This window comes from Lissotriton vulgaris, chromosome 8 (genome assembly GCF_964263255.1).
Source record: "Lissotriton vulgaris chromosome 8, aLisVul1.2, whole genome shotgun sequence".
NCBI classification, from domain to species: Eukaryota; Metazoa; Chordata; class Amphibia; order Caudata; family Salamandridae; genus Lissotriton; species Lissotriton vulgaris.
The window spans coordinates 73769554-73913732 of record NC_141696.1 but is presented as its reverse complement, the minus strand read 5'-3'; positions in this window follow the sequence as shown (position 1 = coordinate 73913732).

The window sequence follows — 144179 nt, the reverse complement described above, 5'->3', positions numbered from 1 at the left end:
TTAAATAAAATTAATTAAATTAACTTAATTACATTTTTTGAAAAAAGTTATACTTACCTATACTTACGATGTAATGGTATGCGTTGTAATACCATCTGCTATGTAATATCCTGCGTTGTAATGGTATCCGATGTAATGGAACCTGCGTTGTAAAAGTTGCGATGTTACAGCATGCGTTGTAAAATAACGCGTTGTAACATCATAGATCCATCCAACACTAATCCCAGAATCTCCTTACGGCGAACTGCGAGAAACGAAACACCAGGACAATTTGACGGCGATTGTTGTTTATTTTCTCCTCAATCTAAAAATATATATTCACTGAAAAAACAATTGGTTTAGTTAGTTGGACATTTTACTCATACAAAACCATAGAAATTCTGGCGTTATAGTTAGTTGAGCTAACTATGACTCGCACGCCAGCAAAGTACTGCTGGTGACGTCACATATTACATAATTCATGACATGGTCAGTGACATCACTGATGACATCACTGATGACATCTCAAATGACATCACTGATTACATCACTGCTGACATCAGCCACGTGAAAATTTGATGCACCTCCTCATACCCTGATAGAACTTTTGATGCACCCACTCTAAAATAAAGACTAGCATTTTCGAAACCATAGACACACCAATACCAGTTACTACATACCCACTCACTGATTCTTGGGCCTATACACACATCCACTCATTCACCCATACAATCACTTATACATGCAGTCACTCATCAATACAACACTATCATATGCACTCATACACCTATTGAGACACTCACATACCACCAATCATCCATGGCGTTACTTACAGACCTAGATATTCAGTTACTAAAGTTTTTTCAGTGAATTTCCATGGTTTTTTTAATGCTAATTTCTAACTATAACGTGCCTGAAACCTATGGTTTTTCCAGTGAATTTCAATAGTTTTTTAAATGCTAATTTCTAACTATAACATGCCTGAAACCTATGTTTTTTCAGGGAATTTCTATGTTTTTTTAAATGCTAATTTCTAACTATAATGTGCCTCAAATCTATGTTTTTTTCAGTGAATTTCAATGTTTTTTTAAGCTATAATTTCTAGCTATATTTTAGCTGTTTCCTTTAGTTTTTTCTGTAATGTTCATACTTTTAAAAACATGCTAATATGTAACTATAATCTGCAAGAAATGGTTCAAAACATTTTTTAATTAAAAAAATAATTCTTTGTTAAATTAAATTAACCTTTTAAAAAAAAAGTAAAAACATTTTTCCACCTATTGTGAGCCTGTCTCGGTCGCTGCGAGAATTCAAGTGATTTGCCGACATATTGGTTAAGTCGTGCACGTTCCGTGTTACGTTAGCGAGTGGTGCGTGGTTTCGGCCCCACGCTGGGTCACGGTGCGAGAATCGATCGCATATTTTTAACCTTTAAAAGTATTTTTATACAAGTTTATTATATATATTACATCAAGAGATGTTTTAAGAGAATATATAAGTTATATATTTGTAACCGCTTTAAAGATATATTATTTTTTTATGTATTTTTGTGGAACCGCGCTGGGTGCGGGAACGTTCTGCCGCACGCCCTTCATGAAGCCCATGTAACTTGAAAAGAAAGTTTATGAATGTTTTACAGGCTTTTTATTCTAGAAGTAGTAAGATCCCACCCTATTTTCTTTCATTCTTCCAGGACCATCTTTAGAGACAGACCTCTTCTCCAGTAGGTGTGTTTATATCTTTTTGTGTTTATTTTTCTTCATCTCAAAATGACTGCTGCATCTCCACCTCAGCAACTTCCACCAGAGGAAGAAGAAGATTTGGAAGAAGATCAGAAAAAGAAATATGAGAGTGTGGTATGAGCATTTTTTATTTTTCCTCCAGGACAAAAGAAGGTTAATTCAATGAAAGTCACTTGCTCAATTTGTGAATGTGTGCTTTCACGTGAATCACCCAAAAAATATTCATGTGGCACATCGTCGATGTTAAAACATCTTCAAACAATTCATCCAAAATGACTTGCCCGAGAACAACTAAGATGGCAGCAGGAGAAAGAAAGACATGATGGGCCCAATACCTCTTTAAGTGGCACAACACCTGCCACCATTCATCGAGATTTAGTTTGTGCAGAGCAGGTCTGCATTAACTGCAGAAAGGCACTTTGTGTTGGAGAGCAGTTGATGGAAGCAATCCTGATTGCGATCCAGAATCATCATTGTAAATTGTTTTAATTTTCTTTCATGCAATGCTGTTAAATTGGCTCTGTTGTTTTCAGTTTTTGAATAAAATAAACATCAACCAAGTTTAAAAAATCATTAAAAAAATACAAAAAAACAAGAAAAGAACAAAAGAAATAAAATATGTTTTTTTAGAACTGCCTATTTGGTGTAAAGAAGAAATATATTCTGAGTGTTGTATGAATTTATCCATGATTGCTTGAAGAATTAGATGGATAGAATCTGAGTGATTTTGTAAGTGCTTTATTAATGTGTGGCTGCTTGTATTAATGCAAGAATAGTACCTGGGTGATCGAAAGACTGCATGGGTAGAGGAGTAAAAACATATTTTATACATAGTGTTTGGATATATCCAAGAGTGTATCAGTAGCGCATGGGTGAATAGAGTAATGTATAAGTAGCACCTGCGTGATTTCATATGTACATGGGTCGTACCAGGGAATTTGAAGGAGCAAATAAGAAGTGTGTAAGTGGTTAGAGTACTGCATGAGTAGTACATAGACAATTGCTGCAGTGCATGTGTTTCTGACTGGGTCTTTGCATGAGTACATCGGTACTGAGTAGATGATTAAAGTACTCCAAAGAGAGTGTGTATTGGCAAAGTGATTACATAAGAACATTCTATTAGATGGGTGATTGGAGAAGTGCACGGGGACTGACAGGGATTGCTAGACTGCATGGGTACTAACTGAGTAATTACAGGAGTGTATCAATAGTATGTACCTGATTAGAGGTCTGCATGGATAGTGCACAGAGGATTGTAGATGATTAGAGTACTGCAAGGAGACTGCATGGTGAATTTAAGTGTTTGGGTATTGGGAGTGTTTAGATTACTACATGGTAGTGGCTGGGTGAGTGGAGGAGTGCATGGGAAGTGAGAGGGTGTTTGCTGGGCTGTAAGAGTAATAACAGGGGATTTGAAGGAGCAAATGAGAAGTGTATAAGTGTTTAGAGGACTGTATGAGTAGTGCATAGACGATTGCAGCAGTGCATGTGTTTGTGACTGGGTCTTTGCACGAGTACATGGTAGATGATTAGAGTACTGCAAAGAGAGTGTGCATTGGCAAAGTGATTACATAAGTGCATACTACTAGATGGGTGATTGGAGAAGTGCATGGAGACTGACAGGGGGATTGCTATACTGCATGGGTACTAACTGAGTAATTACAGGAGAGTATAAATAGTATGTACCTGGTTAGAGGTCTGCATGGATAGTGCACGTAGGATTGTGGCAGTGCTTCTCATAATGCCTGGGCCATTGTATGAGTAAGTAACCAGTGACTGGATGACTACGTGCTGTAAAGAGAGTGCATGGTGTATAAATAAGTGCTTGAGTATTGGTGGAGTGATTTAATAAGTGTTAGGGCTGAATGGGTGATTGGAGAAGTGCATGGAGACTGACAGGAGGGTTGCTAGAGTGCATGGGTACTACCAGATATTTAGAGGAGTGTTTCAGTAGTATATAGCTGGTTAGAGGTCTGCATCAGTAGTGCTCAGGGTATTGTAGCAGTGCTTGTTTTAGTACTTGGGCCATTGTATGAGTATATGAGCAGTGACTGGATGATTACAGTACTGCAAGGAGAGTGTATGGTGAATTCATAAGTGTTTGGGTATTAGCAGAGTTTGGATTAGTATATAGTAATAGCTGGGTAACTGGAGTTGTGCACGGGTAGTGACAGTGTCTTTGATAGACTGCATGAGTAGTAGCTAGTGGAATTAATCTTACCTGTTTTCAAGTAGATATGAAAACAATAGTAAAAATGTTTTACTTCTTTTTTTTGTAATGTAAATTTAAAATATTTTAAACTTTAGTAGTAGGGTCTGTAAAAGAGAAGAAATAAATTCAGTTATTACATACAATTTTACAGCATTTGCAACACAACATAAGTATACAATTACATCAAATATTCAATTTGCCTTTTTTTGTTGCCTTCAGATTCTATTGAATTTCACCATATACAGTGATTTCAATGTTGATCATCAAATGACGGCGGGCAAAAAATACAAACAATAAGATTGTTAAAAAAATTAAATGAAAATCCCTAGTAACATAGTATATAATACAAAGATCAAATATATGACCACCTTCTTTCGAACACAATTTTCCAAATGCAATATGAAAGAACAGAATCAATAATTGAAACCGTAATTATCGACATCTTCCCAATTGGCCGAATGATGTCTCAGAAAATATTTCCATTGAGTATATCCAAAATAAACTTTTGAATTCATATTCTTTTTTTTTTTTTCAAGTCAACAAGACTTTATTTGGTTTTGATTCAAACCATAAAAGTGCATTTACAGTGTTAACAAATTTAAAACATATTAGAACACACAATAATTAAAATACATGAGCAATTAGTGCAAAAGTGCAGGGTACAAAACATTTCATAAAAAGTAAGTTCATTTAGTACAGATAGTCAAATCAACAGAGATACCATCATTGGTCCAAACAATTTCTCATCTTAATGGACAATTTTAAAAATTCAGTAACTTGAAGAATACTGTCAGTGTGCAAAAGCTGCAAGTGCAATAATGCTGGTCTGACTTGATTAAAATTGAGTTTCTTTAAAAGACTGACAAGATAGCGTTTACGGGGATATTCATAAAATTTACATAAAAATATAAAATGCAGCATATCCTGTGGAGACATACCGTCGCAGCCACAGGGAGCTGTAGGTTTAATAAAAGCAGCATTTTTAGGTCTAAACAGAAGATGATGAAAAAGGTTTAATCTGAACCTCGTTAGCAGGAACTTCTCATGAGAAATTAGCGATCCCATCAAATAGGGCTCCATCATATCACCTATTTTTAACATGGCATATCTTCTTACACTTAGTTTCAGGAGCTCAACACCTTCCCTTTCAAGTTTTCTATCCATAAAGAAGGCTCGCTTAACTGCATCCACATCGCCCTTCACTATCCCACTCGGGTGCTCGAACAAATCCAAGCGACCAAGCATTAAAAAATGTAGTTTCAAATATTTTAACCAGGGTGTCCCCGTTGCCTTATCCCGAGACAAGTAATCCTTCATAATCAGGTGGGTCAATGGTATGTCTTGGTTCAGCCACAGTTTTAAACAGCAGGACAGCGGTCGTAATGAGAGAATATCACAAAGATGTTGCGACCCCAGCTCTTCGTGTACTACTAGATTAGATGTAGCTGCTGGAACACACAAAAGGCGTTCCATAAAAAAGTTTTCAGCAGTCTGTAGCTGTTCACCGACCACATAACCTCATATTTTGCTGCCATAAATGGCAGTTGCCACAGATTTTGCATTGTAAAGTTTCATCATGGTATTATTAGGTTTTTTCCCTAGTTTTGATGCGAAGTTAAAAATAGTGGCATTTGCCCTTACCAATTCCTTTTTATTTTTATCAAGGTATGGGCCCCAACTCAGTTTGGAGTCAAAAGAGACCCCAAGATACGTAAATGTTTTTGTGATAGGGATTACTACATTATCTAATTTAAATAAGAAGTTCCTTTTTGGCTGTTGGCCAACATGCATAATAAAGTACTTAGAGTTGTTGACCAAGAGGTCTCTTTCTGTCATAAAATTCTTAAAAGCATTTAGTAGAGCTTGCAGACCTCTCTCTGTTCTGGAGATTAAAACTACATCATCTGCATATAAAAGAACAGGAATTCCTCGCCTGCCGACTCTGGGGCAGTCAACCTTTACTTCCTGCAAAACGCTATCAAGATCATTAATATAAAATTTAAAAAGAAAAGGGGCAAGAATGCATCCTTGACGCACGCCCTTCCCTGTGTTAAAATTATCAGTTACACACAGCTTTTGAGAGTACCTAACATTAGCACTGGTGTTACTATGTAGATCCGCAAGGAAGTTCACAATCCCACTGTCAACACTGTTCTCCCCCATGGAATGCCACAGCTTTCTCCTGTTACACAGTCGAAAGCTGATGACAAATCCATATTCAAATCTTCCCAATAGGTCAAATGATGTTTCTGAAAACATTTGCAATGAGGATATCCAAGACAGACTTCTAAAATCATGTTCACATGTTTCCAACAGGGCGAATGATGTATCTAATATCATTTGTAGTGGAAATATCTAAAATATACTCAGTAATTCATGTTGATATCCTCTCCGAATTTAGGTATCAAAATTATTAAATATGAATTTTGTAAGTCATTAGGCAACCGAAATGTGAACTGTAAATGTGCATCATTACATATTGTCCATCCTTTATTGCATTTTAAATACACAATATAGTGAATGAATAAAACTTTAGTTTTGGTTACTCAAAACCATTAAAATAGGGCATCAAACTACAAGTAAACATGATTGTCAAGCCGAAGTAGAAGAACAAACTTAAAAATAGATAAAATCAAAGACACAATTAAAAAAGGTTCTTTAGTCCATTTCTATGTGGGCTGGTGAGTCTCGATAATTATAAGGTAATTGACCGGTGGCCTAGCTATGCGGGGCCATCAGTTTCTGGCGTGCCTGTTGAATGAATTTACTTAATACAGCCATATCTTTCACTGTTTCCATTGTGAATAGATAGTTGACGGCCTCCTTTATTTTTCTAATTCTTTGTCTAAGTAAAATTGGCTTTAGGTAGCGGTTGCTCTCGGAAGACAACCCCGGGCAGCAGAATAGGATATGTGCAAAACTCTCTTGTCTGTAGTTGCATAGGCGGCACTCAGAATGGGTTATATCAGATAACCCCGTGGAATAAAGGTCTTTAAGAGGGAGAGGATGTAATCTGAGTGCTAAAATCCTGTTTACTGCTTGTTTTCCCACCGCTTGGGTAAGATGGAGTTTCGAGGTCTGTGTCAACTGCGGGAGTTTTAGAGACTCGTGAAAGCCTCTTAATTCCAGTGCTTCCAAATCAGTTGTGCGCGAGCAAAGCGGGACTTGTTGCGCTTTTAATGGCAGCGTAGTTGATTAACTCGGGATCCCAAATATCCACTGCAAGATTCAAAATTTCTTTGGCGGAGGAGAGACTGTTTGACCACGGATTCCCTGCTTCCAGAAAGATATTCTTTATACTAAATTTCAAAGAGTTTTCTGGTGCCGCGGTAGTGAGGTAGTAGTATTTACTCATTAAGGCCAGTTCCTCAAGTTTTTGTTGTGACAGGCCGAATTCAAGCCGCACTAAGGTGTTTCTGTTGCAGAAAGGTAGATGGAATAGCTTTTTGTACGCCGAGCAATGAATTTTTTCCAGAGTGCTTGATAGTTTTCCTGGGAAGGCCTGCTGGGCATAGTTCAATGATGGTATTAACTTCGCCCTTAATACTCTTCGAATTGCTGTTGTCGTGGGGCTGTGTAGAGTGGCATGCAACTTCCCAAGGGCGTTTGAGATGCGTTTCCCTTTTGTCCGTATTTTGTCCAGATGAACTCCCGGGCGCCCTGTCTCACTTAACCATACCCCCAAGTAATTATATTGTTGTGTAGTGTCCAACGTCAACTTTCCTATTCTCCATTTTATCAGTTTTTTCTTCGGAAAAGAACCAAATATTACTATTTTTGATTTGGCTGCATTCACGATCAGTTTATTCGTTGTATTATAATTGCCCAGGGATGTTAAAGCTTTTTGAAGCCCGATTTTGGTGTGATCTAGTAATACCAAATTGTCGGCGTACTGCAATAATTGAATCTTAGTATGCCCAAGCCGGGGTGTTGCTAGTGATGCTCCAGTCAAAGCTTTGCCCATGTCTGCGGTGTATAAATTGAATAACATCGGGGCTAAAACGCATCCTTGCTTCAAGCCGCGATTGGTGTCAATTTTCTCTGTGGCTGCTGTATTTCACAGTTTAATTCTGACCCACATTCTTGAATATAGTGATATGATTGCTTTTAATAGAAGGGGGTCGATGTTCCAGCTTGCCAATTTCTGCCAGAGAATAGAGCGGTCGACACCATCAAAGGCTGCAGTGTAGTCGATAAAGCAGGCAAAGATGGGAAGAGATTTTTGTGCCACTTCCTTATATGTTAGGTATGAGAGCGCAATGATGTTGTCCACTGTTGAGGCTCCTGGTCTGAACCCTGTTTGGTAGAAGGGCAGAAGGCCTTCCTTTCTGACCCAATTTGAAAGCTCCGCTAGTAAAGTGCTTGCGTAGGCCTTTCCCTCAATGTCAAGGAGAGCAATCATGCGGTAGTTTTGTGGGTTTGATTTCGGCCCTTTCTTATAAATAGGGTGCAGAAGTGACCCTCACCATGAGTCCGGGACGTTCCCTGTTGCTCGACATTCGGCATATAACATGGTCAAGTTTTCAGTCCAGAAGTTTGTATCTTCCCTGAACAGGGAGCCTGGCAGTCCGTTAAGTCCCGGCGCCCCATTGGGTCTGATTTTCTTTAAAAATTGTGTTGACTAATTTTTTTCTGATGAACTCGGCTGCTTCGCAATATTTGGAGAGTTCTTGAGGTTGGTCAGTTGGGTTGCATTGTCCAGGTCTATATTTGGATGAGTTAAGCTACCTTCCTCTTGGTACAAGGATATCACATGAGCTGTCCAGATGTCAGAGTCAATTGAGTTCTCCCTCAGCGTGCTCCCTTGGTTTAGGGTGTTGAGGTATTTCCAGAACTCTTGTGTTTTGCTGGGACTCAACAATCCAAAGATCTTTAGCCATTTTGCTTCAATTTGATTCCGTTTTTCGATCCAAACTTGCTTTGAGTGTAGTTTTGCTGTTTCGTGAAGGAGTTTTTTGTCTTGAGTTAGGCCAGTTTTCAGGTAAATCCTTCGTTTGGTTCGCACTTGTTTTGCACTTTCACGGATTGCAGGGATATAACCAAGGTTATGCCTAGGATAAGAATTAACTTTATTTGTTTTTCCTCCTTGTAGATATAATACTAGATTGTGAGCAAACCGATCCCATTCTTTAATTGTGCCCCTATTTATTTCCTTTAGTGTGCCCTCCACCCATGCTTTTTTCCACTCCTCAAACTTGTGTATAGGAGCCGTGCCCCATTTGATCCTTCTCACCAAAATATACTGTTCAGTACAGTTTGTTGATCCAATTTGTTTTAGCGTAAAATGGTTGACTGCTGTAGACTTTAAAGTTGTTATTAGAGACGCATGGTCGCTTTCCTTCCGCTGTACAACTTCGTACCCTGTCATTAGCCTCTGTAGCCTGCTGCTTAGCAGGATGTAATCAATTGTGGTATGATTGTTGTATGTTGGCGGGCAGAGCGTTTCTGGAGAGTTTTTTAGGAGTACGGAGTGGGCTGTTGACAACTGGTAGGCAAGCAAAAGGGCGTTAAATGCTTCAGTCACGGAAGAAATATTGCTTTCAGCAGACTTTACCCCAATGTTATGGGTATTAAAGTCTCCGAGGATTATTGAGTCCATGTGAGCAAACTTTAAGAGGAGATTTTCAATGTTTACTAATAACTCGGAGAGCTTATCCTTTGCTCCTGGTCCATTTGGATTGTAGTAAACATTGATGAACAGTATGGTCAATGGGCCTTTGTTTGATGAGAGGCCTTCCAAATTGCCAGCCATGAACAAATTTGATGTTGTTTTTATTTCCCTAAATTGTATCTTCCGTGAAAGTCTGGTATATATTGAAATGCCTCCTGACGGTCTGCCAAAGATGTTCTCCTTAATAGCTGGTTTGTGGTAATCCGCGAATCCCCTTATTGAAACTGGTTTGATGGCCCATGTTTCTTGGATGCAGAGTATGTCAATTCCTGCATGGAACGGAGGTGATGCCGGCTGTTGTAATAGTTTTGATATTCCAGCTACATTCCAGGACATAATCGTCGTGGTCTGTCTACCAATTATCTCCATTTTTTGTATTATACCTGATAAGTCTGCCTGTCGGTGCACTGGTCTGTCCCTGATTGTAGTGGTGAGGAAGTTAGGAGTTGTGAATTAAGGCCCTGGGCACCCAGGACCAATCTTCAATAGCGTTGTTTTGTATTGAGCATCTCCGGGTGCCTTTGCCCAGGTTTGTAGTGACCTTGATTAACCCATTGTTTATCAGTTTTGGGTTTGTTCCACTGTTGCTCCCGTGAAGTATAGAGAGTGTTTTTATAGGTGGTTGTTGTGGCTCAGCTAACGGAGTCTCCCTTTGTGTGCCAGGTGTCCAGGAATCGTTTAGATGCTTCGAATGGACGTATTTCCACAACGGCTTGGGGTATTTTGTCGCCGGTCGGTTTATGATCTTTATGCCCCAGTCTTCCAATAGGTTCTTATTTCTTTTCAGTGTATGAACCGTGTCTAGATTAGAAAAGAGCAGTTTTGTGGGTTCGTTAATATCATCTGGTCCTTGCGTGAGAAAGGAGACACTTTCAATATCTGTAGACTTTATATTTTCCAGGCCTGGGATGTTCGCGAAGAGTGTTAATAGGTTGCTACGGTTGAGTATGTCCCATTTACCCTGTGAGATATATTCTGGGTGGAGGCATAGTTTCAGGTCATCCTGTGTGTGGGGGATCTGGTTTTTATGTGCCCTATTTGCAGATGAATCTTGGTTCATTAAATCCTGTGGGATTTTCAGTGCCATCGCGTTGGCATCATCCTTTGCGTGATTCCCGGTGTCCGATTTTAGTGTCGGGGGTAAAACTTCCCTTGCTCCAAGTGCTACAGTCTTGGTGAGGTCTTGGGAGTCCTTTCGTCCGATGCTCTGGTTGGCTTCCTTTATTGAGGTTTTACCTTTGCTGTGCAAGGCTTTGTCCCTCGTAGTGATCGGCGGGGGGCTATCTGCATGTAGTGCCTTAGATTCTGGCGGGACGTGGCTACCTACCCGCATTGTTTGTTCCTCGTGTTGGGTGCCCGCTGCTTGATGCGCCGCTTCTATCCCAGGATTTATGCCGTTGGCATGTGCCTTCGTTTATGTTATCTCCAAGGATTGGTTCAAGGTTAGATTTACCTAGGTTAATTGGCCAGATGACGTTTCCGTCTGGGGATGGTGACTTTTGTGAAGTGTTTGACTCAGAGTTATTCTTACTGTGTGTGGATGACTCTTTGGTTTCCGGTAATAGCCATAACCTGATTGAACCATTTTGATTGTAATTGCTTTTTTTTTGTTTGTTTAGCTTTTTTTGTTTTTTCTTGTTTTTCCGAGATAAGTGACCAGTGTCAAGGCTTGACTCCTGCAAAGTGTTTAAGTTTGCTTGTTCATTGACAATGGTGCTACATTCATCTATAGTTATTTTTGGTGTCCTATTTGGTTGCTCTGCCATCGTCCTTGTGGAGTCCTGCTGGATTTCGTTGCAGTTAAGGTGGACAGACAGCTTGTTTATCAACTTCAAATTTTCGTTGCTCCTTTGCCTGCTGGTTTCTACCTTTAGGTCTTCAATTAATGTATTCATGATCCCGGGCAGTTTTTCCAAGCAAAGCAGCACGGGGCTACATCCACAGTCCTGCGGTTTGGGTGTAACTATATTATTTGCCTGAACGCATTGGATTAGGGAGTTCAGATCTTCTAATTTGGAGTCTATACCGGATATCAGTCCGGCGACTGTGTGAAGGAGACTTATCTGGACATCTAGCTTGTCGGCGTGCATTATGGCGGCATTTACCATTGAAGACAGTACGTCGTTGATTAACACAAGGTGATGATCAAGTGTGTCTGACTGCCTTTCCATTGTCCCCCTGTCCTTGGTGGCCGTGTCTAATGCCATTGTGATTGAGTCCAGGGCTACCTAAGTTTGGGTATTGAATTGCTGAAGTTTGAAATGGCTCTGCGTGTGCACTAAGTGCTGAGGTACTGATTGCGCTGCTCTCCTTGGTGTGGGTCGTCCCTGTTGCATGTTGGTCTTCGATCTCGCCGTCGCCGTCGGCTAAAGTGGCCCTTCGGGTGTCCTGGGTCTGTTGAATCGCTAAGGTGGGGGGGCTGGCTTGGCAAGCGTTGTTGATAGGCGTTGTTGGTGTTGTTTTTATTTGATCTATAGGGCCACCCATTGCTATAATTATTTCTGGTGATAGCGGGATCGCTGGGCTCAAGGAAGTGTTGTTTTCCAATTGTTCAGCAGCTGTATCCGAAATAAATAAGGCATTCTCTTGCTGGTTCGCACAAGTAGGCGTTCTGTGGGAAAAGAAGTCTTGTATATCTCTATTACTGATGATATTGGTCAATGTTTTTCTGTGGCTGCATGAAAGTGAGCCCTTGTCTGGCATTGGCCCGTGTGGAGGTGTAGTCTGTCCTTGATGGGACTTATTTGCCCGGGATGGTGCTATTGTCGTGTCTCCAATTTGAATCACCTCCACCTCTTCTTTAAACTCCACCTCCTCCTCTGCTGGTTCTTCTCTGTGACTAGACCCCATTGCGGCCCCCCGCTGAAGGAGTAAAGCATTTTTACTTTCAGGCGCTTTGCTGTCTTATGAGGTCGAGGTTTCTCTTGGCGTTGTAAGAGGTTCGAGTTTCTTGTTCTCATCTCTATATTCCACCAAGAGTGGGGATCCCGGGTCAGATCCAAATTGCTCCTGGTTTCTCCTGCTCCCAAGACCCAGCCACTGCGGGGGCTGGACGTGTGTGCGGATTAATGCTACACAATATAGTGTACAGATGTTGAAGTAGGTCCATCGTGGAAAACAATAGCCAATGTTTTAAAAGTTTTTCCTGAAATTGTCACTTGACCTGCCACAACATTGTTAATTTTGGTTTTCAATTTTGTTCTATCTGCTCTACAATGTTGCAGCATTAAAATAATATATTGTCCACATCCTTTTATAAATAATATTGACAACATTTCCAATTTCTAAATCTTGATTAGCTGATTTCACTAGATTGTTGAAAGACACAGTTTTCAAATCTGGTATTGTCAAATATATGAATTGTTCAGTGTCTATTTTAGTGGTAGATGAAAATGAACAGCTGTCACATCTATGATCCCACCTGTACGTAGTCAGATTTTCAATTTGTATACCTTCATCTTCTAATACTGCAAGCATAAACATAAGAAATTCCTGAGCATCTTGCTGTACCTTTGTAGTAAATTGTGAAGAACCAGAACATATATCCAGAAGATTCCGCACATCAGAAGCAGTATGGATTTTCCTTTTATCAGTTTTCAACTTGTCAAAAATATAATGTAACAAAGAACAACAAATGTTTTTTCTCGATTTTCCATAATTGCATGCTGTAGATTCACAATTACATTAGCATAGCAGTTGATACCTGAACTATTTTCTAACTGATATCCTACAATATTAGCAATTGTGTTCACTTCTATTTTCTTTCCAGACTCATCATTCTTTTCAATTCCTTTTTTCTTTGCAACCCCACTAAAATGTTTATCATATTTTTGTTTTGGACATATTAAACATTTTTCATAAATACGATATTCACCTGAGCTAGGAGCATAGAGTCATCTTAACCTATTGTACTTTTCTTGAAAATGTACATCTGCACTAACCTTTTGCTCATCAAAATCAACCAAATACATTCCGGATAACGTTATTACTCAAGACAATGCAACATATGCCATGCCCTCTTTAAACACAGAACTTCCAATATTTACCAAAGCACTGTCTACACTCAAACCGTGAGATTTATGAATGGCCACTGCATTTGTTAAACAAACAGGAAACTGTTTTCTACGAACATACAAATCTTTTACAAGCAAGAAACGAACAGAACAATGTCCAATCTGTTTCATCTCTTCAATCTGATCAAATTTCATCTTCAAAAATTCAATCCCATCTCTATTTGCATAAGAGCAAACAGGCACATGCATCATGCATCAACCTTTTTTGCAAGCGCAAATGGTGTGATGTGCAAAAATGGGCCATTTGTGCCTGCAAATAGGGCCTTTGCAATGCATGAAACTGAAAGGCTCTCACAATTTAAGAAATCACAATTTATTGCGATTTCTTGAATTGCTATTGCATTTAAGGTATCGCAAATTGCGATTCCTTCAATGCAATGCATAATTAAATCGCAAATAGCGATTTTGGGGGCGCAAATTACCATCAATTTGAACTTGATGGTTATTTGCAAAAACTTTAAAAAATGCACTAAAGTGCATTTTTCAAAGTTGTAGGTTAAACACACACATGCCCTTGGAGCATGTGTGTGCACAACATGTGTGCACAGTTCAATTTCAGGGGTGCAACAGAGTGTCCTTTTAACACCCATGCACCCTTGAAACTGCATGAGCAATTTGAGAGTACGTTTTGGTACTCGTAAATTGCGCATGCAATATCCCATGCATTCTCCCATTCATTCCTACGGGTATATAGGCCCATAGGAATGAATGGGAAGGCATTCCCTAATTGTTTCTCGCAATTTGCGAGTCACAAATAAGGAATGTTTGGGAATCGCTAATTTTATAGCTATTCCTACATGCATAGCCTTTTGCAATTCCTTAATTGCGATTCCTTAATAATCGCAATCAAGGAAACACAAAAGCCTACATTAATGCATGTGCCCGAAAGTCAACAACTTTCCATATTGCTCCATTTACTAAACCTTTTTTAACATCTAAATTACGCCGTAATAATACCCGGCAGTTTACAGATCCATATAAGGTCTTTTCCAAACCAGCAGTCTTAAATATTGATTCTCTGACAAAATCAATCAATCAATCAATCAGTGACACTTATAAAGCGCGCTACATACCCGTAGGGTCTCAAGGCGCTGGGGGGGGGGGGGGGGGAGCCGCTACTGCTCGAACAGCCAGGTCTTCAGCTTCTTCCTGAAGGAGAGGTGGTCTTGGGTCAGGCGCAGGTCGGGAGGGAGGGAGTTCCAGGTCTTGGCGGCCAGATAGGAGAAGGACCTTCCTCCTGTGGTCGCTCTTCGGATGCGGGGGACGGCGGCGAGGGCGTGGTTGGCTGATCGGAGGTGGCGTTTGGGAGCGTAGAAGTTGACTCGGCTGTTGAGGTAGCTCGGGCCTTGGTCGTGTAGGGCTTTGTGTGCGTGGGTGAGGAGGCGGAAGGTGATTCTTTTGTTGACGGGGAGCCAGTGAAGGTCTCTCAGATGTCCGGAGATGTGGCTGGTTCGTGGGATGTCGAGGATGAGTCTGGCTGAGGCGTTCTGGATCCGCTGGAGTCTCTTCTGGAGCTTGGCGGTGGTACCGGCGTAGAGGGCGTTGCCGTAGTCCAGTCGGCTGGTGACGAGGGCCTGGGTGACGGTCTTCCTGGTCTCGGTGGGGATCCACCAGAAGATCTTCCGTAGCATGCGTAGGATGTTGAAGCACGCCGAGGAGACGTTGTTGACTTGCCTGGTCATGGAGAGGGAGGAGTCCAGGATGAAGCCCAGGTTGCGTGCATGGTCTGTCGGTTTGGGTGCGGTGCCCAGGGCGGGAGGCCACCAGGAGTCGTCCCAGGCGGAGGGAGAGGAGCCCAGGATGAGGACTTCCGTCTTGTCCGAGTTCAGTTTCAGGCGGCTGGTTGTCATCCACTCGGCTACCTCTTTCATCCCTTCGTGCAGGTTGGCTCTGGCGGCGGCGGGGTCGTTGGTCAGGGAGAGGATCAGCTGGGTGTCGTCGGCGTAGGAGATTATGCTGAGGTTGTGTTTGCGTACGATGGCCGCGAGGGGGCTCATGTAGACGTTGAAGAGGGTGGGGCTCAGAGATGATCCTTGGGGGACGCTGCAGATGACTTCGGTGGCCTCTGACTTGTACGGTGGTAGGCGGACTCTCTGTGTTCTTCCGTCGAGGAAGGAGATGATCCATTCCAGCGCCTTGTCCTGGATTCCGACGCTGCTGAGGCGCCGTACTAGGGTGCGGTGGCAGACCGTGTCGAATGCCGCGGAGAGGTCTAGGAGGATGAGGGCCGCTGTTTCTCCGTTGTCCATCAGGGCTCGGATGTCATCGGTGGCGGCGATGAGGGCGGTCTCGGTGCTGTGGTTGTCTCGGAAGCCGGACTGTGAGGGGTCGAGGGATCCGTTCGTCTCGAGGAAATCGGCCATCTGCTTGTTGACGGTCTTCTCGATGACTTTGGCTGGAAACGGGAGGAGCGAGATGGGGCGGTAATTCTTGAGGTCGGTGGGGTCCGCTGTTGGTTTCTTGAGTAGAGCGCTGAGTTCGGCGTGTTTCCAGCTCTCAGGGAAGATGGTGGTGTCGAAGGATGTGTTGATGATGTCTCGCAGGTGGGGTGCGATGACAGCGTCGGCCTTGTTGAAGACGTGGTGAGGGCAGGGGTCGGTCGGTGATCCGGAGTGGATGGAGTTCATCGTGCGGATGGTGTCTTCGGTGCTGATCGGGGTCCAGGCGTGGAGGGTGGTGGTGGGGGGTGGTTGTTCGGTCATGGTGTGCGTTGGTTGGTTGTTGAAGCTGTTGTGTATGTCCGCGATCTTGTTGTGGAAGTATGAAGCGAGGGAGTTGCAGAGGTCTTGCGATGGGGTGATGTCGTTGTTTCCTGCGCTGGGGTTGGAGAGCTCTTTGACGATGTTGAAGAGTTCCTTGCAGTTGTGTGCGTTGTTGTCCAACCGGTCCTTGAATGCTGTTTTCTTGGCGGAGCGGATCAGCTGGTGGTGTTTCCGGGTGGCAAGTTTGAAGGAGGTCCTGTTGTCCGGTGTCGGTTCCCTTCTCCAGACTTTCTCGAGGGCTCGGCAGTTCTTCTTGGAGCTCTTGAGTTCGTCGGTGAACCATGGGGCTTTCTTGCTGCCGGGTCTGCTGGGCGGGGTCCTCAGTGGGGCGAGTTCATCCGCGCAGTTGCTGATCCACTTCGTGAGGTTGTCGGCGGCCTGGCTGGGGTTCGCTGAGCTGGCAGGAGGGTGCTGGCTCAGGGAGGTGGCGAGCTGGTCTGCTGTGATCTTGTTCCAGCTTCTGCGGGCGGCCTGTTGCTGGTGGTGGTGGGTCGTTGTTTTCTTGAAGGTGAAGTGGACGCAGCTGTGGTCCGTCCATTGAAGCTCTGTGGCGTGGCTGAAGTTGATGTCCTTGCTGGATGAGCAGACAGCGTCGAGTGTGTGTCCGTCGAGGTGGGTGGGGGTGGACACCAGTTGCTTGAGTCCCAGGTTGGCGAGGTTGTCGAGCAGGGTGCTGGTGTTGCGGTCGTTGTTGTTCTCCAGATGGAAGTTGAGGTCTCCCAGGAGGATGTAGTCAGCGGAGGGGAGGGCAAGCGGGCTGACGAAGTCGGCGATGTCCTCGCTGAATTGTGTGCGTGGTCCAGGGGGTCGGTAGATCAGGGTGCCTCTGAGGGTGGTGTTCGGGTTGGTGTGGATCTGGAAATGCAGGTGTTCGGCGGTGGTCAGGGAGTTGTCGGTGCTGGTCGTGAGACGGATGGTGCTCCTGTGGATGATGGCGATGCCTCCTCCCATCTGGTTGGCGTTTCGGTCCCTCCGGACGATCTTGTAGCCCTCTGGGATAGCGATGGCGATGTCGGGAGCTGAAGAGGCGTTCATCCAGGTCTCCGTGAGGAAGGCAACGTCTGGGGCTGTGGTGTCGAGGAGGTTCCAGAGTTCGATGGCATGTCTGTGGACGGAGCGGGTGTTGAGCAGGATGCACTTGAGGTGGGTGCTGCTGGTGTTCGACTTGGCGGGTGCTGTTGCGAGGCAGGTCCGGATGCAGGTGAACTTGCAGGCGTGGCAGCTGAAGGGTCCGTGGGTACGTCGTGGAGTGGCTTGGTGGCAATCTGGGAGTCGGCCGGTGTTGAGAGCGGTGAGGGTGGCGGCGGAGTACGTCAGGCGGGTCGGTCGGGGTCTTCGTGGGCCAGGGGTCCTGGCGCTGGTCGCGATCCGGTCGCGGACGGGCGTAGACGGGCTTACCTTTGGCGCGCCTTCGGCGCACAATCGGCGCGCCCGCTGCGCGTGACCGCTGCGCGTTCGCACGGCCGCCATTTAAGGCGAAGTGCGCGGGTGGGCGGAGTAGCTGGGAGGCGGGAGCGGGGAGGGTACAGAATAGAAAAGGGGCGGGGAAAAGCGGCGGTGGCGGGAAGGGAGGGCGGAGGGCGGCGAGGTAGGCGGACAACAAGGAAGGAAACCACAACACGGGGGAAATAAAAATTAAACGAAACGGGCACAAATTCACAACAAAACAAGGCAAAAATCACAGTTATACAAAACAGGCACAAATTTTAGCAAAAACAAGGGCAAAAACAACCGCAGCGGCGCCAGCCGGCAACCGGCAAACGAGGCAGCAGCGAGGCAGAGGGCAGGCAAGGGGCACACGCAGCAGCTGGTGGCCGTGCGGCGCGGGGGTGTCCCACAAAGAATAGTTACTCCTTCTTGTTCTATTTTATCAATAGCAACCATTTTCATTATCGCTTCATTCTCCAGCGCCAACAGTTCTTCATTGAATTTAGAGCATTCTTTCAGTGTTGGCATAAGGCAAAGTATAGATTTCTTTTCTGCAATTCTTTGGTAGATTGTTTCAGGTGCAATAATTTATTTTGGAAACAAGTTTCTTAGTAGCTGACTTTCTAAAGCATTTTTTCCATACTTTGTTAAGACACCAATTGTAACAGTTTGAAGAATGTTTCCATAATCTTCATCATTTGCTTGTCGCCAGCAAACTAGCCCTTAGAGTCACTCTGTAGTTCTTAGGTTCAGGATGAGGATGCAGGTCCAGTTTTTCTTCCCCAGGCAAGAGGGCAGCAGGCAGCAGGTCAGCAGAGCCGGGTGGCTTTTACTATAGAGCAGCAATCAGCAGAGTAGCAGTACTTTCAGCAGCACAGCAATACTTCTTCTTGGCAGAATATCCACAGGTCGAGATGTGTACTGAAGTGTTGGAGTCTGAGGTCCAGTATTTATACCAAGTTGTACCTTTGAAGTGGGAAAGAAGCTTCTTGAGGTTTCCTTTTGATGTCCCATGAATCCTGCCTTCCCTGTCCTAGTTCCAGACTAATTATGGTGGGCATGCAGCCCTTTAGGTTGAGGCAGGACACAGCCCTTTCAAGTGTATGTGGGTCTGTGCCCAACTCCTTCCCCCCATCTTCCCAATGATTGCCCATCCAGGCACATATCTTAGGACATGTATAATCTTGTCCATGGTCTCGTACCCATCACACATATGGCAGAACACAGTCTGTCTACTCCATCAACTGGCAACTCCTATGGCTAGGCACAGTCCTTCTGCTGCAACACCCTCTTACTCCTACAATGGAGCACAGCTTCTCTGCCCTTTAACCTGCCACATTTCTGGCAAACAACAGCATTCATGATTTCTGTGGTCTAGTAACCACATGTAGAACCCAGCAAGTGGATTCCACTCCAACTGGTTGCAGATCCTGCTTGCTGTGTGTCCTTCATCTACCTAAACTTTTCTTATTTCTCTTCCCAAAGTGCCTTCTGATCTTACCTCCCCCACAGTCAGAACCTCTCTACCCTGTTAACCTTTCTTTAGAGGCTGACCCCTCTGCTTTTCTGCATACCTGCCTTCTCCTTTTCACAACCATTTCAATGTTTGGTCTTTCAGATATAGCAAAAGAACACAATTTTTGTTCTTCTTATGGGCCGATCCCAAACCCGGACAGAATGACACAAAACACGATCTGGCCGGAAAAACTACGAGCCCTAAGCGTGTTTTCCACCCAACTCGTACAGCTGTACGAGCGAGCAAGTCTCGGCCATAAGCTAACTGTGGCGTGCAATGGATGCGATTTACGACCGAGCCAGTACGATGCACGCGTCGGACAGCTGGTGTGAGCCGGAGTGTCCGGTTCGCAAAACCACCAGGAAGTTGCCTTTTGGGGTCCACACCGGACCCCCTGTCACCCCCAGCCCTACGACTCGGTCACAGGTAGGTATGTACGGTGTGGATGACACCGACACGTACCCACTGTAGGAGGGCCCTTGTGTGAGACGTACCCATTCAGTCAATTGGAGCCCATGTACGCGTCGTACGACCAGCTCCCATTGACTTCTATGTGAGTCCGACTGAACCGAGTCCGGCAGCATACGGCCACATCGTACTCGCTCGGTCGCAATGCAGGACACTGGCTCGGTCGGAAAACACTCCTGATCCGGCTTGGTGGGAGAGCTTTCCAACCCCAATGGGAGTTGGCCCCTTAGTGTGCTTTTTTCTGTACGCTGTATTACCACCATCATGAAGCCGAGCTTTATTAAAGTGTAATAACCAAGCTAAAAAATTCACTGTTAATTCACAACAGGTTCATGCGTAGAAGCAGGCATGAGGATTGTTTCTCACATCCTTCCTAACACTGCATCCTCTAAATGGGAACAAAGTACAATGTAACTCTTTTTAAGGAGTTTTGTTGGGGAGGGCAGTAAAACTGAGTATTGTAGAACATAAGAAACACACATTTTTCTAAATAAAAATGTAGGTATTATGAGTTACTAAATAGAAGAGCAAGAATTCCTGAATTATTTCATTAGATTAGATTAGATGCTGTAATATATCAATTAGTCTTGTTTCTCATCCGATAGAAACAGTCCAGCCTGAACTGCCCAGTGAGGTCCTTTCTGAACATTCACACAAGGAGCCCAATCTCTGGGCCTGCATATGATCACCTCTGGAATGCAATGTGACAGATTGTGTGTAATTTCTGGCTGTGATGTCATCAGTAGTAATTTCAGCGACATTCCCAATTTAACAAAGGGACCACATTTTTAAAAGTAAATCCCAAGGAATTGTCATTTGGAAAATATGCTGCTTAGAACATTTGCCTTGCGAATCTGAAAAGATAATTCTGTAGTTTACCCTAATTCGCAATCTTAAAAATAACAAGTTGTCTGATCCTTTTTGACTTGTAAGTGAGACAGGTTAGCTTGTATCCCCTGCGATCCTCCAAAGGAAACCAGATCATGTGAAGTCAAGCAGTGGTATTGATGAATGCAAAGTCTCCAGTGATTCTCAGCTTCTGCAAGGGATGAGTTATCAATGCAGATAACTGCTTAGAATTATGAACAGAGGGCCTGGGGGTATGATTTGACCTGTGTGCAACTTTAAGGCTGGCAATAAAGAGTTTCAGTGTGTGATGTCTCAAATGTGTGGGGTGCAGTGTGCTGAAAGAGCTGGTTGCCATCCTGTGGTTTTAGAAATGATGAGGTAGCGCCATGTTTATTAAACTTATGAAGAATAAAATGCACCACGAACACATACTGGAGTGGAAATATATTTTTACCTGTAAAAAATTCTGACATCGTATCGAAAGAAGCATTGTCTTTTCCAGGTGCATTCTAAATACAAGTTTGTATTATTTGCCATTCTGTTTTCATTGAGATGTGAATAGTGGGGCATTGAAAAGAGGGGACTGTCAGACTTTTGATCAAGTGTCTGTGTTTTGATCATGTTACAAGAGAGGAGTTTTGCAGGTAAGAGCAACCCTGGAACAAAGGGTAAGTTAGCTCGGACTTGATTACTATAGGTTTCCCGGAAGCATAACTTGCATGATAGCAGCTAAGACATAACCCACTGTTACGATTAAGAGCTTGTTTCCTTGGATAAAGGGGGTCTACCCTGGTTTTGCTGTTCATGGATCTATAGATGTGTTTGCTGCATTCTAAGGGGCATATGTACAAGTCCCTATCGCCACCACAACGTCACCCATATTGATGTTGTGGTGGCAATACGGGCTACGCCTTATGTAAAAGGCAGCGTTAAGCCAAAGTGGCTTAACGCTGCCTCGTACATAAGGCCCCCATTCAAGCTATGGTTTGCGTGAAAGGGCTGGGCAGTGGGTGTTGCGGGGGGCGTTCCACCAAACACCCATTCATTTTGACACTGCCCCCTATGTATAAGGATGGTGTACATAGTAGGCAGCACCAAAGTTAATACCAGATCAAAACTGGTCTTAAGTATGAGGAGAAATGCCTTATATTTCCATGTGTGCTGTCCTGTACAGCACACTTGGAAAAATAAACATGCCTTGGTTTGGTAATATACAGGAAGATGTTCCTTACTGTACATAAACAAACTTTAAAACAAAATTTCCTTTTGTCACCTTCATGTGTGCTGCATGAAGCACACATGAAAGTGACTGTGCAACATTCTTGTAAATATGGTGTAGCCTTGTGTTTTGTGGAGGAAAGAGGCTTTAGGCCAGGAAGGCTGACGCATCTCTACCCACTTTATTGTACATACCCCTCTCAGTGCTTCATATGTATTGGTGTCTTTGATGCTGATAATGTTTATTCGTGGGCTGTGTATTTACATTTCTTCTCCTGCCCAAGAATGCTTTTCAACAATGCAGCCCCACTATGGTCCCCAGGTGAGTCATTTTCATCATGTCCCACCAGGCTTGTCTTGCAGCTAAATCTTTTTGCGCATGAGGAGCTGAGACAGATACTGCCCTTATCGCCGCTGAGTGTTATTAGCTCAACCCTTGCTTGTTAGGACGGCCCCCAGAGAGAGACTGCATCTTGACAGCTAAAATATGAGCACAAGAATATAAAACCCACAACACATTAGTTAGCCAGTTCCTCAAGATGTCCTCAGGGTCAACGGTGGAGTTTATGGGTGAGTTTAAAGCACTTATTGATGACTTTAAAAATATTGCTGTATTGGGTGACCTGGAATTCCAGACCTTCGGACTAAAGGGGTGGAGACTGTTCGCTCCACAAGAAGGCTGGCAGTCACATACCCACTGAGGGCTTCATTAAGAAAGGTACATTTATACTTTAGTGAAAGTGTATGATTTTTTGCCATTCACAAACTAATTTTACTAATAGTATCTCTTCCGATTACAAAGTCTCTACATTTGTGTTGGAGTCTCCACACATAAAAAGATAGGGCTGCCCATGTACTCGACAGTCATAAAGAAACTACTCATAAAATTTGTGTGTGAATAGCAAAAAAATCATAAACGTACACTAAAGTGTAAGTTTACCTTTGTGAATGGGGCCCTGAATATACAGGTATTCTGTGAGCTAGAATCATGATTTCTGTCCTAGGTAGGATGTCACTCAGTAGTGACACGCCATTGATGCGTCATGATAGGAAAGGTGTAAGTAAGGAAGTAGTTAAATAATTTAGTTCTGTAGAATTAAACATGTTTATGGTAAGAATGTCTTTGCAGATGGGACACACCATGAAGAGATAAGAATGTGCTTTAGATTGAAAAGATAATTTAATGAAAGAAACATCTTTGAAAACCATATTGATAATGGCAACACGTTTGTAGTACTCTACTGCATTCCCCCTCTTCCACCCCTTCCACACTTACTAAACACCTAGGGCTCCCTGCTTCTCTGTCCTGCTGCAAGAGAGGAAGGACCCATCCTGTCTGCTCCCCCACCATGTGTACGAAGGGTAAAGTCCATCAGGTCTACTCTGCAATTTTACATGAATTCCAGGGTCGAGCTTGTCTGCCTCGCTTTACAAAGTGCAGAATACATTTTGCCATCTCCACTACAACTGACATGAAGAGAACAGCCAACCTGCATTCGCCCCTACCCTGCTCACATGTGGTAATGATCATTCTACCTGCATAACTACCCTTCTGACATGTGGAAAGGACCATTCTGCCTGCGCTCCTACCCTACTCAACTGTTGAAAGTATTGCCTGGAAGTGCCCTTACCCTGCTCACATATGGAAAGGACCATTCTGCCTGCGCCCGTTCCCTGCTTACATGAGGAAAGGACAACCTGCACGCATCCCTACCCTGCTCACATGTTCAAAGGAACACCCTGTACATGTCCCTACCTTGTACACAGGGTTAGAAACAGGGCCGGAATGGGAACCTAAAGCAGCCCTGGAGATTTTGTCTGACGAAACCACCCTTTGCAAGTGTGAAGAATGCTTTTTTTGTTACTTGGTGCCGATATTGCAACTCCCCTTTTCCCAGTCACACCAACCCAGTCTGTCTACTCCCCTTCTCCCAGACATACCAATCCAGCCTGTCTGCTCCCCTACCCCCGTCATACCAATCCAGCCCGTCTACTCCCCATCTCCCATTTATACCAACACAGCCTGTCTACTTGCCTTCTTCCAGTCATACCAATCCAACCTGTCTGCTCCCCTTCCCTACGTTGTACCAATCCAGCCTGCCTACTCCCCTTCTCCCAGTTACACCAATCCAGCCTGTCTGCTCCCCTTCCCTCAGTCGTACCAATCCAGCCTGTCTGCTCCCCTTCTCCCAGACATACCAATCCAGCCTGTCTGCTACCCTACCCCCCTCATACCTATCCAGCCTGTCTACTCCCCATCTCCCATTTATACCAACCCAGCCGGTCTACTTGCCTTCTCCCAGTCATACCAATCCAACCTGTCTGCTCCCCTTCCCTAAGTTGTACCAATCCAACCTGTCTACTCCCCTTCTCCCAGTTACACCAATCCAGCCTGTCTGCTCCCCTTCTCCCAGACATACCAATCCAGCCTGTCTTCTCCCCTACCCCTCTCATACCAATCCAGTCTGTCTACTCCCCTTCTCCCTGTTACACCAATCCAGCCTGTCTGCTCCCCTTCCCTCAGTCAAACCAATCTAGCCTGTCTACTCCCCTTCTCCCAGTAATACAAATCCAGCCTGTCTACTCCCCTTCTCCCAGTAATACAAATCCAGCCTGTCTACTCCCCTTCTCCCACTCATACCAGTCCAGTCTGTCTACCCCCCTTCTCCCAGTCCTACCAATCCAGTCTGTCTACTCCCCTTCTCCCAGTCCTACCAATCCAGCCTATCTACTCCCCTTCTCCCAGACATACCAATCCAGTCTGTCTACTCCCCTTCTCCAAGTCATATCAATCCAGCCTGTCTGCTCCCCTTTCCCCAGTCATACCAGGCCAGCTGTCTACTCCCTTTCTCCCACTCCAACCAATCCAGCCTGTCTATTCACCTTCTCCCAGACATACTTATTCAGCCTGTCTACTCCCCTTCTCCCACTCATACCAATCCAGCCTGTCTACTCCCCTTCCCCCAGTCCTACCAATTCAGTCTGTCTACTCCCCTTCTCCCAGTCATACCAACCTAGCCTGTCTACTTCCCTGCTCCCAGACATACCAATTCAGTGTGTTTACTCTCCTTCACCCTGTATCACATGGAACAAATCACAGACTTCCTGCTCCCTTCTATCCTGGTACCAGACGTCACATTTCACTGTCTGCAGATCCTTCTCTCCCTGTCTCTCTCCTGTCCACTAAACTGCTTGCTTCTGGTGCCACAGGACATTAGGTGTTGGCCTTTGTGTCCTTTCCCCCTCTTACGCTCAGAACCCTATTACTCTCCTGGACTGTCTGCTTTCCGTCCCCTCTACTCCTCTGCCTTTTACAGTAGGGACAGACAAAGTTTTCACAATCATTGTTCCGTCACCATTTGTTTTTCCTTTTTACATCCAGGTTGTTGCTGAGATAAATATAATTTCAGAAAACAGTTTACAGCAATTCACAGTTAACCCACAATAGGTGCAAGAGTACAAACAGGCACGCAAAGGACTTCATTATGATGGAATCGCGCACGTTTCCGATCGACAACATATCAGTGGCCCCACCTGCCATATTACAGTGCGACTGCCATGTATGCGGTCAGAAAACTGCTCTTTTCCATTGCAGAATGTGATGCAGCCCTAGAAAAGGGCTGCAGCACAAGCTGCTGTTGAAAAGGGTAGCTATTAAACATCCATGAACTGTGTACCATTCACCGTGTGTCTGACACATGGTGTGTGGATGTTTGGACCCACAGAGGAGGCCCATAGGGGATAGAAGCCCTTCTAGGGGCCCCCAAAGTCATATTCTGTCTGTCTATACATGACGGTTGGACTGCCATGTAAAGGCAGAGGGAAAAGTGACATCATAATCCCTGCGGTGGTGACTCCGCAGGCATTGCCCTAATTGTTGGGATTACACTCTGACCCTCACTCCAATGGCCTCTTTGTGCCTGCCGGAGGTGTCGGTCTGTCTCTCCGTCCTCTGCGCTCTGACCAACTGCACCATTAAGGAGTGGTCGGACCGCAGCTTCAGATCCTCCCGACATCGTAATCAGGCCCAAAGGGTTTTAGCAATTTCCCCACATGTTACTGACCTCTAGGAGTCAATGCAAACCCTCGTCGCCAAAATGTTGTAAATACATTAGGCAGGCAGCAGGATTCGTCTTCAGGATATTAAGATAGGTTTACTAAGTTATACAAGATAAGACAGCATAGCAGTAAACCTCACAGCTGACCAGACCATCAACTGCCAAGGCTGGAATCTTCACATCACGGCTAGAACACTCTTAAGATCGAAGATAGAAACACTAAGAAAGGACTACAGAACCAAGTAGCCATATTAAAGAAAGTATGAATATACAACATAATCCCAGTGCATATTTGAGTGATGATAGAGCATATTTAACACTTTTTTTTAAATATCTCACTGTTTTGTCTGCACTTATCCTCTCCCCACTTTTATCGTCTGTAGTTAGCTCTGTTTTAGCTGGCGCTAACAAAAGCAGTGGACTGGTGCAAGCTACCACCTGACAAGAGCCCTGGCACTTATTTTTTTACAAATTGACCACTGCTGCACACCGGAGTTCTAACAGATGTGCATCAGATAGGACATTTAGATAATCAAAGACAGGGGCCGTGGCTGCCAATCCAAAGTGGGTGAGCGAAAAAATAATAATAATAATTGTACTTACCTTTACTGCCGGCCACCTCGATCTTCTGCTCGGGCGGCAGGCTGCTCCTCTGCTTTCAACCAGGTACTACAAATCCATGGGCATAGGCTCTCAGACCACACCCAACCCCACCACCTCTCCCACAATGAGAGAGCACTTGGGTTGGGTGGAGTGGGCCAAGTGGGACGGTTTTGCGCTCCAGCAAGGTCTGAGAGCCTTTTTCCCCTCAGCGCTAGGATATCTCCATGAAACAGCCTGTAGTTATCCAAGTGCGCATGTGATGCTGTGGCTGGCCCCACCCTGCCCTAGATTGAGCGGGCTCTAAGTAGAAAGAAAATATCAATAACATAGTTTTTCTTTTTTTATTCTGACTGCTGCATTTCAGCAGTGGGGCTATGCTCTTCTGCCTTAGCAGGAGACCCGGCACTGCTAAAAAAAAACATTCAGGTGACCAAGTAATAACTAAGGAAGTCTCTAAAGACTATATACAAACATAAACAATGTGTTTGGAAATGTAGTAGTCCTTAGAATATTGTACCCTGAAGAATACCATTCTTCAAACTGGGCCACTTCCACTCTACTACTCCACACAAATAATGCACATTCTTCATATTTTGACATCACCAGTGAAAGTAATGTGAGGGGAGATGGGAAAGTGTCTAAGATAATAAACTAGTAGAATAGTTGCTGCGCATGAATCCCAAAACCTCCCAATGGTACCCAAGCAGACGAATCGTGTGATCCTTGACAAATATATTTGTTAGCATTGCTGCATTTCTAAAGGTGCCTCCAAGCTGTTTACTTAGTAGTGTGTTCTATATAAGAGAATGCAGATTAAGCAATCTGTTTGTAAAACAGCAGCTGGCAGAAGACATTGGAAATAAACGTGTAAATATCATAAAGCCAGTTGAACACACTGATTTACTATTTTGCTAAACTGATGTGCATTTAAATGTACTTTAAATTACATGAGAGTTTGAAGGCTGCACGTGTATATTTCTCATCACCCAGAAGTACCCCTGGTATACTCGTACAGGCAAGTCACTACAAAATCTTGTTGAGTCAGTCCTTATTTGTCGATTTAAGGTTTTAATACTGAAGCTATATTATCCTTATAGGTTGTAGCATTTCTTAAGAAATCCCCTGTGGCCTACAGGACCAAGTACACATGAGCAAAGCAATGAGCCACTCTGCACACTCTCTGACTTGGCACTGTGAACACGTATTTTTCATCCTACCTGACTTAAACGCTTTTGTGTAGAAAAATTATTCTTTATATCTTATCATCATTTTAATATATCATCTTCCACCTCACATGTGTGAAATACGAGTGTTCAAATATGCTTCATTTGCTTTGGTGTTTTTTACAAAATAATCTCATTGTACTAGAAGATGAGAAAATAAATGCACAACAATAGTGATAACATTTGAAAACATATTGGAAAAGCAATCCCACCAAGACATTTTTAATTGGATTTATTCATCTCTGTGGTGTTTTATGAGACAGCTTGACTTCCGGCACATTGCTTTTCCTGCACTGTAAAAATCTGTCAGTGATAAAGGTGGTATTTAGAAAGAAAATCAGGAAAACAAATATCGTGAGTAAAAATATTGTGTCAAGAATATCGAGGTCCAACCCATTATGTAGACAAGTTTCTATAGATAAGCAAAGTTTTAGTATATATAGTTCAGCTAACTATAACTCACGCCCCCGCAATGCACTGCTGATGACGTCACATATTACATCATTCATGACATGGTCAGGGCCATCACTGATGACATCTCAAATGACATCACTGATGACATCATCTAGTGACTGTGTGTTTCTGAAAAGTATAAATATGCATCTGTTAAGGGCCGTATGGGTGGGTGAGTGTGTGCATGGGTGGGTTGGTGAGTAAATAGATGTCTCAATGGTACATGTGTGAGTAACTGCATATGTGAGAGGCAGTATATGTGAGTGTTGGAGTGTATAAATGACTATATGTGAGAGTGAGTGATTGTGAGAATGGATGTACGGATCAGTGTGTGCTTGTATTAGTTATTGTATTAGATAGTAAGTATGTGTTAGTATATGTTTAGATTAGTGATGTGGTGTGTGTATAACTGTACAGGTGAGTAAATGGGAGTGTGACTGATTATTTCCATGACTGACTAGGTGTGTGAATAAGTCTATGAATGAAAGGCAGCATGTGAGTGTCTGAATAGACATGTGAGTGCATATGATAATGCCATATTGATGGCTGACTGCATGTATGAGTGACTGTATGGGTGAATGAGTGGATGTGTGTGTAGAGCTTGAAATTAGTGAGCAGAAATGTACTAACTGGTATTGGTGTGTCGATGGTTTAAAAAATGGTAGTCTGTATTCTAGAGTGGATGTATCACGGGTTATATTAGGGTGTGATGGGATACATCAGATTTTCATGTGGATGACGTCATCTTTGATGTCATCAGTGATGTCATTTGAGATGTCATCAGTGATGTCATCAGTGATGTCACTGACCATGTCATGAATGATGTAATATGTGATGTCATCAGCAGTGCATTGCGGGGGTGCAAGTTATAGGTAGCTGAACTAACTATAACAAGGGAATTTCAATGGTTTTGTGAGAGAAATGTCCAACTAACTATAATGTCCCTGAAATCTATGGTGAATTTCTAAGGTTTTTTAAATGCTCATTACTAACTAAAACGTGCCTGAAACCTGTATATTTTTTAGTGAATTTCAAAGGTTTTTTTAAATGCTAATTTTGAATTATAATGCCCCTGAAACCTATGTTTTTTTCATTGCATGTCAATGGTTTTTAAATGAAAATTTCTAACTATAACGTCCCTGAAACCTATGGTTTTTTTCTTTGAAATTCTAAGGTTTTTTAAATGCAAATTTCTAATAATGCATTCAAAGGTAGGACATGTGAAAAAAGAGGAGGAAAAGCGCATATAGAAGCAATACAAATGCAGAAAGAGGCAACAGAAGGCCAGAAAGACGAAAAAAAGTGCATGAAGAAGAAGAGATGTGCCAAAAGAACCAACAGAAAAGCAGAAATTTCTCCTGAACCCCCAACTTTTTGCTGATGGGTACTGGTGGTAATTGACTCTGACTAACCAGGCCTACAGCCAGTGCTTTGCTGAAAGACACTTAGAATACAGTGAAAACCCCTACATACACTAGGGAACATTGTGGTTAGAGGTCTACATGGGAAGTGCTTAGGGGAATGTAGCAGTGCATGTGTTAGTGCCTAGGCCATTCCATGAGTACATGGGTACTGACTGGAAAATTAGAATACTGCAAGGAGAGTGCATGGTGAATTTATAAGTGCTTGGGCTGGATAAGTACACACAAGTCACATCAGTCCCGCCCCCTCACTTCACCATTCTGCAAATGCACCCCCTGGCAGGTTTTCAGTTGGGGGATTCATTCCCCTTGAATGCTGAGGGTCTCTGGGGGCCAAATAGCCCACCAGGTACCTCCAGTAAGGACCACAGAGCTGAGTTGCATTGAGGTGATCCAAGGCCACGCCCCTTTTTACACCTCTCTGCAAACCAGCTCTTTGGCGCTTATTGGAGGTACCTGGTGGGCTAGGACCCAAGAACTCTCAAGATACAAGGGGACTTAATCCTCCAACCTACAACTCACCAGAGGGCCTGTTTTCACAGTGGAGAAGGGTGCACCTGATGTGACGAGTGTGCAAACGCGCTCCATGCAAGTTTTAAGTTGGGGGATTAAGTCCCCTTGAATCCCGAGGGTCCCTGGGGGCCAACTAGCCCACCAGGGGCCTTATTTATGAAGGCCTTGCGCCGCCAGTGCGTCACTTTTAACATGGGAAAAAGTGACACACCGGTAGCGCAAGGCCTTCATAAATAAGGCCCCAGGTACCTCCAGTATGCACCAGGGAGCTAAGTTGCAGAGAGGTGTTCAGAGGCCATGCCTCTTTTTACATCAGATGACATCAGATGTGATCAGTGATGTCAAATGAGATGTCATCAGTGATGTCATCAGTGATGTCATTTGAGATGTCATCAGTGATGTCATCAGTGATGTCACTGACCATGTCATGAATGATGTAATATGTGACATCATCAGCAGTGGATTGCGGGTGCGCGAAATATAGTTAGTACAACTAACTATATAGGAGCAATTTCAATGGTTTTTTAAATGCTAATTCCTAACTATATAAGGCCTGAAACCTATGGTTTTTAAGTGAATTTGCAAGGTTTTTAAAATGCTAATTCCTAACTATATAAGGCCTGAAACCTATGGTTTTTTAAGTGAATTTGCAAGGGTTTTTAAATGCTAATTCCTAACTATAATACTATATAAGGCCTGAAACCTATGGTTTTTTAAGTGAATTTTCAACGGTTTTTAAATGCTAATTCCTAACTATATAAGGCCAGAAACCTATGTTTTTTTCAGTGAATTTGCAAGGTTTTTTAAATGCTAATTCTTAACTATATCAGGCGTGAAACCTATATTTTTTTCTATAAATTTCAGAGATTTTGAAAATGCTAATTCTATTAGCGGATAACGTTTACATGTTCTTATCCTTCTGGGACCACCTGAGCAGCCATCTTGTTTCTCAGGAGAAGTGAGGCACAAGAGATCACAAAACAAGAGTGGAAAACGTGAAAAGGGGGCAGGGTAGACCCCCTGACCCCCTAGCCCTTCTCAGGGGGTCGCAGAAGGAACACCAAGTGCAAGTAGTAAAGTTGAGAAAAATCCTAATTTTAAGACTTTCGTTATTCACAGAAGGCATTTAGGAGTTCTAAAGTTAGGAGTCCTAACTTTACTACAACTAAACTGAGAAAAATCCTAATTTTAAGACTTTCAGTATTCACAGAAGGCCTTTAGGAGTCCGAAAGTTATGAGTCCTAACTTTACTACTACTAAATTGAGAAAAATCCAAATTTTAAGACTTTGGATATTCACAGAAGGCATTTAGGAGTTTTAAAGTTAGGAGTCCTAACTTTACTACTACTAAACTGAGAAAAATCCTAATTTTAAGACTTTCGGTATTCACAGAAGGCATTTAGGAGTCCGAAAGTTAGGAGTCCTAACTTTACTACTACTAAATTTAGAAAAATCCTAATTTTAAGACTTTCAGTATTCACAGAAGGCATTTAGGAGTCCTAAAGTTAGGAGTCCTAACTTTACTACTACTAAATTGAGAAAAATCTGTGCCTGTGTCTCATGTCACTTTGTACCTGCCCAATCTCTCTCTTTCTGTGTGTCATTTCTCTCTTTGTGTGTGTCTCATGTCACTCTGGTAAATGTTTTCTGGTAAAATGTCTGGCTTTTAAATTTTGGTGAAGGATCACACTGAGTGTCTGTGTGAAATAAGGAATTACATTTTCACATTTGTCAATAATGTCACCTGTGTCTGCTGACAGTTTGCATCGCTAAGGTAAAGGGGAACTCTGTGCCTGTGTCTCATGTCACTTTGCACCTGCCCAATCTCTCTCTTTCTGTGTGTAATTTCTCTCTTTGAGTGTGTCTCATGTCACTCTGGTAAATGTTTTCTGGTAAAATGTCTGGCTTTTAAATTTTGGTGAAGGATCACACTGAGTGTCTGTGTGAAATAAGGAATTACATTTTCACATTTGTCAATAATGTCACCTGTGTCTGCTGACAGTTTGCATCGCTAAGGTTAAAGGGTACTCTGTGCCTGTGTCTCATGTCACTTTGCACCTGCCCAATCTCTCTCTTTCTGTGTGTCATTTCTCTCTTTGCCTGTGTCTCATGTCACTCTGGTAAATGTTTTCTGGTAAAATGTCTGGCTTTTTAATTTAATTTAAAATAATAAAAAACTTGTAGTTGTCATTGAGGTAGTGTAAGTGTATCACATAGTGAGTGATGTGAGTATTATAGGAAATGTTAATCATAAGTAAGATAGAGGTGGAAATATAACTATTGTTCATAATGTAAAAGATGTTGGACCTTTTCTTTCAGAAACTCAGGTAAATGGAAGATTAAGAATACTATTGAGTAATTTCCAAATAAAAGCGCTTTCCATATACTATTTGGCCTCGTGGTAAAGTACGTGGATCAAAAGTGAGTTAAGATATGTTTTTTCAGAATTTTACATTATTTATTGAAGCGTTGTATGGGTTTTTTAAACACAATCTTTTTGATTGTGGTTTTTTTTTGCAAGCTGTCATATGATGAGTAGTATTGAAGTCACTGCTTTAAGTGAAATTCAATATATTCTGAGAACAGCAAAAATACCAAAGAGAAGAGTCAAGTGCACTCCTTGTGTATAGCGTACGTTTCAAAGTTAATCCCAATTTCAAATGTTTTTGGCGTGCAGCCCGGTAGTGGTCTGTCCTGGAACCACATGGGTTAAGAGTTATAGAGAAGTTGAAGTAGATGTACTTCAAGCTCGAGCGCACTGCAAATGCCAAACAATAGCGTGCCAAAAGTCTGAAATTTGTTAAAAGTTTAGTCCTTTATTACGAATAATTCAAATTGTTCCTTCAGTTGTATATATGTTACATTCCTTCATTGCCCTTTCCCTCTCTCCCTTCCACCACTTTCCAGCTGTCAGTCACTCTACTTCACTCCCCTTCCCCTTTTTTCCTTTCTTTGCTCCTTCACTAATTCCCCTTCCCTTACTCACCTTACTCCGCTTCACTCTCTCACTCTTAGCCTCACTCTCTCCGTCCTCTCACTCTCTTACTCCTCTTCTGTCAAGCTCCCTCCCTATAACTCACCCAAACTCCCTCATTTACCTTTCTTTGCTCCCTTACTCAGTCCTTTTCTCTCACTCTTTCCTTCACTACCTCTATGTTCTCACTCCCTCAGTCCCCTTGTCTTACAATCACTCGCCTTTATCCACCCTTTATCACTCCTCTTTCCTCAACCTCACTGCCCTTCTCTTACCCTCTCTCACCCCCGTTCCCTTACTCCACTTCCCTCAGTTATTCTCACTGCCCATGTTTACTCCCCTTTCCCTAACTCCCCTCCCACACTCAACTTCTTTCAGTCTCCCTTCTTTACTTCCCTTCTACTCTCTTTCCTTCCTTCCTTCACTCCCTCACTCATTCTTCTTCCTTTACTCACCTTACTCCAATTCTCTCACTCCTTATGTCACTCCCTTTGTCCTCTCACTTCCTCACTCCCCTTCCCTCACTCCCTCTCTCTTAGCCTTACTTTCTCCGTCACTTCACTCTCTCACTCCTCTTCTGTCTCCCTCACTCCCTATAACTTACCCATACTCTCTCACTTACCATTCTTTGCTCTCTCACTCAGTCCCTTTCTGTCACTCTTTCCTTCACTACCTCTATGTCCTCACTCCCTCAGTCCCCTTGTCTTACACTCACTCACCTTTATCCACCCTCTATCATCCCTCTTTCCTCAACCTCACTGCCCTTCTCTCACCCTCCCTCACCCTTGTTCCCTTACTCCAGTTCTCTCACTTATCCTCATTCATCATCCTTAACTCCCCTTCCCCTTTCTCTCCTCACGCACTCACCTTTTCCCAGTTCCTCTGCTTCACTCCCCTTTCCCTTCTTTCCTTCCTTTGCTCTCTCAGTCATTCCCCTTCCCTCACTCACCTTGCTCCCCTTTACTCACTCCTTCTCTCACTCCCTCTGTTCTCTCATATTCTCACTCCTCTTCCCTCACTCCCTCTCTGTTACCCTCACTTCCATTGTCCCCTCACTGTCTTAGGCCCCACATTCACCCTCACTCACCTTCCATCCCTCATTGTCATTAATCCACCCTCACTCACTGCTGCATCCCTGTCACTCACTCCCATTTCTTTATCCCCCTTTATTCCTTTAGTTTTCCTAACTCACATTCCTATAGTATCTTACTCACCTTCACTTCATTTCTCTCTCCTTCTCTTCCTCTCTGTCACTGAATGTATCCATCTGTTTATCCTCTTAGTAATTTGCTATACCTCTATTTCTTTTTCACTCTCTCTTACCTTCACCATTCCTTTGTTTTCCTTTCTGTGTCCTTCACTCCTACTTTATCTCTTACTACCCTTTTATGACTTTTAATCTCCTGCATTATCTCTTGTATTGTGAAATATATATTGTAAATATTATAACTTACTTTTTTTTTCTCTTCCACAGATATTAAATTTAGTAAAAATATGTTATTTAGTTTACATTACTTATAAGGTAAGTTTGACAAACAAAATTTACTTTCTCATCACTCTTTTCCTTAACCTCACTACTCTTCTCTCACCCACCCACCCCCCGTTCCCTTACTGTACTTCCCTCACTTATTCTCAATCCCCATGTTTACTCTCCTTGCCCTCACTCCCCTCTCACACTCACCTTCTTTCAGACCTCCTGCTTTACTTCCCTTCCTCTCTCTTCCCTTCCTTCGCTCGTTCACTCTTTTCCCTTTCCTTACTCTCCTTACTCCACTTCACTAACTCCTTCTCTCACTCCCTCTGTCCTCTTACTTCCTCACTACCCTTTCCTCATTCTCTCTCTCTTAGCCTCATTTTCTCTGTTCCCTTAGTCTCTCACTCCTCTTCTGTCACGTGCACTCCCTATAACTCAGCCACACTCTTTCACTTATCTTTCTTTGCTCCCTCACTCAGTCCCTTTCTGTCACTCTTTCCTTCACTACCTCCATCCCCTCACTTCCTCACTCCCCTTGTCTTACCCTCACTCACTTTTATCCACCCTCTTCCATCCCTCTTTACTCATGTTCTCTGCTGTTCTTTCACCCTCCTTCACTCCCGTTCCCTTAGTCTGGTTCCCTTACTACCCCTCATTCCCTATCTTTCTCTCCCTTTCCCTTTACTTTCATTCCCCACTCACCTTCTCTCAGCACCTATGCTTCAGTCCTCTTCCCCTCTATTCTATTCTTTCGCTCACTCACTCATTCCCCTTCCCTCACTCACCTTACTCCACTTTACTCACCCTTTCTCTCACTCCCTCTATCCTGTCACATCCTCATTCTCCTTCCCTCACTCCCTCTCTCTTAGCTTTACTACCTCCATCCCCACACTCTCTCACTCCTCTTCCGTCACACTCACTCCTTATAACTCTCCTACACTCCCTCACTTAGCTTTCTATGCTCCCTCACTCAGTTCCCTTCGCTTACTCTTTCCTTGAGTCCCTCTGTCTCCTCACTCCCTCACTCCCCCTGTCTCACGCTCACTTGCCTTTATCCACTCTCTATCACCCCTCCTTACTCCACTTCCCTCACTACCCCTCATTCCCCATTCCTTCACTCCCTTTCCCCTCTCTTCCCTCCACCACTTACCAGCTCTCAGTCACTCGACTTCAGTCCCCTTCCCCTTCTTTCTATCTTTTGCTCCCTCAGTAATTCCCCTTCCCTTACTCACCTTACTCCACTTCACTCACACCTTCTCTCACCCTCTCTATCCTTTCACTTCCTCACTCCCCTTCCCTCACTCCCTCTGTCTTACCCTCACTCTCTCCATCCCCTCACTCTGTCACTCCCCCTTCACTCACTATCACTCACCTTGCATTCCTGACTGTCATCAACTCACCTTTACAAACTCTCCTTCTATCATTTGTTCCATGACTCACTTTCTCCTCTTCATTTAGTCACTTCATCCAAACAATTATGCAGTACACATTCATTGAAAAAAAGAATGACACAATATGTAAGGAATATAGGTATTTTTGGAGAATTGGAGGTAGTTCTGAAAAGAAGTCTTTTTTTTCTTCTTTTTTTAGTTTTTAATTTGTTTTTGTAAATTTTCTGAACGTTTTTATATTGGTTTATTTTTTTATCAGAACAAAAACAAAACTAGGGAATGCAAAATTGCTCAACAGGAGCAAAAAAAAGGGAAAAATTAGGGATGACAGGCACAGCAGTGATCCTTTTTCTTCCTAATAATTATTTCTATGCTTTGCTCGCCATAACTAAGCAATTCATCACAGTACTTGCACACTAATTTCAGGTCTGCAAAGTCCGGCTGCACAACAGGTATTAATCTTGCACCTTGACATCCAGAAGGTGTTGGACCACCAGTTGAGGTACTGCCGCCATCTCTTGGGGGATTCCGTGCCAGGTCCCTGACACTCTACCGGGCATAGTTCTGGGGGTGCCTCCTTTGTACATGTCGAATCATAGTGGAGTTGCCAAAACTGTATTTCTTTCTTGGGTCACCACGTGATAGAATTGTGTGACATATTTTGCATTCCACCTTTTGTGCATTGACTTTCTTCTCACCTTCTGGAATGGTGAAAAACTTCCAGATGAAGTGCTCCTTAATTTTTGGCTGAGGAGGGTCCTCATGTAGAAACTCATCCTTACAATACCCAGGACCAACAGAGCCCGATCTGGGGACCGTCTCTTCTCCCGAAACGCAGCAAGGCTGTGGAATGCCCTCCCGCTTTCACTTCGCCTAGAAACCAGCCTGCGTGCATTTCGAAAACAGCTTAAAACAGCACTGTTTCCCAAGATACAGATGAGTTAGCCCCCTCATCTCAGATCCTTGTTTTTCCCTTCTGTTCAACATCAAGCGCTGGGATGCTTCCGAGTAGCCATGCGCTATACAAGAACCTCTTCAATTCAATTCAATTCAATCAGAGTCACTGCTGCTTGGTGTTCTTCCAGCTATTCTTGTCAAAGAATTCAAGAGGAGAAACAGGGAACAGGTCTTGCTCTCTCCAAAGTGAAAGAGGTAGTGAAGGAAATGGGTGGGGTACCATTAGTTGTTAAGAAAAAGTTAACAACAAATGAAAAGTGTTATTTTAAGGTCACATGACTTGATGCGCTTACGCTACGCGCTCCGGGAGCGCGTCTGAATGACGTTTTGCTAGATTTTCGGAAATGCGTTTAAAGTTAAAATACTGTTATTTAAAATCAAAAATACTACTTTTAAAAGTATGCCACTAAATGTCTTGCATTATTATTTACTTTAAATACATACTTATATTTTTTTGCATGCGGAAATAGCGCTCTCGTTACGTGTATGGGTGCGTTTACGGTTGCGGGAATCCTCAGCGCTCCGAGGTAAAATGATAAAAAAAGCACAGGAAAAATACATTGAAAAACTAATTTTAGAAAAATATACATTATATAATTTTTAAAATAAAAAATATAATAAATAATAGTTATAAAAAACTGCTTTTTAAAAAACTTAATAATTCACTTTAAAAATCGTAGGTTACAAACTCATTATAGTAAGGAATTAGCTTTTAAAAAACCTTTGAAATTCACTGAAAAAAACATAGGTTTCACACTCTCTATAGTTAGGAATTAGCATTCAAAAAAACCTTTGAAATTCACTGAAAAAAAACATAGGTTTCACACCAGTTATAGCTAGCTGAACATTTGACTCATACAAAACCATTGAAATTCCCACGTTATAGTTAGTTGGACTCACTATAACTCGCGCGCCCGCAATCCACTGCTGATGATGTCACATATTACATCATTCATGACATAGTCAGTGACATCACTGATGACATCTCAAATGACATCACTGATGACATCACTGATGACATCATCCATGTGATAAAATGATGCACCTCCTCACACTCTAATCTAACCTTTGATACACCTAGTGTTAAATACAAACTACTATTCTTGAAACCATTGACACACCAATACCAGTTACTACATACGCACTCACTGATTCCTAGGTCTGCACACACATCCACTCATTCACCCATAAAATCACTCATACATACAGTCACTCATCAATACAACACTATCATATGCACTCATACACCTATACAGACACTCACACACTGCCACTCATCCATGGAGTTACTCACACACCTAGTCAGCCATACAAAGAATCAATCACACTCCCGTTTTCTTGTCTATACAGTTATACACACAACACCTTACTTATTCAAACAAATACTAACACATACTTACTCTCTTTTGCAATCACTGATAGAAGTACACATTGATCCATAAAGCCACTTACGCAAACACAGGCTCCCATGTATAGTCATTTACATATGCCAACTCTCCCAAGCACTATGTTTTACATATGTACTTACTTGGACATGTAGCACTGAGATATCCATTCACTCACCAACACAACCATGCACACAGTCAACCGCCCATACAGCTAATTCCACATGCACTCTTGAACTCATACACCAAGTGAGTCAACTGTTCACACATCTATGCACAGAGTCACAAACCTCCCAGCCACCCACACACACTCTCAGCCTCACATACAAATACTTGGGCAACCAATCAATAACCCATAGAGCCACACATATAGCTACTGATCAACACATGCAGCAGCTTACACAACAACAGACATAATGATGCACACATTCAGATAGCTTAGTCACTAACCCATGCATTCAGTAAGACACATTTAATCACTCACTCATACAGTCAGTCACGCACCTTCTAAATCCTTCATCCAGACACTTATACATCCACTCATTCTTCAATATGTAAAACATATTCAAACTTTACAGAAACACACAGACACTGGATGATGTCATCAGTGATGTCATCAGTGATGTCATTTGAGATGTCAACAGTGATGTCATCAGTGATGTCATCAGTGATGTCATTTGAGATGTCATCAGTGATGTCATCAGTGATGTCACTGACCATGTCATGAATGATGTATAATGTGACATCATCAGCAGTGGATTGCGGGCGCGCAAGTTATAGTGAGTCCAACTAACTATAACGTGGGAATGTCAATGGTTTTGTATGAGTAAAATGTTCAGTTAACTATAACTGGTGTGAAACCTATGTTTTTTTCAGTGAATTCATATATATATATATATATATATATATATGTGGAGCAAGGCTGTCCCTACTTGGAGGGACAGTTCCGGGGCACACTGCGGGTATTGAAGTCTGTGTTGCTCATTGCCATGAGATCCGGCATATTACAAAGCGGCTGATGCAATGGGTATCAAAAGCACGGCTCCCAAATCAACTTTCCAGCGACAGCGACTTGGAGTGAAATGCCCCTTTCTTTAACCAAGCATGAAAGCGCCTCACAAAAACAAAGCCACAAAACACAATCATGGCAATGAGCAACACAGAGCCATACACTCCAAGATGGCGGCAAGAAATACTGAGGGACTGCTATTCCATTGTAGTCCCTCTTCGCTGAACATCACCAAGGCGGAGCCCAAAATTGCTTTTAAAATAAACCTCAAAAACTAGGTTTCCTTACACACCGAACAGCATCTGAGGAAGTCAGTGAGACGAAACGCGTCATGCTGGGTGGACTATAAGGACTTCAATACCCGCAGTGTGCCCCGGAACTGTCCCTTCAAGTAGGGACAGCCTTGCTCCACTTATTTCACGTGCATACCACTTGCACGAAGGAGGCACCCATCACGAAGAGTTCGGCAGAAAAGTGGACTTGGTATAGTATATATATATATATATATATATATATATATATATATATATATATATTTTATATATTCTATATATAGATATATTTTCAAGGCAGATAGATGTGGAGTTAAGAAAAGTAAATGAATACTTACCAATTTGCACTTGCATTCTCCGGGCCTCTTGTGCTGCTGGAATGTAATTTTTTGTGATGTTCCATGGGGCAGGACCCTGCTTCATATTTACTAGGCAGCACTAAGCCACTTTTCTGGGCTTAATCCTGCCTCGTAAATATGGTCTCCTTTCATGTAGTGTAATGGCAGCAATGGGTGTTGCTGGGGGCCTTTCCAGCAACATACATGGTTTTATGACACTGCCCCAGATTGACAAGATATCATAATTCTGAAGCAGTGCCAAGAATGTACGTATTCACTGCCCTACAGCAAACCCTCATAAATGAGGTCCCCCATATTTTGGTCCTCAATATTTTTGATACAATATTTCCTGCATGTTCAGTGGAAGCTTCTCCACTAAGGTGGAACACTTGACAACAAGCACCCCCTCCTTATTAAGATATTAAGCCTCCCCTATGCTCCTGGCAGGCTTCTCAGATCAGCCACAGAACACCTGCTGAATGTCCCCAAGATTCACAGTTCCTGTTGGGGAAGCGGCTCAATGACCTACATGGCTCCCAACCTTTGGAGCTCCTCACTATTGCATGTACTTACACCTATGAACTCTCTTTCCACAAGGCCTTGAAATGTGACTATTTAGGATCTAGGACCAGGTGTACAACCATTCCAGTTTGAAAATCACAAGTTTGGAATTTTTGCCACTCACAATTTGCAACTCACAAAATGGAATATAAGTCAGTGTCTGAGGCACTGTTTGCAATTCCTAAATGGCTTTCAAGGGACCTGTCTCATTATTATTCATGATGGAGGTCACAATGTATTACCCATTGGGAATGGCCATCACTTACAGGAATAGTGGTCTGCTGGGGTCAGCAGACAACCATGTCTGTGACTGCTTTTTCAATAAAAGCAGTTTTAAAAAAAAATCTGCTTGTTTTCTTTGAAAGAAAATGGGATCCATTTCAAAATGAAAAATGAAACATTTCAGTTTCTTTTTTAACAGCAGTGAGCGGTCCCTGGGACCACTTCTAGTCCATAAAAAATATTTGCACCCACACTTGCGAAGGGGAAGGGGTCCCCAAGGAACCCCTTCCTATTTATGACTGGTTTACTACCAAAGGTACAATGCGAATGTTTTGCAACTGCATTTTGGTTGCAAAACATTTGTACATGGCACTGCAAATCATTTTTAGGAAGGGGAGCACTTGGCATTTCCCTTCCAAATAGTGAGCTGCAAACCTTATTTTGTGAGCCAGTAATTGGTTACCGACTTAAGAATAGTGTTTGTACATGCCACAGAGCTATTTAGCGGTCGCAAATGGGCCGATTTCCCATTTTCGACTGCTAAAAATGGTTTGACATATTGACCTTAGTCTATCCTTCTGTGGCAGACTTGTGATATTCGATGTCTGTTCTAGCGCTGGTAGGCCTTCTGGTAGCCAGGCACTATACAAGAACCATAGAATAGTATAGAATAGAATAGTACAAATATTTGAGATTAGTAAATTGTCAGTCTGATAACTCTTCTATGCAAAAACTGGGTACATTAAAACCCACTGCAAATACTACTTGTCCATGATATCAGGTCAGGTTTTCCACACAAACAGCAAGTTTTCCCAGTGCAATGAATTGAACTGCGCAGAAACGGTCTTTTCGAAGTGGTTCCATGCTCAGGGTACCTCTTCACACAATTTGTACTCCTTCAATTTCCTCCACGTGTAACCAGCAAGAGACAGAGGGGTATATGTACAAGAACTGCCGCAAACTAACTCTAAAGCTAGGTTGCAGTAGGTTTCTTAATGCAGCCTATTACCAAAAAACGATTGCCCTGTAAGCTTATATTTACAATACGTTGCTACATGGCGATAGTTTCGGGTAGCCATGGTGAAACCTGCCGCTAACACTAGCAAGAAGGCGATTCAAATTCTGACGTTAACAGAAGAAAACTGACGAAAGTCCCATTACCGGCGAACACAAAAACTCACGTTAGTCAGCCCAAAGTAATTCTTTTTGCCTCTAGAGGCAAAAATAGCCTATAAGCCCACCTCCAATGAAAAATATAAAAACAAAACTAATGGAATGCAGAATGGAGCAGCGAGGGCCAAATGCACCACAGATCAACAATACCCCCAAGCCCCCGAACAGCCAGGATGACCAGACAGAGTCCCAGGGAAAGAGGAAATTCAGGGCTAGAATCATAAAAAGAGGCGCTTCGCTATGCAAAACCAGTGATGCATTACTTATCATTGTGCACTCCTTGCAACACCATGGCATCCAAAACCTTGAAAGCAAGGACAGTCCCTGGGGCCCGGAGGCCTCACTGGACCTGTGTCTGGGACCCAGAGTGGAATGTGGAGGTGCTCTGGAGTTGCTAGGCTGTGGCTGTGGACATTGAAGCGTGGGTGATAGCCCTTAGCTGGTGGTGAAGTCTGCAAAGTCTCATGGAGACACGTTGCTGACATATGTGAGAACACCACCTGGTGCCCTTTGGAGCTGTGAATGGTAGACATACTCCTGCGCACCAACTTAGGGAGGTCTGCATTGCATACCACGGGTCACCACTACACCGGGGTGCACGGTGGAGATTACCAATGGTGGGCCATGCCTCTTTGCATCACAGGCCAGAGGATGTCATGCTAGCTGCACGCTGTGTCTGGTGAGGCCCCAGAGCTGCTCTGAACTTGTGTGGGGTGAGCACTGCAACTTCACACCTAGGGTGCCCTATTGCATTACCTTTTTGGGAGGTTCCCCAGAGGACGTGGTGTTGACTGCTGTAACCAAGCTTGTGAAATCCCGCCTGGCTGAGGATCCTGTTGGTAGAGTCACAGATTTGGAGATAGTGCAAAGGTTTGCGCCAAGTTGTCAATGTCCAGGTGAGGAGAAGTTGGGACGTGTAGTGGAGGAGGCTTGGGCCCAGGCCTAGTACCGATGGGTGACGCACCCCCAAGGGTGGCTCATCAGCTATGGCGGAAGAGCGTCGCTGCACTGCTTTCAAGCAGTGCAAGAACAGGAAACATAACATGTTGATAACTTTCTGATGTACTCATGCTATGTTTCCTTTGCAAAGGCTGCTCTACTCAAGAAGCAGGGCAGGAATGGAGTGGTATGCCCACTCAAGTGCGCACTCACTGTTTCGTCGCCCCTCTCAGGCTGCTCAAAGCAGTCATGCACACTTCCCTGTATGAAAAGCAGGATGCATTACAGCCTGCACGGAGTACAAGCCCACTCCTCCAGCCCCAGGCTGAATGCCTTGTCAAAGCACTCAAGAACAATCACAACTCCACATTGCAGCATTGTTATAGGCTTAGGTGAGGGAGACTGGTGCCTGCTTCCTGTTCCTGCAGGCAGGCTCAGGAGAGGAGAAGCAGAGAAACTAGGGGACCCAGCCTCGTGGTAAGAATTCTTTAAAAATATATTTACAACGCCTGTGCCCCGTGTGTCCCTGTCCCCTCCAGCGTCCTTGCCCATATTTCCTGCCTTTTAGCTGTCCAGTCCCCCAGGCAGCCATTGTGCGGCTGTGTGCAATGGGCGTACCTCTGGTGCACCAGAGGCAATCCTGACCTCGTCCGTCTCCCCCAGTACAGTGCCCAACACCATGGACCCTTCTTCTCTGAGACTCCTCCACTAAAACACCTGCACCATCCTCTCCATCGACCCTGGACTGCCATCTAGAAACACTGTGAAATGTTCTTGCATCCTGCGCCTGTCCAAACTGCAAATGCAAATTCTGCCACATTGGCACATCATCAGTGCCTCCTGCCACCCAACCGACCAACAGGTGCACCCTCCTCAACGTGCGCTCCCTCAACAAACATGCAACATAAATCTGGGACCTGCTTTTCTCCACCTCTTCAGGCATCGCCTTCTTCACGAAAACCTGGACTAACCTCTTCTCTGGACCGTATATCAGCATCACGATCCACAAAGGCTACAAATGTACCCACACGGACCACTTTTAGGGGCCAGGAGGAGGCATTGCCATTGTCTAAAAAAGCACACTCCAACGGACCATACACTCTAATGAGCCCAACGGTGAACATGGAACACCTCCACTTCCAGATCCGGAACAACCCAACACCATCCTCCGTGGCTCCTTCATCTACAGGCCCATCAGGCCATGAAATCCCATTATAGTGAGTCAGTCAAAAGAACTTTATTCGAATGTTCAAAGCAACATCCATAAAAGCACATTTCAATAAAATTTTACAATTAATACATATATAACTAGAAATCACATGAAGTAGAGTAAATGTTTACAGGCAGAATACACAATTAAAAATATTTAAATATAAATAGTGAGACTGAGTAAAAGAAAAACTCTTGACAAAACACAAATTATCCCTCCATGCTTTTCCCGAATTTGATCGCAAGTTTTAAAAAACTACATACAAACAAAGTGCAATCACTACTTAGCAGTTGGAGATAATAAAGTGCTGGTCAAATTTGTGCAAAATTCAGCTGTTTGAGTATTAGTTTTAGGTATAATTTCCGTGGTACCAAATAAAAAGGGCAGATGAATAAAAAGTGTGCCAGATCTTGCGGAGACTTATCGTCGCAGCCGCAAGATGGCAACACTTGACCTCGATGGGCCCCCCTCGGTACTGCCAGTAGAAGGTGAAATAAGTCTAGACGAAACCTCGAGAGTAAAAAACGGTCATAGCTTGACTGGGGCCATGACAGGTACGGTTCCATGTGTACAGAAGTTTTTACAAGTACATGTTTCCGTACACTGTCTTTCTTTAATTCGGCCTCCTCCCGGGCTAGGTACCTAGAAGAGAGAAATGACTTCTTCACGAAGGTTACATCAATTTTTCTAGTGAGTTCTGGGGTTATAAAAAGGTCAGGGCGCCCTAGTTCAATTAAATACTTTCTAATATATTTGAGCCAAGGACTTTAGATCCGTTTTCCGAAGTTATTGCTTCTTTTAAAATTTGTTGGGTTAGGGGTATTTCAGTATTTGTCCAGCAGTTTAGCCAACAGAGTACAGGATTTACGGCTAAGCTGTAGCTCAAGTATGACCTACCCAGTTTTTCATGAACGGAGAAATTACCAGTGCCCCTTGGTACCCTCAGAACACGGTTTAGGAAGTTATTTTCTGCAACTTCCAGACCTCTGAAGGAAGTGAACCCCCATAGCTCACTGCCGTAACACGCAATAGATATACTTTTTGCTTTATAAAGTTGGAGCAATGCAGCCACTGGGGTGTTACCCATTTTCCTTGCAAAATCAAGTATGGCTGCATTAGCCCTTGTTACCTCTCCCACTTTCCTCTGTACAGCAGGTCCCCAATTTAACTGATGGAACAAGAGGACAAAGAGATAGGAGAATGTCTTTGTCACAGGAATTTTTTCCCCATTAACATTAAAGGTATTTGTTTTTTTATACCCCAAGCCTACCTTCATGACATAGGATTTTGAGTTATTAATACTCAAGTCCAGTGAATGCATAAAGTCATGAAATTCTTTTAACAGGGTTTGTAGGCCTGCTGCTGTCCTGGAAATCAGGACTGCGTCATCCGCATAAAGCAGTACCGGCAGTCCTTTCCGCCCTACATAGGGGTAATCGACTCCCGTGTCTAAGAGATACTGTTCTAAGTCATTGATGTACAGGTTGAAGCGGAATGGGGCTAGATTACACCCGTGGCGAACGCCACGATGTATTCCAAATTCCCTTGTTACTTTTAAATCTTGTGTATATCTGACATTTGCTCGTGTGCCAGAATGCATGTCCGCTAGGATATTAATCAGATTCTGCTCTATGCCTATTTTTGCCTTGACATCCCATAGTCTACCTCGATCTACGCATTATTAATCCCATTATAGACCTCATCGCACCCCAGGCTCTCCCCTCAACCAACTACATCTTACTTTTCCACCTGGACAACCCCAGTGACCAGAACACCCCCACCCTCCTGGGGAACCTCGCCAACATCGGACTCAGGTGGCTAGTCACTGCACCAACCCATGTAGCCTGACAAACACTCGAGCCCATCTTCTCCACCAGTGGGAATTTCAACTACAGCCACACCACAGGACTCTCCCGTACCGACCATCATTGTTTACATCACACCTTCACCATGCCCAACGAACACATCTCCATTATTGCCCCCGGTCACAGCTGGATCAAGGCCACCGAAGAACTTACCGTCAACTCCCTCAGCACCATCACTCCGCCAAAGCTCAGTGACGTATCTAGGCATATGTATGACCTTGTAAAGCCCCGTGCCACATTATACCTGCATCAGGTATGATATATACAGGTTTGGCGTTTCCATGCAACAAAGCCTCTTTAAATTAATCAGATTTCACTGCAACAATTGTAGGTCGCCACTGTGTGAGTACCTTACGCCTCCCTCATGGCAGGCTTAAGGGTGATGCAGTGCCACAGGGATAGGCTGGCCCCATGCATTACTAGAATTGCATCATGCTTGTAACATAACAGCAGCTATGCGTGACATTATCACTGACAGATACCACAGGATTCCAGATGTATCTGTCACTAATTGTGACATGGAGCACCGTACAGTGAATACAGCGCATCCATGTTGTCACAAGAAGGGCATAGTGAAAAGTGTTGCAATACTGTCCTGTCGCAGCGATGCAACAATTTTCATGAATGAGGACCAGTAACACGGCCTATCTTATTGATCGTGCACATAACTGCCCTGTAGTTTTGTTGCAGGGCAGTGCAGTAACATTCTTTTCAGTGCTATCCAGCATCAAAGCCTTCTGAAATGAGGCCTCAAGTATTTGCACCATTTTTAAGACCAGCAATTTTTTGGTCTTACAAAACTGCCTCTCACTGGAGTTAGAAACAGTTTTTGGTGTTTTGCACCATATAATGAATTCCTTGTAAATATCATGAAGTGGGGTTAGCAGCAGTTTTTGACCAGGAACGCTTACCCTGCATCTCATTTTCGTTTAGTCCCACTAACATAAGTGACAATGCTAAAAATTCACGTTTACGCTGAAATACTGCCGCTAGCTGCAGTTAGCTGCAACTTGTAAATGCAGCAACAAAAAAAAGCTGTTGTGACGTCAAAAAATTGTACATGTGCCCCAGAATGTGCTTAGAAGACAGAACACATACGGCTTTTTTGAAACCCTAACTTCAAAATTGGTTAAAAATAGTTGTTTTCATACGTTTTGAATTGTGGTGCTACTTGGAATGAGGCGATAATAGTGTCAGAAGCAAACTACTCTTACACTACAACAACTTATGAAGCAATTCGCTTTTAAAAACTTTCTTTTTTCCATTTTAGGTTCTAATTTGAGCAGAAAACCAATCTCCTCCATTGACAATGTCTTCTTCCAACACCACTGACCAGGTTACAGAATTAGTTCTCCTCTGCTTCCCAGGAGACTGGAGCTGGTGGAAAGCTCTTCTCTCTGCCATTCTTCTAATCCTGCTTCTTGTTGCTTTATCTACCAACTTGATTTTAGTATCGATAATCTGGATTGAACAGCGACTCCATACCCCCATGTATTATTTACTTGTCGCTCTTGCCTCTCTGGACTTTGTTTTGAGCATTTACGTACTTCCTCCTGTCCTAGACAGCATTTGGTTTGGTTCAAAGGCTGTCAGTTTTGCCAACTGCTTCATGCAAACCTTCTTCATACCGACAATTGTTTCCACTCAATCATCTGTTTTCATGGTGATGGCACATGACCGCTATGTTGCCATTTGCACACCACTGCAGTACCCCATAATCATTAACAATCAGTACCTGCTGAAAGCATTATTTTTTGCTTGGCTAAAGTGCATGTTGTCATGTGTGCCAGAAACTGTTCTTGCTGCACAGCTCAATTACTGTGATGATAATGTTCTTCATCATTGCTACTGTGTGCCTTTGTCTGTTGCAAGTCTTGCATGTGATCATAACCCAGTACTCAACATTTATGTTTATATCATAATCTGGTTCGCCATCGGATTTGACATAGCTTTCATCTTCTTTTCCTACTCCATGATCCTCAATGCTGTTCTCAAACTAAGGTCCAGTGGAGAGATGTCCAAGGCTTTTAGCACTTGTGGTTCACATCTCATAGTTATTTCCTATTACTATTCTTCACTGATACTTTTAGTAACTGCAAGTGCAAAGGGAGACAGTATCCCAACGGATGTAAATACTTTGATGGGCATCCTCTATTGCCTCATTCCACCGGTCGTAAATCCATTAGTCTATGGGCTGAGAACCAAAGAAGTTAGAGAAAGAGCCATATGGATAGCTAAAAAAATTAACATTAATGCTTTGGCATGATAGAGGGCAAGGTCTTCCCATTGAAAGAACCATACACTTAATACTGCATATAAAGCTGAACAGTAAAGACGTGTTTCAATGGAACAATGTTTCCTAACAAGTCCACATGAGATGAAAACTGAACACACTTTGCAAGACTCTGGAAATATAAGTATTGAAGACAAGTCAATGCAACATATGCAGCTGAAGTTAACCAAAGACAATGAAAATATTGCTATATGATGATCCAAAAACATAGCACTCCTGATAGCATGTGCAAATATTAAAGCAGTGCATTAACTCCCTCTATTCTGCACAGTGGTGTAAAATTCACTGTTTAGAGTAAAGATGAGTCATTAGGTATCCATTAGTGTAATTCAGAATATTTGTACACATAATGGTTGATCTCCTGTATTTAAATGCTGACAGGGCAAACAGTACCATATCAGCAGAGTCGATAACATGGATGTTTTTATTTCAAGCCTGTGTACATTTCTAGAGATCTTTGCATTTTTGTGAGGCTGCAGACTTGTTTTCACACTTATATATATGTCTTCTCAATCTCTATGGTAAGTATTCCTAGGTGTAAATTGCCTGCATCATAATAGTACATATTGTGTGCATGATGACATGAAAATAATACCCTAATGCTCATCATTTGCCACTTTGGAGATGCTTAGCATCAAAGTTTGCCAGAACTGAAGCCTAGTGCTGAAGTGGAAATACAGAAAGAGTCAGTGTACACAGAAGGCCACGGGTCACTACATTTCCACTGTAATGCCATATACTAACTAGCTGAAAGGTCATAAACAATGAGCCAGATTTCGAGTCTGTCTGTCCATGGACCGCCAGACCCATGGACCGTCAGACTCATTGTGGTCCAACCACCGGATTAACACTTTCTGAGTCATTACGGCGTTGGACCTCCAGCGGCGCAAAGGAACTGCCGTTTCCTCAAGGTAGCTCGGTAGAAGGGCAATACAATATGCTGAGTGGGACCGGTGCAGTCCCGCCGAGCATATTTTGAGATCCTCCACATCCAGCCTTTTCCTAACAGTGAGCCCACCATGAAAAGGCTGGCAGTGGGGAAACAAAGGGGACCCTACAGGGCACCCTAGCCCGCCCATTATGGGGATGCCTTCTGGGGGGCACAGCGAGTGGCCCCCTGTCTTCTTGCACCCCCAGTTCCAGCATAGCATGGATTTAACAACCCTTGCTGTGCTTAAACATTTTTGCCTTTCCTATTGTGGTGCCCTTTTTCAGGCCATTCTAACATACTATATTACTGAGTGAGATTTTTATAAAATGTTCTTAAATAGGTCACACTGAAGTCTTAATTGAGGGAGTACTTATGATAACGTTTGAGAGCTGCTTTCTAAGATTAAATTGTGCCCTTTGTATTTATCCGCAGCTGCAAAAGTTACTTTGAAAGTGTTTAGAGTTACAATAGGAGGTCTACCAGCAGTCACCCTTCGGAGTCTAGCACACAGATTTCAACTTTGCATCAAGAGCAAAACATTGCAGAATAACTTGGGAGATTGTTCCTTATTGAAAAACCTAGAGCTTGTGCTTGCCTTCATCTTTCACAGGGTCTGGACAAGAAGATCCACTCTGGACAGGTGCAGTCTGCTTTCCTAAGTCCTTAACCTGCTTCCACTAAAACCAGTCTCCTATTGACATGCTCCCAATCTCATCCCATCTCTAGCACACAATTACATAAGTTGTCATATTAACATCAACACATCATCATAAGCATTTAAATACCATCCAGTCATGGCAAATAAAGATATATTCGGAATATCTTAAAAAATGTCCAACCTCCATTCTTCAATCATGTGGACATTGCAAGAGGATTCTTGTCCAGTCTCAATAGCCAATCTTCTCATTTATGTGAGGGGGGACCCCTTGTTTTACTGGGATACCTCAAGCTGCTTTACAACTTAGGGCCATAATAATCAAGAGCTTGCATTGCCCTTGCGTCACACAAGGTGACACAAGTGCAAAGCAAACACGGAAGATTTACTATGCCATCCAGAGCCACCTTGCATGGTTCTGCATGGCATCTTATATATGGAGTAACCCAAGGCAGTGGAAGTCACTGCTTTCAGTTACTCTGCCCTGGGATGGTGTACTATAGGTGGAGCATGGATATTACCACTCATCCACCCATGGATTGTGGTGAATTCCCAGATTTACAAACACTAGTAAACCTGGGACTGCATCAAAATGCTACTCCTTCCCAGGGAAGGTGTAGTGAAAGAAATATGTTTATTTATTCTTTTTTTTCTTTCTACGTGTGTAGCATTCTGCAAAACAAATAGAGGGGAGGATGAAGCCTCAGTGGGCTGTTTTTATGCAGAAAGATATCCCAGCACAGAATGAATTCTGGATGTAGCACGGGTAGGCGTTCAAACAGGAGCATGGGCTCCATTATTGACATTTGGCAACCACAAGTGTGTAGCACAGAGAAAGAGCAAGGATGAGCCATATCTTAGTAGATATGATGCATTCATGCCCTCTCTGTTTGACGCAGTGCATCAAGTTATCTTACTGCTTTGCATTGTTTCAAATACTAGTAACTGTGACCCCATGTTCCTTGAGTAGTTTTCAAATCCAAAGTAGCTTCAAACATGGCAGTACCTCTGGGCACAGGATCAGTATGCATGGTTTTCATAATAAATAAAAATATCATTTAGTATGAAATGCAGGTAACATTTTATTGCCAACTTTCCTAATCATCAGGAGATCAAAATGACGACTGTAACACAAAACACACAACAAACCAAAGATCCAAACTACAGTAGTCCCACTCACACAAATCGTGTATCCTTAGTGCCACTAGAATAGGAGCGTACCCTTAGATAGTGTAAGGTGATAGTCAGTAGTTGAGGTGTGGTGCAGGTGGTAGAGGTATGGCACAGGGGCCAGAGCAGCTGACTCCGGAGCATGGGGCTCAGCGTCCGATTGCCAGTGGCAGCTCAGATCAGCATCATGTAACTCAGGGGAATAGCTCAATTAATCTCCCTGACGGCCCCCAGCACCTTGAAACTCCTAAGGGGTATGATATGTTTGTGGTTTACAAGTAGGAATTATTTATTTATTTATAGTCTGTGCAATCCCTGCAGATAGAAAACTGGGGTACCAAAAGAAAGGGAAAAGGACAAGGAAATGTAAGCCAGTATTAAAGAGAGATTCAGTGAGCCAAGGGTCTTCTATCCCGATAAGGAAAATACCCAAATGTGGCACTGATGAGGCTTCACCTGACCGCAAGGAAGTCCTGAGCAGCCAGGCAGCTGTCAAAAAGCAGGGTGCCGCTGCTGCCTTGACAGAAGGGAGAGTGGAAGAAGGGTGTCTGTCACAGGAAATGGTAGCCCACCACTCTAAACCGTAAGATAGGCTCCAGGGACCCATGGTTGCCCCTCAAGCAGTTCAGCCACCTGTCAATAAAGAGTTTATGATGTGGCTCTGGATTCTGGCAGCTATCAGTAGCCTCTTTTGGGTGCTGGCCTTCATCGCAGCACTGCACTTGGCATGGGAGGCAGAACCCATGCCCAAAAGTAAGCTAGACCCCCTAACCCTGCTGGTCTTGGTAGGGTTTCTCAAGTGTTGGGTAACCTCAGTGGGTAAGCTAGGTGTTACCCTAGCAAAGTTTGGGAAAGAAGAGATGGGTACCTGACTACCCAAACTGAAAAAAGAGAAAGAACATGAAACAGCTGAAATGAAGGTTCAGTTTAAAATAGGTCCTGTTACTGGAGATATGGGTCACCTTCCCAGGGGAAGTGACCTTAGCAGGAGGATGTAAGACAGAGTAGGCCCCTCATTTGTATAGCCTGAACTCTGTACTTTCCGCCTTGCCATACAGACCAGGAAAATCTCCCAAGGTTGGCCTGAGTCCCCTGGGCTGTAAGTGAGAAATAAGGTACTTTTTGGAGTGTCACCCCTATGTCCACCCCTATTTCGACCACTAGAGGCTGGTCTTCTGACTCTGACTGTGCCCTGGACCCTGCTAAACACACTCAGGGCCTGTGCTCTGTGTAAAAAGTACATTTTAATTAGGTATACGTACAACTGACAACAGCAGACCCTTGTAATGTACTATTATATAGTAAGGCAAGATGGATTCAAACTACTTATAAGTCTCTACTATATATTAGGGCAGGGAGGTTTAGAGGACCAGTAGATTACCTGCATTTGAGTGTGAACTGCTGTGCTGCCTGCTGTCACTTTAAAGGCAGTCATGCTTTGCAGATTGTCTTTAAAATTAAATTATATGCAAATTCGACTTTGGAATTAAAGGTAATTCCAAAAACTCAAACATCCTTATTTTTACATACAAATTGCCCCTATGGCCTCTCTAGGTGCACCAGGGGAGATGCCCTGTAACTATATGCAGGGAGAATATAAAATATTTTTTATAAGCCCTGGTGAGGGTAAACACTGTCACATTTGTTTTATCACATTGTAACAAATGGCTCTATAGGCTAACATGGGAATATTTCCTTCAAGTATAAATATTGACAGGAGTAAGATAGGATATAATTCAAGGTATCAAAATGCTTGTTAGATAAATCCAATAACTTACACAGCAAAAAAGTTATTACACTTTCTTTTCCATAAACCAAAATCCAGTCTTCCAGCTGCTTTCTTCTGATTGGCTAGCCTCTGACAGGCTGAGCTAAGCTGACTTAATGAGGTGTGAGACAATGGATTTCCTGTGGGAGGAGAACTGCAGCTGCAAATGTTGCAGTCAGGAATGGGGGGGTGGTGGCTATCAGGTCGACATCTCGTGTAGGGATACTAGCAGACATCTTTATACTAGTATTTGCCTTGTTCTTGGTTACAAAACAGGGTTATGCTCAAATTTGGGGCACAAATCTCAATCTCCTTGATACTTGCGCTCTGAACCAAGTTTGGTTCTGCAGCCCACACACAAATCATGACAAAATGCCTCTTTTTGCCGTCAAGCGGACACCTCTGTTAAACATGCTCCAAATTAGGTCCGCTTTTTCATAAAGCAAATTAATTAGACTTTTTTCACACACCAGTCTTTGCCATCTTATTGGTTATTAAGCTGAGCCAATGGATATGTTACCCGAACCGGAATAGTTTCCGGTTTTCTTTTAAGACTTGCGTAATACAACAAGCGGCCAATCCATACGAGCACGAAATGTAAATGTAAATGTCATGTTACTTATAGAGCGCACTGTCACCAAACGGTTACCTTGCGGTGTCGCCTATTCGGCTTCCTGGCACTGATACTCATACCGCTGTGGAACCCCTCCTGGCTTTCCCTGTGAAGTGTCCACTCCTGGGCACTCCCAGGGTGAAGCCAGGCATCCTTAGCGTTGTTGGGGCCAAGCAAGCTATTGCCCAGAGTTGCAGCGTGGGGCCCGTGATTAGAATAGGCACCGAGGCAAGAATTAACAGGTCAGAGGAAATTGAGCCGAGACCCCGCCGAGGCGGGTATCGAACCCTGGTTCCTGGCCAGAACTCTGCATCAGGGTCTGACGCTCTAACCATCGAGCCACACTCCTCCACTAACCGGATATAGAGACTGTTTACGGTTCCAGTTCCCTTGTGTAGCTCTCTCTATGGTCCGCTATTAGTTTGCATTTATGTGCTTAAACATGACCCAATCAGAGCGAGCATATAGCGGATACCAGCTGATCTTCCGGGAGGTGACCAGTTTCCACTCTGGTCCGTGGGGTCTAATCAAGAATACGTAACCACAGGATATAAATAGCGTCTTTCCTGTTCCGTCGAGTACCTCCTCCTGGGCTTAGGACTAAGCCGAGGTACCGACGGACAGGTATGGCCGCAAGATGCTTGAATGGCGTTCAGAATGATCGGGGTTCCCTGGCTTTCCTTCGCCGTTTTGCTAACGTTCTATATATTCAAATTGGACGGCCACATAGCGGGTCTTTGACTCTATAGGAAACTTCTAACGAGCAGTATTCAAGTTCCACCATTCTTTTTTCTTCCATACTGCCACTTGGTTTGGGGTTTTTACTTGGACATCTATATACATAGATTATTGCAGGCATTCCACATTAGCCTGCACACGCCGAGTCACCTATCTGATTTTGAGAACTCCAATCAGTTTATACACAATGTAAAACAACACTTTTTCATAACAACATCATTACAACATCGTGGAGTCCGTTTTAGACTGCCATCCTGTGTTTCCTATGATTACCAAGGTTGATTGAGTGCTAATATGATAAACATGGCAGGATAATTTTCTTGCTATTTCTTCTCAATTGCATATCTTCAGAGCAGGGCCTCATTGCCTGAGCGAGCGCCAGGGGAGGTGAGGCCTGATCCCAAGAATTTTCTGGGTGAGTTACATTGGTTTCTCAGATAGAGATCAACTCCGCATGCGGATAATATACAGTAGTTACAGCATGCAGTTATGTGGCTTTTCATATGTTAGCACAGTGGCGTTCAATAAACTGTTTGTGTCTGTATTTGTATATATGTTATTTTGCAGGAAAATAATCATATTACAGAGACATCATTTCCTGAAATCTGGAATCTTACAAATGGTAGGATGTTGCTCTGATTATTTATGCTTTCTCAACACTTGTTCTTTTGCAGTAGTGTTAACTAATTGGTCCTGATAAAGCCACTGGCCTACCTACCAACCTTGAATGGCTGAAACATGTTGACCTATTTAATCATCATTAGAATGAAGGAGGTGCAATCTTAACCACCAAACATTTTGAATTACTGATTAGTACTATAGTGAGTAAGATGGAGGAGAAAATCACAGAACTAGTTAATCCTCTGCTAATCAGATTGGACACAGTAGCCTCTGAAGTGGATCGGCAAGGTGGACTGGTGTCGGTACATCTCTGCTCAGGCTACCAACTCCAATAATACTGGAAAGAGTAAGGGAGGCAGAGCTGCGAATGCACAACAACCTTGTCATCAAGGCTCTGCTGGTGTTAATATTGTTTCCAAACCTCCACCAGCAATTCAACATAATAAACAGCCCCCAGTAGTACCAGCAATCCAACAGAATAAACAGCCCCCTGCAGCACTTGGCTGCAGGCCTGCCTCTAATCCACCAAGAAAAAATAGGCATATTACTCTTCCTCCTGACTGCGTACCTTATGTGGCAGTTCTGACGAATCTGCCACCTTTTGTAGAGCATCCAACTCTACCTTACGGGGAGTCCCAAGAATCATTAAAAAATAAAACAGTGGCTTGGCTAAACAAAAACTGCGGATTCACTTCTCAGTACTATGACCAGATTATTTCGACAGAAAGAGTTGACTGGATTGGTCCATCACGCAAAACAACGAGTGGGGACTGTGTTGTTATTAACTTCAAACATCCCCAACACGTTGCAACAGTCCTCTTAAGATCATCCTCGCTAGTGTACAATGCTAATAGTGTCTGTGTGCGCCCACTAGGTTATTTTTATGCACCAGTGTTAAAAGTTCCTCAAAACCCCAGAAGATTCAGATTAGGATCTCAAACTCAGGCACCTGCATTAGCTGGCCCATATATATAATACTGCTACCCACGGTATGAAAGGTTTCCCTACGGATGCTCAGAACAGCTATGCGGTGAGCAATGGTATGAATGGGTTCAATGTCCCAATGCAGAACAGATATGAAGTGCTCTCGGGCTTGGAGGCGTGTGATTGACGCAAGGAGTCCGGGGGCCAGAGTAATGCATGCATACCTGTGGCGGGTCATATAGAGGTAACCCAACCCAAAATATACAAAAATAATGTCATCTGTTGGAACATCGCGGGCCTGTCTACCAAGATGTCAGACGGTATCTGGATTGAGTACATTAAACAATTCCAGATTATTTGTCTACAAGAGACTTGGCTAGTGGAGTGCGATCTTTTTATTTAAGGGTATAAGGCTTTCTATGTACCTGCAACAGCAGCCAGTAGGGGTAGACCAAAGGGGGTATGGTCACGTTTATCTCTGTAGCTTTGTCTTGTACTATACGCAGAGTTGTAACAGGTAATTCTGGCATTTTAGGCCTAGTCTTAGTTGGAGAAAACTGTAAAGCTGGTCTGGTTAATTTTTATAATTTTGCAAATTTTTGCACAGCTCCTAGTCAACTTAAAATTTAAAATGACTTCATTAGCATTTCTATGAAGGAATGTTCACATAATTTAATGATCATGGGTGATTTTAACGTTCACCCCTGTGGCGACCCTTTGATGAAAAATTTGTCGGAAATGAATTGTGATCGGTATGAGGGTCTCCACTTGGAACACACAGTGGAGGGAGAACTTTTTAATGACTTGTTAAACGACCATGATCTAACCCTGACAATGGCTCTGCATGATCCAACAAAGCGTTTTGTAATTCCAACTTTTAAGGGCCATGGGAAAGGAACGTTTATTGATGATGTGCTGCTCACTTTGCCCATGCAGGCTTTTGTGGATTCCTTTGTTATCGAAAACAGTGAATTTAGTGATCACAATCCGCTCACTGTCCATCTTAGGGGACCCTGGGTGGCCAAAGAAAGCTGCAATCCTAGTATGGGTACGGTACGCGCAACGGATGGGAGACGCCACCTTAAATGGTCCATGTGAACCCCTGATCTCATATATAAAAACATCAAAGACACCTGTAGTGATGACATTATTAACTGCATTGCTGAGGGCTCTAATCCAACTCAGGTTTTAACTGCTTTTCAATGCCTATCAGATAAAGTTTCCAATCTGCTGACAGCACCAGCGAAGAAGAGCGGGAGAGGGGGACCTAGGTGGTTCAATCAGGACTGTTCAAAAGCTGCACGCAATTTAAGAATTGCCTTGGCAGCCAGACCCAGAATTAAGGAGACAGTCCAAGGGTGTTGCAAAGAGTATAAACTAATTACTGCCACCCGTAAAGATTTCCTAAGAAATGAAGCCTGGAATGAGATTCTGGACCCCCATACGTTAAGCAACAGTTCCAGATTCTGGGCGGCAATTAAGAAACCTTTTCTGGCCCAGGACCCAGGAGAAGGGCTTGAGAGTGTCATAACAAAGGAGGAGTGGGAAGCTCATTTTAAGCAACTATATTGCTGCACGTTGAACAACAATATGAATCCCCTCCCCGATAATGAGGGTGGATCCATAAGGTTTGACAGAGGCAAGGTTATTGTTGGGATAGAGGGGCTTATAGCTGGGAAAGCTCCCGGACCTGACGGGATTCCCCCTGACTTATATAAATCTGACCCGAACTTCTGGGCACCGATTCTTGAGGCGGTTATTAATGCGGCTGCCACAACTGGCTGTCCACCGTCTTTCGGGTCTCTACCATCGTCCCGGTGTTTAAGAAGGGGGATAGAGATAGCCCACTCTGCTATAGGCCCATCTCTCTAATTAATTCCATGGTCAAAATAGTGGGGAGAATTATACTACAGAGACTGTCCGAATGGGTTCTGGACAATAACATCATGTCTATCTCTCAGTACGGCTTCTGTAGTGGTAGATCAACTATAATGCAGTGTATTAATCTCTTCCTAATCCTTAACAAATACACCATTGCCCAAAAAGGTACTGTACATCTCGCCTTCATGGACTTATCCTCTGCTATCGACTGTGTGAACAGAGGGAAGCTCTGTCAGTCCATGAGGGAGAAGGGTGTGGACAGTGGGATTGGTATTTTTTTGGAGGATCTACATAGTAGTACTAGCGCCAATGTAAGGTATTCCCAAAATCTGTGCCCAACTGATAATTTTATTATAGATAAGGGAGTCCGCCAAGGCTGTATCTTGGCCCCCTTTCTTTTTAATTTTTATATAAATGAATTAGACAGCGTTCTGCAGGACATGAAGGCTGACTGTCCCAGAGTCGGCAGGCGGAGTATTCCTGTACTTTTATATGCAGATGATGCGGTTTTAATCTCCAGAACTGAGTTAGGTCTCCAAGCCTTGCTTAACGCTTTTAAATTGTTTATGACAGACAGAGACCTACTGGTCAATAATTCTAAATCATTCATCATGCAAGTGGGTAATCGCCCTAAAAGGAACTATACATTTAAATTAGACAATGAAGTGATTCCATTGTCAAATACATTTTCATATCTGGGTGTTCATTTTAATTCCAAATTATCTTGGGGACCCCAACTTGCTAAAAAGAGATGTGATGTGACCAGGGTCAATGCCTCCATTTTTAACTTTGCTTCATAACTGGGGAAAAAACCTACTGATGCCATGATGAAACTTTATGATGCGAAATCAGTGGCAACTGCAGTCTATGGCAGTGAACTATGGGGGTATGTGCCTGGTGAGCAACTCCAGATTGCTGAAAATGCTTTTATGAAGCGCCTCCTGTGTGTCCAGGCCGGCACGTCTAACTTTGCAGTTCACGAGGAGTTGGGGGCGGAATATTTGAGCGATATCTTCTCCTTACGCCCGTTGACCTGCTGGTTAAAACTGTGGCTGAATCAAGATATTCCGCTGACACACCTGATTGTAAATGACTTTTTGTCTCTAGATAATGCAATGGGCACTCCCAGGTTAAAATATTTGAAATCATGCTTTGCTGGGCTGGGTCGCCCAGAGCTATTTGACTACCCAAACAGAATTGTTAAGGGGGATGTTGAGCTAATTAAACAAGCTTTCCTCCTGGACAGGAAGACCCAGAGGGAAGGGGTAGAGTTACAGAAAACAAGTGTAAGAAAATATGTCATGGTTAAAACTTGTCTAACAATGGAGCCCTACCTACTTGGCACACTGAGCACTCATGAGAAGTTCTTGCTAACAAGGTTCAGGTTACACCAGTGTCATCACCTGCTTATCAGACCAAAGAAAGATTCTTTTAGTAAAACCCCAGCACCCTGTGGCTGCGACGGAAAGTCTCCACAGGATATGCTGCATTTTATGTTTTTATGTGGTTTTTATGAATACCCGTGAAAACGCTACCTGACTGTGCTTTTAAAGAAACTTCATTTTAAACTGGTCTGACCAGCCTTGTTATACTTACAATTATTGTATACTAACAGTATTCTTCAAGTGACTGAGTTTTTAAAATTTTCTCTTAGACTGCGAAATTGCCTGGATCAATGAATGTTACTGTATTAATGTACCAGACCATTAATGAATTAATGTACACAGGGTATTATATCACTGCACCTGCACTTTAACAATGTGACTATGTCTTTTTAAACAATTGTATTTTACGACTTGTGTACTTTTATGGTTGAATCAAACCGAAATAAAGTCTCTTTGATTTGATTTGATTTGAATCATTATTAGATAGTTACCATCTATGTATATTATCTAACACTATTTTTAATCTTGACATTATGATGACCACTCAATAAACTTGCCTTCTGGCATCATAATAGTTCATTTTAGTTTCACGATTTGTATGTTTTCACACAGATTTAACACTGCATATTGTCTATCAGCACCACTGCATCTTCATGTTTGGCTGTCTCAAATCACTGGTGGATCTGAACTAGGATATCTCATGATAACAACTAGTGAGATATTTAGAATAGATACCAGTCTATCTATAAAATCCCAGATGATGATGCTCCGCCACCGGGTCGGCTGATGGGTTTCTTTTTCTCATACGTTCTGTACTTCATGGAGATACCTATCCAAGACAGTATACAACCTTTACAACGAAACTTTTACAATGCACTACCATTACAATGCAGTCATTACAACGCAAACCATTACAACACATTGCGCTGGGGGGCGCTCTAGGATAGGGAATAAGTTTAATTTACTATCCAACATCTTCCCTAATGTCCACGGGGACTGGAGTTGGAATAGTAAATTAAACTATTCACTATCCAGCACCCCAAAGCGCTATGCGTTGTAAAGTCACGCGTTGTAAAAACCGCGTTGTAAAGGCATGCGTGGTAAAAGTATGCGTTGTAACGTCATACATCCATACAAGACATCCTTTCTTGCCACTGTGTCTGGTTCCTTAGCATCATACTCTCAGACCACTAGTATCCTCTTTTTGTCATTAGTATAGTTGGATAGGGGGACAGGATACTAGAGGGTCGGTAATCACTTTCCCCTTTGGACCCTTTAGTAAAATTTATATATTTTCATGTGCCTGATGATTGCCATTTTAATTGCAATGTAGGGTGCCTTAGTTGGGGAGAAGCCAGTTTTGAGAGCTATAGGCTCCATTGAGTAAAGTTGTGTCAGATACCATAGGTCTTGTTGACCTCATTTATGAGGAACGTCGTGGAAGCCTGCGTGATATTTATCAGGCAGCACTAAGCCACTTTTCTTGGCTTAATGCTGCCTGATAAATATCAGTCCCTTTAAGACAGTGTTCTGCGTTAAAGGAGTGTGCAATGGGTTTTCCTTGGGGCATTCTCACCCTAAGTGGGTACGTTCCCAGCAACATCCATGGCCTTTTGACACTGCCCCAGATTTACGAGAAATCGTAAAGCTGAGGCAGTGGAAAAGCTTGGAGGCACAACAAGAAGAAATATCTTTATTTCTCCTTGTTTTTCCTTTTTTCTGTGTGTGCTGCACCATGCAGCACACAATGAAAAGGGAATAAGCCTCTTGTGATTATTTTTGTACAGAAAGGTTTCCCTTCCTGTACGAAAATAATCATCCCCGCAACGCAGGCACCCTTGCAGCATGGTGCAAAGGTGACTGTGTTGGTGCATGGCAGTCCATTGTGCACCAGCGCAGGGGAAAAGACAGGTATGCGCCTTATCTTATGGATACAGTGCATTCCTGCCCTTTTATTTTGCCGTAGGGAAGCGCAGCAGGAAGACCTACTGCGCTGCCCTTTGTCAAAACCTCATAAATGAGGCCCTATGTCTTGAGTATGAAAGGTATGACAATGGTTGGAGGCCTGCCTTACTGTGAAATGTATTTATTAAAGCCAATAATCGTTGATTGTTGGCTTTTTTGACTGATTGCAAGAACATTTGCTGCCTGTTATTACTCTCATGTTTGGAGTATGGCTGCCACAAATAATTTTCTAAAAATGTATCCTGGAGTTCTCCAATATGAACTGCTTATAAATGCAGATTTCCTTCCTCCTGTATGGATAAGTTGAAGCATTCCTGTTATATAAGAACTGGATACAGGAAGGCTGTTTCATGTTGAGTTTATTCCATAGAGATCCCATCCATAAAGGGGCAGGCATCAACAGCAACTGAACAAGTTTACTTCTAAAATCCTCACATAGAACTTGGTGAAATCACAGATGACACCACTAACATTCCTAACATGACATCCTATAATTCCACAATCACAAATGAATGAAAGTCAATGTACTAATAAACTACACACCTCCCTTCTTTACACAACAAAGTACCAAATAAAATAATTTATACATAGTCAGAAAGATCAGATGGTTTTTTACAAATCCTGGATAAACAACATTTTTTATTATCTTCAGATTCTCGGCGACAAATGCAGTGTGTACTTTTATCATGACAGTTACTTACTTTTCCTTTTACCACCACTACTCTATTCAAATTCAAAATTCGATGGTCTTGTGTCTTAATTGCATTTTTAAGACCTTAATGACTCTAATGGGTTTCATGAACTTCGAAGTAGAACTTCCTATTAAACCTGGACGTTTAACCATTACTAAATCACCAACCACCACTTTCGTTATGTTTGCTACTCTCTTAACATCAAAATAACAATTTCTTTGTTTAGCTTTTTCTTCCTCTTTTTTTTTGGAATCATATCATTGTGACATTTCTTTTCCTTACCCTTACCTTATTCGTACTTGTTGACCCATGCAGGTTCCACGTTGGTATTTGGAACTCTGCCTCGAAACAACATAAAAGGTGTCTTACCAGTGGTTGAATGCGGAGACAGTCTGTATTCATCAATTTTCTTTAAAACCTTGTCTTTCCAATTTAGAGACATAGATTTTGCTAAAGCAATTGTCTCCTTAATCACTCTGGTAAATCTCTCTACCATTCCATTGGCCTCGGGATGATACAGAGAACATGTTTTATGTACAATACCTTTAGAAGCTAGAACATTTTTAATTTCTTCCGAAATTAGCTGAACTCCATTATCTGTTAAAATGGACTCAGGAATTCCTTCTTTCGAAAACAAGTTTCTTAAACATTTATTTATATGACCAGTATCAATGATTGGTAAAAAGAAAACTTCAGGCCATTGTGAAAACATATTGATTATAACAAAGACAAAAGTTTGAGAACCATTGCTATGAATAGGACCAAGAATATCCAAAGCAATATCTTGCCAGAAGGACGTCTTCTTAATACCATTAGTTGAACACGTGTGCTTTTAGATTTGTTACTTAATGTACATGGGATGAAATCACGTAATATGCGTTGAACCTCTCTATCCATACCTGGCCACCAATATGACATTCTTAACCTCTCTTTACACTTGGTAAGACCAGCATGTGAAGAATGAACTAAATCTATTAGTTCCTTCCTAAGACTCCTGGGAGGAACCAATCTCATTCCCCGAAATAGCAGACCATTGTCCACCGACAATTCATTATGCACTTAGTGCTTTCATATCCTTATTTATTACTGTTCCAACCCTATTTAACAGAGTCTAAAACTTCATTTAAAACGAAATCCATAGCTAACTCATCACCCCTTCTCTTCTCACAAATGATCTGTTGATCAATGACACAAATCCTTTCATCAGAATCTTCCCAATCATTTTTGACAGATAATCCTATGGGTGTCAGACGTGAGAGTACATCAGCTACATTATTTTCTACACCTGGAATGTATTTTTTCACAAAATTGTATTGTTGTAGCTGCAGGATATTGAATCAAGACCCTTCTTGCTAAATATCTCTATTAAAGCATGATGATCAGTTCTCACTTCGAAATCAACACCCCCAAAGACATTTCTTCAACTTTCTTAAGGCCCAAAATACTTCCAGAGATTTTCTCTACCACTGAATACCTAGTTTCAGGGTCTTTAAGACTGCATGACAAACACATAATGGTTTGCACACCACTTGGGCCCTGTTGTTGCAAGACCGCTCCCAATCCCTTTTCACTGGCATCAGTAATACGTATAGGTTTGATCATGGGGTTAAAACTCGCAAGAGAAGGTGCGTCTTTAAGTTTTTCTTTGATCTCAATGAATTATTTTTCACAGTGTTCCGTCCACTTAAAATCCACACCTTTCTTTAATAAGTACCTCATGTTAGCTGCACAATTTGCAAAAATGTTAACACACTTAGAATAATATTCCACTACTCCCAAGAACTTCATAAGTTCACTCTTATTGCAAGGTGAACTCATTTCTTGACTAGTGTTGATTAAATTAGCTTTAGGTTTTACATCTTGACTAGTAATGTTTTGCCTCAAATAATCAATGGAGTTGGTCCTAAACTTGCATTTCTCAGCTTTAATTGTGAAGTTGTGATCAGACAATTTTTCCAAAGCTAGCTTCAAACGAGAATCATGCTGACTGACATCATTCCCAAATATTAAAATGTCATCTTGGTAAATATAGACACCCAAAACATAAATAATATAATCATTACCCTTTGAAACATTAAGAAGCTGACACTAAGCCAAAGGGCATGTGTGTAAATCTATATGTGCCAAAAGGTGTTATAAATGAACTAAAGTCGATGCACGATTCTTTTAATTCAATTTGGTGGTACTCCGAAGTAAGATCGATTGTACTAAAAACTTTGGCTCCACCTTACAAAGACAATAACTCATTTATATTCAGCAAAGGATATTTGTCGATCACTACACGTTTGCTTTCAAGTCATTACAGAGTCTCAAATCCCCATTAGGTTTACGTGCTGCCACTACTGAGGCCAACCATTCATTGCCTTCAACCTTGTCTATGATTCCCTAATCTTTTAATTTTTCAATTTATTTTTACATCTCCTACCTTACTGAAAGTGGAACACTCCTCACTTTGCAACAAACTGGAATAGCATCTTTTTTTAGTATAATTATATAATTTGAGACAACCTAGGTTTTTGCTGAAAACACTGGGATAATTCATTTTAAGGTCAGCAATCAAATCACCATCCTCTCTTTCCATAACCGAATTCACATCACATCTAAGCTAGATCGGAGGGTCAGCATTGGGGTCAAGAAAGAATCCCAGAACATCCTGATGTATCCAACTGATGATGCTTTCACCTTTCTTCGATACATACATTTTCCCTGAAATGAATCTATTTTTGTACTCAATCAAACCACGTAGCCATGGAATTTGATTGGTTTTCCACCATAAGCTAATGGCCTTATGTCAGCTTTCAAGAGCTTGATTTTACCTTTTAAATTGTTCATGTAGAAACCACATGAAACAATTGCTATTTTCGCACCAGAATCAAATAAAACTCTAGTTCTAGCTCATTCAACATCAATTTCATCACATGGACAATTCTTCTACTTTTCTCCACTTACAACTTGCACCACTATTTGGCCGCAATCATAATCTTCAGTGCTTGATTCATCATTTTCATTGTCATTAATTTTAAATTTGTTAACTTTAGATATCGATTTGCTATTGCACAAAGAAGCAAAATGACCTTTCGTTTTGCATTTTGGGCATGTTAGACATAAAGCCGGAATTTTTTTATTATTTGCCAAATGCCTCATTTTACCACACCTGAAACATTTACAATCAAGCCATATTTCATTTGTTTTTTCTTTGTTTGTTGAAGCTCCCTTGTAACTCTTATCCTTAGTTGTATAGTTCAATTTGCCTTTATTTTTAACTTCGTGAACTTTATATTCCTTCATAGAATCTTTCTTTATAACCGCAACACATTTTATAGAATGCTCAATTCTTTTGACTTCACTGAGAACCTCAAACAAGGTAGGTTTGTCGCATAACCATAGCTCCTCCCTGACTTTCTCCATATTGCATCCAAACATAAATTCGTCATGTTCATGTATACGTTCATCAGTTGAGCCATCAAATCTACACGAAGATGTAAGTTTTCTCAAAATAGTTCCATAACTCTTCACTGTTTCATCATCGCCTTGCAATCTTTTAGCAAATGTATACCTTTTTAAGATGGTGCTTACAGTTGGTAAATAATGTTTATCTAGTTTTTTTAGGCATATTTCATAGTCATTTAGTCCATTAGCTTCTTTAGATGATATATCCAATAGATGATCAAAAACATCCTTTCCCTCAGACCCTAAACAATGCAAAAGTAAAGAAGACTTCCTCTCAGCGCTAAGGGATGGACCACATACCCTAGCGTACCTTTCGAATACAACCTTCCACTTTTTCAATTGTATGGGAGGATTCCCTGCATCAGTAAGAAAAAATGGTGCTGCAGTGACATTCTGCATTTTTAAACACCTTATGTATAAGACTACATATTTTAAATAATATGAACAATTGAACAAGTATTATTATTTTTTCTTTTTCTAATATATATATATTGTATTACTCAATATATAACATAAGTGTAACAAAATGAAAGAGAAAACGGTATTATAATTACTAACCATAGAGCATGTTGTGCGTATTAGCGAGAAATAACTGTAAAAATATGAAGACAGCGAATGCTGTGCGCACCAGCGAAGCAATCACTAGTAACCTCGCTGGGCTCAGCAGAGTAAATAGGGATGTGATGTACCCGAAGATGTAAACATACAAAGCTGTGCGCATCAGCGCATAGAGTAAGGCTGCGCATGTACTGAGCAAAGTAAAAGAAATGCTGTGCTCATCAGCGTATAAATAACCTATGCTATGCGCTTCAGCATAGGAAAGTATAGGTTGCTAGGATACCTAAAACGCTGCGCCGCTGTTGCCATTTTCAATATGGCATCCACGTTAAGGTCAGGCTGCGAAATGAAGTCAAATGTGACAACTGCGTATTGGCGTCTTGAGGCAACGATGAAGGAGAGGTATTCCTGGAGGAATGACGAGTGAAAGGATTTCAATTCATGAATCAAGAAGCTTGAGACCAGGTAACGAACATGAGGAAACGTTAATGTTTATTTTTTATATATAAACAAGTTAAATCTTTCGAAGTCTCCCAAAATATGTTATGTTGAGAAGAACATCGTTATACTATGTTGACAAACTCTGATTTAAATAACGATCGTGCCGTATTGTCATTTCGGTAAACCACTCCACATGGAGATGCTGCTGATAACAGGCATATTTGTGGTATTGAAAAAAGTGTACACATTGATGTTTAAGATACATAGACAGCTGACATTCAAATTTGCATTCATATTAGTGAGCCATAGGCTAATTCAATTTCACCTAATGTGCTGTCATATTGTTTATCCTAGAACTTGGTACCTTTGAGCTGAGGTGGGTGACTGTCGGCTCACAGGGAAAAATAAGTAAGTTAAATTGAGGAAAATTAGGATGGTTGATGGATATACAGCATTAGAGAAAAACCAAATTCTCGTTTGGTGCTGTGAAAGCTTCGACCCAGCATTCAGAAAAATGTTTCTTTGTTTTTCTTACATTTCAGTCATTTGTATTCAGTATTTAACATTCTGAACTGAACAAACAAAGTGAAGGGGGTGCTAAACAATTGCAAAAAGCGAGGTAGAAAGGTATGTAAAGGAAATAACTCTCTATACATGAGGGAGAATAGGCAGCATTACAAATGATCTACAATACTAGTTTCAGTTTTAGTTTCAAAATGCTTTATTGGGTATATATATCTATAACCATATAGCAGACACGGCATAAATCTTTACAATACATATAGAAAATAAAATACAGTTTTTGTTTATAAAAATCAACCTTGTAATATCTGGGCCTAAGCATAAAGCAATTTTTCCGGAAAAAATAAACAGATATGAAGTTGGATACAAAAAACCACTATGCTATTTGGCAGCAGAGCAGGCCAAATAAACAGTAAATTCCTTTATGATACTAGTGCAAAACTCGCAATAATAAAGTGACACGTGCCAATTGCCAGGAAATATATACATACAATTTCATTTGAGACACTTGTGCAGACTCGCAATAGTAAAGTGACTCGTGCCAATCAGAAAGTAAATACATACGATTTCCTTTAAAACACTTGTGCAAGACTTGCAATAGTAAGGTGCAATTACCTTAATAATAATACATGTGCAAAAATTGCAATGTTAAAGTGGCTCATGCTAATACACAACTCATACTAGGATTAAAAAGATACATTTCTCGAACTAAAGATAACATAAGATAGAACTTAATGCCTCATGTTCATATAATAATTGATTTCCTTACAGACACGCATCTTAAAATATATGTAGCTACATAAAAAAAATACATCAGCGCTTTAAAGTTCAAACATTATCTGCATTGCAGCCTTGGTAGTTCTTATTTTATACTTTAAAACAATGGGTTTTAAATATAATTTCCTTAAAAAAATATAAAATTTACAAAAAAGCATAAAATGACAACAACTCTGTCTGGATATGCCATCACAGGGACAAGGCGAGGTACTGTTCCGTCTAGCATAAGGGAAGGCCACAAGATGGTGCACAGTACCTAATCTTAATCGTGTCAGTAGAAAACGATGGGAATTTCTTGTGACTTCTGTCAAATATTACTGGAAAACTTCGCTTACATTATGCTCCTGGTAAAAAGCAAAGGTACGTTGTTTTGCATATTCTGCAGCCCTGGTATTCCCTGTATGTTCTAAAAAGGATTCCTTAAGCTCTTTTTTGGATATGGATGCACCATGTTCCATTTCCCGGAAAGGGTCCAGATCAAAAAGTAACTTGTACCAAAACTGAATATGTCTAAGACATGGGATGCGCATACAGTTTTCAAGCTTTAGACAATTGTTAATTACACTTTGTGTAAATTTAGTTTCGGTTTTGGACCACATAGACCGCCATAAAGTCAGCAGACGCAGGGCTGTTAAATACTTAATATGATGTAAGCCTACTTCCCTATGGAATAGCTCGATGGAGGCAGATGCAGGGGCACACAGCAGGCGTTTCAGAAATAGATTTTCCTCATGTTGAATTAGCTTTCCCCTGTGAATATGATGCCCCCATACACCTGCCCATATAGTGCAGATGACAAACACCTTGTGTTATAAATAAAAACCATGTCCTTTATTCTGAGGTTCCCCAATTTGGCTGCAAATCTAAAAACACTATTAGTGTTCCTAACCATTTTTAGCTGTACACTCTCTTGTTCATTGGTCCACCTCCCGTCTCCAGAAAATGTAATGCCAAGGTAACAATTTTTTTTTACAGTTTCTAACTTTACATTCTCTAAATAAAAAGTCCTATTTTGCTTAATCTTCTTCCCACATGACATTACAAAAGTTTTTTCTTTGTTAATTAGCAATTTCCTACTGACTATAAACGTCTGGAATTTATCAATGAGGCGTTGGAGACAAATTTGGGTGCGTGATAGAAGAACCGCATTCTCTGCGTACAACAGAATTGGGATAGGCTTGCCATCAATCATGGGGGCGTCCGCTGTGGTCATTCTAAGAGTTGTATCAATCTGATTATTAAATAAAGAGAAAAAAAGCAGTGCTAAAACGCAGCCTTGCCTAATGCCTCTATTGACGTTAAAAAACGGGGTGCACTCACCGGCAGGGCCGAAGCGCACTTTGCCCGATAGTCTTTCATAAAGTCTTGCCAGGAAATGTATAACCTCCTTTGGTGCACCCATTTCCAATAAAATAGGCCATAAAAGGGAATGTTCAACTAAATCAAAAGCAGAGCTTAAATCCGCAAAACATAAAAATAGGTTTCCTTCTTTTACTGTAGTATATTTATTAATAATAAAATCAAGGTTTATACATTGCTCCATTGTGCCCACCCCCCTTCTGAACCCGAACTGTACGGGCGATAAGATGGTATTCTCCTCTGCCCATGTTTCTAATCTGTCTAAGAGGATTCTACTTAGTACTTTAATCAACGAGTCCAGGAGGGAGATGGGACGGTAATTGCGTGCCTCTGACCTGGAGCCTTTTTTAAAAAGGGGGATAATGATGGATTGGCCCCAAGTCGATGGAAGATTCACTTCAATTGCAGCATTGAAGAAACGTGGTAAGATGGGTGCCCATAAGTTCATCTCGCGCTTATATAGATCCACGGGCACACCATCAGGGCCCGGGGCTTTACCACCGTTACTCTTTCCTAAACCCTCCTGAACCTCATCCAAACTAATAAATAGCGGAATAATATGCCACTTAGAATTATAATCCATTACGGAATCTAAAATCAACCCATCCGAATTAAAAATCTTTGAAAAATGATCTATCTAGGCATTGCAGTTAACATGGGAGGTTATTTCAGGGGTGGTATCATTTTGTAAAAAGGGGCAGTTGATAATCTCCCAAAAGAATTTTTTTTTTTTGTGGTTGCAGCCAAATCCAAATTAGACCAGGCCTTATTTTGGAGTTCTTTTTGCCGTGCCTCTAAAGAGATCTTATAATTATGGCGCACATCCCTAGTATGCACCATATCTCTTGGTTTGGCCGCTAAAGCCGATTTTAGCTTGGCCAAAGCTTGAGTATTTATTTATTTATTTATTTATTTTTAATATTTATAAAGCGCAGCATATACCCTAGGGCATCTTGGCGCTAGTAGAAACCAGATACTTGTGGTGAGAAACGTGGGGACAGAGGAATCATTGATTGAAAAGCCAAGTTTTTAGGAGCTTACGGAAGTGAAGAAGGGAGGGGCTCTGCCTGATGATTAGGGGTAGAGTATTCCAGAGCTTTAATGCTGCCACCAGGAAGCGTCAATCACCCCAGGATACAGTCTTTGTACGAGGAATGACCAGTTGGCCAAGGGTAGCTGAACGTAACATTCTGCTAGGTTTGTACGGTTGGAGCTGCTCTTTCAGAAAGTGAGGTCCTTGGTTATTGAGCGCCTTGAAGACGATACAGAGGGACTTAAAATGGATTCTGTTTCGGACGGTGAGCCAGTGGTAGTCCTTTATGCTTCCTGAAATTGATTCATATTTTGTTTTACCTGAGAGCAAGCGTGCTGCTGCATTTTGGATAGTTTGTAATTTGGTTATTACTCTGGATTGAGCATTGAGAAAGAGGCCGTTACAATAATCCAGGGCAGAAAATACTAGGGAGGTGACCAAGGTTTTAATGGCAGGCTCCGGGAGAAAAGGTCGAATTTTTCTGATCATCTTTAGTTTTAGATGTGCTGTGGAAACTGTTTTATTGGCATGATCCATGAAGTGTAAACCTTCATCGAAAACAATACCAAGGTTCCTAACTTTGGCGGTTGGGGTGGGAGGGGTACCGAAGGCATCTGGCCACCAACTTGATGGCCAGGCTGGGAGAAGAGGTCCAAATATGACCACCTCAGTTTTATCTGAGTTCAATTTGAGACAATTAGTGGCCATCCATTCTCCTATGTCGATAAGTCCCTTCTTAAATTTTTCGGCCACTTGATCTCCGTCAACTTTGATTGCCAGTACCAGCTGGGTATCATCGGCATGGGAGGTTAGGCTCATCCCATGTGCTTTGATGGTTTTAGCAACGTCCGACATATAAATGTTAAAAAGTGTCGGACTAAGGGATGAGCCTTGAGGAACCCCACAGGGAGATGAAAGTTGTGCCGATTGAAATGGGCCTAAGATGAAAGCCTGCGTTCTTTTGGCTAGGAAGGAAGCAATTAGATCTTTGGCAGAGTGGCAGATTCCGAATCCCTCGACACGATCAACCAAGATTGTATGGTCGACCGTGTCGAAGGCCGCTGATAAATCCAACATTACCAGAATGGCTGTTCCCCCCTGATCCCGGATTACCCTGATGTCATCGGCGGCCTTAATCAAGGCTGTCTCTGTCCCTTGGTATTTCCTGAATCCAAATTGCGTGTCATCCAGGAGATGGTGTACAGATGGTACAGTCTTTGTCAAACCATCCGGCTTGTGTAGTCCTCTGTTTTCGGCTCCTGCCTGTCAGTATGCCCTCTATTACCGTATTCATTTTACAAAACATGGAGAGCACAGTGGCCGGGGTCACCTCATCACCCAAGCAGTAACTTATTTCTGCTCCACATTTGTCTTTAACCTCCGCCAGGAGTTTGTCAGGATTAACATTGACACACTTAATTCTCGGGCCATTTGGTCTTACTGCCGTAATATCCCGAGTTGGACTACCATAAACATAAGATTTACGCCCTCAGCCCAATAATGTCAAAGAAATGCTGTTGTGATCACTCACGGCCTGCTCAACTATCCACAGATTAGAGTACGCTGTACCACAAAAAACGAGGATATGATCAATATTAGAATGAGCGTCCCTTCAGTTGGGCACTTAATATTACCCCTTTTTTTAGTGCAATCCAGTAATTCTAGATCCAGTTTGGCTGCTAAACTATTCAACGCTGTTCCATATGTATTATGTGGAAAATGAGTATATGTTATTCTGCCTCTACAATCATGGCCAGCCATAATGCCACAAATCCCCTTTTGGACATCTCTGCAGGCCTGTATATTAAAGTCTCCTGCCCAGAGGATAACCGGTGGATCTTTATATTGTGCCAGGGTTTCATCTATCGCCCTTCCTATATCCTGTACTATAGATCCCCTGCTGGTGTCAAAGATGTTATTATAGAAATTGATTATGACCAGGTCCTTGCCTTTATGATGCTCCAAGCATAATAACTGTGCGTATGGGGTGACCTCAAGGCACCCTTTTATTTTAAATTCTGTTAACCTAGTTGATATCAAAATCAGAAGACCACCTTTTGCCCTACCCGCAGCAGAGTTCACCGCGTCTACACAATAATGTGTAGCCCTCAATATGGATTGAGTCTTTATACCATGTCTCTTGGAGACAAATTATGTCATGCCCTTGTGTGGTAAAATCCTTCCAAAAAGGAGTACTCAATTTCCCATTTATGCCTGCTATATTCCAAGTGGTGATATTAAGACCTTCTTCAATGTTATCATATGAGAGGTATTGGAATTGTGATGTTATTAAGTTATCGGGTAAACTAATGTCAGCTGGTGGTGTATTATTATGTTGTACCAAGACTGCAACCTTCTGTGTATCATTATCTAGGGCCGCACCACAGTGTTTACTACCTATACTGTTGGAAATATCCGCATTAAGATTAATTTCCGTGCTAAATGGTGACAATAACTCCACAGGATTAATTATGCAAGCTTGATCCTCAAGTCCCCTTGCCGGGTTTCTGATGTTAGTAGTGTGCTTTTGGGCAATATGACCCATGAGTCAGTCATTATCCTCCATTGATCCAAAGAGCTGATATCTATTAAAAGTTGGAATAGCAAAACAGTCTTGGGATTTTGATGGGGCAAACAAGTTATAGGCATTTGTGTGGTGAGTTACTCCGGGATAGTCATTTATTCGTACATTATTTGTTTACCTGGCTGCTGTCTATAGAAAAAATCTAATGGGAATAGAGTTGTGTTATACTCCCACTTGGAAGGAAGAGGTGCATTCATGATGGAATACCTTGCCCAGTCTGATGTTCTAAAATTGATAATTACACAGTTACCCTCTATTTTCTTTTCAAGGGGGCCGAAACAGCCTACTCTCTGGGTCATAATTATCTGATTAGCCCCATACATAGGGAACCCACAGTACTTGGAAAGCCAGTGCAGGGTTTTGTTTTTAAGCATTACATGGTTTTCGATTATTGTGGGCTTTAATTTTGGGACATTCGCAAGGACAGCGACATAAGCTCCGCATTCCGGAGGTAAATTAATCACGGCAGGGATTGCATTCTGATTTCGGCCAATGGGCTCTGGTCTACCTGCATTCTTGGGTTCTAAATTGCCTTGCTTAATGCATTCCTGTAACACTATCTGCCCTGTAGTGGTGGTGGAACAATTAAAAGGTAGTTTTTCAGGGATGAAATCTATGCTAATTGTCCCTAGGCTGCTAGTACCCGTGGATTCCCTACAGTCCGTATCTTTTTTTGTGCTTTCCTTGGGGGTAGGATGATGGGTAATTGGCTGACTGGGTGCACTCGTACTACTCCGGCGCTCCATAACTGGTATATTATCCCTATTTTGAGTTAGCTTAAGAGCATTCAGATGGGCTACAGTATTAGATTTCTCTATTTGGTTTCTAAGTTTATGTACCTCCCTAGCCATATTGTCGATTTTATCATGTATGGGTTTCATTAACTCAATTAATTTACCACAGACAACCTCAAGATCAATGCTACTTGAGGATGCCATGCTAGTGAGTTTTGACCTTGTTGTGACCATATCACCTTGATGGGGGTTGCTAGTAACCGTGTTCACTCTCGCACTTTTTGAGCCCCCTCTTTTTTGTCCCTTTGATGTTCTTGTGACAACAGGCACAACCATGATAACAGGGATATTATCTAATACTAGAATAGGGGTCCTTGAAATGCGAGAACACTCGTCTTCCGAACCCATTTCTCGGTCAGAACCTGGGGTAGCAACAGGGCTTACTCTCAGAAGGGGACTTGGCTCAATTTGCTCATTCGGTACTGTACTTATCCCCAATGAGAGACGCCTTTCAGTCCGATCAATTTCCTCGGCCAAGACACTCACAGCTTTCACTAAATAGTTGTCTATAGTATTACATGTATCTACATGAATTGGCTGTATTCTCCTTTTCCCCATTTTTAACAGGAAGGCAGATGAATAATTACTGAGTACAGTAACAAGAGTACAAATACAAAGTCCGCTAGGGTTAGGGTGTCCAAATGAGTGTTTATAAATCCAGTGAGCTGGGGGCACAACTAAAGAAGAGGGGCCCAGCCCAGGCTCGTCCAGCCCCGGATGGCCACAGACGGCCCCGCCCTTGTCCTGGACTTCTCCCGGCGCGTCCCGCGCGCGGTCCCGCGACGCGGGGAGATGTCCTCAGATTTATGCGCCTCCTGGCGTGGTTTTTTCATTGGCGGCTTCCGGCCGCAAAGGCTCCCGGGACTTGTGGTCCCTGTCACTCCCTCACGTCCCCCCCCCCCCTCTGCGGCTGTGCTCAGCTGGAAAGGAGCTACGGCGGCAGGGGGAGACCGGCTGCAGTGGTGTGGAGTAGCGGGCGTGACGGGCACACAAGCAGGCAACAAGCGGGCTAAAGACAATGCCCCCAACAATCCCAGGTACACGGCTGCACAGTTTGTAATAGGACCCCTACAATACTATAAACAAGATTGGTAGCAGAGCTGCCCCATATGTAGGGCAGTGTGAAATGGGAGATGAGAGCACGTATTGACAGGTAAGGCAGTGAGATTGTAAGATAGGCTTATATGGATAGCAAGATGATGGTAGATATATTATCTAAAGTAGAAAGTAGTATGTAAGTAGGGCGGGAAAAAATGTGTTTTGAAGACGTTACTGAGACAGTCAGATATCTTGTACCAATATGGTTTGATTAATGTGCAACTGAGGAACGGTGTATCAATGTCTGATGCACTGCATAATGTGTACATTAAATACTGCCCCTGAAAGCGTTCCTTAACTGGACCAATGCAGTTACCTGTGCCTACAAATAGTCTGGTTACTATTAAATCTATTATGCCTAAAATCTCAGCCAAATGTGATGGGATTGTGTTTTGGATAGCACAAAAGTCTAATCAGGAGAAGGAGAAGACGGCACGAGCAATCTATTAGTAATGACATATTTAGGTGCCTATTCAACTGAGTAAACCACTAGGCAACACTGCAAACATGGCACATTTTTTCTCAAAGCAAAAAACAGATCTTCCCTTTTACTCAGCACATAAAATAATATGCATAATACAGAAAGGCAGAGGAGACGGTGCTTCAGGACCCAACAGCATTCCTCAAGCCATCTTTAAGAACGACCCACCTTTCTGGAGTGAGCATATTTCCATCTTATTTATTAAAGAAACAGAGCAATTAAATAGCATTCCACCAAATTGGCAAGGATCAATATTGACTCCGATATTTAAGGGCGGAGACAGACAAGTCCGTCAATCTATACGTTAATTGCCCTACTAGATGTGGAAGCAAAATACCACGCCTCACTTATCCTGAAAGATATGAAGGAATTGTCGAAGAAGCTTAAGCTGATTCCAGTTAATCAAACAGGTTTCAGGAAAGGCATTGGGACGATCAGAAACATCCTAGCTCTCAAATTAATAGCAAACCAATGAAAGCAGAGGAAACAACCACTTCTCCTTTGCTTTATAGATTTAAAAGCAGCATTTGACAGTGTGGATCATCACCTCCTACGGGAAAAACTGAGCTCATGGAAAATCCCTGAGACAATTTAATGAGGAATATTGCAATTCTATTCCCAAACGTGGATTAGAATAAAGTTGGGCAATGGTTCTAGACTATCTAGGCAGCTGCCCACAACTAAAGGACTAAAGCAAGGTTGCGTATTGGCACTGCACATTTTCAACTTGTTGATGTCTGACCTGGCGAAAATGCTTGATCTAATCAATTACCACCCCCGCAAATAGGTAAGCTATCAGCAACACATCTTTCGTATTGAGAAAGCGCAGTGTTAATGAGCCTAACCAAGAACGGTCTCCGAAGAGCTTTCAAAGAAATGTCAGAATATATCTCATCCAACAAAATAGAAGTAAACACATAGAAAACCAAAACAATGCTATCAGTAACAATCAAAAAATTAAGCAGAATATTTGGCTTGATGGCTACCAGATAGAGGAAGTATCACGTTATAGCTAGATCCCTCAGATCCTTAACTGAACTACAAACTGATCAAATTCCGTAAATCCTTTGAACAGGCACTGAAAATTGATATAAAAATATCGAGCTAGAAGGTGGTAATCATGAATCCTCATAAATTATGCAAGTGACTTGAAGTTTAACTGCAGACCAGGTCACATACTGAACCTTGAATGGCTGAAGGGACAGCAGAAAATGTATGATATAGATAGAAATCAACAGGATGAATGGAGGTTTCCATCGACAGTGTTTTAATATATCGATTAGCAACAAATGTATGCTATATTTTAGAAAATGGCAGATATTGTTGAATTTTTATAGATGAAAAAATTGTTAAGGTTTTAATTAACTAAACAATAAACTTACTTTGACTTTGACTTTAGGTTCCTGAACTGGACCGGTGCAGTTACCTGTGGCTACAAATATTCTGGTTACCATTAGTTCTATTGTGCATAAAATCCCAGACAAAAGTGATGGGTTTGTGTTTTGGATAGCTCGAGGCCGTTTTTCCCCATACAGGACCCAGGATGAGCATAGAATTCTCACTATGTAACTTCCACTTCCTGTAGTTCCTCCAGTTCAGTAGTGTAATACACGGTGTACTCATGGTGCTCCTTCACTTGCTGTTTTGCCTGAAGTGCTTAAACAGATTCAGACTAAATATCTGCCTCAGATTTGGGGATGAAACTTATTGTCAACTTTGCCACTGTATCCTCAATTATTCAAAGTAATATATGTGGAGAGGCAGCTTCTTTAGCGATACCCCAACTGCTCACTTTATTTCCGCTATGGATCGAGAATGCAAGCTGCCTAATATTATTCCTAAAATCTATTGTTTAACCCCTTGCGTGCGGCGGGAATTCCCCGCCCATGCTGACTCCGCCTTGCGCGGGCGGAGTCATGACGGAACGGTTCCGTCATCAGCACAGCTCACCCGTAGCTGATGACGGAACCGCTCCGTCATCAGCATGCAAGGGGTTAAAGATCAAGATAAATTGGGAACCAGAGATAATAAGCCACACATGAAAGGCAATACCAAGCAGACAACTGAGCATTTTAAAAAACACTATAATAAAGACTGGAGTCTCCTGTGAACGGTTACAATTTACATGCCTGTGATCAAATAAAATGCCTGATAGGGATGAATATACTGATACATGTCCTTTTCATTCCTTGCAGGACTCTGCAGACAAGCGGTCAGAGAGAGGTGGTCCAGGCCATCCCAGACAGGAGGTGTATGTGAAACCAAAGACGGACTCACAATGCTCTTCTGACGTCAGCTTAAAACAGATAGTAAAGCTTCCACAACAAAAAGCACAATTTAAAAATAAAAAGGCAGTGTGGGAAATTCTACTAAAAATGCCACAAATGCTCAAAACTCTTCTTTGGAACAAGATGTTGCAGAGAACTCTTCTTGACATTGTAGCAGAGGTCACAATAGTTTGCCAGACCCATTGAGAGTTTCTGGTAGTGGGACAGACTGATGAATTCATTCAGGTTGCAACTCCAGATTGGCAGAATAGCTCTCCAAATAGAATGTATGATTTGGAAATATTAATTGAAGGCAAAATACTGCGTACTATTAAAGTATCATTCTAGTTACATTTAAAAGATGAATATAACATTCTCTACACTGAGATTGATAAGGTCACTGGAGTTTGTTTAGAATGTTCCACAGGAGAAGGATGTAATAAGGTCTTCCTTTTCTGTTCTTTTTTCAAAGGAGGTAACAACACTATTATGGGGTCAATCACGATGTCGGTCATAAACTCCCCGACTGACTTGGGTCTGAATCGTTTCCAACCGACTTGTCTGCAAACTCTCTGACTGACGTATTACGATGCATAACAGGTCAAACTCCGACCGAGTTGGTTAGAAACCATTTTGCCCGACTGCGTTGGTCGGAAATGCCGTCCCATAGGCATTCCATTTATGAACACGACTCGGTAAAGCGACAAACAGATTACGATTCATCCAACGCAGTTCCGCACCATGTTGGTTGGGTCACCACAAGCATAGGCACTGTCAAATAAAAAAAATCAAATACTAACCATGCCCACCAATCTACCTATATAAAGGGTCAAAAGAAATGACCACAATTCTTTGCTCAAACACAACTGATGCCAGCCCATAGGAGTCTGTCTACATTCAGCACTCTGCCTTACACACACTCACTCACTTCATCCACCACACAACTTGCACAGATCCTTTTTTGCTATCAAATATTTTTCTTAGTAACACATCCTCTATTTTATATTCACACTCACCTTCACCCCACCATGCCCCAGAGGAAGCAGCTATGTTTTACAGGGAAGGAGTTGGTAGTGCTAGTAAATGAAATACTCAAATTAGAGACACATATATTTGAGACCCTAGTCCAACAGACCCCATTGCCCATGGAAAATAGGATGTGGGACACAATAGTCAACAAGGTGAATGCTGAAGCATCTGTCCTGCGCTCACTCGATAATATCAAGTAAAGGTGGTATGACCGGAGAAGGAGGGTCAAAATGTTTTTAGCAGATGAACATGCCAACGCACAACGGACTGGTGGTACCAGAGCCTGATAAGTACCTACTCCAAATTACACTAAAATCAGCAATTACACCTCTATAGATATCACTGTCAAAGACACAGTTAACTAAATGACTGTTTTTTTTTAACGTTTATATAGTCAATGACCATGTGATGTGTATGCCATATAGACAAACCAAATACCTGCAATGCAAAGGAAAATACATACAACTATTTCCATGTACACACTTCTAAAAGAAAAACTCACAGCAAGGCTTTGTGCTCCAAACACCCGTCACCACTGTCAGCCATCTTGCCAGTACATTTCCACTCACTCTCAGGAAAGCAGAGTCCCAGGTAGGCTGTTGAGATGGGAGGGAAGTTGGATGTGGTCCCAGGCTTGATGGGAGTTGCACACACAGCGCAACAAGCCCAACTGGAACTATGGTTTCCTCACAGTAAATGGAAATGTACTTGCACACCAGCTGACACTGCTGCCTGGTGTCTGGGGCAGAAGGCCTCATTGGGATTTGGATTCAAGTTCAACACCATGCAGCTGTGTCTGCCTTCTTGCTAATCAACTTCCCCTCACTGTCAGGTAGGCATAGGACAAGAGAAGGTAGCTGGGCAGGGTGGGACCAGGATTGTTTGCAATGCGTACATCTCCTATAAGGCTGTGGGGAAAGTTCCAGGTAGGCGGGTTGGTGTGGGTTGGAAGGTGTGTGGAGGACAGTTCCTGTCAGGTCCTGATGGGAATTGTAGTCAGTGCAAACTCCTCCCTTTCAGCCCAACAAGCCCACCAGGAACCATGATTTCCTGACAGTCAATGGGAATGTACAGGCAAGATTTCTGACACTTGGGACTGCTGTTCAATGCACAATGCCATGATGGCAGTTGTGCTAAAGTTAGACACCATTCAAAAAGAGCTATTGATGGAAAGAATGCAGAACAATGCCATACATTCACTGCAGTACAGAGATCTGGGCCAAAATCCATTGTTTTTTTGCTCACCATACCATTCCAGTTTGAACCCAGCCATATTAAAAGCAGACATGACCCTGTGCCTCATGGGAACAGTCCAGCCCGAACTGCCAAGCCAGGTCCTGCCCGGCCTGGAAACAAGCATCCTAGGACCGGTTTCAGGATTTCACCTCTCTTCAGCCAGGATAGCTTGATTCCAGTGGCATGGAGAGCACAAGACTCACGTCTGACCATACCCGTCCCACTCGGGGTGACGAATGCAAAAATAACTATTGATGGACAGAATGCTGATTTACATATTGCCAGGTCCAAACTGGGGTGGCATGGTGAGCAAAAGAATGATGGATTTAATCCAGATCTCTGGACTGGGGGTGAATATTTTGATTTGTTCCTCATTCCGTCCATTAATTGTGTGTCTTTTACTTTCTCGCCCCAAGTTAGACACCAGGTGCCGCTGTCAGACATCTTGCCAGTACTTTTCCACACACTCTCGGGCAAGCAGAGTCCCAGGTAGGCTGATTGGGATGTGTAGGAAGGTATATGTAGGACAGGGCCTGATGAAAGTTGTAGTCATTGCAAACACTCCTCCTCCCACCCAGCAAATACAGCCCATCTGGGCCTATGGCTACCTGGCAGTGAATGGACGTGTGCTAGCAAGGTAACTAACACTGGTGCATGGTGTCTGGCGCACTGGGCCTTAATGGGATTTCGCCTTAACTTCAACACCATGCCGCAGTGTCACCTAAATTGCTAGGCCACTTCCCCTCACTCAGGTAGGCATATGCCCAGAGGAGTTAGCAGGGCTGGGTGGGGGAGGATTATTTGCAATGCCTACAATTCCTATCATACCTGGGCCCACACACACCTTCCCCCCCCATCCCAACCACCCCACCTGATGTGTTAGTGGAAATGTGTTAGCAAGATGTCTGTCAGTGGTAGCTGTTGTCTGACTTGACCACAACTCTCATCATGGCTTTTTGCTACTCACACTATGCATCAGTGTCAGCCAGCTTACTAGAAGATGATTTCCAATCACTCTCAGGAAATCGTAGCCCCAGGTAGGCTGGTTGGGATGGATGGAGAGGTGTGTGTGGGCCCAGGTCTGATGGGAGTTGTAGTGACAGCAAACACTCCTCCTCCCACACAGCTCAACAAGCCCACCTGGAACTATGCTTTCCTCAGACTTAGTGGAAATGTGCCAGCAAAATGGCTGAAAATGGGGACTTCTGTAAAAACTACAAGGCCATGATGAGAGTTGTGGTCAACTCAGACAACAGGCACCAGTGTCCGACATTCTGCTAGTATATTTCCACTCACTCTCATGTAAACAGGATCACAGTGGTGTTGTTTGTGATGGCTTGGGTTATGTGTGTGTATGGCATCATATGATGGGATTTGGAGTAATGACAACTTCTCCCCCACATAGCACAACCACTTCATCTGGACCTATGACAATTAGTGGAGAATGAACTAGCAAAATGGCTAACTCTGGGGAATGGTGTCTGGAGCACAAATCCTTGATTAGAGATGCCTTCAAATTCAACAACATGCATCACTTCCCCTCACGTTCAGGAAACCATTGGCCCAGAGGGGGTATCATGGCTGGGTGGGAGGAGGAGTATTTGCAATGGCTACAACTCCCTTCAAGCCCTGTCCTAAATACACTTTCACACCCAGCCCAAACAGCCCACCTGGAAATATGCTTTTCTGATGGTGTTTCAAAATGTACTATTAGAATGTCTGACACTGGTGCCTGTTGTCTGAGCTGACCACAACTCGCATCATGGTCTTGTGCTCCTCACACCAAGCCCAGTATCAGCCATCTGGATAGCACATTCACTTTCACTGTCAGGAAAGTGGAGTCACAGAAGTGCTGCTTGGCCTGGCTATTCTGTTTGTGCCCTTTCTTCACAATGATTGTGGCTCTGAAGGCTTTTAGCATTGTAACATCTAACAAATTACAAGGCCTGGATTAATGATAACATGCTAATGCACAAGATTTTATTGTTTTTGCCAAGGTTGGTTATGCACAATATGATATGGTTTTTGCCAAGGTTTGTTATTTCTTGCCAAGATTTGTTTGTCACAGTAATCTTAAAGAGTCTCCCATGCGATGCCTATGGAGTCTAATGTTTGCACGCATAATTGGGCGCTGCAAGTTTAGCAACAGAAACCGGTTCAACGTGCAGCGCTTGTGAGCCCCACCCGATGTTGCCTATAAAAGAGAGTCCGGAGCTTAAGCGTTGCGTGTGCTCGTCGGACAATCCTCCTCACCTGAAGATCCCGCGTCACTTACCTGATTCCTGCAGCTGGAACTCTTCTGTTCGGCAGAACTTGCCCTCGCCCGAGGCTATCTTCATTTCTCTGGGGCTTCATTTTGTTCGAGGCTCTGAGTCCGGCTCAGAATTCTTTCCCCATCTCTTCCGGAACTTCCAGATTTCCGGTCCCCTGCTGAAATCAGAACAAACTGCAACAAAAAACAAAGGTTAACGTTCTGACATTACAACAACCATCCAAGTAAGCACATTTAGATATTAAGGCCCAGGAGAGCGTCGCAAGGCTCAGGAAACTTCTTTTTGAACCATTGAAACATTGGGGCATCTTTATTTCTTTATTTTGCTGAGACTTTGATTTGATAAGACTTTTCTTTTGCGGAAGACATTATTTAAGTACTCAATCCACAAAGACAATCAGGACAGGTTTCTAGTCCTAATTGAACAAAGAGACTTTCGTGATATTGTTCCCTATGCACACAGTGGTTTTGTTTTGAATTCTATGTATCGATGTAAGAGGTTATGGACATAGTGCATCATAACAAAATCATTCCAGGATATTTTTGTGTATGTTACAAGGATACATGAGAAGTAAGTTATGTCGAATGTTTTCCCACATACATGTGTGTAATCTGATAACTGGTAAAAGAGTTAATGGTAATTCTTTCTTCAACTGTATGTAGGATATCGCTTCCTTCTCAAGACAACTATCTGGTGAATAGAAAAAGACTAGAAAACAGAGAGTTACATTGGTGTATAAAATGCAATTGTGTTGATTTTTAGAATAAGAAGAAGAAATGCATGTACAAAATAGGAATAATGTAGTAATGCTTTATCTTGGTTGTCTCTTTTGGTAGATAACACAGCAAGTAGAACTCTCTTCCAGTAAAAGCTTCAAGAGTAGCAGTGTTTCTCACTCTTTTGTTATTTTCTCCACTTCCCCCTTCCCTTGAGCGTCTTTTCTTCACGCACTGTTCAATACTCAGTGCAGTGAGACCAGAGGCTTCAGAACTATCTGGATGTTCAGGTGAGAAAGGATTCAACATGGGGACGATGGAATTCTTTAAGGGGAGGCGGCCCCTGCATCTTTTCAACATTTTGTTAGTGACCCTGTTCTCATGGGGCCCCTTCAAAGACAAAACAAGGATTTTTCTTTAAAGAATGTGGCCAGGCACCATAGGGCTTGTTGAAGCAGCCTCACACTGCGTTAATATTCTTGGGGTGCCCGGTCCCACCGAGGCACCCGGCGTGCATCAGCCAATGGTGGAGAGCAGCACATGAGCACCCCTGTCTGCCAATTACGGGTCCCATGAGGCCAGCACCTTGGGGTGCTGTGGCGAGAGCCAGCAGCTTTACGGTGGCCTGCCCTGTCCTGCGGGCAGACGAGTGCTGTGTGGCTGGCCTTCTTGCTCCATCCAGTCAGAGGCGAAGGGAGCAGAGAAAGCAAGCCATGGTGGGGGATGTATGACGTTACAACAAATACCATTACAACGCCTACCTTTACAACGCGGTTTTTACCATGCATACCATGACAACGCATAATGCTTTTAGGCGCTGGGTAGTGAATAGTTTAATTTACTATTCCAACTCCAGTCCCCGTGGATAGTAGGGAAGGTTATTGGATAGTAAATTAACCTATTCCCTATCCTAGAGTGCCCCCCAGCGCAATGCGTTGTAATAGTTTGCGTGGTAAAAGGTGCGTTGTAATGGTAGGTCATTGTAAAAGTTGCGTTGTAAAGGTTGTATACCATGGTGGGGGGATTGCAGAAGCACTCCCACCTGATTCCCTTATTTTCAGGTCGAGGGATGGGATCTGGGGCACCTTCCTGCAATCGCGGGTGAGCTTTGAGCTCCCTCGCCAGTATCTTGTCACTGGTGGCAGGGTCTTTATCAGCAGACCAGAAAATGTGGCCTTTTTGTGATATTTTTCAACAAAGGTTCCACCATTGCACACCATTGTACACCCACTACAGATACCATTTTTAGTTTCAAAAAGACCAATTTTTCTCTCTATTTTGATCACTGTGGACCACTCGATACGGATGGTGCCTACAAATATATCTTATTGGCAATTGATTTTTGCTCTTGATTTGAAAGTTGAACACAAAAATGTGACTTAAAGCAGTCCTAACTGCTAGAGTATTAGGGTCAGGTCATAGTTGGATTCTTCATCTGTATGGTGTATTGAGAGCTTTAAATATTCTTCCTAAACAAATGTTTGGGGTCGTACTCCATATGAAGTTTTGTTTGGAATTACAATGTTTGTACCAGATATGGATAACTCTAGCACAGTGGCATACGGTGCACTCTTCGACATCTATGAATGTTTCACTATTTTACAGAAATTACCAGACTTCAGAGATTAACAATTTCCACACTTTATGCCGCTGACAAAGTGAAGGTGCAACCAGTGGTTTTTGGATGGACTCCTAAAGTTGGAGGTTAGTCTGAGAGAAGATTGCCGATAAAAAGTTTCCCCCACCCTGTTCTGCACAGGTGTCTGTCCTTGCCATCCAATGTCCTCAAACTGTGATTTTACATTCACTTGGTGTTTGTAAACATAAAAGACAAGTTTAGATTGATTTGATCAAGTTACACAATGTGACCGGTTCTCAATAGTGAGCCACAAGAGTACATGGGTATTTCCTTGTCCCCTCTACCTACCCTTCAGGAAATCCTTCTGCATGCAATAAGTAGCCCCAATCTTGCTGCTACTTCAGATGCTGAAGTTTCGATCATACTGATTGATGATGTCAACAGAGGATGTGTTTCTGATGTAATTTTGCCATTTTCTACAGCTGCTCCTCGAAATTAGGTTGTTTTCTATCAACTGCCTTTGGAGGCATCTACCTACTCTCAAATACATACTGAGGTGCCTGTTTTTTCTCAGACTGCCTCTGGTTAACATTGATGATTTTTCTTCAGACCCTTAGCATACCTCCTTGCATGGTGTGTGTAGACTATTTTGTTGTCTGAAACAAACATAAATGATTCCTCTTTAGTGTGTTGGATTTTTTTTTCACTAATTCTTCACATCCTTTGGATTTCTTACAGTCTTCTTTCTGCTGATAAATGGACGCTATCTCTCCCGTCAAACTGCTCCAGATCTCATGGCTGAGGTGCTTACTCCCTATTTTTCAACACAAAAGGCCCAAATAGACTTGTCCCTTGTGAACATTACTACACTCCTTGTCCATGATGGTATTGTATGTGATAAAGTTCTATATGACACAGAAACCTTGTAAATGTTGCATGAAATTAAAGTTGCTATGGATGATGTCTTCACACCAGTTATGACTGTTACTAATATGCTATCTGAATTAAAATCATACACTGTATATTTAGATGATGATTTGCATTTAAATTCTGGGAATTATGTGGAATCTTAGACTCATAAAGTGAAATTTTTAGAGGTGTTTTTAGTTTTTCCCATAGTATATGTCATGCTTATTTTGCACTTTCCATGAGCTTCTGGTCTGCTTATCTTTTTAACGTTTACCAACAAAACTGAGAATGAGACGCAGCTCTACAGGCCCAGACACACAGGAAGATATCTGTTGCAGGTAGAGGTGCGCAGACTTGCAAACCAAGATGGAGTGCATTTGTTAATGCATTGAGCCCGGCTTCATGAGACATTACCCCAAGGCATGGGTTTGATCATTCCATTTGGGTCTAGATGAATGGTCCTCCTACAACACTCTTGCTAGTGTAGGGATGTTAGTGATGGATAGTAGTACCGTTAGGAATAATAAACATGGTTGAATTATTCATATTTGTCATCATTTTAATAGTGTTTATAACAATGATGTGTCTCATCTCTCTAGCAATCGCAATTCATATTTTATTTACAAGGTTTGGAGCTTTTAAAGAAACCTTTAAATATGTATTATTGTCTGTTCTCTTTATGAAACCTTGGGCCTGCAAACATGAAATACCTGTATCCACCATTTCCTTGGGAATAAGAATGGGCATGCTCAAGGTTGACAACAGCATGTATAACTTTGGAGGTTTACGAGTTTAGAGGTGGTACTGTGAGCTAGCTGGAACAACATTTATTGATTATATAAGAAGACTCAGTCCATGTATTATGAAGTTTTGTTGATCTAATCCACAGTCTTGCTAATATAGTAGGAACAATGTAACAGTGGCTACGTGCCGAAGAGTCAGTCACCCCACCTAACTAGTCACTGAGTTGAGAAATGGTGGGGGTGAAAGAGCAGACAGCAGAGACTGAAACCTTGAATTTGTGACTAGGTAAGTTCAAGCTTTCAGTCTCATTGTGCCCCAGGGCTGGAAGCGGAAAGGAGCAGGATCTCAAGGGGGCCTGTGATGGCAGCAAAGTGAGTAAAAACGCTTATAAATGTGGTGATGGATGTGAGAGAGTGCATTTATGAGTGGGCATGTCTGTGAGTCAGTGTGAATATGTCAAAGTGAGAGAGAATCAGTGGACTGAGTCAGGGTAAGTGATAATGAGTGATAGTGAGTGATGGGAAGACTGAGTATGAATGAGAGAGAAAAGAATGGCAGTGAATGAAACTGAGCTTTACTATTTGTGAGAGTGAGTGAGTCGTGGTGAGTTAGAGAATGAGTGAGACGGAGTGAGTCAGAGTAAGAGTGACTCTGAGTCAAACTGAGTGAGAATGAGTAATACTGAGTGATTATGGGTGAGTTGAAGTCATATTGAGTGAATCAAAATGAGTGGGATAAAGTGAATCAGTGAGAATGAGTGAGACTGAGTGGGATTGAATTAGGATGACTGTGATTGAATGCGACTGAGTGAGTCAGTGTGAGATTGATTGGGTCAGAATGAGTGGGACTGTGTGTGATTGAGTGATACTAAGTGAGTATGAGTGAGTCAGAGATGAGTGAGATTGAGTGAATCAGAATGAATAGAACTGAACTGAATGGATCAGGGAGAACAAGTGAGCCAGAGGGAGCAGAGTGAGACTGAATGGGAATGAGTGAGTCAAAATGAGGCTAAGTGAATCTGAGTGAGACTAAGTGCAAATGCTTGAATGACAGTGAAATTGTGTCAGGTAAACAGAGTGAAACTGAATCGGACTGAGTAAATCAGAGTGAGATTGAGTGATCAGAATGAATGGAACTGAGTGAGAGTAAGAGTAAGTGAGAATGTGTAAGACTGATTGAATCAGTGAGACCGAGGGGCATATTAACAACGGTAAACAGAGGAGGGATCCCTTGGAGAAACGCCTATCAGTACACTATGATGTGTGAATTACATCATTGTAGCCCAAGTATAAAAAATAGATATTTTACACAAAATACACCTTTCTTTTTGTTTTCTTTTTATTTTAAAGTCCAGCACATGCTCTAGTCCCTGGAGACTGGGTGAGGATACAGGTACATGCAGAAGAACCTGCTTGGTGCCACGCTGGCAGAGACCAAGACAGGTTCTTTTTGGTTAGCACTACTGCAGTCAAATGTGCTGGAGGAAAAAGAGATGGGTACATGCAAGTCATACCATCCGTGTGCCTGAACCTGAAAATCTTGACAAGGAAGGTGAAAGCACAACTGATTCAGATTCAGAAGGTGAATCAGAGACTGAAGATCGACAGGAACGTCGATATCTGGAAGTATCAGATACTAGTTCTGCATCTGAAGGAGAAAAAGAAAGTACTGAAATACCGAATTCTGAAGATCACTCTGAAGATCGAGAATTGGTAAAGACAGACACCAATGTGGACACTGAGCAAAGTGAAAATAAAACTGGTGGAGAAGAAAATTCTGAGAGACACACTGAAAGCTCTGAAGGGAGGAACGAAAATCTTGACACTGGGAAGGCGGAAAAAGCTCATGAAGAAGATGAGATTCCAAGTACCAGCTATGGAGATGTTCCTAACAGAGTGAAAGAACTGTCTAAAGATAAAGGGCAATCAACTCTGCTATTTGAGCAGACCGAATTCCTTTCAAATAAGAGGCTTCAAGTACATCTGCCATGGTACAGAAAGCGTGTGCTGCGCTTAAAGCACCCTCATCTGTTCTCAAACATGACCCTTCTACGAACATCACATAGAATGATTCAGGCAAAGGTTCCTCTCTGATGTTTGCTCTTGGTTTGGTACAGTATTCAAGAAGATCCAAGCATTTATGATCAACTTCATTTCTCACTTCTGTTTCCATTGTGTCAGGCAGTAACATGGAAGTGTTCACATTTACACATCTAGATATGGTCACATTTTCTGCTCCTAGAATTACCTTTTCGTACTAGGTCATCCTGTTGTTGGTCAAATATTTTGTTTTCGTTCTAGTGAGGAGAATCTCCACAGAGTGAGGTACATACACTCTTACAGGAAATCCCTTCACTATTCCTTCACTTTGTTTTAAACTAACACTTGTAGCTGCTACTGCTTTCAGACAACCTGGCAATGCTTTTGCAACAGGGTGCAAAACAGCTGAGAAATACGCAATAGGTTTTCTCAGTTTTCCATGTCTCTGAATCAACACTGACAATGCACATCTTTCTCGCTCGCTGCAGTATAGCTCAAATTCATTTCCATAATTGGGCATCCCTAAAGCTGGTGCTTCACATAGACTCTTTTTTAGCTGCTCAAATGCTTCCATTTCAGTTTTGGTCAAAACTATAGGGTCTTTGATATCTGCTTTTGATAATCTTTGGAGTGGTTTTGCAATCAATGAAAATCCACCAATCCATTGTCTACAATAACCTACCATTCCTAGGAACATTCTCACTTGTCTCTTGGTTTTTGGTGGCTGCATTCCTTGTTTCATTCTGATTCTTTCTGTAGTTACTTGTCTGATTCCTTTAGCAATTTTGTGACCTAGATACTCCATTTCCTGCTGACAAAATTGCAATTTTGATTGAGACACCTTTTGTCCCTCTTCAGCCAAATGATTCAATAGTGCAAAAGTATCTGTCACACATGCATCTTTTGTCTTTGATGCCACAAGGAGATCATCAATATATTGAACCAGTACTGACTCTCTAGGCATTCTCAAACTTTCTAATGATTTCTTTAGCAATTGATTAAAGATAGATGGACTCTCAGTATACCCCTGAGGAATTCGGCACCATGCCAAAATACGGTCCCTGAATCTGAACGCAAAAATTGGTTGGCTCTCTGGGTGTAATGGAACCATAAAGAACGCATTACATAGGTCAATCACAATGTACCATTCTGCATCATGAGGAATTTGATATAAAATCGCTGCTGGATTTGGTACAATCAGACAACATGGGACAACTATTTTATAAGCCTTTCTCAAATCTTGTACTATTCCTAAAGTTCCATTTGGCTTTTTCAATCCCATTATTGGCGAATTACAAGGACTACTTTCTATCTCTCTCAGTATACCTTGTTCAATCATTTTATTTATTACAGGGGTTATTCCTTTAACTATTTCCGCAGTCATCTTATACTGGGGAATATCCGGATAACTTACACCTTCTTTTATAGAGACTTTTACAGGATCTACATCTTTATTAATCCAATATCTTCACCTGTGAAATCCCACACCTTTTCTGTCACTACCTTTTTCAACTCATCCAGTGTCTTTTCTCGGTCAAAAACGGGAAACAATTTATTCTGTTCTGCCTCAATCAGAAGCATGGTCATTTTGTACAGACAATATTCATCTGGGGTTTGCAATTCTATGCCATCTGGTGAACAGTATATGGCACAGTTCATCTTCCTAATAGATTTACGGACTACTGTCACACACCACAAATCAGTGCATATCTTTAAAATTTCCGATTTTAACTTCAACTGGATGTGTTAAGGATGTTTTAAGCTACAACTTGGATCGACTCACCCGAGAGAGTAAGATTCTGAACTTCCGCTGACCTAACATTGGAACAGGTAGCACCAGTGTCCACTAGGAAAGTTATTTCTACATCATTTACCTTTCCACTTACAAATTGACCAGACTGATCTACCTACCTCAAGAGTGGCTCCAAGCACACACTCTTCTCCCCTCTCAGGAACCATCAGAAACTTTCATCCGACTCACTCCCACCTTCCTCTTGCAACCAATACTGAGGACTCACATTCACTCTAGATGATCTATTTACCTGCTCGACTCCGCTGAATCCTGTTTCTGCACTGTATCTCTGTTGATTTACACTACGTGGGAGTGGCGGTTGTGGCATCTGACTTTGCTGATTAACCATCTGCGGCTGTTGCGGTTGTTGCTGAATTACCTCATTCTGCACCTGCAGATTTAATGATGCATTTTCTGTGTTAACTCTCGGGGGACACTTACACTCTTTTCTCCAATGTCCTAACCTGCCACAATTATGACATGGTAACTTCTTTTTGAGTTCATCTATATTCCCTACTAATTTCATTTTGGGGTAATTTCCTTTTGGTTTTCCTTGATTTGCATCACAATTTTTATTTTCCATTTGTGCCTCTTGGTGTTCTGCTACCTTCACTTGTGCCCACATAGCTTTTTCCTTCAGCTTCTTTTGTTTTGCATCAATCTCTTTACTACTATACTTTGCTTTTCTTAAAACTTAATCTACAGACCATCACTGCCAACCTATCATGTTGTGTCTATCATGTCTCCAATTACTGGTCTCAATCCATACACAAATCTGTAAATAAAATGGCTCATGTCAACTCTTCATAACCACTATAATGTTTAAATACTAACAACAGTCTTTCATAAAATGAATGTACAGATTCTTTTGGTTCTTGGGTAGTTCTATCTATTTTTACCCAATCTGTCTCTTTTGGTTGAATTTTGTTTTTCAAAAACACAATCACTTGTTGGCTGAGAGCGGCAGACCCTGATGCAGAGGTCTAGCCCGGGACCAGGGTTCAATTCCCCGCCTCGGCGGGTCTTGGGCTCAAAATTCTACGGACCTGATAATTCTCGCCTCGGTGCCTATTCTAATCATAGAGTCCCACTCTGCAACTCTGGGCAATAGCTTGTTTAATCTCCACAACGGCCCCCACAACGCTAAGGATGCCTGGACACCCTGGGGGTGCCCAGGAGTGGACGCCTCACGGGGAAAGCCAGGACTGGTTCCACAGCGGTATTCGTACAAGCGCCATGAGACCCTTGCGGGTGAGTAGTGCGCTATACAAGTATCAATTTACATTTTTACATTTACATATTTTCTCATTACTTCAGGCGATCGGGCACCTGTTACTTTGTGTCAAGGATATTCCTCTTTCAGCCAATTTACAGTGATTTTGCACTCAGTTCACAAATCTGCTGGTACAACTATATCAAACAATCCATCCAAATCAACCCACAGCACTTTTGAGACTTTCACAAATCTATCTACTTGTCGATACCATTCTACCGGTTTCTCTCTTAATCAAAGAAAATCATTTGTGAATGATAATATATCCCGTCTACTCCATGGGACATGTACATATTCTCCTCCTAGTATTTCTCTGATCAGAAAATCATTTACAACTGCCTCTTTTTCCCTAACTGGAAACGCTAATGTGGATTTATCACTAGTCTCCTCTTTCTTCTTTGCCCATTTGGCTCTCCATTTATTCACGTCTCCCCATTTCCGTAATAGAACAATTAGTTCTGTTATTTGGGATAATCTTCCTGCTGTATTCATGTTTTCAATGTCTTTTTCTGAAAAATCTACTCTATAGGATTTCTGTAATGATTTATTCTCTGCAAAGTCTACTTCTAGTTCACTAGCCACATTTTCCAACTGATTATGTATTGATTTCGCTTTCCATGTTATACTTTTACTCATAAACATGAGTTCATTGCCTTGGTACGTTTTTTAATCTCTCTGTCTCAATTGTTCCAATAATTAATTCTTCCATATCTACTTTTAATTATGCTACATCCAATACTTTAGGTTCATGCTCCTTTAATTTCAAAGTTTTAATTCTCTTTCTGATGGTCCTACAGGTGTTTGCGTTAAATCTATTTTCTCTACACTTCTTTCAGGGTTAGCAGAGTCAGATTCTGCTCCAGTCGGATATCTGTATGGTATTCTCTGATTAAGGGTTAAATCAGGCGGATTCACATTATTAGTTTGTCTAATTTCTGATAAATATGGATAAATGTTCACTTTTATTTTCTGCAAACTCTGTTGTAAAGGGATTGTCAAGCTTGGCTCTTTTATCCTTTGATTCCCAAACACTTGAATTACAGGTCCTATCGTTACTGGGACAGTTACTGCTTCCATATTTTTCGTAAGTTCCTGTATCTGTTCTGTCAATGCATTCATAGATCTTATATATTCAGCAGTACTGATTTGCTCTTCAACTCGCCTTTTTACGCTATTTCCTATTCCTCGTTCATTACTCTGCTTAGGGGTAAGTCTTGGTTCTGTCATTGTGGTCCTCGGATTATATCTCACTTCCATTCTTTCAGGTACTTCATTAAAATTTGAAAATTGTTTTGGGGTTTCACTATTTCTCTCATCTACCTTTGGAGCATTCGGGGTAGTCCATAAAGAACCTGGTTGATATGGTGGTGGTCTTCTACTTAATATTTCCTCTAGTACAGCATCGTCTGATTTACTTTCACCATAGCTCTGATACTCTGTCTTGGTCACGAGGACCAATCCCACCTCAACACTTTTGACGACACCAGCGCTCCGGCTTCTGCAGCGCTGACTGACTTCTCTTTTACAAAGATTTTTTTCCAAGAAGCCGTATTTACAAGATATTTTACAAAACTAGTTAGTGACTTACACAAAACAATTCCACTAATCTGTTTCGTTAAAACAAAGTGATAGATTTTCAATAGCTCAAGTATTCCACAATTGGAGTAGACAACGCTTAACTCCACAGGATTTTAGACTCGTCGATAAAGTAGCACAACCTTTTACCTTACCCTTCTATCAGGCAATAACAAACCCGTTTCTCCAGGAAAAACACATAATTGTTATTGTAGCTTTCAACCTAGACGAAAGATGTGAGTTATTTGAGAATAATATGTTATTGCTCTGATATCAGTAGTGCTTGGTACACTTGGTACACTGTCTGCACACTGAGAGCTGAACCCTCTAAGAATAACCTAACACAAGGTTGCTGGGAGGCCTGATCCTTGCACCACATTAGACATAACACAAATACAGTTGCTGCCAACATTGGGCTCTAAGCGGGTTTAAGATAGAGTTACTGAGAATGCAAAAACACACTTGATGATGCTTTGCATGCAGAGAGCAGGCAGCAGATGATGTGATCCTCTCCTCCTGACATTTAGAGGTATGGACCCGCCCTGCTAAAACCCAAATGAGACCTTCTTAGATATAATATAGTATGCTAATTAGGGAGGGCGAGAAATAGGTGTTATTAATTTTTATTGATTTTAGCATTATAATATGCTATCACCGTTTGCTTATTATGGATTAGTAACTATGCTGATAACTCTAATTCTTATAATATGTCTATTTGTATTATATAAGATACTGCGTTTGAGAACCTTGCATTGAATAATAAATATTTCAAAAGTGCACGTGTCCTCTGTTACTCCACGTTCTGGTTTGAAATGATTATATAGCGAAAGAGTGTTCATGTGTTCCACGATACCTGAGGTAACCTAAGTTCATGTTCTGGTTTGTCTAAGTCATTGGGAGTTTGTTATGACCAATGAGACACTGTAGCTAGCTCGGTAAGGGGATTTTGGATACTGAGGTGAGTTTTGGGTCACCCTAATTCACTGAGGTTCCTGATCTCTATGCACAGTTCTGTAAGAGAACGGAATCCCTGCTACAAGCTAGCTTCACGCAAGACTCAGAAGCCTTTTCAGAATTACATATAATGCAATACGAACTTAACAGATGTTAGTCATAATTCTGAACATCAAAACTCTTATGAAATACTTTATACATAATCCTAGCTAATTCTATAGCAACCAATGATCTGCTACTAAGTTAAATTACTGATGCAGCGCTCCTCCAGAAATAATTTCTAAAGACATGTCACTGTAGCAACAGGGTAATTTTAGCCTATTTTTAGACTGGTGGTGACTATAATGTACTACCATTTCAGTCCTAATTGCATTTGCGTTCATTTATAGGGCTTAACTATGTGCTTTGACAGGGTTTAGTGCCTTTTTCCATTTTCTCGGGCCTACAGGCCCGAAAGCTAGAGAGAAGCCATTTTGTATCCCTGCCTCGGACAGCCGAGGCGCTTGCAGAGTAAAGGTGATGTTTAGAATTCATCCTGTTGTTCGCTAGAGAGGATCCGGTTAAGACTGGCCCTTATCGAAGGAATGTGTTTGTCTTCCCGGCTCTGAACGCAATACGCAGGTGGCCACTGCGGAAGGCGGAGGGAGCTGGGGACTGGTACAGGAATTCGGTGGGAGTCGGCCTGATGCCGGAATTTTCCATAGAGAAAGCGAGCTCTATATTATCAAGGAGCGAGTAGAGTAGAGAGAGAGAGCAACGTGTGGAGAAGACCGAAGAGGTTGGTCCAAAGGCTGGTGCATAGAGATTGATACCATCAGCTAATCGAAATCCTGAAGTGAAGAAGGAGAGTGAGTGAAAGTCCTGTAGTGACATCATACAGGAGTGGCAGAGACCGAGACCAGAAGAGGGTTCGAGTGTTCTGGAACCATGGCAGCGTAGACAAGGCATAGCGGTGCAGACGTGTAATCGTGAGCCATAGAGGGAGAGCAGAGTCCCAAGCTCACAGAAGAGAACAAGAGAGAGAGGGATCAGCTCCACTGCTGAGATGGAAAGACACACGTCTAAGGTGAGGCGTTCTGAGCTTAGTGTAGAATGCATTTAACTATTCATCTTTATTCCCCTTTTAAGTTATAGGTAGTGACTAACTTAATTAATTTGCCTTTTACTCATTCTGTCATGTTTGATTATAGAATAAAGATTTAATGATTAATATCTTCGAATGTTGTCTTCATGAATGAGATTAACCTTTCCTTTTAACCAGGTGCTGACACACAGAAGGATGGGATATGCCCTTCTGCAAAGGTAACTGTTGATTGGGGGAGAGTGTGAACTTCATTTGGGAAATAACTCTCAAAAGGTGTATCCCTATTAGTTATCCCTATTAGTGTAGATCGTCAGGTGATGTAAAAGAGACAGTCTTACAGGACTATAAAGATAGAAACAGTCTTGCGGGACTATAAAGATAGAAACAGTCTTACGGGACTATAAATGTAGAAAATATCATCGGGAGACGTATAAAATGAGGTAAATATAGGATAAGGTATGTAATCCATTTGGTATTAGTGGTATGTTTGATTATACAGGCATGTAAATTGCTTCTTTTCACTTTCTCAGGTGAGTATTCTAGATGTCTTGTAAATAGTGGCCTGAGAAGAGTGTCGTTACGTGACGATTGGGTTAGCCACGGATGGTGAGCTGCCTGTTCTGAGAATCGGGTTGTTACAGTCACCTCTCCCTGAAGTATAATTTCTAACATACTCTCAAACAATGGGGCCCATATCACTGCAAATCACTCATAAAAACGTACACTTTACTTCATTGATCTGTGAATTCAAAGGAAAAGTTGCTGTATCATAGTGGAGTGTCTAAAAACTAAATTGCATAGTTATACTATTTACACCTGCAGTTTTAGATGTATTTACCATAGTTTCATAAAATACGACATTTTATTAGACAAACCACCATTGAGATCAATGGATCTGCTAGTAAAAAATTAGGCGTAGTAAAACTCAAGACCAGCTTGATTCTCTATTTATCTAATTTTTATTAATAGCAAATTGAGGATGTCTAAGATTATTCACTTTATTTATTTTATGTAGAAACATTCAACATTTAAAATATACGGATTCAATTTCAGGAATGTTAAATCATTTATTTAAGAAAACCCAAGAATAGACTTTCCCATTATCTTGAATAGATCAGATATTAGCAAAAGACTGATAGTTCACAAACCATTTACCTATTCTCCTATAATCCCTAACTAGACTCTCAGATAAAGTGCATTTCCCTGTAAAAGAAAACTTAGTTAGGCAGGATTCTTACATCTCAGGAAAATCAGCAATCCGGCAGCATTTCAGGAGGAAATTGAAGGAAGCCATACCCTTCAGTAAAATCAGCACTTTTTATACCTTTTTCACTAGCTCTTTCTAACTAAAAGTGTATCCTTTGACTCAAATGTGATTTCTGATTGGAAAATTTTGGGGTGAATGAGCATCATCTCGTCATCAAAACTCAAGTTTCCTTCCGTCCGCAATTTTTCTAAAGCGTCCATTATATTATTCAGTGTCCAGCCTAGTCCAGTTCCCTAGTTGCAACATTCCACATATTTCCCACGTTCTGTACCACTCTGCTCATCACTTGGCAGCCTTCTGCACTTCCCTTCCCGATCGACCTTGAACCTTAGCCAGTCCAGGCTCAAGCTGCTCGCATTCAATTCTCACACATGCGCAGTTCTTTTGTGGCCACAATAATCAAGTGACTCCATTTTCTTTTAGGCCTCACGACTCAGAAATGGGAACTATCATAGAAATAAACACAAACAAACATTAATTTAATTTGTTTAACCCTTCTGTTTACCTCCCCCTTACTAGGGTTTTCACAATTAGTATTTAACTAGCAAATAGCTACATTTAAGCTCAATATACTTACTTTATTTTTGCGTTTTTCCAGAAAGACACATAAACAAAAACATATTTATGCCGCATTCCATTATTTTAAAGCTGCTTATTAGTTTAGGACATGACAAAATCACATAATAAGTTAATTATGATTGCAACACAAGCAAGATTAATTTTCCCATGTGTATTTGTGTTGGTGCATTTCTTATTCTACGTTGGTTATACATGCACCATGTTTCATTAATATGAGTTACAGTTATTGGAGTATAATTTCACACGGGGTACACAAAATTTTGTTTCACCACCTTGCTCCATCAGCTGAAGCAGGTGGCTGGCCTCCGCAGACCGAAGCACCCTACTAGGAATGTAGTTGGTTAAGCGGTCCTTGATTTATCATGGCTTTGTGTGCAATGATATGTTATTTGCACTTGTAGAGCGCGCGATTACCCTTGGGTGTCCTGGCGCTAAGTACTGGTTACCTGAGGAAGCTGAGAGAATTCCTACTGCGAGAAGAGCCTTGTCTTCAGGCCCTTTCCAAAATGAGAGAAGATCCAGAGCAGTCTTAAGAAAGAAGGGAAGCTCATTCCAAGCTCTCGAAGCACAAATAGTGAAGCTCTTGCCCCCCAGTTAACTTTTTTTGACATGGGAACTTGCACTCGTTTAGCACTGGTAGATCGTAATGTTCTACCAGGAACATACCAGCGGAATTTTTTGCTTAAGAAACTCTGGACCAATTCCATTAATGGCATACAGAGTGCCTTGAAGTAAGCTGATTGTTTTATCGGAAGCCAGTGTAGTTTCTTAAGCTCTCCTCTCACAGAGACACATTTGGGTGTTCCGGACAGCAGCCTGGCCGCTGTGTTTTGGACTAATTGTAGCCTATACATATGTTGTTTTTGTATATTCAAATATAGGCTATTACAATAGTCCAAACGCGACGTTATAAAGGCCATGACTACTGTCTTAAGATTACTCTCAGTCAGGAAGATCTTGATTTTCCTTATGATTCTAAGAATCATAAAACAAGCTGAGGTCACCATGCTTACTTGATCACCCGTGGTGAGTTTGTTGTCCACTAATACCCCAGGTTTTCCTGGTGGGTACCGGACAGGTGCCCAGGTCTTCCGGCCACCAGTCTGGTGTCCACACCTGTGGGTTATTTCCAAACTTTAAGAACTCAGTCTTATTAGAGTTGAGCTTTAGGCAATTGGAGGACATCCAACAATATATTGTGCTCATACATTCATGAAATCGGTCCCCAATTTTTTTCTCACCTCCCCTAGTCCACGACAACACTATTTGTGTGTTGTTGGTGTAGGAGGTGAGCTGGAAACCAAACGATCTAATAACTCCTGCCAGTGGTGCCACATATATATTAAAAAGTGTTGGGCTAAGGGAAGAGCCCTGTGGCACACCACATGGGAGTGTGAATGGTTTAGATGAATTGCCATCCAGATCCACAGTTTATGATCAGTCAGCTGGGAAAGATTGTAAGAGTTTCCATGCATGGCCTTTGACACCAATCGCAGACAACCGGTCCATCAATAATTTATGGTGGACCGTATCAAAGACCGCAGACAGGTCCAATAGGATTAATACTGCACTACCTCCTCCATCTACGGCCTCTTTAATTTCCTCAGTGGATTTCAACAGAGCCAGCTCAGTGCTATGATTAGCTCTGAACCCATATTGCGATGGATCCAGAGAGTTAGTATGATGAAGAAAGGCACTGAGCTGGGTATTCATCACCTTTTCCAGGATTTTAGCTGGACAAGGGTGCAGTGAGATTGGCCTGTAGTTATTGGGGTCTTTTGGATCCAGATTCTGTTTCTTCAAAAATGGAAGAACAGAAGTTTGCTTCCAGATTATAGGGAATATGCCTGATGCAAAAATAGCATTTAACACCAGGGCTAAGGCCTTTCCTATCTCTTCAGGTATTTGTTTAATGACCCATGCAGGGCAAGGATCACTCGGAGCTCCTGAGCGAATCGAGGAGAGGACCTTGGTTGCTTCAGATACCTTCAATGGTACAAATTGATCAAATACTAATGAGGAATCATTACTGCCTAGCATATTCAGAATCAGGTTGGACCGTGCCATTTTATTAGCTTCAGGGAAGGAAGAGAATATAACGTCAACATTGTGTTTGAAAAAGTCTGCAATTTTTTCACAAAATAATGGGTCACTATGGCTCCTTGGAGCGGTAAGAGTAGATCATTTCTTTATAGCGTTAGTTGGACTTAGCCACGGCTATTTGAATTGAAAAAAACTTTATTTTTCCTTCCAATAACAGCTGTTTCTAAGTAGTGATGCAGTGTGCGTATCTTTCCTTATCTGCTTCACTATAATTTTTGCGCCATACCCTTTCTAACAGTTTACAATCCAGTTTTTTAGCTCTGAGTTCTTCCGAATACCAGGGGGCTGACGGTAGAGCTCGCATGGGAGTCCACTGCTTACAAGGGGCTAGCTGATTGCAAGTTGTGGATAGCCATTGATTATAGGCTACAGCTGCGTGTTCAACTCCCATAGGAGGGGATTGCATCGAGCTACTAAGGGAATTTCCAAGTTTATTAATGTTGTAAATAGAAGCCTGGAGCCTGGTATCATGTAGGTTACTTTATTCAAGTCTTCAACGTGTTAAGTTACAGAGAAGACCCACCAGGAGTGACTAGCTTGCCACTCAGCCTGCCTGGTTCCAACTGCCAGTTGTCACCAGGCTAAGCCCCAAACACTCCATGATGTCACCCAAGGTTCTAGTGGTGACATCATGTGAGTGACTATGAAATCCCAGAGGTAGAAAAGAGACAGGTTAAATACAACAATTAATATCCAGTTTTCCCCAGGCTCTAGTCTCTAATCTCCTGGGCTGGTTTAATATTGGCTAGTTGGTTCCCATGGCTATTCAATTTAAACTGAATAGCACAATGGTCCGACCATGGAATAGGAAGAACAGAGGTACAGACAAAGTCCTGGTTATTCGAGTATATACTGCCAAGAGTGTGTCCTTTTTCATGCGTAGAGCCTTCACCAACTGTAGGAGGCCACCAGCACCCATGATTCGCTCCAATCGATTAGTGTCAGTGTCCAAAATATTTTCTAAACGGAAATTAGAATCACCCATTACTGTGTAAGATTCTAGACGTAGTCCGTCTTCAAGTAATGTGCCTACTGTTTCCATAAATCCATTTTTAGGACCCGGTGGGCGGTTTAATAATATGCCTTTAAAGGTCCTGTGATGGAGTGAATGTTAAAAGCTAGTGCTTCACATGTCGTGTTGGAGACCGGAAAGAAGGTAGGTCTCAGGGATACATGATAAATAACAGCAAGCCCACCCCATTTTTTATGTGGCCTGTCCAAGGTGTAGCAATGAAACCCAGGAAGGGTAGCCTTCACAAGATCTGGTCCTGAGGCATTGTCTGTCCAGGATTCCGTGATGAATGCCTGCTTTACCTCTAATTCCTCTAACAATAAGGCGCATTCCATACTGTGCTTAGTTAAAGATCTAGCATTAAACAATATACATTTTAAAGCGCTTGGACTAGTTGCATCCATCTTATTATTAATCACAACTCTAGGACCATGTGCTGGTAGATTAAGAACACTGGGAAGTTGCTGTCTACATGCCCATGCCTTTATCAGTATCAACTAGAGGATAAAAAGGACAGCATAACCTACCCTTCACTGAGATTAGTCCGTGTAGCTCCTCGCTGGTATACTTTATACATTTTGGGGTGAAATGGCTAGGGGGACTGGCCCTTTGCGCGGCCGGTGCGCGGACGGGCGCAGGCGGGCTTGCCTTTGGAGCGTTCGCTGCGTGTCCGCGGCAGCATGCGGGCTAAATAGCCACACTTCCAACAACTAGACCGCTGACCTGCTGCTCTGGCGGTTCAGCGGTTTGATCCCCCTCCCTCCTCCAAGTCACTTAGGCAGTGCAAAGTTAAAAACAATATGAGCGAGGTTTAAAACACTGTGTGCACAAATATTACAAAGGTATGGTCAAGAACTAAGTGGAGGTCTCACCTGGAGAGCATTAACACAGCTTCACCGGGGAACCATCGATGCGCGTCCACATCAGAATGCGGGCTAAATAGCCACACTTCCAACCACTAGACTGCTTACCTGCTGCTCTGGCGGTTCAGCGGTTCGATCTCCCTCCCTCCTCCAAGTCACTTAGGCAGTGCAAAGTTAAAAACGATGTGAGCGAGGTTTAAAACACTGTGAGCACAAATAATACTAAAGTATGGTCAAGAACTAAGTGGAGGTCTCACCTGGCAAACATTCAACACAGCTGTGCCAGGGAATCTGCGGACTTTAAACTTAGTTCTCTGCCTAACCGGAAGCCAGTGCAGCGGACTTAGCAGAGTGGTGGCGTGTGCTCATCTAGGTACCTTGAAGATTAATCTGGTGGCATCATTCATAATAACCTGTAATCTGGCCAACAGTTGTCGTGGGAAGTCGATATACTGGGAATTGCCATAATCCAGTCGTGACACTATCATTGCCGATACCGCCAGTCTGAGTGTGGCAAAGGTGAGAAGAGGGGCAGCTGTCTCAGCAGGCCGACACATGTTCCCACTACTGCCGACACCTGTTGGATCATGGAGAGCTTGGCATCAATTTTGATGCCCAAACTTTTCACAGCATAGGCTGGCTCCGGATAGGTGCCGAGCTCTTGTGGCCAAAAGAGATTGTTCGAGGGATTAGAGTCTGTAGTGACGGCCAGTACCTCAGTCTTATCTGGATTCATTTTAAGGGAATTGGCCATCATCCAGTTGACAATACATTTTAGAATGTTTTGAATCCTTGAGTGGGCAGTCGGGGAGCTGTCTATCTGGGTGATAATTTGAGTGTCGTCGCATAGTTATAAAACCGGCACTCCATATGGTTCAGTGCAGCTATCAGGGGCTGAAGGTTAGCATTAAAAAGCAGGGCTGACAACGCCGAACCCTGTGGTACCCCACACAAGAGTGTGCCTGGGTCGGACACATGATCAGATAGTTGAACTCTCTGGGAACAGCCTGTAAGAAAAGATGTAAGCCACGCAAGGGTCATGCCCCGGATTCCCAACTCTGAGATCCGCGACAATAATTGGCAATGACTGACCGTATCACATACCGCGGCTAGGTCCTGCAAAACCAGGGCACATGACTTTTTCATGTCTGCCTTTAGTCTTAGTTTATCCAGTACAGACAACATGACCAGTTCCATGCTGCGGTGAGCCCTGAACCCTGTCTGATTAAATTATAAGAGGTGGTTATCCTCTAGATGGTGTGAAAGGGAGTATAGTACATGCTGTTCTAATACTTTAGCGAGGAAGGGCAGCTGGAAGATTGACCTAAAATTGTTTACATTCTTTGTGTCCGCCCCAGGGTTTTTTAGGAGTGGGACGACACAGGCCTCCTTAAGGTTAGCAGGGACGTGCCCTGCTTCCAGGGACTGATTAAGAAGCAAGAGAACCTCGCTCTCAATCCCGGGGAAAGCCACCTTGAAGATCCTTTGTGGACAGAGGTCTGTTGGTGATCCTGATTTCACCCGTCCTTTTAGGAGCAACAGGGAATCATTGGTGAGCAAAGGAAAAGTGGTCAGTGGATTATCAAACGTAGGGGGCGGGAAAGTTGGCACTGCAGAGCAGGGGAATGTGGGGGTGCGATGAATTTCCATCAAGAGGTCCTTTACTTTCATTGTAAAAAAGAATTGGCATTCATTACAGTCTTCCTGACAAACGGAGGGATTATGGGCCAGATGTAGGTAAATCACATTTACCGATTTTGAAATACCGAATATTACCGAATTTTACCGATTCGGTATTTCAAAATCGGTAAATGGGATGTAGGTACCAACATCTGGATTTTTTACCGATTCCTTTAAATTGGGTATTTACCGATTCGGTAAATACCGAATCGGTATTTGCTATTGAATCCTATGGGCCTTGAACCCCATAGGATTCAATTCAAATACCGACTCAGTATTTACCGAAGCGGTAAATACCGATTTTGTCAAGGGTGCAGGGGGTGTCACTTTGACACCCTCTAGCACCCCCAAAACGGGCATGTGTGCAATGTGGCACACAGACATGCCCTAAGGGCACGCCTGTCTGTCACATGGCACATGTGTACATGCACAGATGTGCATGTACACAGGAATCGGTATTTTACCATGGATTTGTATTCCATGGTAAAATACCGATTCTGAAAGCCATGTGCCAATGGAAAATTGGCTACCCACATTTCAATCTTGCATTTTCGGTAATTTTACCGATTCGGTAAATATTACCGATTCGGTAAATTTACCAATTGTCTATATGTAGCTATTCGGTAAAATTACCGAAAATGCCAGATTTAAGGGCCCCTACATGTCAATGGCCATTTACCGGTCGGTAACGGCCGAATTCAGCCGTTACCGGTCGGTAAATGGCTATTTTCGGCCACCTACATCTGGTCCTATGTTCCTTATATTGTATTAGCTCTTTCAGGATCTGGAAGGTCTCCTTTTGTGGGTTGTAGGCCGCTGCGATCTTTGCTTCATTGATTTCTGCTTTCCTTGTCAGAATTGCCTTTTTATAGGCAGTAACATAAATCTTAAGTTAAAAAAATGTTCACAAAAGTTTTGAAGATAAAAAACTTGTTGATATCATGAGATATAAATACTGAGTCCAAATATACTCTCAACAATCAATCTCTTACCCCTATTATCACATGGGGTTAAAGACACATTCCTGTAATCACTTCCCTACCAAGACAAGCCACATGCCTTGCCTTTTTCTTAATTTGAGGTTATCAAGTTTCAAAAATGAAATGATTGGTTGTTCGCATAGAAGGTCCTTCTTTTTCTTCTCCAAGAAACTGCCATCAAAGACCTTAAGCGATGGTGGGGTATATGTAAAGATTTTTTTAGGTCATCATCAGGGCACTTCATTATTCATCCAGTCAAAACTGAAGGGTATTGTTCATAGTGTTGCATGTGAGACTATGTTACAGCTGAATCGGTGTCAGAAAACCTGAGGCAGTAGCTATGGTTTTGGTTGCACTCTTCCTATTTGTTTCCAATCTTTCGTTTGATAAAGGCTCCTGGTTTAAGATTCAACCCGGGGCTGATTATCCATACAATTCTGCATTCAACTAGTGCGCCTGCAGCAGTTACTGTGTCATCCATTTAAGTAGCCTGTGTGTGTAGTTTTAAAATGCCAAATTGTTCTAGAAAAATAGTATTCGGCAAGCCAAAAAAAATGTTTTAATCCATATACTTCACTTCTAGGGTGGGCCCTAAAACAGCCCATAGGTCAGGCTGCTTTATGTTGGACATGCATTTTTAACTTTTACAGGTCCCGGTATTGAGCCGAGAAGGTGAGATTCATGATGAGGACCATACTATTGACCTTGGTTTTAGTAATATTAGGAACCCACAGGTTCAAACCCCTCTTCCCTTGAATTGGTCAGGCCGTTTTCTCATTCCTTTCACCCTCTTCATGTCTTGCTCTCTCATCTCTCCTCCCTCGGTCAAACAGATGGACTGGCCCTGGTCTAAACTCAACCTGGAGAATTGGTTAGATTCCTTGGAATCCTCGAAACCCAAACTCTCAGAGAATGTTGATCTAGCCGCCAACCAGTTCAATGAATGGCTTCCCAACTCACTGAATGTGGTTCTCCCTTCAGGTGGCAAAAAGACCTCCAGCGAACTCATGGATACCACTGGTTTACCGCCCATTTAATGGCCCGGAAGAAAGAATGCTAGCACTTAAAAAGAAGATAGAGAAAGACTTATGAGGTGATCAGTGAAGTAGAATATAAGAACTCCATCAGACTGTACTAGCCAGATCTAATCTCAGCAATTACAGACCAATCTGCCTGTCAACTGGATCTTCTAAATACTAGAATAACATGGCAATAAAAATCTCTCCGCTATCCTCGAATTGAAGGAACTTCTTTACCCCACCCAGATGGGATTTCATCCACTACACAGCACTGAAACAGTGAGAATCCGCTGCCATCATTCTGTTAGACCTCAGTGCAGCAGCTATGGTATCCTTGGGTTGCTGTGGGAGGCTATAGAACTCCTTCACTTTACTGCTAAAGGAGTGATTGTTCAGGCCCTTGTGTTATCACACTGTGGCTATGTGAATGCCCTGCTTTTTTAGGCTCACCCTATGATGTTGTCAGGAGCCTGCAGACTGCTGCAGCATTTTTCCTAATGAGTATATCCCTAAACATCATTCGGCCACCAAGGTTCTGGGTGATCTACACTTCCTTTAGTGGAAAACCAAGTGCAGTGTAAGAACCTCTGCATCATGCACAAGGTAATCAACAAAAAGGTCTACTGTTTGTGAAGACCTTCAGCCTCCCAAAATCTTCCTGGGAGAGCCCTCAGATCTTCGCTCCTTAGGATGACATTTGGCTGGCATGTTACATTTACCAAGGGATAGCTTGTTTTTCAGAGCAGTCAGAAATGGCATGTTTGGTGTCCAAAGAATTGAAATGTACAACCCTCTTTAATGGTAAAGACAGATTTTAAGTCAAAATTCTAAAAATGCTAAGCTTTTAGTATCATTTTCATGCCCTAACCATTTGGTGCCTGCAGCCTGTTATCTGGATCAAAAGACTAGGAGTAGTTGTCAGTTGTCCTTTGTGTATTCCTCCCAGACATCCACATGCTAGAGGGACTAGATGTAGGCAGGATGGGCCATCCAAGGCAGGATGTGGGGGCAGAGCTATGCACAGCCATACCCCCTCTTAAAAACACTTCTTCAGCTTAAACACAAACACATTTTCACTAGCCAGCTAGCCTATTGTGACTGCAGACAGACTGGGATCCGGGCACCGAGGCAAGAAATTCCTGTCACATCTATAGGGGAATATCTCCGGAAGTTTCTCCACTTCAAAGTTGACATCAGGTATAAAAATAGGTCCCTCCAATCCACTGTACAGTCCACTCCTTGACCTGTGGACACTACAGTTGGCAGAGGATTGTCTTGCTGCCTGAGGCCTGCCCTGCTCTATGAGTAGGCAGACTGGACCTGCTCCCTTCATCCCAGGCTACCTGTGTGACTCAAGGGGCTAGTTAGCTGGCCTACTGCTCTGAGCTACAGGGATACAAGCTACAGAGGTTTCCCTGCACTGGCCAGCTGACCTGGTGCACTGGCACTGCCTGGACCAGCAACTTGACCTGCCTGAGCCCTGCTGGCGGGTGATTAGCCGCACTCTAAAAGAACCCTGATTGATTGACTGATTAATTGATCGATTGATTGCTCATGGTAGAATATAGTGACTAATTTACATAGGGTGGTGCATTTCTAATAGCAGTAGGTTAATGGGGAAAACATACTGAACATAAGTATCAAGTTCTCCCATGACACTATGCTGCAAAGGGGACCAAACTATATAAAACTATATAAAACATTTCTTTCTCTTTAAAAAGCTAGAGCTGTTTCAAATGGGATTCCATTAATGGTTCCCTTGGGAATCTTTCAGATAAAGAATTAGTCGAAACAAATGCAGTCAGACAAAAAGAAAATGGTTATCGCATAGTAAGTTGCACAAAAACAGTACATGCGTGGAAAATATATTATATGCAACCACTTGGATGGACAACAACTGCCTAATAATATATGGTGAGAAAACTGACGTGCTGATTCTGGGTGATCAGCCTGACATTTGGTCCACTGACAGTCTGTTTCCTCTACCATTGGCAAAAAAAAAATCTTGGCGTCTGCAGCATTTGACAAACAAGTAAACTCTCTGGTTAGAAAATGCTTTGGTACATTGAAAATACTTAAGAAGGTCCTGGAGTTGTAACAGTGTAAGCCCAAAAAACATTTTTCAACCTTTGGTCACCTCCAAATGCCTTTATCAATCCTGACCCATAAGACTTCAAGGCATTCAAAATTCAGCTATAGGTCTGTTGATTAAACTTCTGAGATGTGATCCCATTGGGACTGGCCTGAGCAAATTGCACTGGCTCCCTCTTAAGGAGACAATTGCCTTCGAAGCTCCCTGTTATTGCAATAAGACGTTATCTAATGTTGGTCCATGGTACAGTCAATCTCCCATACAGCACTATGGCCCAGCTAGGAATCTAAGATCATCTGTTGCTAAGTTAGCTGTGGTTTCTAAATTTAAACCAGTCAGAATTAGAGGTAACTTCTTTAGTTATCTAGATCCTATGATCTGGAACTCCCTGCCTTAAAAAATAGACATGCCCCTTCCTAAGCCTCCTTTAGCAAACAGTTAAAACCGTAAAAATGTTCCCGCTTGTGCTGTTTTCACTGGAGTGGAGTCTTAGTGCTAGGATACTTCTATGAAGTTGCCATGCACTCTAATAATTAGCTTATTATTATTTTAATGATTATTATTATTATATTTGCAATTATATGAGCAATGCTTAACACAGCATTATTTCAACACTGCATGTGGAAGGACCATTTCTACTCACCATTAACTTAGAAATTCCTGTACAGAATTATTAGACCAAGGTGTATGTGAAATTCACATAATCTCCTTTTGAATAATTAACTGAACATTTCTAAAAGTTATGTCTAAACCTAGCAAGCATACAAAACAGAGTTTTGAAGTCTTTCCCAGAAATTCAGTACTCATTGGAGTTTGAGCCAGAAAATACAGATATTGTCAAAATACATTTGTTGGATACATACTATCCAAGAAGGAGCATACAACTAGAAAATGTGTGTCTCTATGAAGTTCTTCAACATGACAGCTATAGAAGCAATGTGATGGAAAATATAGAAGAAAAGAAAATTTCAGTAGTTTAATGTGTTGATTGTTTTGTCAGACACTCAAAAGGAAATCTAATTAACCACCAGAACCTAAGTTGTTAACCTCCAAACAAAAGAGAGTATTTATATTTGGCTATTCTTCAACTCTTCAAGCCATGGCATGCTGAAACAGAAATAATTGGATACTACGACTGCTATGACGATTCTTTCAATGCTATAAAAGATAGCATTCAGTGTTCTGTCTTTCCTATTTATTTGAAAATGTTAAATGGTGAGATTTATCAGGCAGAAAAAATTGCTGCTGATATAGCTTGGGACAGTTCACACAGCAGTCAAAGTTCTGGAACACTGAGTCAAGACCCACTGGAGAACCAATTATTCAAAATGAAGCTGCAATAGCCATGCTTGGTTGGTAGGTGCAATGGAACATGCAAATTAGGAATTCATTGATTTTAAACTGATGGATGGACAACTAGGCACCAAACAGAACAATATTTATATGGAATTAAAAGAGAATATAGAGCATGGATTTCCCCACTGGAAGAAAGAATGTAAATGTGCATCATTAAACCTATACTATTATACATCAGTTGTAAAGCTGGCACTGGTAAAACCTATACAATTAAAATTCTTTCTGCTTACCTACAGAGGACTAAAAAGTCAAATGTATCCTGTGTAGTGACAACACCGACTGGTTTAGCTGCACACAACATTAAAGGAATTACTTAACATTGACTACTTATGCTACCTGTTGAACATGACAATAAACTGGAATACCAGGTGTTATCTGGTGAAGCTTGACAAAAATGTTTTCAAGAGCACTGAAGAAACTGAAGCTTCTAATCATTGATGAGATGTGCATGGTTTCAGACATAGGGGCTGGTTACAATGTTGTTAGGAAAGACTCGGAAAGGGGATTCAGATTCTTCAAACTCGATTCAAGACCTATTTTCCTGACCGAATTGGTCACCTTTCCTGACAACAGATTACAATGCAAGGAAGCCATCCAGGCTGTCCAAATTGGTTCCAAATGGGATACAGGCAGCCCAATATGTTCAGAGCTGTATCGTACAGCCTAATGGGCACGGTTTCCGAACGGGCAAGTACAATGGCCGATTCAGACAGCTGTTCCGAATCAGTTTGGCTGAGTCAAAACAGCTGTGGAATATAAACTACGTGGGCCTGTAGCAAGCCCCCCTTCACCCGTAGGCCTAGTATGAATCCTGTGGGGGTTCCCAAAAGATCCCCCCTTTCCAACCATGCACAGTGTGGCAGACACCATGGGGTGTCCGTCACCGTCACAGGGTGCAGGGTTTTCTCTACCCATCCCTTTTTTTAACGGGAGCCTGCGTTCTAGTTCAGAATACAGGCTCCCATTAAAGTCAAAAGGAGTCCAACTGAACCGAGTCCGTAACCATCTGGACACATCATAATCGGTTGGTAGGACTCTCCGAATACCAATTGTTCGGAAAGCATTCCTAACCCACTTCAGTGAGAATGCTTTTTTGGACAACATCGTAATCAACCCCTTAATGCATGCCTTTGTACACTTGAGAGTGCAACAGATTTTATAAACAGAGTCTGATGTGCTGCTTGGAGGAAAGCATTTAATTGTCTTTGGCGATCCTTTTTAACTTACCCCATGAAAGGACAGCCTGTTTTCAAGACACTTCTCCATAATGGAGCAAGACATTCTTTGGGAAATATTGTTAATGTACATTTTTGGTTAAGCTTGGAATACAAGGAACTAGAGAAGAATATGGGCCATGCATGTGATGTGGATTATGGAAATATCCTGAAGGACATTAGAGTCAGAGTTCTGACAAAAGGGGAGAAGCTTTGCTTTGGAAAGTCGACCTATCAGGAAACTGTTTTCATCTAACAACACAGCAGCACAACTAATGTACAAATTAATCAAAGAAGAAAAATCCATCGCCTGTTTAATGCCTACACCACAAGAGTGTTTCCGCTTTAATGACCACTTACTACAATTGGAGAAACAACAGGGAGTAACAATACTACTGTTGCAGGGATTGTGCTCATGCACAGAACTATGCACAGGAAACCAGGACCTCAGTGAATTGTGATGTACCAAAAAACTCACCTCAGTACCCTGGACCCATATCCGACTAGCATCAGTATCTCATTAGCTCTCTGTCCTACATCGAAGCTACCAATGATAAGCCAACCCAGAACATGTGACTTAGGGCACTCTCAGGAATTGCGGGAATCAAGAACACTCTTTCGTTTTTATTCTCATACCAGTCCACAACATGAGTAATCAGAGACACAGAAAAGTTTAAAATGTTTATTTTTAACTACGTGCTCTAAGATGCAGTATTTTGACTAACATAAGCAGGCATATGATTAGAAATAAAACAATCAGCATTTTAACAATTCCATAAAAAACAAAGGGAGAAATCATGTTACAATGAGAGTGGAGACATGTTGTATAGCACCATGTGAACCACCCTCCCCTGCTAGGTGCTAGGTTTTATAATAATAGAAGGTCTCTTAGGTTTAAATGGGGAACACCATACCTCCAAGATCAGCAGAGGTGAATCACATCTCAGGATCAGCAAAGCTCTCTGACACTGGAAAGGCTTATTCTGCAAGTGCCCAAATCATGCATGTAATGCAATATTAAAGGAACTCGAATTTCAGTTGGTTGCAGCTGGGTGCGTGTTGTGTTTAGAGCGTGGGCTGATCAACCTGAATCACAGCATACATTGTTATTATGACCATGAAGACTTCTGCACACAATGCACAGACTAAGGTCGCGGTGTAAGTCTAGGGACATGAAAAACAGATCATTCTCATGTGAAGAAAATCAAGCAGGTTAACTTACATCAACAGTTACATGTAGTGTTGTGAGCAAAAGTTGCAAAGTGGCAAAATGGCATTTAAACTTCTAATACGCTTATGCTAACATAGCGATGTGTGCAAGCAGAGCCCTGTCTTCACTACACTACTCAATGAAAAACTACAAGCAAAATTTGATTTTTTTTGAGAAGTCTGTATCAAGGACCAGAGGGTTGGAAAAGTGTTTACACATTTATAAAAACAGTAGAGTAATTTTGCAGAATACTTTGAATGTTGAGGAAGGGCTAGCATATGGTGCTCTAGGTAACATTATTAAATGCCTTAATTTTACAAACAGGGATTCAGGTTGAATTCTTAGTCTTAAAATGTTAGCACATTGATCGAATCAAGGATATTGGCAGATGTGTTGTACTCTTTTTGCATGTAAGGGACTTATATGTGCAGCAGTTCCCAGAATCTCTTTAGCGTATGATGTAACTATCCATAAGTCTCAAGGTTTAAGTGTAGACGCAGCTGTAAGTAGTACTGTTTTTAAAGAAGATACAACATGTGTTGCATTGTCTCGAGAAAGAACATTCTGGATATCTTGACTCCAGTGGTGTGGAGAGCCTGGGACTCACGTCTGAGTATACCCAGCACACTCGGGGTGAAAATTGCAAAAAACACAGTTGATGGACAGAATGTAAAACAATGTCTATCCAGGCTGATGAAGGCTGATAGCCAGAAACCGGTCCTTGGATGCTTGATTCCGGTCTGGGAAAGACATGGCTTGGTAGTTCGGACTGGACTGTTCCCATGAGGCACAGGGTCAGAGCTGATTTGCATATAGCCAGTGTCTAACCCAGGGTGGTGTGGAGTGCAAAAAACGATGGATTTAGGCCCAGATCCTTGTACTGGGGTGAATGTAGGACATTGTTCTACATTCTGTCCATCAACTGTGTTTTTTGCAATTTTCACCCCGAGTGTGCTGGGTATACTCAGACGTGAGTCCCAGGCTCTCCACACCACTGGAGTCAAGCTATCCAGGCTGATGAAGGCTGATAGCCGGAAACCGGTCCTTGGATGCTTGATTCCGGTATGGGAAAGACATGGCTTGGTAGCTCGGACTGGACTGTTCCCATAAGGCACAGGGTCAGAGCTGATTTGCATATAGCCAGTATCTAACCCAGGGTGGTGTGGAGTGCAAAAAAACGATGGATTTAGGCCCAGATCCTTGTACTGGGGTGAATGTATGACATTGTTCTACATTCTGTCCATCAACTGTGTTTTTTGCAATTTTCACCCCGAGTGTGCTGGGTATACTCAGATGTGAGTCCCAGGCTCTCCACACCACTGGAGTCAAGCTATCCAGGCTGATGAAGGCCGATAGCCAGAAACCGGTCCTTGGATGCTTGATTCCGGTCTGGGAAAGACATGGCTTGGTAGTCCGGACTGGACTGTTCCCATGAGGCACAGGGTCAGAGCTGATTTGCATATAGCCAGTGTCTAACCAAGGGTGGTGTGGAGTGCAAAAAAACGATGGATTTAGGCCCAGATCCTTGTACTGGGGTGAATGTATGACATTGTTCTACATTCTGTCCATCAACTGTGTTTTTTGCAATTTTCACCTGCAGTGATACTGCAGCACATATTCAAATCCCACGAAATAACCATTTAGTCAAATGACTGCCATTACCCATTACATTTTGCATGTGTACTAATTCATTCATCGGGGGTTCAATTCCTCCAGGTGCCCATGTGGTTCGAACATATTTTGTTATATTCGCATGGAGAAGAAAAATGTATTTGGTACTCCCTGTTCCCTCACAAATGTGTCATGATTCATCAATGTATTATCTGCAAATAACATCCCCACTGTGTCTACGCCTGCCTTACCCAGGCGGATATACGCGGAAGTGTTACTGTCCCTAACAGCAAAGGGAGTCCTAGCAGTGGAATATTTTGGGCAAATGGAGTCAGTCCCTTTGTATATCGCAGTGCCCTCTTCCAGTATATCAATGCGAGTTTTAACAATGGAGGCACAATCAATGGGAGCCTACTGTTTGGTAGTAGAAGTGTGTGAAGCATCCCCCTATCCCATTCACGCTGAGTCATGGTAATCTCCTGAAGGTTATGCCCTGCAATCCAGTATGCCAGCCATTGTAATTGACCTGCGTAGCAGTAAGCTGTGAAGTCTAGTACTCCCATCCCCCCATGTTTTGTATCTAATTGCAGTTTTGACAAGCCTATCCATCGGCGTCCCGTTTCCCTAATTAATTCAACCAGCTAAGTATCCAGGGTTTTAAATACATGTGCCGGCATCATGAGTGGTAGATTCATGAAGTAATAAAGTAGTCTGGGGAGCATTACCATTTTGGCAATAGCTACCCTGCTCGCCACAGAGTGAGGCAGGGACGTCAAGAATTTTTGTTGCGTTGTAGCTCTGTAATCGCCAATCAGGTTGCCATGTAACAGGTCTCCCCCCTCTCTGTATATTTGAATGCCAAGATATCCAAAAGTGGATTCCGCTGTCCGAAACATCCAACGGCCAAATTGTAAAGGATCAGACTGCGTAGTATTGGTATAGAAGTATGTATAGGACTTAGTGCCCTTACAGCAATTGGAAAGTGTTGAATATTGTAGGGCTTGGTTCATGATCACTTCTAAGATGTTCAAAATATAATATTAAATTGTCCGCATATGTCAAAATAATGTGTGTCGTTTCCCAACTGTACACCCTGGTGTTCCGCCAAGGATTTTGATAGCCAGCGGTTCAAGGGCAATGATGAATATCAAAGGTGAGAGCGGGCACCCTTGTTGAGTACCCCATGCTAGTGCACACTCCATGGGGTTTAAATACAGGAGGGCAACCCATTTCAGATACTCTTCCAGAATTCCAAACCTTGGGAAAGTACAAAGTATATAGCTTCAGTGTAGTGAGTCAAAGGCTTGGCGTAGGTCCAAGGATACGCATCCCTGTGTATTAGTAGCAGCAGTTCATTGTGTCATAATATGATGCAATCTTCCAATATTAAGGGCCTTGCACCTTCTCGGTACAAACCAACACTGGTCTGTGTGTATTAGTTGTGGTATATATTGGTGGAGTCTATTTGCTAACAGTTTACGTAAAATTGTATAATCCATGTTTAACAATTAAAGGGGATGATATCCCGCCATGTCTTTACTATCCCTGCCCGGGTTTGGTAGTGAGGAAGGGAGTCAGATTCTAAGGAAGCTTGATACAGCCTCCGTAAATGGGGGACTAATAATGCCGCAGAAATTTCTATTGGCATCCGGTCTAGTCCTGGGGTTTTGTTTCGGGGTAGGGCCTTGATTGCTGCTCTTATTTCTACTTCAGTTATTGGTCTCTCTAATTCTTTGTTGTGGTCTGCCAACAACTGTGGGAGCAGGAGTTGCCTAAAAACTGATTTGTAGTCAGTTTCACAGGGTTCTACTGGTGCTGCATACAACATTTCATAATACTTTTTAAAGGCCGTATTTATCTTTGATTGAGTGCGGACAGCGGTGCCCTCTGGAGTAGTGATCTCAAGAATGGGGACCAGCACTGGTGTATCTTTGAGAATCCTAGCAAGGAGTGGGCCCACTCTCTCTTCTTCTGCAGGGGTGGTGTTAGGGAGCTGCATTGAGAATTGTTTTTTTTATTTCTTCTTGTGCTTTCCTATTTCTATGTGTGCTGTGTAGAAAAATGAAATCACATCTTGTGATTGATTTTTGTACAGGATGGTGTCCCTTCCTGCTCAAATTCAAACATACACGCAACGCAGACACCCTTGCACCACGTTGCAAGCGGGCCTGCATTGGTGCATTGCAGCTCATTGTGCACCGGTGCCAGGGAAATGGACAAGAATGCTCCATATCACACAGATACAGCGCATTCCTGTCCTTTTGTTTTGATTTAAGGCAGCTCCGCAGGAATTGTTTTATCGCTGCCCTACAACAAAACCTCATAATTGAGGCCCTATTAATTTAAACATTAATTTTCCAAGTACTGTTTGGTATCAGAGAGAGCTGTAAATTAAAAGTGCTGCAAAAACTATTACTGTATCTGGACTGCGGTCATTATTAAGCTTGTAGCTTTAGTGGCTCGGGAATCCACAGCACCCAGCTGTCAGGGGCCTAATTTGAAGTTATGAGTCCATAATAAAGAGTCCGCAGTAATTCAGTTGGCACAAAAAATCTGCAACGTTATGGAGCAGTGCTAAATTTAATGTCATTATTTACTGTCTCTAATGGAAATCAAGAGGAAATCAGATTAGTGGGGTTTTGGAGCAAATCACGTTGTGAGCCCTAATAAAGAAGTGCTGGTCTGTGCTGGTCTATGCCTCACACCTCATATTCATTGCTAATTGCAATAGGAGCCAGACTGTGCTTGATTTATCATCACTAAACCAAGCAGATGGTTGTGCACTTTCATGCCGCATAACTAACTGTGTTTCTCGCTGTCTCACCCTACCCTATTCTAAGGCACCCATTATTATTTGCTGAACTTGGAGCCCCCGTTTTGTGCATTTGTTTCGGTGGAGGGGAAGTTTATTGAATTATTCAATCTTAACCATCCCTGGTGAGGTTCCATTACATCTCACCAGAGCCTTCTCTGTTTATATCAACCACCCTGTACTAAAAATAAATATTAACTTTTTGAAAAAAAAAAGATGCATTTTATCTTCATATAATGACCGCGAGTTAATGGTAAATTCCAGTATATTGTACTTTAAAAGCGTTTTATATATAAAAATGGCCCTGGGACCTGGTCCACCCAGGAGCTAATCATTAAGTAAGTGCAGGAGCCCATGCTTTTTTACAATTTTTGTTCCGGATTCACGACTGTCTTAAAAATGTGTGGCAACATTTTCTAAAGAAATTGCTTTTTAGCCCTGGCAGGGTCCTTGGGGAACCTCAGATCCGAACATAGGGGATCAGACTATTCCTACCATGCTCCTTTTCTTTTTTTTCATTTTTTGTTTGGAGTCCCAAGATAGCTGCCAACACTTCCTGGTTAAAGTGTTGGCAGCCAATTAGATCTCCACCTGCTATTGGGAGGATTCACAGAGGGCTTGCATCTCTAGATACACAAATGTGGTTTTCATATTATAACTCTAAAACTGATCACAAATCACAAAACTTTTGCTTCCTAGACAAAGATCCACCATTCTGCCAAATTTGTAATTCCGTTCAGCAGTTCGGGCTGTAGTCTTGTCTAAAATAACTATGGGAAATTGCTTGGGGAAAACGCACTTTGGTACCGCCCTTTTTCTAAGCCACTGCTTAACGAATCACCCTGAAACTTTCAATACAGCAGGTGAACCTTATTTTGAAAATTTCGTGAAGATTCAGCAAATGTTGCAAAAGTTATTGACAAAACAAAAAAGGCTTTCTCATGAAAACAAGGTCCAAAATATGACTACTGCCAGCGTAGTTGCGAATTCTTGAAAAAAAAAAACAAATATATATATTGGAGCACACAAGCAGTCTCAATGAACAAAACCCGCTTTCGTAAACACGAACTCTCAGAGCCAGGCAGGGTGAATGCTCTAATCCAGTTATTTTACATAACGCGATTCGGCTGTGCAGCAGTCTTGACCACATCATAGAGTTATTTCAAGTAACTTTAACTTGTGCCCTAAGGTAACCGTAACTCACACCTCTGACATGCACAGTTTTCACATCAATAATTTTACTGTAAATGTTTTATTGCTAATATCAATAAGACTACAGAGGATGTCATTAATGATTTAATATGTGTGCATGGTTATTTTTGTTTTTCTTTCCAGAATTTACAAGACTGGGTAAATCCATGAGATGTAAAAGCCCTGCACACAATTTATAACTTGCTGTAAATGTCAACACATTTTAATGCTCACTGAGAAATGGCATGCTTTGCAAAAGTTCACATTGTAGCAAGTAATATTCTGCAATTATTTAAATTTGAGTTTTATTTTAATTCCCATCCACCGCTATTTTTATTTTCTATGGGAGGGTGTTTCAGTACCAGTGGCTAGCCATGTGTAATGCTAGATTGCTGCTTTTTTTGGTAGTGACTTACACTAAGAGTGTATGAATAAGCAAAAGTAGAAACGTTACTCAGAAGTGTAAAATACTCAAAAGCTCAAGTTTCATCAGGTCCCAAATGTTTTTCAATAATTGCTTACATTCAATTCACAGTATAATGAAGTTGATGGACGTGCATGTTCATTAACGGAGATGCGTCCACTGACTAATGGAAGCAGAAGAAGTAATAGTAAAATGAAATGTCCAAGGAACGATTCTTTTTGATAGTCTCACTACAGTTAGGAGCACATATGTATTACTTTTAACTAAAATATGTTTTCAAATAGCTCCCTAAACTCTACAATGATTTTAAATGAAAGATTAGAAAAGAAACATTCTAGCAATATATTGCTATTTTAAAATTAAGTTGACATTAAGGGACGGAACAGTTGGGCAGTGTGAGGATAAAGAAGTTGAATGTATATGTCAAACATAGGTAGGTTTTTCATTTATAACATATTTTTAGCCCTTCAAAATATATTATGGCATAAATAACTAAGTACGCAATTGTCCCTTCACACGTCTGGCAGTGCCTTCGTTTGGCCTTACTACAGAATGTTAGCTTTCTAGTTGTTCATTAGAATCATGAAGTGAAGTTATAATAGAGTACTGCAGAATCATTGGATTACTGCTGTTGGATGGGCGTCTTTCATTTAACATACCAGACTAATCTGGATTATGAGGATATGTGAGAATTTATCAGTAATTCATTCTCATTTTTCGCTTTCTGGAGCACTTACCTTAAATTTCATACCAAAATGTAATTACTCATTCGTTCTTTTACTGCAGTGTCCTTCTCAGGAAGTGCTTGCAATTCTACAGTCCTAATCCAGCAGCCTGACATTCATATGCACCTCACATTTGTTGTGAATATTAAACGTTAGCACCACAGTTATTCATAGTTAGAACAATCCCAAGTGAAGTGAAGGGTGGAACAACTTGGTTGTAATGGAGACTCTTGCAGCCACAGCTGCTCAGGGAGGCCCAAGGCCTCATTCAGAACATAGATATTAGGGATATAATGGTGAAATATATGACATTTTATGTTACACCACTGCATCTATCAAATGTTAGTAAGAATCTTCCAGCTGGGCAAGGCCCAAACCTAATGCAAGAAAGGGCCTTCAAGGGTGGATATGTTGCTGTGCTCCTGCTGAAGCTGATGGCTTAAGTGCCAAAAGCTCAGAGCAGGTCCACTGTGGAATCCTTGCCGCAAAGGTCACTTCATGTGTCAGATAGATTTGTTGTTTTATCTTTGGACTAAATCACAGTTTCAGAAGTTGAAATCCTGCAATAGGGGAAAGGCTAGAAGCTGTAGCCAGGCAGGGTCCTACTAAGCCAGATGCATTTGTTGCGAACACATTTTCATTGTTGCAAAAAGCTTGAGTATAAAAAAACTGGTTTTCTTGCCAGTTTCGAGTTTGGCCTTCCTCAGGAAACCTGAGCATCTTGTCCTGGTCCTTTGGAGGTGAAAAAATGACAAATTACAAACGTTTTCAAAGTTCTTGAAAAGTTCCATGGGGTTGGATCTGCAGTAGTAAAACATCTGGGAAGGCTCAACTGCACCATGACTCTATCCAGCCATGAATTTTGCAGGGTCCAGTTTGCATGGTCAGCTGAGCCCTCTTGCTGTCTGAAGTCTTTGCTTGCATCTCTGAAGCAGGAGAATAGGTAGTCAGCCAATTAACACTTGGAGAACAATTCCACTCCGCATGCCAACCAGATACATGAGTCCTTGGTTGAGCCCTCATCTTCCAACAAGGATCAGTAGTCTTCTTCCACAAGGTGTTTCTTCTTCAGTTTCAGGTTAAAGAATGGTTTGGAAGAGGTGTGTGAAGTGCCAGCTTTATCTTTTGCATTAGCCAGAGGTTGGAGAACTACTATTAAACAATCCTAGCTATTTTCTCCCAGTCCTTCCACCTCCTTCTACAGTTCATTCTCTGCTTTACTGCCAAATGTTATCTAAGTCCCTGTATCAAGAAGGCAGAACCCTGCTCCCAATAGGCAGACTGTCTTCAGACCCTAAGGGGCAGATTTACAAGCCCCTTGCGCCTCATTTACGCCTCCATTGTGTCACTTTTGTGACGCAGCGGCGGCGCAAATCCTGCTCCATGGTGCGGGGGTATCTACAATGTGACGCATCTGGGAGATGCGTCACGTTGTAGTGCCCTGCCCCACATGTAGGCGTTCCTATGCAGGGGGGGCCTTCCGGCGCAGGAACGCCTCCTAAAAGTGGCTGAATGAAATCTACAAGATTTCACTCGGTCACTTTTAGGCCCATGCTGCGTCAAAACCCTGTGCGTAAGGATTGACACATCGACACAGCATTAACTAGATAGGGCCCCAAGAGCATTGTTCGAGTTGGTTCGCGCTTGCGACGGAACTCCAGCAATGCGTCACTTTTACGGCACAGATGCGTCATGCATCTGTGCCGTTTTTGCCTCATGATGCCCCGCATTGTAAATGCTGCGCATTCATGATGACGGAGCTGTGGCGCACAATAACTGACGCATCCCTGCTGATTTGCAGGGATGCGCTAGTTATTGTAAATATGCCCCTAAGTTTCTTACCTATTTGTGTTAGGTCTCCTCCCATTTCACAGGGGCAAAACTGGTTCTCCCCCTACTGTTAATGGCGACTGGATTTCAGGGAGGGTCCTAGAAATGAGTAGGAAAACCCCACCTTGACATCGCTAATAGGTAGTTTCAAAGCTGCTCTTTATCCTGCCATTTCATCCTGTTCATTCCCACATGTCTAATCTTTGCTCAGTGATCAGTGGTTTAACTCGCTCATCCTTGACTAAGAAAATATTGTCCTCTGAGACAGGGGAATTAACTCTCCCAGCCAAGAATGTGCATTCTAGCACTGGGAATGTGCTGAGGGACAAAACAGTTTTAAGTCAATTATGGCTCTGGCAGCTCAAAATTCCTTTTTACAAACATATGTTTACATCTGATTTCTTCATTAAGTCAGTTCTTCTAAATTAAGTGGGACATATCTTTGATGCATTTGTCTGGCATTTCTTCAAGCTTGGAAAAGAAGTTAACCTTTTAAACCTTTTTAGGCCTCTTCCAGGAAACGTCTAGTAAAGCCTAAACAGTGAAATAGGTTGTAAGTTATATATCAATGTGACAGCACACTAACCTTTAATATGTAGTTTTGTTATGTTTTATAAATTAGTATCATATCCTGTGAGGTGACTTGTAAGTTCATACACAATTGGCTTTTTCTACATGGGCAAGGCACTTTCCCTTGACATGTGTGAGAGCAAAGCTTTTAAACTGCAGCCCAGTCAGAGCACAGTGGTGCTCCTGGGAGATATATCCCGTTGGGATGTATGTGGGTGGTGTAAATACACATTGAAGTCTTTATAAGTCATTGGACCACCACGTTCACAGAGTCCGAAAGTTGGCAAAATCAGACAGAAAAAATGGTTATCCTCAAGACAGATGGGGTCATTTATTGCACATATTTTTGTTTCTTGTCAATTCTTTGAATTCACCAAAACATTCTTGTAAATGGACATAGTTGTATTGAGCAACAACCCATAATCTATATGCAGCACATCATGAATCGATATATCTGGTGAAAACTTTGATGCACATTTTTTTTAGTGTCCATGCATTTGTCAAATTTCACTCACTTTTGTCATTTTGAGAAAATTACAATGTTTCTATGTTTATTTCAGTTTTGTGCATTAGAGACTTTTTCCTTTGACTGTTTTTTACAGGCTTCCAAAGTTCTTGAATTTCACAGCCCAGATATGAATTTTGTGGCAAGTTACAGCCTGTTATCTTTGGTTACACTCTTCCCTTCGTAAGAAGGCAGTTTCTGGCAATTTCCCAGCTAGGAGAAAAATATGCTTTTAAGCAAGTTTCCTTAAGATTTGAAGATGTACTTTCTTCAAAATGAAGGGCCAGTTTTTTCCATTTCATGTGGTATTTTCCCTTTTTCAGTGGCTGATTTATTTGGATTGTTGTAGTTCCAATGCAAATGTGTGACATTTCCCCGTTTTGTGTTGCACATACTCAGCATGTTCTCTCTGCATATTGTGAGCATTATTTTATCGTTGTATCTCCATACATATTTTTCGTCACATACAAGATGCTATTAACAACCAGTCTAGGTTGCCTGTTTTATTTAGAGTTATTTCCACCAAATCATAAATGACTGTTCCGGAAATGTTATTACGTTCTGAAATGTGAAAGCATGCAGAGTAAAAGAAGCCTGCTGTGTTCATCTTTCAGACAGTCTCAAGAGTGTTGGTTACTGCAGTTCAGCAGAATCTTCCTATTATCCTGCTTCTTAAAAAGTGTGTATTCTTCGAGTCTCTGGGCCCGATTCACAGAACTAACTTAAGACAAAATCCTAAACTTACTACTTTTGGTATTCACAGAAGTTAGGATTTTGTCTTAAGACAGACTTAAAACAGACTTAAGTTAGGATTTTGTCTTAAGTCTGTCTTAAGTCTGTCTTAAGTTTGTCTTAAGACAAACTTAAGACAAAATCCTAACTTCTGTGAATACCAAAAGTAGTACGTTTAGGATTTTGTCTTAAATTAGTTTTGTGAACCGGGCCCTCTGTTTACATAGTTAAAAGAGGCCATGCAGGTACAGATGGGCTTCACTCAGGTGTACTTTAAGTGTGCCAGTAGCTCATCAATGCAGCTCCATCCTTACAATGGGTTTCATATCACTCTGGAAGTTCGCATCTAGGCTGATAACTAGCCAAGATAGATGTGGTTTGCTGGCAACATCAAGTGTAATAGCAAAATGGTGAGACAAGTTGATTAACCTATGCAGTGTGATAGAGCAGTGCTTCCTGTATCTAAATCTCTACTAAAATTATCAAAGATAATTCGCTGTTGGACATATGGACCTTTGATTGGTGGCCTGAAGTGTAAGCAAGGCGCTAACATCAAGTACAGTGAAACCAATGTTGCCCCACAAGAACTACAGAGAGGATGGCGTCCAAATCAAAGGGTATTATTAACTATTTAGTTCAGAATGCAAGTTAAATCAGTCAGCAATCTGTTACTATTGTAAGAGTATACGTATTTAAATGAGCGTATGGTCTGAATATTTTATTATGAGGAAATGATGCAAAATAGTATCACATAAAGCAAGCAAAATATCAACCAAACAGGTTCCATGAAGAAAGTTCCCTATTCTAAATAAAGTGACTGGGAGACATTCTATGAGGAAGGAGTCTGCATCACTCATCAGATGAACTGGATGTAAGGTTCAGGGGAAAAAGAATGAGTACTCAAGCATGAAGCTCCACACTCTGAGCAGGGGAAACCAGCAGAGTCGCAAACACCTTTTCTCTCAGCAAAAGTCAGCATAGCATCTAGGGCCATATGTATGAAGCAAAAAATCAGTCGCAAACACTGCGAATCGCTAAAAATAGCGTTTGCAACTAAAAAACGCTAATCCCAATGTATGAAGCCAAAAACGCATGCAAAATAAGGAATCGCTAATTTGCGAGTCCCAAACGTTGCGAAAGTGATAAATAGCGATTTCAATAGCGATTTCCAAAATTGCGCTGAAACCTGTTAGCGAAAATCGCAAATCTGGAAATCGCTATTCAGAAATCGCAATGGAATGTATCAACCAATCGCAAATAGTGATTTAAGCAAAATCGCAAAATAAGGAATCGCAATTACCATCAAGTGGGAGCAGGTGGTAACCAGGTGCAAAGAATAAATTGAAGCCCAGAATGCAACACACTCTCTACCACAATGTCCGGGCTGTACATGATAGTGAGGAGGCGAAGACTGAGAGCTCTGGCGCAGAGGAGGAGACGGCAGGAGAGGATATTCCGGTTGCGCACCACCATGTTCCAATGCACTGAGGAGCATATCTACACCCATTACAGACTGGAGGAAGAGAGCATACTTGATTTGATTGAGGAACTCAGGCCCCACCTAGAACACCCCACCCGCAGGACACAAGCCATACCCACACACATCCAGGTCCTGTGTTCACTACACCTGCTGGCCTCAGGTAGTTTTCAGGGGGTCATAGCCTCTGCAGGAGGGGTGTCACAAAGTGCCCTGTCCCGTTTTTTTCTATGCGTTCCTCGACGCCATGACACATAGGATGCAACACCACATACACTTCCCCAGCACCCCACAGGAACTAGCACAGACCAAGCAGGATTTTTACAACATAGCCCAATTCCCCCACGTCATAGGATGTATAGATGGAACACATGTTGCCATTTCACCCCCCTCAAACATAGAGTATGTATTCCGGAACAGGAAATGCTACCACTCACTGAACATGCAGATGGTGTGTGATGCCAAAAACATAATCACCGACATAGTGGCAAAGTACCCAGGAAGCACACATGACGCCTTCATGTTCTGTCACAGTGGGTTATACCGTAGACTCTCAAGAGGGGAATTTGGAGAGGGATACCTACTATGTAACAGCACACAATGTCAGCCCACATTTCTCATGGCCAGCATGTGCATCACAGTGACTGACCTTTAAACATTTCCACCCACAGGGGACAGTGCCTATGCAGTCCGGGATTTCATCCTGACACCCTACCTGAATCCTGCCACTGCTGGGGAGCGGCGCTACAACCGGGCACACATTTCAACAAGAGGGACCATCGAGAGAACGTTTGGCATTTTGAAGAGCAGATTCAGATGCATTCACAAAAGTGGAGGAGCCCTCCAATTGAGCCCTGAGACGTGCTGCAAAATTGTAGTAGCTTGTGCCATGCTGCACAACATTGCAACCAGGAAAGGGACACCAATGGAGTTGAGTGACTCAGAATCCTCTGACGTGGAGGGACCTGGACCCGTACACATGGAATCTGGCGTAGCTGCTGTTGCAGCTGGGCGACAGAGGCGTGATGAGATCATGCGGAACTACTTCTAGGTGAGTAATAATGATACAATGACAACTTCTGCCTTTGCTAACGTGTTTAATTCCCAATAGCAACAATGTCACGCATCCCAAAAAACATTAATGAACTCTCCTAAACCAAAGCACATGTTTCAATCACAGTGCAACAAAATCAGTCATTAGTACAGCAAGTGCAACACTGTTGCTGGCCCTATTTCTCCCCTGTGTGCAATAGTCATTTTGCTGCAGTCCCTATTGTTGTGTGGCAGGCCTGGTGCTCCGGCCACTACGGCGCCTCTCAACAGTGGGTGGTGGTGTGTTGGAGCTCCACACTGACTGTGAGTCCTCCTCACTGGGGGTAAGCACCACTGGTCCAGCAGTACGCAGCGCACGCAGTTCATCCAGGGTGGCGGTTGACTGCACTACCACAGTGGCAATATCCTGGATTCCATGAGAGAACTCACGCTGGGTCTCTATGGCATGCCTTGCCAGCATATTGGTGGAGAAGGCCAACCGGTTAATAGCGCGCGTGTAGTGGTCCATGCGGGCCATTTCTTTGCGCCTGGCTGCGCGTTCAGCTCGCAACTCTGCAGTCAGCTCCTGCACAGCCCCCCTGATTTCTTCGCGTATTCCTCTGTTCCCTGCCCTGATCTCTCTCTGAATGGCCTTCATATGTTTTGCTTGCAGGCGGTGTACCTGAAGCATGTGCATTTCGAGGCCGGAAAAAACAGATTTATCCTGGTGCACACTGGAGCTGATGGGCGTGCGGGGTCTACGCCTGCCTCTGGTCTGTGGTCTAGACTCCTGCTGCTGGGGTACTGGTGCATCAGACTGCACATTTTCATTGTCCTCATCCTCATCATCCATTATTCTGAATGGCCTCACGTTCCTCCTACTGTGTCCCTGTGGTCGGATGAAAGGACTGTCCTCCCCATCTGTATCATGGCCATGGCTGGCTTCTCCTGAGGCTTGGGGTGCTGTCTCACTTGCACTGGCTGTAGCCTTTTCCACTTGCAGGTGCTGTGGATAGAACAGCACACATTACTTATTTTTTCATTACATGTGATGTTCAAATAAATTGTTTCACAGTGTTCCCTGACTTTACTTGTGTCATTCACCTTTCCTGACCTGCACATGTGAATTTTTTTACATTTTGATGCTACCTCCAACTTTACAGACTATTGTGACTACATCTCCCATAATGCATTGCTGTGACTGCCTGTGTACTTGCTCTAGGCTGACATGTGGTTCTCCTAATCCCTAGGTCGCTGCAGGGGGTTGCTGGGGGTGGTTTAGGGTGAGGAGGCATGCTTCTTACCTGGTCTTGCAGCTGGTTGTGCTGAGCTGTCAAGCACGAACATGCCCGCAACACTCTGTGGAGGCAGTGTGCCCTCTACCAGCTCCTCCAGTGGTGTAGAGTCAGATACGTTGGAGGTTCCCCCACCGGTGAGCGGGGACTGCTCCAGCCTGGCAGCCAACTTCTCCAGGTCGTACCAGCGCTTCCGCAACACTTCTACTGTCCTGTGTGTCACTCCTAGGGCATTCACTTTGGCTTGGATTCCCTCCCAAAACCGTCTCTTGCTGGCTTCTGGCACTTTGTGGGAACTCCTCCCGAATAATGCCTCATGGTGTGGCACCATTTCTGTGATGAGGGTTTCTAGTTCAGCCTCAGAGAACTTGAGCTTCCTCTTCCTGCTTGCTTCCCCTTCTTGCTGCTCCTGCTGGCTTGCTGGGACATCCTTATTTCCACCTTCTGCCATGGCTCCTGAGTACCAAACAACACTCTCACACCCTCAGTCTCAATCCTGAAGCACCATGGGAAATCACTCACTTCCTGCATGGCGATGTCATCATAAAGCATCAGGATTGCGATTAGATGTTTCCATAAAATCCCTAATTTGCGATTTTTCGTGTGGGAACATCGCAATTTAGCGATTTTCTGGCTGCGATCTCGCTATATTGCGATTTTCAGAATGCGAACTCACAAATTAGCGATTTTTGACGATTAAGGAATCGCTATTATCATCGCGCTAATATTTAGCGATTTTGGGCGAATCGCTAAATATTTGCGATTGCGTTGATACATCCCGATTTGCAATACTGATTTTGCAATTCGGTAACAATCGCAAATTCAGAATCGCAAATGGTTTTCTTGGTACATATGGCCCCTAGTCTGCTATCCTAAAGAGTGCACAATTAAAGCATGAAAAAGGACTCTAGAAGGCTTCTCTACATAATTTTACCCTTACTGAACCAATCGGAAGAGAGTGTTCTTTATGAAGCAGGCAGACTCCCTGATTCCCAGCCTCTCAACAAAGGAGAAATAATCTGGGAGACCCTGAATGTAACATCAGTCTTGTCTGCATAGTACAGGATGATCTCCCCCACTGTCTCAGTCTCCATATCCGAGTCTAACTTCTAATTCAGGTTTCATTTGCTCACCAGTCTGATACAATAAACAATGAGCCTATTCTAGTTTAAAAAACATGTTGATAGCACAATTGGAGAGGAGACACTGAGAAGACATTTTCTGAAAATGCATTGTGTGCAACTCGGGCCTGTTTACAAGGTAGGCAACATGTTAGTTTTAGAATAGGTTTTAAACAAATAGAAGTAGCATAAGTAAATATATAGAATACATTTAAAAATATATTGTATTTTTAAGGGGAATATATTTATTATAGCCATGAGAAATACATGAATGGCTCTCATCAAAGTGAATACTTAATCGCTCCCTGCACTTGATTAATAATATTCATACATTAATACAGTTAAACACATTTTGAGTATATAAGTTGATTTTAAAGGAGTGGGGCACTAAATTGAGCTGCACCAAGTGAATGTGAAAAAGTGTATAACCCTTTGGTGTCAATCACAAATTAGCTCTAAATTAGATTAAAAACACAGGACTGAAATTGGATCAGAATCCACTGAGACTCATTCAAATTGTATACTAAATTTAACAAAATAAAATTGTCCTCAACTCACAAAAGCTCAGTTTCAGATGAGTAAACTTTTAGCGTGAAAAGGTTCAAAGTCAGAGTAGTCATAATGTGGTAAGGGGAAACAGAGGACCTAATTTAGAGCTCGGCAGAAGGGATACTCCATCACAAACGTGATGAATATCCAGTCCAGAATATTACAAGTGGGTTAGGATATATTACACTTATAACACTGCAGACGGAATATCCATCACATTTGTGACAGAGTATATCGCCTGCTAAACCGTAAATCAGGCCCTTGGTACTGATGGCAAACAATCTGCAGTGCTTATCAAAGGCTTCAGCAAGTGTTTTTTTAAGCAAGTGAAGTGTTAAGATGTATATGAAGGGGATGCACAGGTGGTTGGACCAGAGTTTAGAAAAACATTGGTCAACAAATATTTTGTCATCAAAACGTTGTGTAAAGAGTGTCGAGTTTATAAAGGTACGTTTGCATAGGTAAGCCAAGCTTTACATATGTATATATCAGCAGTTGCATTCTCAATATTTTGGTCCTAAGTATTTTTGACACAATATTCTGTTTACACAATATTTTTGTTACAGACTGTCAGTGATCCTGTTGGACCAGCCCCCAGTCAGTGAATGCAATATTTTTATAAAGTCATGCAGAGTGATGAAAATGTCCAGTATACAGCGTTTCAAGCGTCTGGAGGATGTAGTTTTTTGAAAGCGGTTATCATAAAGACATTTTCTCATAGATGGTGAGGCGTTGTCTATTTTTTTAAACTAATAAAGATTCAAATATCCCGTAAATATATGCTGAAGTAGAGACAGAAATTGGCCGTCAATGAATTTAGTTAAGCCGTCAATGAAGGAGTTACTTCTTCCACATTTAATCAATCAATCAATCAGTGACACTTATAAAGCGCGCTACATACCCGTTGGGTCTCAAGGCGCTGGGGAGGGGGGGTGCCGCTACTGCTCGAACAGCCAGGTCTTCAGCTTCTTCCTGAAGGAGAGGTGGTCTTGGGTCAGGCGCAGGTCGGACGGGAGGGAGTTCCAGGTCTTGGCGGCCAGGTAGGAGAAGGACCTTCCTCCTGTAGTCGCTCTTCGGATGCGGGGGGCGGCGGCGAGGGCGTGGTTGGCTGATCGGAGGTGGCGTTTGGGAGCGTAGAAGTTGACTCGGCTGTTGAGGTAGCTCGGGCCTTGGTCGTGTAGGGCTTTGTGTGCGTGGGTGAGGAGGCGGAAGGTGATTCTCTTGTTGATGGGGAGCCAGTGAAGGTCTCTCAGATGTCCGGAGATGTGGCTGGATCGTGGGATGTCGAGGATGAGTCTGGCTGAGGCGTTTTGGATCCGCTGGAGTCTCTTCTGGAGCTTGGCGGTGGTCCCGGCGTAGAGGGCGTTGCCGTAGTCCAGTCGGCTGGTGACGAGGGCCTGGGTGACGGTCTTCCTGGTCTCTGTGGGGATCCACCAGAAGATCTTCCGTAGCATGCGTAGGATGTTGAAGCACGCCGAGGAGACGCTGTTGACTTGCCTGGTCATGGAGAGGGAGGAGTCCAGGATGAAGCCCAGGTTTCGTGCATGGTCTGTCGGTTTGGGTGCGGTGCCCAGGGCGGGAGGCCACCAGGAGTCGTCCCAGGCGGAGGGTGAAGAGCCCAGGATGAGGACCTCCGTCTTGTCCGAGTTCAGTTTCAGGCGGCTGGTCGTCATCCACTCGGCTACCTCTTTCATCCCTTCGTGCAGGTTGGCTCTGGCGGCGGCGGGGTTGTTGGTCAGGGAGAGGATCAGCTGGGTGTCGTCGGCGTAGGAGATGATGCTGAGGTGGTGTTTGCGTACGATGGCCGCGAGGGGGCTCATGTAGACGTTGAAGAGGGTGGGGCTCAGTGATGATCCTTGGGGGACGCCGCAGATGACTTCGGAGGCCTCTGACTTGTACGGTGGTAGGCGGACTCGCTGTGTTCTTCCGTCGAGGAAGGAGATGATCCATTCCAGCGCCTTGTCCTGGATTCCGATGTTGCTGAGGCGCCGTATTAGGGTGCGGTGGCAGACCGTGTCGAATGCCGCGGAGAGGTCTAGGAGGATGAGGGCCGCTGTTTCTCCATTGTCCATCAGGGCTCGGATGTCATCGGTGGCGGCGATGAGGGCGGTCTCGGTGCTGTGTTTGGCTCGGAAGCCGGACTGTGAGGGGTCGAGGGATCCGTTCGTCTCGAGGAAGGCGGCCATCTGCTTGTTGACGGTCTTCTCGATGACTTTGGCTGGAAACGGGAGAAGCGAGATGGGGCGGTAGTTCTTGAGGTCGGTGGGGTCTGCTGTTGGTTTCTTGAGTAGAGCGCTGAGTTCGGCGTGTTTCCAGCTTTCGGGGAAGATGGCGGTGTCGAAGGATGTGTTGATGATGTCTCGCAGGTGGGGTGCGATGACAGCGTCGGCCTTGTTGAAGACGTGGTGAGGGCAGGGGTCGGTTGGTGATCCGGAGTGGATGGAGTTCATCGTGCGGATGGTGTCTTCTGTGCTGATCGGGGTCCAGGCGTGGAGGGTGGTGGTGGGGGGGGGTGGCTGGTCGGTCGTGGTGTGTGTTGGTTGGTTGTTGAAACTGCTGTGTATGTCCGTGATCTTGTTGTGGAAGTATGAGGCGAGGGAGTTGCAGAGGTCTTGCGATGGGGTGATGTCGTTGTTTCCTGCGCTGGGGTTGGAGAGCTCTTTCACGATGTTGAAGAGTTCCTTGCTGTTGTGTGCGTTGTTGTCCAACCGGTCCTTGAATGCTGTTCTCTTGGCGGCGCGGATCAGCTGGTGGTGTTTCCGGGTGGCCAGTTTGTAGGAGGTCCTGTTGTCCGGTGTCGGGTCCCTTTTCCAGACTTTCTCGAGGGCTCGGCAGTTCTTCTTGGAGCTCTTGAGTTTGTCGGTGAACCATGGGGCCTTCTTGCTGCCGGGTCTGCTGGGCGGGGTCCTCAGCGGGGCGAGTTCGTCCGCGCAGTTGCTGATCCACTTCGTGATGTTATCGGCGGCCTGGCTGGGGTTCGCTGAGCTGGCAGGAGGGTGTTGGCTCAGGGAGGTGGCGAGCTGGTCTGCTGTGATCTTGTTCCAGCTTCTGCGGGCGGTGTGTTGCTGGTGTTGGTGGGTCGTCGTTCTCTTGAAGGTGAAGTGGACGCAGCTGTGGTCCGTCCATTGAAGCTCTGTGGCGTGGCTGAAGACGATGTCTGTGCTGGATGAGAAGACGGCGTCGAGTGTGTGTCCGGCGAGGTGGGTGGGGGTGGACACCAGTTGCTTGAGTCCCAGGTTGGCGAGGTTGTCGAGCAGGGTGCTGGTGTTGTGGTCGTTGTTGTTCTCCAGGTGGAAGTTCAGGTCCCCCAGGAGGATGTAGTCAGCGGAGGGGAGGGCATGCGGGCTGATAAAGTCGGCGATGTCCTCGCTGAATTGCGTGCGTGGTCCAGGGGGTCGGTAGATCAGGGTGCCTCTGAGGGTGGTGTTCGGGTTGGTGTGGATCTGGAAATGCAGGTGTTCGGCGCTGGTCAGGGTGTTGTCGGTGCTGGTCGTGAGACGGATGGTGTTCCTGTGGATGATGGCGATGCCTCCTCCCATCTGGTTGGCGTTTCGGTCCCTCCGGACGATCTTGTAGCCCTCCGGGATAGCGATGGCGATGTCGGGAGCTGAAGAGGCGTTCATCCAGGTCTCCGTGAGGAAGGCAACGTCAGGGGCTGTGGCGTCTAGGAGGTTCCAGAGTTCGATGGCGTGTCTGTGGACGGAGCGGGTGTTGAGCAGGATGCACTTGAGGTGGGTGCTGCTGGAGTTCGACTTGGCGGGTGCTGGTGCGAGGCAGGTCCGGGTGCAGGAGAACTTGCAGGTGTGGCAGCTGAAATTTAAGGGAATGTTCTTTCTACTAAAATGCATGTCTTTAGTAATTGAGACATTAGTAGTGAGGTACTTGAAATAGGAGAGGTTTCGAGTTGTGGTTACATGTCTTTTTTGATTGAGATGTTAGTATTGGCGCACATAAAAAGGAGGGTTTTAGAGTTGCAATCATATTTTATTGTTTGTGGTTAGTGCACCTCCCTTACTGCTCTTTGGTACTCTGTCCTAGCATTGTATTTTGTACAGCTTGAATAATATATCAATTGTTGATTGAAAAGGCCAGGTATATCATGTTTCATTGAGTACAAGAATGTCTACATTGTTGTTGTGTAGTAGCATAAAAAGGGTAGTAATATACAAATGCAGCAAGATTAATGGGCTAGATGGCTCTGATCTCATATTCACTTGTTTCCTATAGGCTGATTCTCATATTGGTCGTTAGGACTTAACTCACTGAACTAGTTAAGGGACTAGTAGCCTTGGGGAGATTGTCCGATTGGTATGTGGTCTTTTTAAAAGGGTATTTGTCCAGATTTCTCGGAACAACAAAGGAAGCTTGTTTTACCTGATTTCCATCTTCAAATCATTTTAGCCAGGACTCTTTTGTCTTGTCCAGGAGCTAAATTGCTCGCAAATGGGGAGTTCAAATTTCCAGGTGAAGTCTTTAACTGTTCCTCCCTTGTCTGAATGTTATTAACATAACTCTTGTTTGTTTGGACTATCTCCAAGAGCTCTTGCTCTCCTTATGCAACTAGAAAATGTTTAAAAAAGTATTAGCTGGTCACTTCATCAAGTTGAACCCTGTGTTTTTGCTGGTATTGAGATCAGCTGTATGCAGGAGTCTCAGACTCAGCGTTATCACTGCATCGACACCTGGAGCAGTATTGTGGAAGTGCCCTAGGCATTTGTGCCCATTTGGCTCAACCCCAGTGCACTTTGGTATTACAAAACGGGCCGCAGATGCTTGTGCATTCCCTTCCGTGATCCCGAAAACACTGGCGCACATACAGAACCAGCGCTTCCTCAACAGGGCATTTCCTAATTTGCATGGGGGCATGGCCATATTGCAGTCGCAGGTGCAGAGGGAAAAAAGCTCCCAGGAAGCGCACTCCTGAGCGCCCCCTGATTGCAGCCCTCTGGCCGAGGGAAAGGGGGTCCCATGTACCCACAATACATTCACTGCAAGCACCTGCGCTGTGAAAAACACGTAGCGGATTTAAAGCAGTCGCTCATTTTTCGCATGAATGCACTGCCCTAGAGGCAGTTCATTCACCATAATGTGTGGTATTTTCTTTTTATTCTTTTTTTTATTGAGCAGAGCATAGATAAGGTACAATACATATATGAACAATGGAATGAATACAAAATATTTAAAAGCTTCATCTATTAAAAGCTGATTAAAAGGAAGGTTTTTGAATACTAAAAAGCTGCGGGGAATGAGATTTTGATACCGTTTTTGATCACTTAGATATTAATCTCATTCATCATTTTGGATCGATTGTTTTCTGTCATTGAGTAAAAGACAACCCCTAAATAGGTTAAATTATCCCCATAAACTGACGCAACTCTGAAGAACCACTGACAACTGATGAAGTTTTAAAAGTTTATATAAAATCAAGAATTAAATGCGTATACAATCTTCTCAGAATACGATTCAATAAGTATACAAAAAGAGCAATTAAAGTCAATTTCAAATCTCAATCTGCAGGTTAAAGCATATACAATATGTGGTTCTTCTGCATCATCTAAAAGAAGATAAAACAAGTTAATTCTGTCCCTACTCTGTACTAGGTGAAATCCCTACTTCGCAAGTTCCTTACCTAAAAAAGGTGTCAGCAGTTTGACTTCCAAAGAAGTTCAAACTCTCTTAGCCTCTAATGGTAACTTATTCCGAGAAACAGTACCCTCTCTGCCTACCCATCCGCTCTCTAAGGGTCCTCGGCCTACTGTTCTCTAGCGCTCTGTTCTCTCTCTCTCTCTGCCCTGACTCTTCAGGCCATCTGCGCATACTTCTCCCTTGGGTGCTGTCCCTAAATACACAATCACAGTATGGGTGGAATGCCCCTTGACGCCCACCACGTATACATTTACACATGAGCTCATTTCTGGATCTTTCCATGGCTTCATCTCTTCGCGTCGTCCGTTAAGTTGACCCTTCTCCTTAGGCACCATCTTCGTCTTCTTGCTGGTGACTTCATTTGACATTTCATTTCGCACTTTCTATTACTTCAGCAAAGTTCTACTATTTACTGTTGTATTCATAACCTTAGTTGGTCCTGTGAACGGTCATTTCTAAACAAAACCCAAATTCCAAGCGTCTCTTATCTCACTTAGGCCATAAACTTCGTCCAGCCTTGTCACTTTAAATCTAGCAAGACCTTTAACTCTCGTCTCGCACATTCAGATCAAGGCTACCCCTTATTCCTGTGAGACCCCTAAATTATATGTAGCGGACTACACTCCTGCGAACGCTTGGTCAGTTAGGTTAAAATCACACATGACCAAACCTTTCGAACATCTACAACTCCTCTACACAGTATAACCTTTAACATACATTTATATATAATTGAATTTAGCAAAGCACTGATTATGCGCAAATACATTTTACATAGAATACAACATTATTCTTATGCTTACATCGTGCTATACATACTCTGCACATTTCTTCGCTTTATTTCGTCTTCTTTCTCTGTTTAAATTACACACGTATATTCAGTTTTGCACATTCTACTGTTTTAAGCATTTCTATACATTTCTATTTTAGACCACTATGTATACGGACCTTCTAATGCATTTTCTAAAGTGAATACAAATACATTTCCTATTACATTGGTTACATCGGCTAACTTTACGCTACAAGTGTTCCTTCATGTTACAGATTATGCAATATGCTTGTGAATATGATACAGATATGCGTTTTATTCAAATTGCGCTCTCTCAGTTCCCCCCTTTGATGACTTCTAGGAGTCATCACTAAATGCAATTTGAATAGCACCCTTACACAGAGCTAGTTACAAGATTCCCTCTTTTTATCGTTTCGAGAGCTCTTAAAATTTTGTACTGTTGATCTTGTAAAGCAGCTAATCTCCTTTCTTGCTCTCTCATGGACCTTTGTAACCGGTTTGACCTATACCATTTGTACAGTTTCACTAAACCCAACAATGTAATTATGCAAATTAATATTATTAAAAAGGTTTCAATATGTACCATACAACGCTTTTACCAAGATTGGCAAACCAATTTCCAACCTTTCCCATTCCATGACCTACTTTTTCCCAAACATTTACTTTTGTTAAATCTTTGATTTCTTTATGTATCTCTGTAATATTCCGTATGACTTTCTCAAGTGGTTTTGAATTATCTGGAATGTAAGTACAACATTCTTGAACCTTCAAAGCCTTGCAAACTCCGCCCTCTTTCGCTAGCAGTACATCTAAAGCAAGACGGTTCTGAAGAACCATTGCCCTAATCGACTGCATCTCTCCTTCTACTAACATTAATGACCTTGCAGTACTTGCAGATAATCTATCTACAACTGTAGCTAGTCTCCTGATCTTAACATCGTTAAGTATTAAACCTAACATAGGAAACATCGCTCCAAATATGTCTCCAACTACTTCAGCATCTCCTACTTCCCTTTTCGTTCTTGTCGAAGCCTTTCCTTCTATGATCGCTAAATCCTTTGCATGGTATATTTTGGGGAAGACAATTGCCAAGTAACACGAACCGTACCAATTGTCAGGCAGTTTTACATAGGCATTTCTTCCACACACAAAATATACATTAGGAATCGCTTGCATCCCTTTCATAAAATCTTTCGTATAATACTCTAATCGGAAAGAATGTTCGCAATTAACTTCACCTACAAATACACTCTCATAATATGTCTTGCTTCGAGTTAAACATAACTTTCCTTTCTGCGTTCTATCCAAAGCTATTGGACCATTGCTACCCTTCTTTTTGTGTGCTTTTTCTTCTTCGGTCCAATCTGTTTTCCACTGTCCTGACATTTTTAGAATCTTCTGCCTTCTGTATCGGTCATCTACTTGTCCTATGAACCTTTTCTCTACCTCTGACACTTTGCAAGTCAGATTATTTCTGCGTGCATATGAAGTATCTAATGTATCCCAAGGAAGAAAGAACTTTGTTAATCTGTCTTCCTTTTTATTATAGTCCCACTTATTCATTTGTTTATAATTCGGGACTTCAGGCAGTACCGAATCATAATTTGAAAAGTAGTACTCAAAGCCTTCTCTACCATAAAATATACTGAGCAATAAACTACATGTTATCCCATATGTCAGTGGGAGATGATGATATCTGATGCCTTCATCTACGGAAGCCGGCAATTGCATACATACATAACATTCTTTGGCCTCCATGGCATCGATATACTCATACAATAGCTTGGCATATGCGTTTGATCTAAAATTTCCCTGCGACTCGTCTACGTGTAACCTACGAGCTTCATCTGCCAGTAACGCCTTTTCACGGATTATATTGCTCTCCTCCTTCTTCCCAACAAGAGCAGGTTTCAAAGTCGTTACAGGCTGTACATCTGTTGTCTCTTTTTCATTTGCGTGTCCTACCATATATGATGTGGTAACTACTGTAATAATAAGAAAAATTACTACTGCTATTAGTGTACCTACTATGCATTTTGATTTTCGGTTTGGGTTGTCATTCTCCATGTTATCAAACAATGCAACTCTTTCTTTTTCGAGGAAAAGTTTTCTTCTTCAGATCCTTGTTGGCTTTATTTGCTTTCTCAGTCTGTAAAGCACTCTTAATCAACAAAAGTCTCTTTTTCACAACAATGTCTTTTTATCTTCAGCAATAGACAACCCTAACCCTTCTCCGTCCTCTAAATGTAATCCCTAATTTTATTCTTCTTTCCACTCGGCGCTAGGTTATCTTCTTCTTTATAGCTTAAACACAAAAGTCTTTTATGTATCAACAATTATTCTCGTACCTGCAGCTTTCACAACAATTTCCAATAATTCAAAACGAATGACTTTTTCTTCTTCTTCTGGAATTTGATGATCAACAGTCGGAAACTGTAATCGATTTAGCACTAGATCTTGAATTTGACTCAAATATGGGGGTATGGGAAGTGTGAAAGTCAGTAACTCCTCAGTCTCGATTCCAGGAGTCAACATCCATATCTCCACTGCCACAAATGGATCGTGATTGATTACTTTCACTTTCTTCACTCTCCCAGATTTCTGTCCCCAAGACATCTGCTAGATAAGTCCATTCTGGGGTGGCGTACCTTTTGCAGGGCACACGTACCCTTCTTGATCTTCTCGGACTCTCAGAGCCTGAATCTGTAGTTTCTTCTTCCTGATCCGACTCTTCAGAGATCGGGACAAGGGTTCTCTCTTGATTTGCTTTTAAGCTTGGCCTTCTCCTTCTCTCCGGCTAACTAGCTTTGTCACCCCTTGTCCTCCCGCTCCTTGTTCTTGGACTCGTCTCTTGATCACTCACAGCTTGTTCGGTATCTGACTCAAACTCCCAGGTACTCTCTTCTTCTGAGACGACTTCGGTCTCACTGGTGTCTTGACCATCGTCAGCTTGCTCTGACCCAGGCTCAACCTCTTCAATCACCTCTACAGCTTGGCTTTCCCCCTTTGTGGCTTCTCCGCTTTCCGCTGGATTCTCATCCGAGAGAGGAGCTGTTTCTTCTAGAGGTGTTGGCACTCTTCGGGTGTGTGAGGCGTGTATCCAGTTGGGCAAGCCTCCACACTTTACTGTATTGTTCGTAACTAGTATGACTTGGAACGGTCCTCTCCAGCGCACGTCTAGACAGTTCTTCCTGACATGCTTCTTCACCAGGACCCAGTCCCCTGGACACAGGTCATGGCACAAGTCTTGTGCTGATGGAACCTCTGCAGCCTGGACCTGGAGGGACACAGAATGAATGGCATCAGATAGTCCCTTGCAGTAGTCCAAGATCAAATCGTCTGTGATGTTCAGCAACGCTGCAGTCGGAACCGATGGCAATCTCATAGCTCTTCCCATTAACACCTCGTGTGGAGAGAGACCTGTTCTTCTATCTGGTGTGCTACGTATGCTCATAAGAACCAATGGAAGTGCATCAGGCCAACTCAGAGATGTCGATGAACAAACTTTGGCGAGTCTGGATTTGATTGTGCTGTTGATTTGTTCTACAATCCCCGAAGCTTCTGGTCGATAACTACAGTGGAGCTTCTGGTCGATACTTAAGGCGGAACACAGCATCTTCACTACTTCGCTGTTAAAATGAGTTCCTCTGTCCGATTCCAAAGAGGATGGCACCCCAAACCTCGGTATCAACTCTCTAAGCAACAATTTTGCTACTGTAAGTGTATCGCACCTACGTGTCGGGTAAGCTTCAACCCATCTAGAAAATATACAGACAATCACTAAGACATATCTGAGTCGATTGCACTTGGGCATTTCAATAAAATCCAGCTGCATCCTATTGAAAGGCCCCCCAGACCTCCCTATGTGACTCAATGTGACTGGTGTTCTCTTTCCTACGTTTAGTTGCTGACAGATAGTACAACGCTGACATACTGCTTCTGCCGCTACTCTAAACTTCGGATTGTACCACATCTGTCTGAATACTCTCACCATAGCATCTCTACCTATGTGAGCTGATCCATGCAATTTCCTTGCCATTGGATTAACAAGTTTGTTTGGTAAAACTGCTCTCCCATCTGCAGTAATCCAAAAATTCAATTCACCTTTAGTACATCCAGCTGTTTCCCAGCCCTTTTTCTCATCCTCTGGTGCATTTTCCTGAACACATTTTAATTCGTCCCATGTATCAACAGTATCTAACAACATTGTCAAGTCAGTTCTTTTCTGTATTCCCCCCACTTCTACATTTGTGTGAGAATAACCTTGTTCTGCACAGTAACGTGCTACCTCATCAGCATAACGATTGCCTTGCGACACAAAGTCTACGTTCTTCGTGTGCGCGGCACATTTGACAACCGCTATGGCTGTCGGACCTTGCAATGCCTCTAACAATAATCTCACGAATTCTCCATTCCTAATTGGAGAACCCGAGGAGGTCATGTAACCTCTTTGAGACCATAACTGCCCGTAATCGTGAACTACCCCGAAACCATACTGGCTATCGGTGTATATGGTGACTCGAATTTTGTTGCCTGCCAAACAAGCACGGGTCAAAGCAATGATTTCAGCTACCTGAGCGGAATGTATTCCTTCCAGGCAGGCGGCTTCCACCACTCCGGTGATTGTACAAACTGCATATGCTGCTCTCAGCTGACCGATATCGTCTCTTACGCATGAACCATCAACAAAGAATATTTCATCGGGGTCAGTCAATGGCTCATCCACGATATCTGGTCTCGGTTTGGTGCATAGTTCAGTCACATCAAGGCAGTCATGATCTGTACAAATTTCATCCTCATCGACATTTGGAAGTGGCATCAAAGTAGCAGGATTCAAGACAGAGCATCTCTTTAGGGTCACATTCTCGGCAGCCAATATGACTTGCTCATAGCGTGTGAGCCTACTATTCGTCAGATGCTGAGTCTTAGTCCTGGTCATTAACAATTCCACAGAATGCGGTACGTACACCACTAACTGATGTCCCATTACCACACTTTCACACCTTTCAATGCTGACACCCGTTGCAGCAACGGATTTGAGACATCCGGGCAACGCTGCGGCTACTGGGTCTAATGTAGCCGAAAAGTAAGCAACTGGCCTACGCGCATTGCCGTGTATCTGGGCCAAAACTGCTAAAGCGCATCCCTCTCTTTCGCAGCAGTAAAGCAAAAATGGTTTTTCGTAATCAGGCATTCCCAAAGCCGGGGCACGACATAAGTCCTCCCTCAGCTGCAAAAATGCCATCAAACAATCTTTGTCCCATGGTACCGGATCACTCACTCCTTTGTGCGTCAGTTGTAGTAAAGGTTTTGCCTTCAGTGAAAAGTTGGCTATCCACTGCCGACAATAACCGACCATGCCTAGAAACATCCTGACTTCTCTTTGTGTTTTAGGCGCGTTCATCTTCATGATCGCCTCTATTCTGTCTGGAGACACCTTCCGTTTTCCCTTTTCAATCCTGTGGCCCAAGTATTGCACTTCAGTCAGACAATACTGCAATTTACTTGGAGACACCTTGTGTCCATTCTCGGCCAAGTGATTCAGTAAGGTAATGGTGTCTACCTTGCAAGCTTCCTCAGTTTCTGACGCAACTAGGAGGTCGTCTATGTACTGGACTAGAACCGAGTTCTTGGGCAGTACTAGACTTTCAAGATTTTTCTTCAGCAGCTGGTTAAAAATCGATGGGCTTTCTGTATACCCCTGGGGAATACGACACCAGGTTAAAACTCGATTTTCCAGCTTAAAAGCGAACAGATACTGACTCTCCTCATCTAAAGGAATCGAAAAGAAAGCCTGACACAAATCTATCACTGTGAACCATTCAGCTTGGAACGGTATCTGAAACAATATCACTGATGGATTCGGTACCACTGGACAACATGAAACAACGATGTTATTTATCTTTCGAAGATCTTGCACTATTCTGTATTTCCCACTAGGCTTCTGCAAACCCATAATCGGAGAGTTACATGGACTTCCCACGATCTCCTTCAGTATTCCCTGTTTAATCATGAATTCAATCACAGGTTTTATTCCTGCTATTGTCTCCGGTGTCAACTTGTATTGTGGTGTTCTTGGATACTCGGCATTGGGTTTTACCATGATCTTTACCGGTTCTACCCCTTTAATCAGTCCTATTTCCTCTCCAGTAAAATCCCACACTTCAGCTGACACTGTCTCCTTCAAGTCCTGTGGAAGCTCCTCCACTGTTAAGGTGGGATATAGTTCCACGCATTCTTGCGAGTTCACAACCTTAAAATCGGCATCCTCATCGTTGGTCTGCACTTCTACTCCTTCAGGCGTGCAATGTATTGTGCAATTTAGTTTACACAACAGATCTCTTCCTAACAGACACACAGGGCTAGAATCACAGATTACAAACTGATGTTCGTCACTGTAATTCCCTATCTTCACTGATACTGGTTCAGTCAGAGGATTCGTCATCCTCCTGTTGGCGACTCCTACCACCTGAATCGTCTCTCCCGACATTGGCAAACCTGGGACTACCGCTGATCTCAAAGTGGATCTAGTGGCCCCCGTGTCTACCAAAAAGGTCGTAGGACATCCAGCCACCTCAGCTTCTACGTATGGTCCTCTCTGGTCTACCTCCAGGGCTGCTCCTAGAGTACAGTCTTCTTCCCTATTCACTCGTTGTCCCGTAAGAGGATCAACGTAGTAGCATTCTTCTCCTCCTACGAACAGTGGCATTTGTCCATAGGTTTTTCCTCCATTTGTAATGCGAGGCGGTTGAGGGAACGGGGCTCGAGGAGTCTGGGTCCCCCCTTTGATAAACTTTCCCTTCGGGACTGCTGTCCCCTTTACCATACTGGTTTGAACCTCATCCTCCTGTTCTAATTCCCCCGTCTCGACATTATAGGGACACTCGCGTCTCCAATGTCCCACCTCGTTACACTGATGGCACCTCGTTGTCTTTTTCAGTGTTGCGATATCTACCCTCTGTCTAGGTTTTTCTTCCTCATCTCTGCTTTGATTATTCTGTCTCTTTCCTGGGGTTCCTGTTCCCTGTTGCCGCTGTCCACCCTTTCCAGCTGACTGCATCTGCACCAACATCAGCTTTTCCTTAAGTTTCTTTGCCTTTGAATCTATTTCATCGCTACAATACCTTGCATACCTCAGAATCTCGTCTAAAGGTTTGTTCTGCCAACAAATCAAATGCTGTTGAATCATTAAGCTTATGTCTGGCCTTAATCCTAGAACAAACTTCGACACAAACTGTCCTATGTCTTTAGGATCCATGACATCCAAGCCGCTATACTGTTTGAATGCTTTCAGCAATCTCTCATAGAACTCGTGAACTGTCTCTTTAGGTTCCTGAGTTGTTCGGTCTATCTTAACCCAGTCTATGTCCTGCACTGGTACTTTCTCTTTTAACCATGCAATTACCCTCTCGTACTTTTCCATGACTCTCTCTGATGGACCATTTGTCCTGGCATCTCTCGGAGGCTCACAAGCAGGCCATTCGACACTAAGCTTGCATGCCGTCCACAAATCTCCGGGTACTACGATATCAAACAGTGTGTTCAAATCGATCCACAATACCTTAGAGATCTTCACAAACCTCTCAACTTGCTTGTACCACTCAACGGGGTTTTCCCTCAACTTTGGAAAAGAATTTGTAAATGCCGCTAAATCCCCCCTACTCCAGGGCACATGCACGTAACTTCCGTTTGCGATTTCTCGCAAAGGGAAAGCTTCCATTCGCATTAGCTCTCCATCCGGGGACCTCGCAAGTGTACTCCTTCTGATGGATCCCCTCTTAGACCATCTTTCCTCCCATTTATCCAAATCTCTCCATACTCTGATACTCAGGATCAGTTCCTTTATGTGTACTTTCAGTCCAATCTTTCTACGTTCATCTAGATCTTGATCTGTGCAATTTAGCCTGTGATTGGGCTGTAAAGCTTTAGTTCGTGATAGGTCTATCATATACTTGTCTGCCAACTCAGATAATCTCTCATGAACTGACCTCGCTTTCCGGGTAACATCTTTAGACATGAACAGTATCTCACCATGATCATACAGCTCTATCCTTTCCATTGGCAATGTGCCGTCTATTATTTCATCCAAGTCTGATTTTAAACTCATTACATCGAGTCGTTTTGCCTTTATCTCAGCTTTCAGTACCTCTGCCCTAGGTGGTTCGCTCACATCCCTCTCTCCCCCACTGTGAGCCCTACGTCTCAACGCAGGTGAGTTATGAGGTGTCCTTCTTGTTTCTCTTTGTTCCCACCTCTCTAGATCCCAAGCTTTTCCATCTTCCCTTGGAGAATGGTGGAAGAATGATCTACTCCCCATCACTACATTCTGTCTTTTCGGCTCGGTCTCTCTAGATGTGAAACAGGATCTTCCGTTCTGTTCTAACTCACTGCTATTCCATTGCTGTCTGGTGTCACTCAATAGACGATAAGGTCCTTCACGATCCTCCATGTTCCCGCGATCTCGTTCGTGATCACCGGATGCATGGCGAGACCTTTCGCGACTCTCTATATTCTCGTGACTCCAATGTCGCACATTTTCTCCCGGGGCATGACGAGTGCACCTGAAACTATCTCGGTACTCCTGCGTCTTTCGTTCTCCCTCACTAAGGAGGACGCGAGGTACTCCCCCACACCCTGCACTCCTGTCGTCGCACATTTGTCTATTGCCACTGCTGGTATGGCAAGTATCTCCCTTGCTTCCTTGACTCCCTCTCTCCCACTCTGGGCTGCTTTCGCCAGCTCCGCAGTGAGAGAGGATCCTGTTGTCCTGATCTCTCCATTCTGCTTCGGTTTCTAACTTTTTATTCTGAGTCTCTTCGGCAGCATCCCATTCTCTCAAATATTCCCTTAATTCCTTAAAGGATTTCGGTTTCGGTCCCCGCAAGTCCGTTGGTCCTCTTGGACCCCCTTGTTCTATCCAGGGACCCGTCACTGGATCGAATGGTGTACTCTGAGTCCTTGGTCCTAGCAACTGCCTTTGGGAATTAATCGTATTATTCCTTCCCTCTATCTCTGCCCTTTCTCTGTCCCATCGTGCCTGTTCCTCCTGCTGGACCCCCTCTGGGTTGTAGATTGACACTATAGGTCCTATGGTAACAGGTACTTGTAGAGCATCTGGCAATTGATACGACCTTGCGCACTCCTTTTCTGGCGCCTTCTGGACCACTAATCTTCCTACTACTCTCTGTACGGGACTAGATTGAGGTACTTCCTCACCTTTCTTGGGATCCCACTCTGATACTGGAAGCGATTTATATTCCCCCCATCTAGCTCCGTCGCCTTGCTGTAGTTCGGGACTTTCGGTTTCTCTGTTGTACGGAGGTGGTCTATCTGTTAATAGTCTTTCTATCAGATCCTCATCTGGCTCGCTATCCTCATCTTCTTCTAGAGGTTTCTTTTCTCCCGTAGCTTCTAGCATTGTAAACAGTTTGTCTGCTTCTATCTTCTGCACCCTCCACTTTTTAGCTTCATCATCCCATTTAGCATCCTGCACTGCTTTTACCGATCGTCTCACTCTTTCCTGGCGTCTATTCGAGTTCTTTTCGTGTGCCGTTCTAAACCATGCACTAAGGGCTTCGAACTGTGTTGGCCTCGGTAGAGGTCTCGTTGCGAGCATTACTGCTTTCAGTTGGTTCAATACTTCTAGCTTAAACGTCCCGTATCTCGGGAACGTCAATTCCTTATTCCCTTCTGTTAGCTTATTCCACTCAGAGATCCATAATATCGAATGTAAGCCTATATTCACTGCCATATGGTAAGCTGGTGTACCTTCTGGTGGAGCTTCTTCTCCTGCATACAAGTTTCCTCTATCTCTCTTAAAGATCGCCCTTAAACGTTTAAAACACTTCATTTTCGATAATCTACGATTTTCCTTTTTCTCTTCCTTGTTTACGTCCCGATGACAAACCACCAATCCCTACGCATTCTCTCGCTGACCAGCCAATCTCAGCGCGACTCTACGCTGACCGACCAATCGCAGCGCGGCTCTATGCTGACGTCACTCGTCCCCTTCTTCTGCAGCAGTTCCCTTCCTTTCTCAACTCGTCTCACGATCTTGCATGCGTTTTCATTCATACGCCGAAAAATGACTACTTCCGTCCAAGCGATCACTTTTCTCTGACTGTACGGCCACAGTCTAACTGTAATTGTCACCTCAACTGACGAAAACGTCTTTCCTCTCACGTTCAGACGCTCGCCTTAACTGATAGGTTACTTACACACAGTAAACGTCCGACCAGCGTCCGTTACTCATTCACTCACTCTGTCACTCCCCCTATCATCGGTCTGTCGGGCGATCAATGGTACCTCATGACCCCCTTTACAATGGTGAACAACTACTCTGGGTGTTCGATACACCCGAACCACTTAAGCTCTCCTTGAACTTAAGATTTTATCCGGTTGCGCGCGCTCACAACCTTCCCTCAATCACACTACAGGCATTCAACTCCGCTTGACATTAAAACACAGGTACAACACAAAACACCGCAATCTTACAACGCATGACCCTTATACTCACTCTCGACCGATTCTGCTGCTTTTCTCTCGACGCACCGTCAGCACCTTCTTCGACAGGGATTCTTCTTCTGGTCGTCGATGACTAGGGACCTTGGGGTAATCTAAACCTGACCTAGGTTGTCTTCCTCAAGAAGAAAACCATCTTTCTCTGCTACCAACTGCGGGGAATGAGATTTTGATACCGTTTTTGATCACTTAGATATTAATCTCATTCATCATTTTGGATCGATTGTTTTCTGTCATTGAGTAAAAGACAACCCCTAAATAGGTTAAATTATCCCCATAAACTGACGCAACTCTGAAGAACCACTGACAACTGATGAAGTTTTAAAAGTTTATATAAAATCAAGAATTAAATGCGTATACAATCTTCTCAGAATACGATTCAATAAGTATGCAAAAAGAGCAATTAAAGTCAATTTCAAATCTCAATCTGCAGGTTAAAGCATATACAATATGTGGTTTTCTGCGTCATCTAAAAGAAGATAAAACAAGTTAATTCTGTCCCTACTCTGTACTAGGTGAAATCCCTACTTCGCAAGTTCCTTACCTAAAAAAGGTGTCAGCAGTTTGACTTCCAAAGAAGTTCAAACTCTCTTAGCCTCTAATGGTAACTTATTCCGAGAAACAGTACCCTCTCTGCCTACCCATCCGCTCTCTAAGGGTCCTCGGCCTACTGTTCTCTAGCGCTCTGTTCTCTCTCTCTCTCTGCCCTGACTCTTCAGGCCATCTGCGCATACTTCTCCCTTGGGTGCTGTCCCTAAATACACAATCACAGTATGGGTGGAACGCCCCTTGACGCCCACCACGTATACATTTACACATGAGCTCATTTCTGGATCTTTCCATAGCTTCATCTCTTCGCGTCGTCCGTTAAGTTGACCCTTCTCCTTAGGCACCATCTTCGTCTTCTTGCTGGTGACTTCATTTGACATTTCATTTCGCACTTTCTATTACTTCAGCAAAGGTCTACTATTTACTGTTGTATTCATAACCTTAGTTGGTCCTGTGAACGGTCATTTCTAAACAAAACCCAAATTCCAAGCGTCTCTTATCTCACTTAGGCCATAAACTTCGTCCAGCCTTGTCACTTTAAATCTAGCAAGACCTTTAACTCTCGTCTCGCACATTCAGATCAAGGCTACCCCTTATTCCTGTGAGACCACTAAATTATATGTAGCGGACTACACTCCTGCGAACGCTTGGTCAGTTAGGTTAAAATCACACATGACCAAACCTTTCGAACATCTACAACTCCTCTACACAGTATAACCTTTAACATACATTTATATATAATTGAATTTAGCAAAGCACTGATTATGCGCAAATACATTTTACATAGAATACAACATTATTCTTATGCTTACATCGTGCTATACATACTCTGCACATTTCTTCGCTTTATTTCGTCTTCTTTCTCTGTTTAAATTACACACGTATATTCAGTTTTGCACATTCTACTGTTTTAAGCATTTCTATACATTTCTATTTTAGACCACTATGTATACGGACCTTCTAATGCATTTTCTAAAGTGAATACAAATACATTTCCTATTACATTGGTTACATCGGCTAACTTTACGCTACAAGTGTTCCTTCATGTTACAGATTATGCAATATGCTTGTGAATATGATACAGATATGCGTTTTATTCAAATTGCGCTCTCTCAAAGCCATAAGCAGTCAATGTCAATAAAACTACATATATACATTTTCAAATACAAGCACTGTGCAACATCCGCAAAATTCGGTCATAAAGTGCAAATGCAATACAGTACAATCCAACCTTAAATAAAGTGCTAATGCTTCAAAACTACTAT